The sequence below is a fragment of the Hordeum vulgare genome, chromosome 1H (genome assembly GCF_904849725.1).
Source record: "Hordeum vulgare subsp. vulgare chromosome 1H, MorexV3_pseudomolecules_assembly, whole genome shotgun sequence".
Classification (NCBI taxonomy): domain Eukaryota; kingdom Viridiplantae; phylum Streptophyta; class Magnoliopsida; order Poales; family Poaceae; genus Hordeum; species Hordeum vulgare.
In genome coordinates, this window is record NC_058518.1 from 432,084,681 (window position 1) to 432,228,859 (window position 144,179).

Below are 144,179 nucleotides of genomic sequence, written 5' to 3' on the forward strand. Positions count from 1 at the left end.
AGAAGGGGGTATGATCGCTACAAATTCCCGGGAGAGCCCTTAGCACAAATAAAGGAAACAAGCTATCCCAAGACGGGGAAACAAAAACTCTATCAATGGTAGAGAAAATGGGGTTGTCTTGATTATTACAGGAGGTGTATTTCCTATTAGCAATACTGATCTCCATCAAACCCCACTTATTAATCGAGTCATTGAAGAGGAAAGTAACAGAATTATTGACATGACCACTACTTTTACCAAATTTAGACCTAATCAGATTAAGATCACCACCCAAATTTCTAGGATACAAAGCATCATTCATAACATCATGCAGTTCAGCAATAAACTCAACTTTATACTCATTATAGGACGTACCATAAACAACAACAAAATGCCAGCCAACCATGTCAGTTTATTTTTAACCGTAGTAGTCACACACAATTTCCTATTGACAAAGCCAATAATCTCATAAATATCATTATTCATGCCCACAAGGACACCACCAACAGATCCTTGGACATGTAATTAATGCCAAGTAATATTATTTTTACTAACAATATTGTTAGTGATGGTATTGTCAGTGTTCTCCCTCTTGGTTTCAAAGAAACCAACAAAGTGTACTTCATTTTTATTAATAAAATCAAACACGCGCTGAATTTTACCAGGTTGACCCAAACCCCGAATATTCCAGAAGGATCTTATCATTAAATTTTGAAAGGGTGGGAGAGGCCACAAGGCACTCTTGTAGGCCTCAACATTGGGCAAGAACTACCCAGATCAGCCGCGCCCCCTAATCTAAATGCAGTACTAGCACCACCCGGGGGAGAAACCCCATCCCCGGCACGTGAGGGAGTGTAAAGATCATCACGTAAAATAGTTTCAGTATTAGCATCCGCAAACTGAAGACATCTGAGACTCTCTCTAAGAACTAAATCCCGAATGATGTCATTTTGTTCCGTAAAGCTATCGCTCACACGTAAATCAATTTTAGCAACTTGATCAGCAAGCAAGTTTGTACTAGAGGTAACAAAAGATTTACCTTGGAAGGAAACATGAATCTCCAAGTTCTTATTTTGAAGGCAAGCAATAGATTTCTCCATGATTTTGATATTCCCATGCTCTCTTGTAGTTGGTCTGGTAGAGAGCACGGCCCCCACTTCCCATATTGATCTGCATTGCATTTCAGCTTCTTCTCGCTATGTGATGATACTGGATCATGGGACTACAATCGGTTGAAATTGAAATTTCATCAAAAGTTTTATCATATGCATTTAGTACATCGTGATCGGAATTATATTTATAACTTTTGGCCTCGTGACAGGGAAAACATAGCTCAAGCTTGGGGGAGGCTTAAATCAATGCTATATTCATGCCCCAATCATGACCTCTCGAGAGAAATTATCATTCTGCAATCTCCATTGACTCCAGCAAAGATCTCTTGACAGATCCAATAGTTGCAACAAGGTTTTCACGGAGGCATTCCATGTTTAAACAATTGGTCGTCTGCGTCTGGCCTCAACGATCACGAAACTAGATCATCCATGTCGATCGTCGACCTCACCTCGACCGACAACGTCCAAGGCCAGATGGCAAACTGCGACGAAGTGTAAGGTGTGGCAGATGAAATTGGGCGATTTTCATTTAAGGTGGACATAATTGATGAGAAGTTCGCGATATATTTCACTAAACAAAAGTGGTCATGTCATTTCGCCCTTTTGAAGGTAAGCAATAACATCAAGTTCTCGACATAATTATGGTTTGCATCAAATTCGCCCTTCTCACAAGAAAAAAAATCGCCCAGGTTTGCATCATATTCATCTAGTTCGTTGAATTTACTTTTCAAATGCGGCCGGACATTTCAAAAATGTGGTTGTCTACGGATTTGCATCCACACATGGATAGTGCGTCCGATTAGGCATTGAAGATTTCCTAAGAACATCTCTAACAGGCGCGCGATCGCACGGCGTGCTAAAACCTTTTTGGCACGAAAATATATGTTTTTTGCGCACAGGAGAGCGTTGGCTCCAGTGTCCGCTGAAAAATATGGCGCACACGAGCAGCTCCAGCAGGCACGCTAACTTTACAGCATGCACGAGCAGCCAACGCTTGCAAATAAGATTTTACATGTCCATTTTGACAATATGATGATGTTTCAAACATTAAAAAAATATTCAAAATAAATACATAGCATAATTCAATTGCACGACACATCAATAATCATGCCACATCATCATTCAACCAAGTCCAAAATCACCCAACCAAGTTCATGACACAAAATTTCATACAAACAAATGGCACATCAACAATCATGCCACATCATCATCTTCCTCCTCTTCCTCCGATTCTTCATCTCATTTGAAGACGATTCTTCCTCCTCCTCTTCAATGTCGCGCGTTGCATCATGCGAAGGTATGCGAGGCAAACTCGAAGACATGTGTCCACCCATGTGATCCGGAGGGGCTCCCATGCCTCCCATGAGAGACCCAAAACTCATGCTTTCCATGGTAGCTTTGAACCCACCCATGGTAGCTCTGAAGCCATCCATGCTTCCCATGCCTCCCGTGGTAGCTCCGAAGCCACCCATGCCACCGATGTCTCCCGTAGATGCTCCCATGCCTCCCATGATAGCTTCAAAGCCACCCATGCCACCCATGCCTCCCATGGTCATGGATCTTTTTTGGACCAAGACTTCTTCACGGGCAAGATTTACGTACTCCTTTTGCTTCTCATCGAGGGTAGATGTGTCCATGAAGAACAAGTTCTTCTCCCATTCCAACAATCTAGATCGCTCCTCCATGGCCCATTTCTTCTCCTCCAGTGTCACCTTCCTCTCCTCGACCGTCACCCTCCTCTCCTCGGCCTCCAACCTCCTCTCCTTGGCCGTCGCATCTTGGTTCTTTTCCATCATCCTCGCCTCGTTCGCTTCCTTTCTTGCCTTCACAATAGCTTCCATAACATTCTTCGAATCATCATCTCCTCTCTTCTTCTTCTTTTCTTTTGCATCTCACTTACCTCCATTTGGTCTTTTTGACTTGGAGTAGGCAGCCGAGTTTGATGCAGGGCTTCTCTTGCCGCCATCACTTGATGCCTCCTCCTTGTCATCATCCAAATCAATAGTTGCCTTGCTTTTTTTTTTTTGCTCTCTTCTTCTTCACCACGGGGCTTTCATTTCTCTTCATCCTTCAACACCTTGTAGCAATGGGCAAACACAAATGATCTCCCTTTTTTGACACCTTGCCTTTCTTGTTCTACTTCTATTCTCCTTGAAATAAGTTTTGTGCAATAGCGAGATACAAACAAAAAAATAAGTTAGCATTTCAAACAACAAGAAAAGCATGAACATGGAAGGAACATAAAGAAATGACACTTACCCTATCTCTATCATTAGTTACACTTGGGTTTATCATATCAACCGCCTTAAGTGCCGCCGACCACCTTTGATAATCTTTATTGATTGTCGACCATCGGGAGCAAAGATCTCTCTCCGTGCAGTCAACACCACTCGTGTTGTGTACATTAAAGTGCTCCTTCATCCGGATCCAATATGCATCTCTACTTTGCTCCCCTCCAACATTGGCATTCATAGACACTTGCAATCATGTATTGCATAGCAAGATGTCTTTGTTCGTAGTGTAGTTGCCCGCTCTTCCTTTCGGTGCATCGACGGTACCCTCATCATCCTCATCCACCTCAAACTCATGATCATCTTCATGCACTTAATTGGTTTGAGACCAATGAGAATTGTTGGAGCCAACACCCATAGTTGACATATATGTCTCATCATTGAAACTACAAAGTCTGTACAAGAAAACTAAGCTATCCATATGTATCCATTCATGCAAAGAATAACAACGAAAAAAGGAAGTGAAATCATACCTTGTGGGCATTTCATCAAACACCTTGCGCGCATCAGCCGCCGGCGCAAAAAGCGAGCTCGCGCGGCGCTTCGGTCTGCGCCAGATCTACCACACGCCGTGCAAGCTTCTTCCTTGGCCGCCTAGAAGAGTCGTCCGCCGCTTTGTTCTTCTTCCCCGGCACCTTTCCCCGCCTTCGTCGCCGCCGCATTTGGTCGCTTGAAGAGGGGGTCAAGTGGCAGCGGGCGCCGACGCAATTCCACTTGTCGAGGTCGTCCGTGGCGCCATGAAAAGGCCGCGCGCGAGGTCGATGCTTGAAGGAGCGCTAGCGGTGGCAAAGCCGAAGTTCAACCCCGCGATAGGGTTTGCGCCGGCGGTGGTGGCGGCGGCGGAGGGGTCGCGGGTGTAGGGAGGGGAGGGGAACATCGGCGCGGCCTTCCATCGATCGAATTTTGCCTGCGACGGCGCGAGCGGCGTGAAGGCGGGGCAACCGAAGTGGATGACGGAAGTGGATCGCGGGCGCTCGAGTGTCCAGCACGCGGGAGTGGGCACACGAAATAAGCGACGCGCAATGCCGTTTTGCTCCGCCGCTAAACCATCTATAGCACACACGTTTTTTGGCGTCCGCTCGAACGTCCGGAACGGCTACGTGCGTGAAAAAAAACGATTTTTCCAATGCGACGCTAAAATCGCGCGATATGCTCTAACAAGGAACGAGAGATGGGATGCGTGGAGTACATTCATTCATTCATCCCGATCTGTACTCCCAACAACGTAGTTTAGAAAAGCGGACCGGACTGACTGTTGCATCTGGAAAACCCGAAACTAGCAGCCTCGTCGGGGTTTTAAGCTAATAAAACCGTTCTGCAATCGAACCGAAAAAATCGGTCAAACCGAAAACCGGGTCACTAAACCGGAAAATATTTTAATATAAATTCGGAGAAGTGGGATTCCATCCCAAGTCGTGAGAGCAATACGCGAGGCCTACCCACGACCCTATAACCAACTCGGTTATGTTACTTTGTTGTCCATTACATGAAAAATAATTTTATTTAACCATTGTTTCACACTATAATAATAATTTTTTTCTTAAAAAACCAACAATCGGACCCGTGAACCGACGATCCGACCGGTAAAAAGTTGAACCGACAACCTTTTCGTTTTGATGTTCGGTTTGATTTTTTAAACTATGCCCAACGGGGTCCATAACACACATGTTTAAACAGTCGGAGGCAGAGATAGTATGGGCAACCACTGCGCACCCAAAGAAAGAGGGAGCTAGCTGAGCACGATGGACAGAGCTGAGTAGAGCAGGTCAATAATTTCGCGCTCGGCAAAAGGCCCGCCTTTGCCTCCCTCCGTTTTGTCCCCGCGCCCGTACGACGCGGCCGGACTCCCGAATCACTCGCGTATCCTCCCGAAGTCCAAGGAGGAGGGCATGGGAGAGACGCACTGTTGCTGCTGCTCCAGGACGTTGACGCGTCAAGTCAGTCATCGTCTTCTTCCTGTGTATGTACGCGTACGCTGTTGCGCCTCGGGCGTATCGATGGAGCCAGACACAGGCACGCTTTCCGTTCCATTGACGACAGACAGCGATGCGTCACCTGTGCTACTTTGAAGTCAAACTGAAAGCCATGGCCAGGGCTGGACCTACCCGCGTGGTCATGCTGCCCTGAGTTACATACTCCACTGATGACTGATCTAGTGTTGGTCTGCACGGCTTATTGTTTGGGTACGATGGTCTCTCAGAGTATCCACAGCATGGACTTGCAAGTCGGGACGACGGCGTGTCGGACGCGCCCGCGGACCGCGCCATACGATGTTTTAGTTGGCTTGTCACACATCCACATTTTTCAAAGAGTAATATAACCGCTAGTGCTTAAACTAGTCACCGTTGTTCGCTTTAATGCCTGAACTTGAAAATACGTCAAACTGGTTCTAGAACTTGGCACAAGGATGCATATACGGTGATAATCTCATTCATAGACATATAATGCGTTGATGTGGCACTATATTTTGATCAACATGCACACATGGCATTGGACCCGCTTAGAACAGATGCCTTTTTTATAAATGCCATCATGACAACGGATCCACATATGTCAGCACAAAGAAAAACTAGACAATAAAAATCGCAGCCTTTCGGCCTCGAAAAATAAACATAATTAGCTAGCAATTCTGCCTCCAAATTTTATCATACTCGGTGGCGATAAAGACTCTTAATGTTCGTCGAGGAAGACATCTTAGTTTTATTAGAAACTTGTAAAAACATTGTCAACTATGATCACAGTAATAAAAATAAATTTTAAATATTCGTGTATCATAGATATTATATTGACAAACAACATAACTTATTTTTAAACTTTTCAAGTAATTTTAAAAATATTCACACTTTTATTAATATTTGCTTGTAATAACTTTCACTCATGACACATATTCATAACTTTTACGTAACGGAAATATATTCAGATGTAAATATTTATAATCATAAAATAATTTTAAATTTTGCATTATGATGAATATTTTTTGTTATCTAAAAAATTCTTAAACAATAAACTTAGGAATTACAAAATGTGCATATAAATATTTAAATTTTTGTATAATGAAAAATATAATTCTAAATTATGATTTTTCTTTATGATATTATAAACTATACAAACACTTTTATAACAATAAATACAATTTAGTTTGTATGATTTTTATAAAAATAGTACATTAATACTATTTAAAATTACTTAAACATTATGCTAAATAAGTTATATTTTTTATGTATAATATTTATAACACCCTAGTATTTCAACTTTGTATTTATTACTATCATTATAATTTACGTATTTTTTGCAAATTTAAGAAAAAAACTAACATTGATCGCACTTATTCAAACCCATTGAAACCATACGGGTATCCCTAAAAACATACGCGTGAGTTTGTTTATATAGATATGATGTTTACGCACTTTGTACACGTAATCTTAATTGGAGGGACGGCTCGCACACGTTGTCCGCTATCGCCTGAAAGCTAGTTCAGATCATTTGGACAACACATTTTAACTGGGTTTTTTTCTTTGTGCTGACATGCGGGTCCGCTGATCATAGAGACATATATAAAGCAAGCCCTTTGTTAAAAGTGTCTCCCACGCTATATGTGCATGCTAATCAAAATGATGTGCTAGTCGATGCATTATACGTCATATAGATAGGATTACCACTGTATTTGAACCATGTGCCAAGTTTTAGAACCAGTTCGATGTATTTTTCAAGTTCAGGCACCAAACTGAACATGGGTGACAAGTTTAAGCACCACCGATGATATTAATATGGATTCTTAAATCCATACAATCTGATCATACAATACATTTTTGTCACAATTCAACTGTTTGAAATAAATATAACAAAGCAAAAACTAATTATAGTTCAACAATTTGAACATGAAAAAATGAAATCAAAGGGCCAAGAAATTCAACCGGGAAACGGAACGGAAGGAGGTCCGTGTCGTGGGAATGATCGTGACAATAATACTAGGGGTACGAATGAGAAGCGGAGCCTAGCTATAACCCAGTGGATACACTCGGATATACGAGTTCGGGCCCCACTCCAGAGTTGTAACAACCCTACGTCTCGAGGCCAGAGGCTAGTTTTTGCTTATGGGGTGTGTGAGATTACAGAATGCTCAACCCTTGTTCAGGAGCTTAGGTACGGCTTATATAGAGTGCGCCACGACGGTCGAGCGCCATTACAAGAGTGAGTTACTGCTAATAACTACAGAAGTTACTAGTAAGAGCAGTTCTAACTCTGGCGTTACTAGTAACGCTCGTCTTCACTACACTTCATGTGGTAGTTTAAGTCTGTAGTCGTTGCAGTCTCTTCGTCGTCCACGCTTCGATGTAGTCCAAGTGTCGGGGCACGTATGACTTACAAAAGACGACCCGGGAGACCTTGTGCAAACCGAGTGAGAACTTGTTTGTCCGAGTGAGACTGTGACTGCACTGGTAGCTTTGGGGACATTGATCTCCATGCAGGGTCTTAGGTGGGCCCTGGGATGCAGGTCCTGTTGGGGAACATAGTAATTTCAAAAAAAAATCCTACGCCACACAAGGATCTATCTATGGAGAAACCAGCAATGAGCAAAGGGGTAGAGCATCTTCGTACCTTTGAAGATCGCTAAGCGGAAGTTGCTAGAACGCGGTTGATGGAGTAGTACTCGCGGCGATTCAGATCGCGGTGGATTCCGATCTATGCGCCGAACAACGGTGCCTCCGCGTTCAACACACATGCAGCCCGGTGACGTCTCCAACGCCTTGATCCAGCAAGGAGGGAGGAGAGGTTGAGGGAGAGCTCTGGCAGCACGACGACATGGTGACGGTGGAGCTATGTGGCACTCTGACACGGCTTCGCCAAGCACTACGGAGGACGAGGAAGAGGAGGAGTAGGGCCGCGTCGAGAGAGAGAGAGAGAGAGAGAGAGAGAGAAGTTGTGTCTCAAAACAGCCCCAAACCCTCCACTATATATAGGAGGAGAGGGACGAGGTTGCCCATCCTTTAGGGTTTCCACCCCAAAGGGTGCGGCAGCCGTAGATGGCCATAGGGCGGAGGCCAAGGGTGGAGGAGGTGGGCCTTGAGGCCCAAGGCAGCCCCTCCACGCCTAGGGTTTGGCCCCTCCACCCCTTGATGCACCTTGGGCCTTTAGTAGTGGCGCACCAGCCCACGTAGGGCTGGTTCCCATCAAATTTTGGCCCATGTAGCAGTTTGGGGCTGGTGGCCCTTCCCGGTGGACCCCCGGAACCCTTTCGGTGGTCCCGGTACACTACCGGTGACGCGTGAAACACTTCCGGCGACCAAGTTCTCACTTCCTAAATATGAATCTTTACCTCCGAACCATTCCGAAACTCCTCGTGATGTCCGGATCTCATCCGAGACTCAAAACAACCTTCGGTAATCACGTACACTATTCCCATATAACCCTAGCGTCATCGAACCTTAAGTGTGTAGAGCCTATGGGTTCGGGAACCATGCAGACATGACCGAGACACCTCTCCGGTCAATAACCAACAGCGGGGTCTGCATATCCATGTTGGTTTCCACATGTTCCACGATAATCTCATCGGAGGAACCACGATGTCGGGGATTCGATCAACCCCGTATGCAATTCCCTTTGTCTACCGGTATGATACTTGCCCGAGATTCGATCGTCGGTATCCCTATACCTTGTTCAATCTCGTTACCGGCAAGTCTCTTTACTCGTTCCATAACACATCATCCCGTGGCTAACTCCTTAGTCACGTTGAGCTCAATATGATGATGGATTACCGAGTGGGCCCAGAGATACCTGTTCGTCAAACGGAGTGAAAAATCCCAGTCTCGATTCGTACAACCCAACAGATACTTCCGGAGATACCTGTAGTGCACCTTTATAATCATCCAGTTACATTGTGACGTTTGATACACCCAAAGCACTCCTACGGTATCCGGGAGTTGCACAATCTCATGGTCTAAGGAAATGATACTTGACATTAGAAAAACTTTAGCACACGAATAACACGATCTAGTGCTATGCTTGGGATTGGGTCTTGTCCATCACATCATTCCCCAATGATGTGATCCCATTATCAATGACATCCAATGTCCATGATCAGGAAACCATGATCATCTATTGATCAAAGAGCTAGCCAAGTAGAGGCTCACTAGGGACAAATTGTGATCTATATATTCACACATGTATTACGATTTCCGGTTAATACAATTATAGCATGAATAATAGACAATTATCATGAACTGGGAAATATAATAATAACCACTTTATTATTGCCTCTGGGGCATATTTCCAACAGTCTCCCACTTGCACTAGAGTCAATAATCTAGTTACATTGTGATGAATCGAACACCCATAGAGTTGTGGTGCTGATCATGTTTTTCCCGCGGAAGAGGTTTAGTCAACGGATCTGTGACATTCTGATCCGTATGTACTTTACAAATATCTATATCTCTATCGTGGATGTATCCACGTATGGAGTTGAAGTGACGCTTGATGTGCTTGGTCTTCTTGTGAAACCTGGGCTCCTTTCAACGGCAATAGCTCCAGTGTTGTCAAAGAACAGAGGCATCGGGCCCGACGCACTTGGAATCACTCCTAGGTCGGTGATGAACTCCTTCACCCAGACTCCTTCACGTGCTGCTTCTGAAGCAGCTATGTACTCCGCTTCACATGTAGACGTCACCACGACGCTTTGATTGCAACTGCACCAGCTAACGGCCCCATTATTCAAAATATACACGTATCCAGTTTGTGACATGGAGTAATCCGGATCTGTGTCGAAGCTAGCATGGACGTAATCCTTTACGACGACTTCTTCAGCACCTCCGTAAATGAGAAACATATCTTTAGTCCTTTTCAGGTACTTAAGGATGTCCTTGACCGATGTCCAGTGATCCACTCCTGGATCACTCTCGTACCTCCCTACCAAACTTATGGCAAGGTTCACATCAGGTTTGGTACACATCATGGCATACATAATAGAGCCTATGGCTGAAGCATAGGGGACGATACTCATCTTTTCTCTATCCTCTGCCGTGGTCGGGCGTTGAGTCGTACTCAAGCTCGCACCTTGTAATACACGCAAGAACCCCTTCTTAGCCTTATCCATATTGAACTTCTTCAATATCTTGTCAAGGTATGTGCTTTGTGAAAGACCTGTGAGGCGTCTCGATCTATCTCTATAGATCTTGATGCCTAATATGTAAGCAACTTCTCCAAGGTCCTTCATTGAAAAACACTTATTCAAATAGGCCTTGATGCTTTCCAATAGTTCTATATCATTTCCCATCAACAACATGTCATCCACATATAATATGAGAAATGCTACAGAGCTCCCACTCACTTTCTTGTAAATACAGGCTTCTCCATAAGTCTGTACACACCCAAACACTTTGATCACCTCATCAAAGCGAATGTTCCAACTCCGAGATGCTTGCACCAGGCCATAGATGGAGCGTTGGAGCTTGCATACCTTGTTAGCATTGCTAGGATCGACAAAACCTTTCGGCTGTATCATATACAATTCTTCCTTAAGAAAGCCGTTCAAGAATGCCGTGTTGACGTCCATTTGCCAGATTTCATAATCATAAAATGCGGCAACTGCTAACATGATTCGGACCGACTTCAGCATCACTACGGGTGAGAAGGTCTCATCGTAGGAAGTCCCTTGAACTTATCGATAACCCTTAGCGACAAGTCGAGCTTTATAAATGGTCACATTACCATCTGCGTCAGTCTTCTTCTTAAAGATCCATTTATTTTCTATGGCTCGCCGATCATCGGACAAGTCCACCAAAGTCCATACTTTGTTCTCATACATGGATCCTATCTGGGATTTCATGGCCTCAAGCCATTTGTTGGAATCCGGGTCCACCATCGCTTCTTCATAGTTCGAAGGTTCACTGTTGTCCAACAACATGATTTCCGTGACAGGGTTGTGATGACCCACAAGTGTAGGGGATCTATATTAGTCCTTTCGATAAGTGAGAGTGTCGAACCCAACGAGAAGCAGAAGGAAATGACAAGTTGTTTTCAGCAAGGTATTCTCTGCAAGCACTCAAATTATCGGTAACAGATAGTTCTGTGGTAAGATGATTCGTAGCAAGTAGCAAGTAACAAAGGTGCAGCAAAGTGGCCCAATCCCTTTTGTAGCACGGGACAAGCCTGGACAAACTCATATAGGAGGTAAAGCGCTCCCGAGGACACATGGGAATTTCTGTCAAGCTAGTTTTCATCATGTTCATATGATTTGCGTTCGCTAATTTGATAGTTTGATATGTGGGTGGACCAGTGCTTGGGTGCTAACCTTACTTGGACAAACATCCCACTTATGATTAACCCCTCTCCAAGCATCTGCAACTACGAAAGAAGAATTAAGACTAAGTCTAACCATAGCATTAAACTAGTGGATCCAAATCAACCCCTTACGAAGCAACGCATAAACTAGGGTTTAAGCTTCTCTCACTCTAGCAACCCATCATCTACTTATTACTTCCCAATGCCTTCCTCTAGGACCAAATAATGGTGAAGTGTCATGTAGTCAACGTTCACATAACACCACTCGAGGAAAGACAACATACATCGCATCAAAACATCGAACGAATACCAAATTCAAATGACTACATATAGCAAGACTTATCCCATGTCCTCAGGAACAAAAGTGACTACTCACAAAGCATAATTATGTTCATGACCAGAGAGGTATTGAATAGCATCAAGGATCTGAACATATAATCTTCCACCTAGTAATCCAACTAGCATCAACTACAAAGAGTAATTAACACTACTAGCAACCTTACAAGTACCAATCGGAGTCGTGAGACGGAGATTGGTTACAAGAGATGAACTAGGGTTTGGAGATGAGATGGTGCTGATGAAGATGTTGATGGTGATGAGTCACCTCCGATGAGAGGAGTGTTGGTGATGACGATGGCGACGATTTCCCCCTCCGGGAGGAAAGTTTCCCCGGCAGGACGACCCTACCGGAGCTCTAGATTGGTTCTGCTCAAGTTCCGCCTCGTGGCGGCGGCGACTCCTCCCGAAAGCCTCTTCTTGATTTTTTCTGGAACAAAACCATCCTTATAGAAAAAGATGGGAGCCAGAGGGGCAACATGGGGTCCACAAGCCACCTAGGCGCGACCAGGGGGGTAGGCCGCGCCTGGAAGGCTTGTGGCCTCCTGGTGGCTCCCCTCTGGTACTTCTTCCGTCCAGTATTTTTATAAATTCCAAAATAAATCCTCGTTGATTTTCATGGCTTTTGGATTTGCGCAGAATAGGTATCTCAAACTTGCTCCTTTTTTAGACCAGAATTCCATCTGCCGGCATTCTCCCTCTTCATGTAAACCTTATAAAATAAGAGAGAAAAGGCATAAGTATTGTACCGTGAAGTGTAATAACAGCCCATAAAGCGATAAATATCAACATGAAAGCATGATGCAAAATGGACGTATCAGGTTGCCGTACCATTCTGGTGCGGAACATACCTTGTGGATCTTCGAGGTTCAATAGCAACTTGATATGAAGTTTCATGATCATCATCATTAACTTCTTCTCTAGCCGGTGTAGGCGCCTCAGAAACATTTTCTTGCGCTGCGCTATTCTCCGTTCGGGAGGAGGTACAATTACCTCATGAAGTTCTATCCCCCCGCCACTTATTTCTTTCAATAGAAACTCTTTCTCTAGAAAGGATCCGTTCTTGGCTACAAAGATTTTGCCTTCGGATCTAAGATAGAAGGTGTACCCAATAGTTTCCTTAGGGTATCCTATGAAGACGCATTTCCGCTTTGGGTTCGAGCTTCTCTGGTTGAGGTTTCTTCACATAAGCATCACAACCCCAAACTTTCAGAAACGTCAGCTTTGGTTTCTTGCCAACCCATAATTCATACGGTGTCGTCTCAACAGATTTAGACAGTGCCCTATTTAAAGTGAATGCGGCAATTTCCAATGCATATCCCCAAAATAGTAGTGGTAAATCAGTAAGAGACATCATAGATCGTACCATATCCAATAAAGTGCGATTACGACGTTCAAACACACTGTTATGCTGCGGTGTGACAGACGGCGTGAGTTGTGAAACAATTCCACATTTCCTTAGGTGCGTGCCAAACTCGTGACTCAAATATTCTCCTCCACGGTCAGATAGTAGAAATTTTATTTTCTTGTCACGTTGATTCTCCACCTCACTCTGAAATTCCTTGAACTTTCCAAAGGTTTCAGACTTGTGCTTCATTAAGTAGACATACCCATATCTACTTAAATCATCAGTGATGGTGAGAACATAACGATAGCCACCGCGAGCCTCAACGCTCATTGCACCACATACATCGGTATGTATTATTTCCAATAAGTTGGTTGCTCGCTCCATTGTTCCGGAGAACGGAGTCTTGGTCATCTTGCCCATGAGGCACGGTTCGCATGTGTCAAATGATTCAAAATTAAGTGACTCCAAAAGTCCATCCGTATGGAGTTTCTTCATGCGCTTGACGCCGATATGACCAAGGCGGTAGTGCCACAAGTATGTGGGACTACCATTATCAACCTTAAATCTTTTGGTACTCACACTATGAATATGTGTAACATCACGATTGAGATTCATCAGGAATAAACTATTGACCAGCGGGGCATGACCATAAAACATACCACTCATATAAATAGAACAACCATTATTCTCAGATTTCAATGAGTAGCCATCTTGCATCAAGCTAGATCCCGATACAATGTTCATGCTCAAAGCTGGTACTAAATAACAAGTATTAAGGTTTAAAACTAATCCCGAAGGTAGATGTAGAGGTAGCGTGCCATCGGCGATCACATCGACCTTGGAACCATTTCGGACGCGCATCGTCACCTCGTCCTTTGCCAGCCTACGCTTGTTCCACAGTGTTGGGGAACGTCGCATGGGAAACAAAAATTTTCCTACGCGCACGAAGACCTATCATGGTGATGTCCATCTACGAGAGGGGATTTTCGATCTACGTACCCTTGTACCTCGCACAGCAGAAGCGTTAGTGAACGCGGTTGATGTAGTGGAACGTCCTCACGTCCCTCGATCCGCCCCGCGAACCGTCCCACGAACCGTCCCGCGATCCGTCCCACGATCCGCTCCGATCTAGTGCCGAATGGACGGCACCTCCGCGTTCAGCACACGTACAGCTCGACGATGATCTCGGCCTTCTTGATCCAGCAAGAGAGACGGAGAGGTAGATGAGTTCTCCGGCAGCATGACGGCGCTCCGGAGGTTGGTGGTGATCTAATCTCGGTAGGGCTCCGCAGAAACGCGATCTAGAGGTAAAACCGTGGAGGTATGTGGTCGGGCTGCCTTGAAAAAGTTGTCTCAAATCAGCCCTAATTGCTCCATATATATAGGAGGAGGGAGGGGAGGCTTGCCTTGAGGCTCAAGGAGCCCCAAGGGCTGCGCCACCAAGGGGAGGAGGAGTCCTCCTCCAATCCTAGTCAACCTGGATTGGAAGGTGGAGTCCTTCTCTCCTTTCCCACCTCCTTTTTTATCCTTTTCTCTTTGATTTTCTTCCTATGGCGCATAGGGCCTTCTTCGGCTGTCCCACCAGCCCACAAAGGGCTGGTGCGCCACCCCCAAGGCCCATGGGCTTCCCCGGGGTGGGCTGCCCCCCCGGTGAACACCCGGAACCCATTCGTCATTCCCGGTACATTCCCGGTAACTCCGAAAACCTTCCGGTAATCGAATGAGGTCATCCTATATATCAATCTTCGTTTCCAGACCATTCCGGAAACCCTCGTGATGTCCGCGATCTCATCCGAGACTCCGAACAACATTCGGTAACCAACCATATAACTCAAATACACATAAACAACGTCGAACCTTAAGTGTGCAGACCCTGCGGGTTCGAGAACTATGTAGACATGACCCGAGTGACTCCTCGGTCAATATCCAATAGCGGGACCTGGATGCCCATATTGGATCCCACATATTCTACGAAGATCTTATCGTTTGAACCTCAGTGCCAAGGATTCATATAATCCCGTATGTCATTCCCTTTGTCCTTCGGTATGTTACTTGCCCGAGATTCGATCATCAGTATTCGCATACCTATTTCAATCTCGTTTACCGGCAAGTCTCTTTACTCGTTCCGTAATACAAGATCCCGCAACTTACACTAAGTCACATTGCTTGCAAGGCTTGTGTGTGATGTTGTATTACCGAGTGGGCCCCGAGATACCTCTCTGTCACACGGAGTGACAAATCCCAGTCTCGATCCATACTAACTCAACGAACACCTTCGGAGATACATGTAGAGCATCTTTATAGTCACTCAATTACGTTGCGACGTTTGATACACAGAAAGCATTCCTCCGGTGTCAGTGAGTTATATGATCTCATGGTCATAGGAACAAATACTTGACACGTAGAAAACAGTAGCAACAAAATGACACGATCAACATGCTACGTCTATTAGTTTGGGTCTAGTCCATCACATGATTCTCCTAATGATGTGATCCCGTTATTAAGTGACAACACTTGCCTATGGTCAGGAAACCTTGACAATCTTTGATCAACGAGCTAGTCAACTAGAGGTTTACTAGGGACAGTGTTTTGTCTATGTATCCACACATGCACTGTGTTTCCAATCAATACAATTATAGCATGGATAATAAACGATTATCAGGAACAAAGAAATATAATAATAACTAATTTATTATTGCCTCTTGGGCATATTTCCAACACACAGTTCCTGTTTTGAGTTGCAAATGTGAGCAACAACACCAGTATCAAATACCCAAGAGCTACTACGAGCGCTCGTGTAGCGACCCGACTCAAGACGAGTCAAGCCTCTGTGTTTCTGTGCCATCCTTGGATCAGTATGCTGGCACACACAGTACATCAATGTATATATCAAAGTGCAATCACATGTAAATAGCGTAAAACTGATATATACCTTAATTATTTCAGCGGAAGCAGTCAAGGGAGTGGAGTCCCAATAAACACCAACGGCAAGTTGAGTGTAGACCGTAACCCTGAATCATACTCTTACTCATCAAAGAAAAATATCTGCAACATAAGACGTTGCAGCCGTGTAGGTCAGCATATTGAATATGCCGACAAGTCACATAAGAGAGGGGTGAAAAGTAATCATCTATACTATATGCATATATGGCAGGTGGGGCTATAAGTTTTTAGCGAAAAAGCAAGTTTTCTCCTACATCAAGAGAGGGCTAAAAGCAAAATATTACTACAAAGGTTGGTTGTTAACGAGATGGTTCCGCCAACCAGTTCTCGTACCCGAGTTGTCAATAATTACCCTCATCAAATATATTTAATGGTGTTGAGAAATCCAGATAACTTCAGTTCCTTTGGCTCAAGTTGTCCATGACTGTGGAAACGGCTAATCGATTAGGTTTGAGTACTCTGCAGAGTTTTGCACACGTTCCCCACAAGATTTGATCGCCTCCGTGTATGTCCTCGCACTTCAGGGTGTTTGAAGACTGGACGATCAAAACATGGTCTTTCAACGGGTCCCTCTGAATCCTTGTCGGTGCCCATCCATTCCTACCGTTCTTCTACATCTGCTAGCACCGCCTGTCCAGAGTCGCCGCGTTGTCCAACCAAGCCAGAGCCCATAATGACTTGTGGCTGGGCAGGTAAGCCTTGCGTCTTGAAAATATCCGTCCGTCTCTTTGAGCCTGGGTGAAGCTTTCCGCAGGATGTCATGGCCTCTCCAGCATCCCGGGTCATCCACTGGGTTCTCCAGGGAGCCGATCAACCGTCCTTCACCCAGAGTTGCATTGCGTCTGAGGTCTTGAAAATCTTGTCTTAACCGGTCTTGATTATTTAATCAACCTCGCATCACTCGTGTTATGCACTCAACCGAAATCCCGTCTACTCTAGCATAGCAATATGAAATTTTTCGTCCCGGGGCCAAGTATCGGGGTTGTTGTGTGCCTACCACATGATACTACAATCTATACTAAAATTTCCAAGTACCTAAGCAGCATGCAATTGGGCATAGGATGGTAGAATTACGATGCATAAAACATAGGTGATAGTATGATCAAAGTGACTTGCCTGGTATTACTTGATGAAGATAGTCGCTCTCAAAATCCTGATAATTCTACTCGCCACACTCCGAGCAATCTATCATAAACAAATAGCATTCAATAAACATTCATGCCAAAAAGGAAGAACCAAGAGAACATAAGAACAAATCATGTCTTGGTACAAAATAACAACGTACTAAGGTTTAATAAAAAGGTCCTAAGTGTGTTGTAAAGTGAAGGTGCATGAATGAGATCAAAAGAGTTAATGGACGAGGAATCATTGCTATATAAGATCGACTTGCATACACTATGGGAGATGATAAAAAATATTGGGAGAACAACATGAATGTTGTTTGACAAATAGTATAAGACATAAGAATTTATTTGTAGAAAGAATTTCTTGAAATGGAGCACTACAACAAAAGTTATAGCGAATTGAAGTATGAATTGAATTTGCATTCAAAAGGTCAAGAGAATTTGAACTGAAGTACGATGGTTACGTAAAAAAATATATGACATGAGTGTTTAGGGGTAAAAGGAATCAATTGAAAAGGTGGTACGATTTGCAAGATAAGATCAAATGAATGTTCGAATACAAATTTGAATCGCTCAAATTTGTAAGGTTCAAAGGTCGAAACTAATGATGCTACTGGATATAGGATATCAATATGAGTGTGTAGAAAAAATAATTACTAGATTTGAACTTGCGGATCAAAAGATACAAATACTTCAATATAACATTGAATCGGCTTAGAACGATGTGAACACTTTTGGACACTAATAGATAAATCTGATTTGATCAAAATTATAAGTTGAAAAGTTAAAACTAATGATACAAACGGAAAGATTACTTTGATACGAATCCGACGCAATTGAATTCATCTAAAACGGAGCTACGGATAAAAAGATATGATCAAAAGAAGTTTGAATATGAATATGAACAAATTTCGAAATTTGAAAATTTCAAAAAGTTGATATGATAGGTTCACTGGATAGGTGGGATCAAGACGAAACTCTAGGCGTTGGTTTCATCTAATTCGGATAAACGAGTAAAAAGTTATGGCTATTTGAAAAATCAGGGCCAAGCTGTTTTACGGAAGAAAAGTGCTATGTCTAAAAGAATTCTAGTATTAATGTGTAAATACGAAGACTAATTAATATATCTAATTACTCTACCGTATACTAGTGTAGGAATACTAGTCTAGAAATAATAAACTACGGAAGTATAAAAAAATACGAAGAGAAATACCTTTAGAATGCAGAGTAAGAATTAATTCAAATGAGGAGACGACTTCGAGAAATCCCGCCGAAGAGAAAAGAATATTTTTATTTAATAAATCTAGTTAAACCAAAAGATTGATTTAACCCGAAATAGATGATTTTTGGATGCTCCTATGGGTCTATATTTATAGGTGGAAGGGAGGTCTAATGATCCATAGGTAGACGATGTGGGACTAAATATATACGTAATGTAGGGAAACTAGAAAAAAGAAGTAAAAATGTGCCTCATGGGCCAAAGGAATCGGCCGGCCGCGCACATGCACATGGTTGGGCTGGTTGGCCTCGGCGCGAATTGTTTTTTTTTTTGTTTTTTTGCGAACGAACATTTAAAAAAACAAAGAAGAAAAACGTATAAATGAAAAAGAGAGAACATTTTATATAGGCATATTATATATCAAAATTTTCAGAATAAAATTTTCTAAAACATAAACATATTTTCAAAACAAAAAAAAAATACTTTTTTTAAATTTTTTCTTTTTTTGCAATAACTTTAAAATGAAAAGGAATTTGAATTTCAAATAAATTGCAAATACTTAAAATTTGAATCAAGACATAGTCTCTGATTTTGGAGGGTCATTTTCCTCCTCTCGTTTGATTTTTTTTAATCAAAGGGTTTTGAAAATATTCAAACTCAAAATTGAAAAGGGATTCAAAATAGAAAATTTTGGGAAAGTCATTTTATTCCCTCTCATTTTTTTTGAGAAGTTTCAAATTCCACTCAAGTTTCAATCACTCAAACAAACAAACAATCAATCTAATAATTATATTAACATTTCAAAATTTATAATTTTGGGATGTTACAAACTACCACACTTAAAATGAATCTCGTCCTCGAGATTCGAAGAGGCTAGAAAGAAAAGGTTATGATTTGGGGGGTCTTCTAACAAATATAGTCTCCTGCAAAGTGGGGTTCTACCACACTTAAAACGAGAGTTACTGGTGGCTCAAATTTTTAACAATCCTCTGGGGTCTTGGCATCTCGCTCGTCACACTCTTCATGGTAACTTCTTTGGTGAAGTTCTTCCATTATATTCATAATGTTTCCATCAAAATCGAGGGTTCGTCTGTTGATATAAGATTCTTCCGTCACTGGGTCTTCTTAACTGACAAGTCTCGTGACTATTCTAAATAACCTATCGGTGATTCTCATGGTGGTCTACCATTTGTGGTTATCCTGCAGAGAGAAGGGTCTTGGCTTCATCCTCACCGTAAAATTTCCTACGCGTGACAACAAGTGCCCTGTACATGGGCTTTCATTATACCATTCTAAGGCTCAAACAAAATCTTCAAAGGACGTCGTCTCTCACTATGGGTAAGTCTCTGTTGGAAATATGCCCTAGAGGCAATAATAAATTAGTTATTATTATATTTCTTAGTTCATGATAATCGTTTATTATCCATGCTATAATTGTATTGATTGGAAACACAATACTTGTGTGGATACATAGACAAAACACTGTCCCTAGTAAGCCTCTAGTTGACTAGCTCGTTGATCAAAGATGGTCAAGGTTTCCTGGCCATAGGCAAGTGTTGTCACTTGATAACGGGATCACATCATTAGGAGAATCATGTGATGGACTAGACCCAAACTAATAGACGTAGCATGTTGATCGTGTCATTTTGTTGCTACTGTTTTCTGCGTGTCAAGTATTTGTTCCTATGACCATGAGATCATATAACTCACGGACACCGGAGGAATGCTTTGTGTGTATCAAACGTCGCAACGTAACTGGGTGACTATAAAGATGCTCTACAGGTATCTCCGAAGGTGTTCGTTGAGTTAGTATAGATCGAGACTGGGATTTGTCACTCTGTGTGACGGAGAGGTATCTCGGGGCCCACTCGGTAATACAACATCACACACAAGCCTTGCAAGCAATGTAACTTAATGTAAGTTGCGGGATCTTGTATTACGGAACGAGTAAAGAGACTTGCCAGTAAACGAGATTGAAATAGGTATGCGGATACTAACGATCGAATCTCGGGCAAGTAACATACCGAAGGACAAAGGGAATGACATACGGGATTATATGAATCCTTGGCACTGAGGTTCAAACGATAAGATCTTCGTAGAATATGTAGGATCCAATATGGGCATCCAGGTCCCGCTATTGGATATTGACCGAGGAGTCTCTCGGGTCATGTCTACATAGTTCTCGAACCCGCAGGGTCTGCACACTTAAGGTTCGACGTTGTTTTATGCGTATTTGATTTATATGGTTGGTTACCGAATGTTGTTCGGAGTCCCGGATGAGATCATGGACGTCATGAGGGTTTCCGGAATGGTCCGGAAACGAAGATTGATATATAGGATGACCTCATTTGGTTACCGGAAGGTTTTCGTGCATTACCGGAAAAGTTTCGGGCTCTTCGGTAGTGTACCAGGAGTGCCGGGAGGGGTGCCGGGGACCATCGGGAGGGGTGTCACGCCCCAAGGGGTCTCATGGGCTATGGGAAGAGATAAACCAGCCCCTAGTGGGCTGGAATAAGTTCTCACTAAGGCCCATAAGGTTTGAGAAGGAAAAAACACAAGGTGGAAAGAGTTTCCAAGTGGGAAGGTGGAATCCTACTCCAAGTAGGATTGGAGTAGGACTCCTCCACCTCCAATTTCGGCCAAACCTTTAGGTTTTGAGGCTGCCTCCTCCCCTCCCTCCCACCTATATATACGGAGGTTTTAGGGCTGATTTGAGACGACTTTTCCACGGCAGCCCGACCACATACCTCCACGGTTTTTCCTCTAGATCGCGTTTCTGCGGAGCTCGGGCGGAGCCCTGCTGAGACAAGGTCATCACCAACCTCCGGAGCGCCGTCACGCTGCCGGAGAACTCTTCTACCTCTCCGTCTCTCTTGCTGGATCAAGAAGGCCGAGATCATCGTCGAGCTGTACGTGTGCTGAACGCGGAGGTGCCGTCCGTTCGGTACTAGATCGTGGGACTGATCGCGGGATTGTTCGCGGGGCGGATCGAGGGACGTGAGGACGTTCCACTACATCAACCGCGTTCACTAACGCTTCTGCTGTACGATCTACAAGGGTACGTAGATCACTCATCCCCTGTCGTAGATGGACATCACCATGATAGGTCTTCGTGCGCGTAGGAAATTTTTTGTTTCCCATGCGACGTTCCCCAACAGTGGCATCATGAGCTAGGTTCATGCGTAGATGTCTTCTCGAGTAGAACACAAAAGTTTTTGTGCGCGGTGATGTGCGTTTTGCTGCCCTCCTTAGTCTTTTCTTGATTCCGCGGTATTGTTGGATTGAAGCGGCTTGGACCGACATTACTCGTACGCTTACGAGAGACTGGTTTCATCGCTACGAGTAACCCCGTTGCTCAAAGATGACTGGCAAGTGTCGGTTTCTCCAACTTTAGTTGAATCAGATTTGACCGAGGAGGTCCTTGGATGAGGTTAAATAGCAACTCATATATCTCCGTTGTGGTGTTTGCGTAAGTAAGATGCGATCCTACTAGATACCCATGGTCACCACGTAAAACATGCAACAACAAAATTAGAGGACGTCTAACTTGTTTTTGCAGGGTATGCTTGTGATGTGATATGGCCAACGATGTGATGTGATATATTGGATGTATGAGATGATCATGTTGTAATAGATAATATCGATTTGCACGTCGATGGTACGGCAACCGGCAGGAGCCATAGGGTTGTCTTTATAACTAACGTTTGTGCTTGCAGATGCGTTTACTATTTTGCTAGGACGTAGCTTTAGTAGTAATAGCATGAGTAGCACGACAACCCCGATGGCGACACGTTGATGGAGATCATGATGATGGAGATCATGGTGTGACGCCGGTGACAAGAAGATCGTGCCGGTGCTTTGGTGATGGAGATCAAGAAGCACGTGATGATGGCCATATCATGTCACTTATAAATTGCATGTGATGTTAATCCTTTTATGCACCTTATTTTGCTTAGAACGACGGTAGCATTATGAGGTGATCTCTCACTAAAATTTCAAGACGAAATTGTGTTCTCCCCGACTGTGCACCGTTGCTACAGTTCGTCGTTTCGAGACACCACGTGATGATCGGGTGTGATAGACTCAACGTTCACATACAACGGGTGCAAAACAGTTGCGCACGCGGAACACTCGGGTTAAGCTTGACGAGCCTAGCATGTGCAGACATGGCCTCGGAACACATGAGACCGAAAGGTCGAGCATGAATCGTATAGTTGATATGATTAGCATAGAGATGCTTACCACTGAAACTATTCTTGACTCACGTGATGATCGGACTTGAGATAGTGGATTTGGATCATGTACCACTCAAATGACTAGAGAGATGTACTTTTTGAGTGGGAGTTCTTAAGTAATATGATTAATTGAACTAATTTTCATGAACATAGTCTAATGGTCTTTGCGAATTACGATGTAGCTTGCGCTATAGCTCTACTGTTTTATATGTTCCTAGAGAAAATTTAGTTGAAAGTTGATAGTAGCAAACTTTGCAGACTGAGTCTGTAAAACTGAGGATTGTCCTCGTTGCTGCACAGAAGGCTTATGTCCTTAATGCACCACTCGGTGTGCTGCACCTCGAGCATCGTCTGTGGATGCTGTGAACATCTGACATACACGTTTCTGATGACTACACGATAGTTCAGTACAAAAATACTAAATGGCTTAGAAGCAAGGCGCCAAAAACGTTGTAAAACGTCACGTAACATAAGTGATGTTCTAAAGAGATGAAATTGTGATTTCATGCTTGTGCCCTTGTTAAGAGGTACGAGACCTCCGACAAGATTCTTTGTCCACAAAGTACAGGAGAAAAGGCTCAATCGTTGAGCATGTGCTCAGATTGTGTGAGTACGACAATCGCTTGAATCAAGTGGGAGTTAATCTTCCAGATGAGATAGTGATAGTTCTCCAAAGTCACTGCCACCAAGCTGTGAGAGCTTCATGATGAACTATAACATATCAAGGATACATACAATGATCCTTGAGCGATTCGCGATGTTTGACACTGCGAAAGTAGAAATCAAGAAGGAGCATCAATAGTTGATGGTTTGTAAAACCACTAAGTTTCAAGAAAGGCAAGGGCTAGAAGGGATACTTCGTGAAACGGCAAAACAGTTGCTGCACTAATGAAGAGACCCAAGATTAAACCCAAACCCGAGACTAAGTGCTTCTGTAATGAGGGGAACAATCACTGAGGTGGAGCAACTCAAGATACTTGGTAGATAAGAAGGCTGGCAAAAGTCGAAAGAAGTGTATTTGATATACATGATGTTGATGTGTACTTTACTAGTACTCCTAGTAGCACGAGGGTATTGGATACCGGTTCGGTTGCTAAGTGATTAGTGACGCGAAATGAAAGCTATGGCATAAACGGAGACTAGCTAAAGGCGAGGTGACGATACGTGTTGGAAGTGTTTCCAAGATTGATATGATCAAACGTCGCACGCTCCCTCTACCATCGGGATTGGTGTTAAACCTAAATAATTGTTATTTGGTGCTTGCGTTAAGCATGAACATGATTGGATCGTGTTTATTGCAATACGATTATTCATTTAAAGAGAATAATGGTTACTCTATTTTCTTGAATAATCACCTTCAATGGTTTATTGAATCTCGATCGTAGTGTTACATATGTTCATGATATTGGTGCCAAAAGATACGAGTTGATGATGATAGTACCACTTACTTGTGGCACTGCCGCTTGAGTCATGTTAGTATAAATTGCATGAAGAGGCTCCATGCTGATGGATCTTTGTACTCACCTGATTTCGAATCACTAGTGACATGCGAATCATACCACATGAGCAAGGCCTTGTTTTCATTGAGATGAAATAAGATAGTAACTTGTTGGAAGTGATACATTTTGATGTATGCAGTCCAATGGGTGCTGAGGCACGCAGTGGATATCATTATGTTCTTACTTCACTGACGATTTGAGTAGATACTGGAGTATTTACTTAATGAATCACAAGTCTAAAATGTTGAAAAGTTCAATTCCATTTCAGAGTGAAGTTCGTCGTAACAAGAGGATAAACTGTCTACGATATGATCATGGAAATGAATATCTGAGTTACGAGTTTTGGTACACAGTTAAGACAATGTGGAAATTGTTTCGCAGTTCATGCCACCTGGAACATCATAGTGTGATGATGTGTCTGAACGTCATAGCCACGCACTATTTGGTATGGTGCATACTATGATGTCTCTTATCGAATTACCACTATCGTTTATGGGTTATGCATTAGAGACAACCGCACTCACTTTAAATAGGGCACCGCATATTTCCGTTGAGATGACATAGTATAGACTGAGGTTTAGAGAAATCTAAACTGTCGTTTCTTGAAAGTTTGGGGTTTCGACACTTATGTGAAAAAGTTTCAGTCTGATAAGCTCGAACCCAAAGCGGATAAATGCATCTTCATAGGATATCCAAAACAGTTGGGTACATCTCCTACCTCAGATCCGAAAGCAAAGTGTTTGTTTCTAGAAATGGATCCTTTCTCGAGGAAAGGTTTCTCTCGAAAGAATTGAGTGGGAGGGTAGTAGAACTTGATGAGGTTATTGAACCATCACTTCAACCAGTGTGTAGCAGGGCGCAGGAAGTTGTTCATGTGGCGCCTACACCAATTGAAGTGGAAGCTGATGATGATGATCATTGAGCTTCGAATCAAGTTACTACAAACCTCGTAGGTCGACAAGGTCGCGTACTGCTGCAGAGTAGTACGGTAACCCTGTCTTGGAGGTCATGTTGTTGAGCAACAGTGAACCTACGAGTTATGGAGAAAGCGATGGTGGGCCCAGATTCCGACAAATGGCTGGAACCCATGAAATCCGAGAGAGGATCCATGTGTGAAAACAAAGTTTAGACTTTGGTAGAACTACTTGATGGTCATAGGACTATTGAGTAAAAATGGATATTTAAAAGAAGACAGACGATGATGGTGATAAGTCACTATTAAGAAAAGCTCGACTTGTCGCAAAGATGTTTTCGATAAGATCAAACAGTTGACTATGATGAGACTTTCTCACTCGTAGCGATGCTAAAAGTCTGTTAGAATTATGTTAGTTGTTGATGCATTATTTATGAAATATTGCACGTAGGATGTCAAAACATTGTTTTCTCGACGGTTTCCTTGAGCAAACATTGTATGTGATACAACCAGAAGGTTTTGTCGATCCTAAAGATACTAGCAAGTATGCTTGCTCCAGTGATCCTTCAGTGGACTCGTGCAAGCATCTCGGAGTTGGAATATACACTTTGATGAGATGATCAAAGATTTTGGGTTTGTACAAGGTTTATGAGAAACTTGTATTTCCAAAGAAGTGAGTGGGAGCACTATAGAATTTCTGATAGGTATATGTGGTTGACATATTGTGGATCAGAAGTAATGTAGAATTTCTGTAAAGCATACAAGGTTGTTTGAAAGAAGTTTTCAAAGGAGTACCTGGATTACGCTACTTGAACGTTGAGCATCAAAGATCTATGGAGATAGATCGAAAGCGCTTAATAGAAGTTTCAACAAGATGCATGCCTTGACAAGTTTTTGAAAGAGTTCAAAATAGACCAGCAAAGAAGGAGTTCTTGGTTGCGTTGTGAGGTGTGAATTTGAGTAAGACTCAAAACCCGACCACGGCAGAATAAAGAGAATAGACGAAGGTCGTCTTCTATGCCTTAGCCGTAGAATCTAAAGTATGCCATGCTGTGTACCGCACCTGAAGTGTGCCTTGACTCAAAGTATGTTGAGAGGTCCAGAGAGTGAACCATGATTGAATCACTAGCAACGGTCGAAATTTATCCTTAGTGACTAATGGACTAAGCATTTTTTTCTCGATTATGGAGGTGGTTAAAGAGTTTGGCGTAAAGGGTTACGTCAATGCAAGCTTTGACACTAATCCGGATAACTATGAGTAGTGAAACGGATTCGTATAGTAGAGCAGATATTTGGAGCATTTCCGAATAGCACGTAGTAGCAGCATCTATAAGATGACATAAAGATTTGTAAAGAACGCACGAATCTGAAAGTTTCAGAACCGTTGACTAAAACCTCTCTCACGAGCAAGACGTGATCAGACCCCATAACTATATGGGTGTTGGATTCGTTGGAATCACATGGTGATGTGAACTAGATTATTGACTCTAGTGCAAGTGGGAGACTGTTGGAAATATGCCCCAGAGGCAATAATAAATTAGTTATTATTATATTTCTTAGTTCATGATAATCGTTTATTATCCATGCTATAATTGTATTGATTGGAAACACAATACTTGTGTGGATACATAGACAAAACACTGTCCCTAGTAAGCCTCTAGTTGACTAGCTCGTTGATCAAAGATGGTCAAGGTTTCCTGGCCATAGGCAAGTGTTGTCACTTGATAACGGGATCACATCATTAGGAGAATCATGTGATGGACTAGACCCAAACTAATAGACGTAGCATGTTGATCGTGTCATTTTGTTGCTACTGTTTTCTGCGTGTCAAGTATTTGTTCCTATGACCATGAGATCATATAACTCACGGACACCGGAGGAATGCTTTGTGTGTATCAAACGTCGCAACGTAACTGGGTGACTATAAAGATGCTCTACAGGTATCTCCGAAGGTGTTCGTTGAGTTAGTATAGATCGAGACTGGGATTTGTCACTCTGTGTGACGGAGAGGTATCTCGGGGCCCACTCGGTAATACAACATCACACACAAGCCTTGCAAGCAATGTAACTTAATGTAAGTTGCGGGATCTTGTATTACGGAACGAGTAAAGAGACTTGCCAGTAAACGAGATTGAAATAGGTATGCGGATACTAACGATCGAATCTCGGGCAAGTAACATACCGAAGGACAAAGGGAATGACATACGGGATTATATGAATCCTTGGCACTGAGGTTCAAACGATAAGATCTTCGTAGAATATGTAGGATCCAATATGGGCATCCAGGTCCCGCTATTGGATATTGACCGAGGAGTCTCTCGGGTCATGTCTACATAGTTCTCGAACCCGCAGGGTCTGCACACTTAAGGTTCGACGTTGTTTTATGCGTATTTGAGTTATATGGTTGGTTACCGAATGTTGTTCGGAGTCCCGGATGAGATCATGGACGTCACGAGGGTTTCCGGAATGGTCCGGAAACGAAGATTGATATATAGGATGACCTCATTTGGTTACCGGAAGGTTTTCGTGCATTACCGGAAAAGTTTCGGGCTCTTCGGTAGTGTACCGGGAGTGCCGGGAGGGGTGCCGGGGACCATCGGGAGGGGTGTCACGCCCCAAGGGGTCTCATGGGCTATGGTAAGAGATAAACCAGCCCCTAGTGGGCTGGAATAAGTTCCCACTAAGGCCCATAAGGTTTGGGAAGGAAAAAACACAAGGTGGAAAGAGTTTCCAAGTGGGAAGGTGGAATCCTACTCCAAGTAGGATTGGAGTAGGACTCCTCCACCTCCAATTTCGGCCAAACCTTTAGGTTTTGAGGCTGCCTCCTCCCCTCCCTCCCACCTATATATACAGAGGTTTTAGGGCTGATTTGAGACGACTTTTCCACGGCAGGCCGACCACATACCTCCACGTTTTTTCCTCTAGATCGCGTTTCTGCGGAGCTCGGACGGAGCCCTGCTGAGACAAGGTCATCACCAACCTCCGGAGCGCCGTCACGCTGCCGGAGAACTCTTCTACCTCTCTGTCTCTCTTGCTGGATCAAGAAGGCCGAGATCATCGTCGAGCTGTACGTGTGCTGAACGCGGAGGTGCCGTCCGTTCGGTACTAGATCGTGGGACTGATCGCGGGATTGTTCGCGGGGCGGATCGAGGGACGTGAGGACGTTCCACTACATCAACCGCGTTCACTAACGCTTCTGCTGTACGATCTACAAGGGTACGTAGATCACTCATCCCCTGTCGTAGATGGACATCACCATGATAGGTCTTCGTGCGCGTAGGAAATTTTTTGTTTCCCATGCGACGTTCCCCAACAGTCTCTTAGATTTACCATTCCGAATAGCAAGAGAATGACAATAGTAAGTCGTCATGGTGGCCAAGCCATGTCGCACTGAAATCATTACCTTGTATTAGGTTTAGTGAATCTCATATACTAACACTTGGGCATCCTCACAAGCGTTGCAGAGTTTCTCTTGTCCAAGAACGAAGTTCGGATAAACCATTGGTTCTGCAAGCTGAACAAAACATCTATCATTTCTTCACCACTCTCAGGTTGTCGTATGCTCCTAAGAAAACGTTTGCTGATACAAGTTTCCTTCTCCAAAAAGAATAGTACTTGATCCTTGTTAGTCCTGGGGTTTGTGGGTTTCAGGCATACTTGGGGTAAATGTGACACGCCGCTAGGTAGTGGGTGATTCCTTCACACAAGAAACAAGTCACCTGACTACTTGGGCAATCCTCCGCTGGGTGATTTTCTTCACAATGAGGGCATCCATCCTGGTTTTCTTCCTGGGTGTGTCCTATTTCTCCACAGATCTTGCATGCACAAGGCTTCTTCATCGGGCTATCATATCACTTTTCGATAAGACGAGATCTTAACAAAGTCTTCTTGAATTCGTCCCAAGTTTCTGCTCCACTAAATCCTTGTATGGCATGATGCATTTTCCACCAGATAGCAACACTTGGGGTAAAGTACTGAAGAGCGTGTGCAACTTCATACTTCCTGGAAATCAAATTGCTCTCGAAGTAGTTCTCCATGTTCTGAATCTATATTTCAACTTCCAGCTGGGGCATTGGTCCAGAGATTACAAGTCCAGCTTCATACGTCATCTATTGGGTCCAACGTTTTTGGGATGAGATGAGTAAGAGAGAGAGGGAATGAGGGACATACACACAATACAAACAATATTTTTAAGAATAGGTTTTATTTGTGGCTGTCGAAAAACACACACCAATGACGGCTCACAAATCATCGTATCTAACGTGGGTATATAATAGGGGTTTGGACTTCTAATGGTCATATAAACATTCGAACGCTTCAGGGTCTTCGAATTCTTCGGGTCTTGAGAGTCTTCAATTGGCGCAGCTTCAATTCTTCAAATGCATGATGAAATCCTCTTTACTTTGAAGTAGAACTCCGTTGATTCTTCATGAGGTCAAAGGGTGTGACATCCTTGACTTTTGCTACAGTAATGATTGTAATTAAGCGACACTGATCCCGCGCTAATGATGCCACGTCATCGCAAGTGATATCAATGATCTCGTGTTGGTTGAAAACGAATCCAATTCGAAGCTTTAAAATAAAGTCAGACGAGAAAAGATTTTATGTTGTTGAAATAAAAACGTCAGGGAGTTATCAAAAATTCCCTAACGGATTATGATATCGAATCGGACACTTTTAGGATTATTGATAATCCCAATATATTTGAAAATGGAGCTTTAAATCAAATAAATAAGAGAAAGATAGTAAATGAAAATAAAAATATAAAAGAAAGAATTAAAAGTATATATAGTAAATTATAAAAGAAAGTATTAAAAAATAATAAAAAAAAGAAAAAAAAGAAAAAAAGAAAAGGCACCCACCCCCTGGCCCAACTGGGCCTAGAGGCCCAGCCGGCCACGCTAAAGCCCCCGCAGGGGAAACCCTAACGCTATCCCCCCCCGGCTCCTCCCCGCACTCCCGTTTTCTCCCTGAGCCGCCGCCACCCCACCCCTGGGCTCCCGCCTCGACCACCCACGTCCCACCTACCCCACCGACACCTCCCACTCGCCTCACCCCCACCCACCGACGAGGACCCCCCCACGTCCCTCGTTCTCTCCCTCTCGGTCAACCCGCACTAGAGGCCTCCTCTCTCCCTCCCCACGATGTCCCTCTCCTCCCACGCCTCGCATCCCGTGGCCTCCTCCCCCAGAGCCGGCGCCCCCCGTCTACCCCCGTCCCTGCGCCCCCCTCAACCCGCGTCGACCTCCCTCTCCCTCCCCATCCCACAGGCCTCCCCTGCGCCCCTTCCCGGCGGTTCCCTCTCCCCTCACCCGGCCGGAGGTCCCTCCCGTCGGGCTCCTACTCCGACGGTGCCCCGGCGAACCCCCCTTACCAGCAGCCCCTCCCCATCGGCGCCTCGGTCGGGGCCTCGCCGGCCATGGCGGCCCCGCCTCGGCCTCCCTCCGCTCGCCCCGGGCCTAAGCCCGCGCCGGCCGGCCCCTACACCGCGGTGTCCCTCCGGCGCCCTCACCCCCATACGGCCGCAGGCCTCCGGCCCGAGCCCCACCACACCGGCGACGCCTCCGCTCCCCCTCGCGCTGGGACCGCACCGGCCCCATGCTGTACCCGCGTCGACCGCCTCCGTCGCCGGAACTTCACCACCGCCGGATCGGCCTCGCCGGACTGCAACACCACGTCGGCCATCGCCCTCCCTCGAGCCCGCTTTACACCTCTACGGGCTCGGTGAGAACAACCCCTCTTCTCCTCTCTGCCCTCCGGATCCATTCCGACGAACGTCGCCGCATTCCGACGCCGTTAGGGTCGTGCAGGTGGAGATGAGGTTGTCACCTTCCTCCTCTCTGTTGAGAGAGGAGCAGTGAGAGTTGTACAAAGAGAAAGTTAATAATAAAATGCATATGTATGTATATAAAAAATTATGTATGTATGAATTTATGCATGTATATACGTATAATAGGTATTACTGGATGTGTGAGTTTGTGTGCGTGTAGTGTTTGTGTGCTCGTTGTCCCGATGACATGCGGGGCCCATGTCCCTAAAGATAATAATAATAAAAATAATGTTAATGTTTTTATTAAATAAATAGATATATTAGTTAAATTAATTAATTAGCAGAATGAGAGAATGACACGTGGGTCCCCCACTAAACTAATCTGATTAATTAATACTTAATCTTAATTAAAACTTGCGCCTATGACGTTCGGGACCCGCTGGTCAGTTGACCAGTCAACTGCTGATGTCAGCATGACGTCGCGATGATGTCATAATAGGATTTTATTAAAATAATTAAATCTGTTTTTAATTCCTAAAATATTAATAAAACTTTAAAAATTAATATTAAATAATCCATAAGACAGATCGAAATATTTTCAACATGAAAGTTGATCAGCAGAACGAGACGAACCCGGATACACGGCCCGTTCGTCTGTCACGCGTCCCTAGCATAGCAAACTTGGAACTTTCCCATCTTTTCCAGTATAACCGGTAGTAGCCCGAGACACGGCAAATATCATCAGATATTCTTCCGACCCGTCTATGACGGATGTTGCTGCGTTAGCTCATGTCTAGCCTTCATCTTGCCATGTCATGCTTTGTGTTGCATCAGTGCTATTATTTATTGTTTCTTCCCCCTCTTCTTGCCGGTAGACCCCGAGACTGACGCTGCTGCCGGGTACATCTACGACCCTGCCGATCAGTCCTTTGCCGTAGAGCAGCAAGGCAAGCAAACCCCCTTTGATCATTCCTATATCGCCTATGTCTTTCTTCCTACTGCTTGCATTAGTATTTTGCTACTGCTGTAGTTAGCTCCTATATCTGATGCATAGCCTGTTTTTGATGAACTGCTACTTTCAGTCATGTACCTTTAATATGCTTAGTATAGGTGGAGCAGTCATCCCCTCTGACCCGGTAGCTCAGTTGCCCCGCTTGTTTTCAAATCTCGATCCCTGATCGACGAACCAGACCCGACACAGCACATACACCCCCCTTAGTTGTACGACGCTACAGATATACTATCGAGTACCGAGGGTGACACCTCGCTAAGTACTCTTGATGATATCTCTGTAGTATAGCTAGTCGGTCGTGGTTATCGAGGGTGATTCCTCTTTCACCATTCCCGATGACGCCTCTGTCGTGCAACCCCGCAAGTGTGGGACCCCCGAGGGTGATTCCTCTAAGCCCACCTTGACGGGTACATCGTTCGGAATCCAACGAGGGTGATACCTCGGATCCCCCCCCCCGATGTTACAACCACACAGTTACTCGACCATGTTACTGGGATCTTTGGTGATTAGTTGTAAGACGGGTGGATTCCCGTGAGACTGTGTTGATGGCCTAATTAAAATGTTAATGGATTTGGGTATTTGATCTGGGTTGGTCGGAGACCTTTTCGCACTAATCGGCTACGCGGGAAGAATTATGGGTACTCGGCGTCGCGGTATCAGCCGAAGCTTTTCAGATGCCAGCAATGTAGCGGCGCGCGCCCGAGTGGTCCCGAGATGCATCGCGCTTGTGATTAAGGGATGCTAGGACTGACGTCGGTCGCCCACGCCACGGGCAGGAGCGTGAAGGGGAACTGGGCCCACGAACCCTTTGTGCTTAGGATTTAGACCGGCGGGCTGGCCTCTCTGATTAGTCTTAGGTGGGGCTGCGACGTGTCGATATTCCGAGGCCGGGCAGGACCCAGAAAAGTATGTTCGGCCAGAGTGTTATCGAGCGTGACGGGACATGTGGTGCACCCCTGCAGGGATGAAAATTAACTATTCGGATAGCCGTGTCCACGGTTACAGGACGACTTGGAGTTGTGCCCCGATCTTTTACAACTACAATTGTTACTTAACTGGAATTAGTTTGCCTCGGGATTGCTTCCTCGCAGGGAGTCGAGGGAGGATCTTTAGGCGCGACCTCACTTTAATATTGCTGCAACAATATGACTATTATTGTTTTACCCCTGTTCTACTCTCGTCTATTGCTGCAAGACCCTAAAGATGCTAGTCTTCGATAGGACTAGGCCTTCTCTCTTTATTCTCGCATTGCTGCAGTCAGTCCACATATAACACCCCCCTTCTTTGATACTGATGCATAATTAGAATAGTTCTGATGTAAGACTTGCGAGTACTTTGGATGAGTACTCACCGCTGCTTTGCTCCCCCCTTGTCCCCTTGATCCGTTTGCTGCGACCAGATGATGGAGCCCAGGAGATGGAGGTCCCCGCCGCCGACGACTGCTACCCCGACGGTGCCTACTACTACGTGGAGGCCGCTGATGATCAGGAGTAGTTAGGAGGTTCCCAGGCAGGAGGCCTCGCCTCGTTCGATCGTTGTATCTTTTGTGCTAGCCTTCTCTAAGGCACCCCATGTTTTATGTCTGTACTCAGATATTTGTTGCTTCCGCTGACTCGTGTGTTTATCGAGCTTTCGTATTCTAGCCCTCGAGGCCCCTGGCTTGTAATATGAAGCTGATGTTATTTTGTGTGTGTCTAGAGTTGTGTTGTGATATCTTCCTGTGAGTCCTTGGGTTTGATCGTACACATTTGCGTGTATGATTAGCGTACGATTAAATCGAGGGCGTCACAAAGGGGTAAGGGTATTGTATGACTATTGGAGGTGAGGGAGAATGTATGATGAAATCAGAAGAGATGAGAAGTAAAATGTGTTCTTGAAAATAAGATTTTTTTGAGAGATCCCATCCTAAGAAATTTCCAGTTTCTAGGGTCACGTCCTACAGTCAACATGTGCTCTGATACCATTTCTGTAGCGACCCGACTCAAGACGAGTCAAGCCTCTGTGTTTCTGTGCCATCCCTGGATCAGTATGCTGGCACACACAGTACATCAATGTATATATCAAAGTGCAATCACATGTAAATAGCGTAAAACTGATATATACCTTAATTATTTCAGCGGAAGCAGTCAAGGGAGTGGAGTCCCAATAAACACCAACGGCAAGTTGAGTGTAGACCGTAACCCTGAATCGTACTCTTACTCGTCGAAGAAAAATATCTGCAATATAAGACGTTGCAGCCGTGTAGGTCAGCATATTGAATATGCCGGCAAGTCACATAAGAGAGGGGTGAAAAGTAATCATCTATACTATATGCATATATGGCAGGTGGGGCTATAAGTTTTTAGCGACAAAGCAAGTTTTCTCCTACATCAAGAGAGGGCTAAAAGCAAAATATTACTACAAAGGTTGGTTGTTAACGAGATGGTTCCGCCAACCAGTTCTCGTACCCGAGTTGTCAATAATTACCCTCATCAAATATATTTAATGGTGTTGAGAAATCCAGATAACTTCAGTTCCTTTGGCTCAAGTTGTCCATGACCGTGGACACGGCTAATCGATTAGGTTTGAGTACTCTACAGAGTTTTGCACACGTTCCCCACAAGATTTGATCGCCTCCGTGTATGTCCTCGCACTTCAGGGTGTTTGAAGACCGGATAATCAAAACATGGTCTTTCAACGGGTCCCTCTGAATCCCTGTCGGTGCCCATCCATTCCTCCCGTTCTTCTACATCTGCTAGCATCGCCTGTCCAGAGTCGCCGCGTTGTCCAACCAAGCCATAGCCCATAATGACTTGTGGCTGTGCAGGTAAGCCTTGGGTCTTGAAAATATGCGTTCGTCTCTTTGAGCCTGGGTGAAGCTTTCCGCAGGATGTCATGGCCTCTCCAGCATCCCGGGTCATCCACTGGGTTCTCCAGGGAGCCGATCAACCGTCCTTCACCCAGAGTTGCATTGCGTCCGAGGTCTTGAAAATCTTGTCTTAACCGGTCTTGATTATTTAATCAACCTCGCATCACTCGTGTTATGCACTCAACCGAAATCCCGTCTACTCTAGCATAGCAATATGAAATTTTTCGTCCCGGGGCCAAGTATCGGGGTTGTTGTGTGCCTACCACATGATACTACAATCTATACTAAAATTTCCAAGTACCTAAGCAGCATGCAATTGGGCATAGGATGGTAGAACTAGGATGCATAAAACATAGGTGATAGTATGATCAAAGTGACTTGCCTGGTATTACTTGATGAAGATAGTCGCTCTCAAAATCCTGATAATTCTACTCGCCACACTCCGAGCAATCTATCATAAACAAATAGCATTCAATAAACATTCATGCCAAAAAGGAAGAACCAAGAGAACATAAGAACAAATCATGTCTTGGTACAAAATAACAACGTACTAAGGTTTAATAAAAAGGTCCTAAGTGTGTTGTAAAGTGAAGGTGCATGAATGAGATCAAAAGAGTTAATGGACGAGGAATCATTGCTATATAAGATCGACTTGCATACACTATGGGAGATGATCAAAAATATTGGGAGAACAACATGAATGTTGTTTGACAAATAGTATAAGACATAAGAATTTATTTGTAGAAAGAATTTCTCAAAATGGAGCACTACAACACAAGTTATAGCGAATTGAAGTATGAATTGAATTTGCATTCAAAAGGTCAAGAGAAGTTGAACTGAAGTACGATGGTTACGTAAAAAAATATATGACATGAGTGTTTAGGGGTAAAAGGAATCAATTGAAAAGGTGGTACGATTTGCAAGATAAGACCAAATGAATGTTCGAATACAAATTTGAATCGCTCAAATTTGTAAGGTTCAAAGGTCGAAACTAATGATGCTACTGGATATAGGAGATCAATATGGGTGTGTAGAAAAAAGAATTACTAGATTTGAACTAGCGGATCAAAAGATACAAATACTTCAATATAACATTGAATCGGCTTAGAACGATGTGAACACTTTTGGGCACTAATAGATAAATCTGATTTGATCAAAATTATAAGTTGAAAAGCTAAAACTAATGTTACAAACGGAAAGATTACTTTGATACGAATCTGACGCAATTGAATTCATCTAAAACGGAGCTACGGATAAAAAGATATGATCAAAAGAAGTTTGAATATGAATATGAACAAATTTCGAAATTTGAAAATTTCAAAAAGTTGATATGATAGGTTCACCGGATAGGTGGGATCAAGACGAAACTCTAGGCGTTGGTTTCATCTAATTCGGATAAACGAGTAAAAAGTTATGGCTATTTGAAAAATCAAGGCCAAGCTGTTTTACGGAAGAAAAGTGTTATGTCTAAAAGAATTCTAGCACTAATGTGTAAATACGAAGACTAATTAATATATCTAATTACTCTACCGTATACTAGTGTAGGAATACTAGTCTAGAAATAATAAACTACGGGAGTATAAAAAAATACGAAGAGAATACCTTTAGAATGCAGAGTAAGAATTAAATCCAATGAGGAGACGACTTCGAGAAATCCCGCCGAAGAGAAAAGAATATTTTTATTTAATAAATCTAGTTAAACCAAAAGATTGATTTAACCCGAAATAGATGATTTTTGGATGCTCCTATGGGTCTATATTTATAGGTGGAAGGGAGGTCTAATGGTCCATAGGTAGGCGATGTGGGACTAAATATATACGAAATATAGGGAAACTAGAAAAAAGAAGTAAAAAGATGCCTCATGGGACAAAGGAATCGGTCGGCCGTGCACATGCACATGGTTGGACTGGTTGGCCTCGGCGCGCTTTGTTTTTTTTGCGAACGAACATTTTTTTTTAAAAAAACAAAGAAGAAAAACGTATAAATGAAAAAGAGAGAACATTTTATATAGGCATATTATATATCAAAATTTTCAGAATAAAATTTTCTAAAACATGAACATATTTTCAAAACCAAAAAAAATATACTTTTTTTAATATTTTTTTTGCAATAACTTTAAAATGAAAAGGAATTTGAATTTCAAATAAATTGCAAATACTTAAAATTTGAATCAAGACATAGTCTGTGATTTTGGAGGGTCATTTTCCTCCTCTCGTTTGATTTTTTTTTAATCAAAGGGTTTTGAAAATATTCAAACTCAAAATTGAAAAGGGATTCAAAATAGAAAATTTTGGGAAAGTCATTTTATTCCCTCTCATTTTTTTTGAAAAGTTTCAAATTCCACTGAAGTTTCAATCACTGAAACAAACAAACAATCAATCTAATAATTATATTAACATTCCAAAATTTATAATTTTGGGATGTTACAACTCGTAAGGTACACATCACTAACATGTATATCATATATACCTTTCATGTTATCAGCCTTCTTATCCATTAAGTACATAGGACAATCCCGCTTCCAGTGACCGGATCCCTTGCAGTAATGGCACTCACTCTCAGGCTTGGGTCCTTTCTTTGGCTTCTTCCCGGCAACTGATTTACCGGGTGCGGCAACTGATTTGCCTTCTTTCTTGAAGTTTTTCTTACCCTTGCCCTTCTTGAAACTGGTGGTCTTATTGACCATCAACACTTGATGTTCTTTCTTGATTTCTACCTCCCCAGATTTCAGCATTGAATACAACTCGACAATAGTATTTTCCATCCCTTGCATGTTGTAATTCATCACAATGCCTTTATAGCTAGGTGGAAGCGACTCGAGGATTCTGTCAATGACCGCATCATCCGGAAGTTCAACTTCGAGCTGAGTCAAGCGGTTGTGCAACCGAGACATTCTGAGTATGTGCTCATTGCCAGAACTATTCTCCTCCATCTTACAGCTAAAGAACTTGTCGGAGCCTTCATATCTCTCGACCTGAGAATGAGCTTGAAAAACAAGTTTCAGCTCCTCGAACATCTCATATGCTCAATGTTGCTCAAAACGCCTTTGAAGCCCAGGTTCTAAACTGTAAAGCATGCCACACTGAACCAGAGAGTAGTCATCACTCCGCGACTGCCAGGCGTTCCTAACGTCCCGGGTTGCCGCGGGAACGGGAGGATCACCTAGCAGTGCATTAAGGACATATGCCTTCTGGGAAGCAGTGAGGGTGAGCTTTAAGTTACAAGCCCAATCCGCATAGTTGCTCCCATCATCTTTCAGATTGGTTTTCTCTAGGAATGCGTTGAATTTGAATGAGGCATTTGCGTTGGCCATTGGATCTACAATATTTGTAAAGACAACTTTAGACTAACTTCATGATAATTAAGTTCATCTAATAAAATTACTAATGAAATCCCACTTAGATCGACATCCCTCTAGTCATCCAAGTGTTACATGATCCACGTCGACTAGCCCGTGTCCGATCATCATGTGAGACGAACTAGTCATCAATGGTGAGCATCTCCATGCTGATTGTATCAACCATACGACTCATGTTCGACCTTTCGATCTCCTGTATTCGAGGCCATGTTTGTACATGCTAGGCTCGTCGGGTCAACCTAAGTTTTTGCGTGTGTAAACTCGCTTACACCTATTGTATGTGAACGTTAGAATCTATCACACCCGAGCATCACGTGGTGATTCGAGACAACGATCCTTCACAAAGGTGCACACTTAGGGGAATACATATCTCGAATTTTTTAATGAGGGATCATCTTATCTTTGCTACCGTCGTTCTAAGCAATAAGATGAAAAACATGATAAACGTCACATGCAATCATATAGTGACATGATATGGCCAATATCATCTTGCTCCTTTGATCTCCATCTTCGGGGCACCATGATCATCATTGTCACCGGCATGACACCATTATCTCCATCATCATGATCTCCATCATTGTGTCTTCGTGAAGTCGTCACACCAACTATTACTTCTACTACTATAGCTAACAGTTTAGCAATGAAGTAAAGTAATCACATGGCGTTGCATCTCATACAATAAATTAAGACAACTCCTATGGCTCTTGTCGGTTGTCATACTCATCGACATGCAAGTCGTGAATCCTATTACAATAACACGATCAATCTCATACATCACATATGTAACATCACATCCTTTTGGCCATATGACATCACATAGCATACCCTGCAAAAATAAGTTAGACGTCCTCTAATTGTTCTTGCAAGTTTTACGTGGCTGGTTTGGGTTTCTAGCAAGAACGCTGCTTACCTACGTGACAGCCACAACGTTGATATGCCAATGTTATTTACCTTTCATAAGGACCCTTTTCATCGAATCCAATTCGACTAAAGTGGGAGAGACAGACACCCGCTAGCCACCTTATGTACCAAGTCCATGTCAGTCGGTGGAACCAGTCTCTAATACGTCTCCGTCGTATCGACTTTTTCGAACTCTTTTGCCCTTGTTTTGGACTCTAATTTGCATGATTTGAATGGAACTAACCTGGACTGACGCTGTTTTCAGCAGAATTGCCATGGTGTTGTTTTTGTGCAGAAATAAAAGTTCTCGGAATGACCTGAAAGTTTACGGAGAATTTTTCTGGAATTAATGAAAAATACCTGCGCAAAGATCCACCGGAGGAGGTGAGCCAGTGGGCCACAAGCCCATGGGCCGCGACCACCCCCTGGCTGTGCCGTGAGGGCTTGTGGGGCCCACGAGGCTCCACCGCCTCCAAACTCAGCTCTATATATTCCGTTTCGCCTGAAAAAAAAGTAAGAGAGAAGGATTCATCGCGTTTTACGATACGGAGGCGCCGCCACCCCCTGTTCTTCATCTGGAGGGCAGATCTGGAGTCCGTTTTGGGCTCCGGAGAGGGGAAATCGTCGCCATCGTCATCATCAACCTTCCTCCATCGACAATTCCATGATGCTCTTTACAGTTCGTGAGTAATCCCATCGTAGGCTTGCTGGACGGTGATGAGTTGGATGAGATCTATCATGTAATCGAGTTAGTTTTGACGGGGATTCATCCCTAGTATCCACTATGTTCTGAGATTGATGTTGCTACTACTTTGCCATGCTTAATGCTTGTCACTAGGGCCCGAGTGCCATGATTTCAGATCTGAACCTATTATGTTGTCGCCAATATATCCGTGTTTTAGATCCTATCTTGCAAGTTGTAGTCACCTATTATGTGTTATGACCCGGCAACCCCGGAGTGACAATAGCCGGAACCACTCCTGGAGATGACCATAGTATGAGGAGTTCATGTATTCACCAACTGTTAATGCGTTGGTCCGGTTCTTTATTAAAAGGAGAACCTTAATATCCCGTAGTTTCCATTAGGATCCCGCTGCCACGGGAGGGATGGACAATAGATGTCATGCAAGTTCTTTTCCCTAAGCACGTATGACTACATACGGAATACATGCCTACATTAGATTGACGAACGGGAGCTAGTTACTTATCTCTCCGTGTTATAGCTGTTACATGATGAATCACATCCGGCATACTCATCCATCACCGATCCACTGCCTACGAGTCTTTTACTACTGGTCCTTTCTACGTTACTTTGCCGCTACTGCTGTTACTGCTGCTGTTGTTACTCTGTTGCTACTGCTGTTACTATTGCTCTGACGCTACTGCTGTTACTCTGCTGCTGCTGCTGTTACTTGCTACTCCTGTCACTACAGTTGTTACTTGCTACTTGGCTGTTACTTGCTGCAACACTTTACTGGCGCCATTGATACAACAAGTTAGAAATAGTCTGCCGTCAACAGACCTGTTTCTGGCACCGTTGCTATCATACCACTTTGCTACTAATACTTTGCTTGCAGACACTAATCTTTCAGGTGTAGTTGAATTGACAACTCAGTTGCTAATACTTGAGAATATTCTTTCGCTTCCCCTTGAATCGAATCAATAAATTTGGGTTGAATACTCTACCCTCGAAAATTGTTGCGATCCCCTACACTTGTGGGTTATCAAGACCTTTTTCTGCCGCCGTTGCCGGGGAAGCACAACTATATTCTCTGAGTCACTTGGGATTGACGTCTGCTGGTCACTATGAGGAATCCGAAAGATCCAAGAACTGAAATCTTGCCGTCCACTACGAGGACAGGTAAGGAACCACCATCTAGCTTTGCACTTGATTCACCTTCAGTTTTGAGTAAGTTTGCGACATTGCCTCCTGCTAGAAATCTTGATATGTCGCATGTGCTTGATACTACTGTGCTTGATGATGCTACTTCTGATGCCCATGATGCTATGCTGGATACTATGACTGATGATGCCATGCCTGATACTGCTTTGCCACTAGGTGCATTCCTTGATGAACAAATTGCTAGAGTTGCTGCTAGATGTGATGATACTTCTGAAACTACTGATGCAATTGAAGTAGAACCTGCTACTATGCCTGAATTGCCTGTTATGCATGAGCGATATGTTATGGAGGGAGAGATAGCTCAGGACTTTCTTACGTGTAAGGATAGCTACGATCTTGAGAAACTACTGCGCAAGTGGAAAGAAAAATCTCTGAACGCTTGGATGAAGTACGACCCGAAGTTTACTACTTCGCCTATCTTTGTGACCGATAAGGATTATGAATTCTGTGTCGACCCTGAGTTAATCACTCTGGTCGAATCTGATCCTTTTGACGGTTATGAGCCTGAAACGGTTGTAGCCCATCTTACCAAACTGCACGATATAGCCACCCTATTCACTAGTGAGGAAAAGATCCACCACTACTATATCCTCAAGCTGTTTCCTTTCTCGCTAAAGGATGATGCTAAGACCTGGTTCACTTCTCTTGCTCCTGGTTGTGTGCGTAGCCCCCAGGATATGGTCTACTACTTCTGTGAAAAATATTTCCCTGCCCATAAGAAGCAAGCTGCCTTGCAGGAAATATACAACTTTGCTCAAGTTGAGGAAGAGAGTCTCCCACAAGCTTGGGGGAGGCTCATCCAGCTTCTGAATGCTTTGCCTGATCACCCTCTTGAGAAGAATGAAATACTTGATATCTTCTATAATGGACTTACCTATGCTTCCAAAGACCACCTAGATAGTTGTGCTGGTTGTGTTTTTAGGGAACAAACTACAACAAGCTGAGATCCTATTGAATAACATCTTGTGCAATGAGAATGCTTGGACTATTCCCGAACCACCTCCTAAGCCAACTCCGAAGAAAAGAGGTATTCTATTCCTCAGTCCTGAAGATATGCAAGAAGCCAAAAAATCTATGCGAGAGAAAGGCATTAAATCTGAAGATGTAAAAATCTACCACCCATCGAAGAGATCCATGGTCTTGATAACCCGATACAGGTAGTAGAAGTAAATTCTCTGTGTAGGTTTGATGAGAGTGATATTCCTTTTGATAAACCTGCTAGCCTATGCATGGATGAATTTTATAATTTCGTTGCCAAACAACAAAGTTTCAATGATTATGTTAGCAGACAATTGGAACAGAATGCTCGTATGCTTAGTCATTTAAGTGCTTGTGTGGACAGAAATGTCAATGATCTTAAGCTTCTGAGTAAACATGCCTCTATGGTTACTACTCAGGTAGAACAAGTACTTAAAGCTCAAAATGACTTGCTCAATGAGTTGAATGACAATTCTGTCAGAGTCGTCACTAGAGGCGGTAGAATGACCCAGGAACCTTTGTATCCTGAGGGTCATCCTAAGAGAATTGAACAAGATTCTCAAGGAGTCGGCACTGATGCACCTAGTCATCCTAGAAAGAAGAAGAAAGATGATAGGAACTTGCACGCTAGCAACCCTGTTGCTGCTACACCTGAGGGTCCAAACGATGTCTCTGTTTCTGATGCTGAAACACAATCTGGTGATGAACATGAGCCTAATGATGATATCAATAGTGATATCCATGTTGATGCTCAACCTAGCAATGATAAGGATGTGGAGATTGAACCTGTTGATATTGATAACCCACAGCCTAAGAATAGAAGATAGATAAGAATGACTTCGCTGCTAGGAAGCATGGTAAAGAAAGGGAACCATGGGTTCAGAAACCTATGCCCTTTCCTCCTAAACCATCTAAGAAAAAGGATGATCTGGTCCCTCGAGTGAGATGAGGAGGTTCTTAAGAGGCTCTTCAAGCCGTGACCCCAAGGATGATGGGAGTGAGAAGAAGCCCAAGTATCTGGTCCCTCGAGTCACAGAAGTTCGAGCGTGCGAGTGGCCAAGCGATGTGTTCTTACGCGCCGCTGGAATTTATGAGGACTTCTATCACTTGGTGGAAAACGCAGGCCTTACCGCCTTCGTTGAAGATAAGTGTCCGCAATACGCCCCCCTCACTAATATCTTCGTACAAAGCTTTAACTTATATCCGAGGAAGAATCCTCCTATAGTTGAGTTCAAACTTTATGATATCCCCCAGCGCATGTTACTCTAAATTTTTTGCAATGTGTGCAAATTACCTTACGTTGGGGATATTCATGAACCTCGTCCACGGGACTTGGAAGCTTTCATCGATACAATTGCTGTAGGAGAGGAGAGAGGAGTGTCTTGCGCTAGAGCTGCTAGCATTCATTTTCACGTGCTTAGGTACTTCTCACTATTTCTGGGAAAATGTTTGATTGGCCGTGGGAAAGCCGGGTCACTTAGTTCCCCAGATCTTGCGGTATTGCGCGAAGCCCTTTATAACGATAAAACTTATAGCTTGGGCGCTCATACGTCTCAAAGGTATCTATAATTTTTGATGGTTTCACGCTGTTATCTTGTCTTCTTTGTATGTTTTATGTACCTTTTTATATCTTTTTGGGGACTAACTTATTGATTCAGTGCCAAGTGCCAGTTCCTGTTTTTCCGTGTTTTTGACTCTTTTCAGATCTGATTTTGGAACGGAGTCCAAACGGAAGAAAAACCCTGAAATGATTTTTTCCCGAACGGAAGAAGTCCAGGGAGACTTTGGGCCAGGCCAGGTGGGCCCGAGGGAGCCCACAAGGGCCCACTCCGCCACCAGGGGGAGGCGGCGGTGGGCAAGCTTGTGGCTTCCCTGGCCGCCTCTTGACCTAGGTTTTGCGCCTATATATTCCCAAATATTCCGCAAAAAATCGGGGGAGCCTCGAAAATACTTTTCCGCCGCCGCAAGCTTCCGTTTCCGCGAGATCTCATCTGGAGACCCTTCCCGGCACCCTGCCGGAGGGGACTCCAATGGCTCGTGAGTAGTTCACTTCACACCTACGGGTCTCTAGTTAGTAGCTAGATGGCTTCTTCTCTCTCTTGGATCTTCAATACAAAGTTCTCCATGATCTTCATGGAGATCTATCCGAGGTAATCTTCTTTGGCGGTGTGTTTGTCGAGATCTGATGAATTGTGGACTTGTGATCAGATTATCTATGATATATATTTGAGTCTTTGCTGATTCCTTATATGCATGATTTGATATCCTTGTAAGTCTCTCCGAGTCTTGGGTTTTGTTTGGCCAACTAGTTCTATGATTCTTGCAATGGGAGAAGTGCTTGGTTTTGGGTTCTGCCATGTGGTGACCTTTCCCAGTGATAGAAGGGGCAGCAAGGCACACATCAAGCAGTTGCCATCAAAGGTAAAAAGATGGGGTTTTTATCATTGGTTTGAGATTATCCCTCTACATCATGTCATCTTGCTTAAGGCGTTACTCTGTTCTTATGGACTTAATACACTAGATGCATGCTGGATAGCGGTCGATGTGTGGAGTAATAGTAGTAGATGCAGAAAGTATCTGTCTACTTGTTTCGGACGTGATGCCTATATAAATAATCATTGCATAGCTATCGTCACGACTCTGCACAGTCCTATCAATTGCTCGGCAGCAATTTGTTCACCCACCGTCTACTTGCTTTCATGAGAGAAGCCACTAGTAAACACTACGGCCCCCGGGTCTATTCACATACATCGTTTACAACCTTGCTTTTACTTTGCTTTGTTACTTTGTTACTTTCAGTTCTCACTTGGCAAACAATCTATAAGGGATTGACAACCCCTTCATAGCGTTGGGTGCAAGCTTTTGTGTTTGTGCAGGTTGGTGAGATACTCTTCCACCAGATTGATACCTTGGTTCTCAAACTGAGGGAAATACTTACCGTCGCTGTGCTACATCACCCTTTCCGCTTCGAGGAATACCAACGTGCCGTAGTAGGAGTATTTCTGGCACAATTGCCAGGGGTACACAACAAACATTAGAAGTATTTCTGGCGCCGTTGCCGGGGAAGAAGATCACTTGCCGAGGAGGATCGTGAAGAATATTCTCCCAACAACACGCCTATTTCTGGCGCCGTTGCCGGGGAGGATAAATCAAGATCTATCCAAGTAGGTCTCACAAACTCTTGTCTTGCATTTACTTTTTTGCCAGTTGCCTCTCGTTTTCCTCTCCCCCACTTCACATTTGCCGTTTTCACTCGCCTTTCTCCTTCGCCGTTTTCTCCTTTGCCTTTTTCGTTCGGCCTTTTCTCTCGCTTGCTTTCTGTTCGCTTGTGTGCCATGTGCCCTCAATATGCTTGCATCTTCGCTTCCTGAAAATCTAGTGATATGGATCCTCATCCACTTGCTAGTCTCTTTAAGAGACCCACTCGTGTGGAACAAATTGCTATTGAGTTGAGGGAAATTGCCTATTTCTTTGGAGTTTTGCGTAAGATGCGTGAATCTGAAAATTGTGAGGAAGAAATTCATGAAGTGATTCACGAGGGCTCCTTGGATGAAAAGCATCATTGCAATGGTTTCACTATAAATTCTATTAGTGATAATCATGCTAAAATTATGCAAAACCCTAAGCTTGGGGATGCTAGTTTTGCTTTGTCCACTACTTGTTGTAATAATCATGATTGGGGTGATGATCTTTCTTATGATCTTGAAAATTTGTTCAAACCCCATGATGAATATGATATTTGCAACAATACTGAAAGTGGTATTGGAGAAGTCATGACTTTATTTGATGATAATCCCACTATTTTTGAAGAGCGTCAACTTTGCATGCATGTGGATCATGAAAAGAATATCCTTTGTGATAGTTACATTGTTGAATTCTAATATGATCCCACATGTAATAGCTATGAGAGAGGAAAATATTGTGGTAGAAACTTTCATGTTACCAAATTACCTCTCGTTATGTGGAGATTGCTATTGTCTCTTTCTTCTTCCTTGCATATGGCAACTATTGGTTGCCTTGACAATCTGTTTTCCTATAAAATGCCTATGCATAGGAAGTATGTTAGACTTAGATGTGATTTTCACATGCTTTAGGATGCTCTCGTTATGCTTCAATTCTTGTCTTTTGTGTGAGCATCATTGAAATCAATGCCTAGCCAAGGGCGCTAAACAAAAGCGCTTGTTGGGAGGCAACCCAACGAATCTATCCTTTTTCTTTCTGTTTTGTGTTTTCCACACTTTCATAATACTGTTATGATTGTGTTTTTTGTGTTTCTTTTTGCGTTTGTGCCAAGCAAAACCGTTATGATTAGTCTTGAGGATGATCGTTTGGTCATGCTGGGAAAGACAGAAACTTTCTGCTCACGAAAAGAATTTCCATTGTTTTTTGTAAGAGCTTTTGAGTTGATTCTTTTTCCTTCTGATTGCTATGCAAATTCTTAAGACTGTCGTAATTTGTCAGAGTTTTTGAAGGACCATAGGTATACTAAACATACAGATTTCTACAGACTGGTCTGCTGTTAACAGATTCTGTTTTTGTTGTGTTGGTTGCTTACTTTGATGAAACTATGGATAGTATCGGGGGGTATTAGCCATGGAAGATTGAAAGTACAGTAACCCAACATCAACACAAGTAGAATTTAAGTTTGCTACAGTACCTAAGGAAGTGGTGGTTTGTTTTCTTGTACTAATGTTATCACGAGTTTCTATTTAAGTTTCGTGTTGTGAAGTTTTCAAGTTTTGGGTGAAGTTCTTATGGACAAAAAGATAAAGAGTGGCAAGAGATCAAGCTTGGGGATGCCCAAGGCACCCTAAGAGATTCAAGGATGTCGTAAAAGCCTAAGCTTGGGGATGCCCCGGGAAGGCATCCCCTCTCTCGTCTTCAATCCATCGGTAACGTTACTTGGGGCTATATTTTTATTCACCACATGTTATGAGTTTTTGCTTGGAGCGTCTTGTATCGTAGGAGTCTTTTATTTTTTTTTTGTCACAATCATCCTTGCTGCACACCTAGAGTGAGACATGCACACGCCATCATTTTGTCGAGCTTCACTTATATCTTTTGGTAGACAATTCAGCTCACATGTGCTTCACTTATATCTTTTGAGCTAGATACTTTTGCTCTATGTGCTTCACTTATATCCTTTAGAGCGCAGCGGTGCATGGCTTGGTAGTTGATCTATGCTTTGAAAGTAGTCTCAAAAGGGGTAGCTATCCAAAAGAATACAAAAACTTCCTCCTTCATGTGCATTGAATAGTTAGAGAAGTTTGATTCATCTCAATTAGTTTTGAGTTGTGGTTATGGTAATATTGAAGTCATGCTAGTAAGGTGTTGTGGATCTAGAAATACTTGTGTTGAAGTTAGTGATTCCCGTAGCATGCACGTATGGTGAACCGCTATGTGATGAAATCTGAGCATGATTAGTATATAGATTGTCATCCTTTGCGTGGCGGTCGGGATCGCGCGATAGTTTATACCTACCAACCCTTCCCCTAGGAGTATGCGTTGAATGCTTTGTTTCGATTACTAATAAAACTTTTGCAACAAGTATATGAGTTCTTCATGACTAATGTTGAGTCCATGGTTTAGATGCACTTTCACCTTCCACCATCACTATCTTCTTAGTGTCGTGCAACTTTCGCCGGTGCACAAAACCCACCATTAGCCTCCCTCAAAACAGCCACCATACCTACCTCCTATGGCTTTTTCAAAGTCATTCCGAGATATATTGCCATGCAACTACCACCATGACATGTGCCACCATGTCTACTTGCCTTTGCATGATCGTAAGATAGCTAGCATGATGTTTCCATTGATGACTATGCCATGCTAGATCGTTGCCACGGTAGACTACCAAAGGCATTCCATATAGAGTTATAATTGATCTAAGTTTTGAGTTGAAAGTGTGATGATCATCATTATCGGAGCATTGTCCCATGTGAGGAAATAAAAGAGGCCAAAGAAGCCCATAAAAAAGAGGTCAAAGAGCCCACCAAAATAAAAAAATGAGATAAAAAGAGAGAAGGGACAATGCTACCACTTTTTCCACACTTGTGCATTTTGAGCACCATGATCTTCATGATTGAGAGTCTCTCATTTTGTCACCACCATATAGCTAGTGGGAAATTCTCATTATATAACTTGGCTTGTATATTCCAATGATAGGCTTCCTCAAAAATTGCCTTAGGTCTTCGTGAGCAAGCAAGTTGGATGCACACCCACTAGTTTTCTTTAAGAGCTTTCACTTACTTGTAGCTCTAGTGCATCATTTGTATGGCAGTCCCTACTCACTCACATTGTTATCTATTGATGAGCATCTCCACAACTCATTGATATGCCTAGTTAATGTGACTATCTTCTCCTTTTTGTCTTGCAAACTCCACCATACTCCACACCATATATAGTGCTATAACCATGGCTCACGCTCATGTATTGCGTGAGAGTTGAAAATGTTTGAGAAAGTAAAGGTGTGAAACAATTACTTGGCCAATACCGGGGTTGAGCATGATTTAAATTCGTTGTGCAATATTGATAGAGCATAGCCATACTATATGCTTTTGTAGGGATAACTTTCTTTTGGCCTTGCTATTTTGAAAGTTCATGATTACTTTGCTAGTTTGCTTGAATTATTATTGTTTCCACGTCAATAGCAAACTATTGTTTTGAATCTAATAGATCTGAACATTCACGTCACATAAGAGGAATCACAAAGAACACCTATGCTAGGTAGCATGAAAGCATCAAAAATTCATTCTTATCACTTCCCTACTCGAGGACGAGCAGGAGTTAAGCTTGGGGATGCTTGATACGTCTCAAACGTATCTATAATTTTTTACGGTTTCACGCTGTTATCTTGTCTTCTTTGTATGTTTTATGTACCTTTTTATATCTTTTTGGGGACTAACTTATTGATTCAGTGCCAAGTGCCAGTTCCTGTTTTTCCGTGTTTTTGACTCTTTTCAGATCTGATTTTGGAACGGAGTCCAAACGGAAGAAAAACCCTGAAATGATTTTTTCCCGAACGGAAGAAGTCCAGGGAGGCTTTGGGCCAGGCCAGGTGGCCCCCAGGGAGCCCACAAGGGCCCACTCCGCCACCAGGGGGGAGGTGGCGGTGGGCAAGCTTGTGGCTTCCCTGGCCGCCTCCTGACCTAGGTTTTGCACCTATATATTCCCAAATATTCCGCAAAAAATCGGGGGAGCCTCAAAAATACTTTTCCGCCGCCGCAAGCTTCCATTTCCGCGAGATCTCATCTGGAGACCCTTCCCGGCGCCCTGCCAGAGGGGACTTTGGAGGTGGAGGGCTTCTTCATCATCATCATCGCCCCTCCAATGACTCGTGAGTAGTTCACTTTAGACCTACGGGTCCGTAGTTAGTAGCTAGATGGCTTCTTCTCTCTCTTGGATCTTCAATACAAAGTTCTCCATGATCTTCATGGAGATCTATCCGAGGTAATCTTCTTTGGCGGTGTGTTTGTCGAGATCTGATGATTTGTGGACTTGTGATCAGATTATCTATGATATATATTTGAGTCTTTGCTGATTCCTTATATGCATGATTTGATATCCTTGTAAGTCTCTCCGAGTCTTGGGTTTTGTTTGGCCAACTAGTTCTATGATTCTTGCAATGGGAGAAGTGCTTGGTTCTGGGTTCTGCCATGTGGTGACCTTTCCCAGTGACAGAAGGGGCAGCAAGGCACACATCAAGCAGTTGCCATCAAGGGTAAAAAGATGGGGGTTTTATCATTGGTTTGGGATTATCCCTCTACATCATGTCATCTTGCTTAAGGCGTTACTCTGTTCTTATGGACTTAATACACTAGATGCATGTTGGATAGCGGTCGATGTGTGGAGTAATAGTAGTAGATGTAGAAAGTATCGGTCTACTTGTTTCGGACGTGATGCCTATAGAAATAATCATTGCATAGATATCGTCACGACTCTGCATAGTTCTATCAATTGCTCGGCAGTAATTTGTTCACCCACTGTCTACTTGCTTTCATGAGAGAAGCCACTAGTAAACACTACGGCCCCCGGGTCTATTCACATCCATCGTTTACAACTCTACTTTTACTTTGCTTTGTTACTTTGTTACTTTCAGTTCTCACTTGGCAAACAATCTATAAGGGATTGACATCCCCTTCATAGCGTTGAGTGCAAGCTTTTGTGTTTGTGCAGGTTGGCGAGATACTCTTCCGCCGGATTGATACCTTGGTTCTCAAACTGAGGGAAATACTTACCATCGCTGTGCTACATCACCCTTTCCGCTTTGAGGGAATACCAACGTGCCGTAGTAGGAGTATTTCTGGCACAATTGCCAGGGGTACACATCAAACATCAGGCGCTATAGTAGCTCAACGGTTGAACCTGAACCGTTCTAAAGGTGTTGTCTATGGAGGTATATATGCTACCCGTCTTGCTAGACACTTTGAGATACCCATTAGACTGGAGGAAGAAGAAGAGGTTCTTCTTCCCAAGAGATATCTAGATTATGATAGCATGGTTCGCCATGACTTTCTTGATAGAGATATAAATAGAAGGATGATTTATAACCTGGTATTTAGTCAGGGTACTCGTGAGACTATTACTTTGCCTGCTCATTCTTTGTTCAATCTTCATGCAGGCAGGTACACTATTATGCCCTAGGACATCTACGCATATTGGGGCCTAGCCCAACCACAGGTTCCCGTTCCCGAGCCACCAGTCGAGTACCAGACGCTAGTTTATCAGTGGGAGCCAGAGGAGCTCACACAACAGTGGCATCCTCAGTCCACTCCGGAGTACCCCGGAGCTGGTTATTTCCCTCCTTGGGAGTAGATCAACTTAGGCCAAAAGCCTAAGCTTTGGGTAGTACGTGTTCTCACCGACTTTACATTCTTGCTTATGCTTTCACTTTGTTAGCCGGTGTTCACACTTTGCCAGTGTATCATCCATGCTAGTTTATTTTCTTTTTCTCGTTTTCGTATAGTGTGTCTGTCTAGTTTGAGAAAACCCAAAAAGATTTCCTTTTTCTTCTTTTGCTTGTTGGGAGCTTTCCCGTGTAAATAGTTTTCTTTTTCTTTGGGTCAAGGTAGAAGATATTGGTTGCAATGTTTAGTGGCTCTTGCATGCATACCTGTTTAGCTGTCAAAGAGCAATATTACTTTGTCTTCTCCTTTGTGTTTGCCTGCAGATTCCAGCTTTAGTCCAATGCACGAGCACGCTTATTATTGTTCACATTGTTCGGTCGTGCAAGTGAAAGGCAATAATGACGATATATGATGAAGTGACTGAGCCTGGAAAAGCTGGTATGAACTCGATCTATTTTGTTTTTGTAAATATGACTAGCTCATCATGCCTGATTCAGCTTTGTTGTGAGAGAAACATGTTTCAATGACAACTTAGAGATCATAGTTTCTTATGCCATGCTTACTTAGCTAGGAGCTTATAATGGTTTGTCTTGGATGCCCACATGAATGTTGAGATGACTGTGTTGTAGTATGATAGGATGGTATCCTCCTTTGAATGATTCAAGCGGCTTGACTTGGCGCATGTTCATGCATGTAGTTGAAACAAAATCAACATAGCCTCTATGATATTCATGTTCATGGTGATTTATGTCCTACTCATGCTTGCACTCAATGCTAGTTAATCTCAATGCATTTTGATGACTGTTGTCGCTCTCTAGTTGGTCGCTTCCCAGTCTTTTGCTAGCCTTCACTTGTACTAAGCGGGAATACTGCTTGTGCATCCACTTCCATAAACCAAAGTTGTTCCATGTGAGTCCACCATACCTACCTATCTGCGGTATCTACCTGCCGTTCCAAGAAAATTTGCATGTGCCACTCTCTAAATCTTCAAGAAATAATCTGTTTTGTGTGCCCGAACCGCTCATATGGTGACAGGGGGCTATCAGTATCTTCCATGCTAGGCGTGTTATCCTTGATATGTGTTTATTCACTATCATTCACGAGAAAGGGGCCGGTAATTGGAATTCCTAGTTCCATGTTCAAATCGAAAAGATAATTGCAAACAAAACTCCCCTAGGATTGATGTTGGTATGGACGGTACCCGAGGAGTCGGCTAGCCGTGGAGTGTGATTGATTGATGGTGGGGGAGTCAAAACTTTACTTTTCTGTTTGGGAACCGCCTATAGCATGTGTAGCGTGAAATATGTTGAGAACTCTTAGTCATTGCGTTGACAATGAAAGCATGCCACCCAAAATTATTATCTCTGTTTGAAAAGCTTGAGCTCTGGCACCTCTGCAAATCAATGCTTCCCTCTGCGAAGGGCCTGTCTATTTATGTTCCTATTGAGTCATCCTCCTCTTATAAAAGCACCAATTAGAGAGCACCTCTGTCGTTTTTATGCCATGAGTTACAATGTTTAGTCAGCCCTTGGTCTTTGAAGGTGCTCTGCATTTATGTTTTGCGGTCTCAAAAAGAGCTAGCGAGATACCACCTGTTCGTACTGCTTCATGTTGTTTTGATTGAAGTGTTGACATTTGAGGCTTATTATTATTTGCTCGCTAGCTGATTATGCCATTGATATGAGTTTACCGTGAGACCTAGATGTCATTTGCTTTTGCGGTTTTCTTGTGATCTTGCTGAAATTCTGGTTATGAGTTAGACATAGTTGCAACCACAAGAACAAACAGAGTTCGTCAAAGTTTTTCTTTTGTCTCTTTCAGTTTGTCAACCTAATTTTTTTAGGACAAGCAAGGCTTTAAGCTTGGGGGAGTTGATACGTCTCCGTCGTATCTAGTTTTCCGAACTCTTTTGCCCTTGTTTTGGACTCTAATTTGCATGATTTGAATGGAACTAACCCGGACTGACGCTGTTTTCAACAGAATTGCCATGGTGTTGTTTTTTGTCCAGAAATAAAAGTTCTCGGAATGACCTGAAAATTTATGGAATTTTTTTCTGGAATTAATGAAAAATACCTGCGCAAAGATCCACCGTAGGAAGTGAGCTAGTGGGCCACAAGCCCATGGGCCGCGACCACCCCCCATGTCCGCGCCGTGAGGGCTTGTGGGGCCCACGAGGCTCCACCTCCTCCAAACTCAGCTCTATATATTCCGTTTCGCCAGAAAAAAAATCAGAGAGAAGGATTCATCACGTTTTACGATACGGAGGCGCCGCCACCCCTTGTTCTTCATCTCGAGGGCGGAGCTGGAGTCCGTTTTGGGCTACGGAGAGGGGAAATCGTCGCCATCGTGATCATCAACCTTCCTCCATCGACAATTCCATGATGCTCTTTACCGTTCGTGAGTAATCCCATCGTAGGCTTGCTGGACGGTGATGAGTTGGATGAGATCTATCATGTAATCGAGTTAGCTTTGACGGGGATTGATCCCTAGTATCCACTATGTTCTGAGATTGATGTTGCTACTACTTTGCCATGCTTAATGCTTGTCACTAGGGCCCGAGTGCCATGATTTCAGATCTGAACCTATTATGTTGTCGCCAATATATGTGTGTTTTAGATCCTATCTTGCAAGTTGTAGTCACCTACTATGTGTTATGACCCGGCAACCCCGGAGTGACAATAGCCGGAACCACTCCCCGAGATGACCATAGTATGAGGAGTTCATGTATTCACCAAGTGTTAATGCGTTGGTCCGGTTCTTTATTAAAAGGAGAACCTTAATATCCCGTAGTTTCCATTAGGACCCCGCTGCCACGGGAGGGATGGACAATAGATGTCATGCAAGTTCTTTTCCCTAAGCACTTATGACTACATACGGAATACATGCCTACATTAGATTGACGAACGGGAGCTAGTTACTTATCTCTCCGTGTTATAGCTGTTACATGATGAATCACATCCGGCATACTCATCCATCACCGATCCACTGCCTACGAGTCTTTTACTATTGGTCCTTGCTACGTTACTTTGCCGCTACTGCTATTACTGCTGCTGCTGTTACTCTCTTGCTACTGCTGTTACTGTTGCTCTGTCGCTACTGCTGTTACTCTACTGCTACTGATGTTACTTGCTACTGCTGTCACTACTGTTGTGACTTGCTACTTGGTTGTTACTTGCTGCAACACTTTACTGGCGCCATTGATACAACAAGTTAGAAATAGTCTGCCGTCAACAGACCTGTTTCTGGCACCGTTGCTATCATACCACTTTGCTACTGATACTTTGCTTGCAGACACTAATATTTCAGGTGTGGTTGAATTGACAACTCAGCTGTTAATACTTGAGAATATTCTTTTGCTTCCCCTTGAATCGAATCAATAAATTTGGGTTGAATACTCTACCCTCGAAAACTGTTGTGATCCCCTACACTTGTGGGTTATCAGTCTCACGTAAGCGTACTTGTAAGGTCGGTCCGGACCGCTTCATCCCACAATACCGCCGAAAAAAGATAGGACTAGTAACGGCAAGCAATTGACAAAATCATCGCCCACAACTTTTGTGTTCTACTCGTGCATAGAATCGACGCATAGAACCTTGGCTCGGATGCCACTGTTGGGGAACGTAGTAATTTCAAAAAAAAAAATTCCTACGCCACACAAGGATCTATCTATGGAGAAGTCAGCAACGAGCAAAGGGGTAGAGCATCTTCATATCTTTGAAGACCGCTAAGCGGAAGCGTTGCTAGAACGCGGTTGATGGAATCGTACTCGCAGCGATTCAGATCGGAGTGGATTCCGATCTATGCGCCGAACAACAGCGCCTCCACGTTCAACACACGTGCAGCCCGGTGACGTCTCCAATGCCTTGATCCAGCAAGGAGGGAGGAGACGTTGAGGGAGAGCTTCGGCAGAACGGCGACGTGGTGACGGTGGAGCTACGTGGCACTCCGACAGGGCTTCGCCAAGCACTATGGAGGACGAGGAAGAGGATGAGTAGGGCTGCGCCGAGAGAGAGAGAGAGAGAGAGAGGTTGTGTCTCAAAATAGCCCCAAACCCTCCACTATATATAGGAGGAGAGGGAGGAGGGTGCCCACCCATTAGGGTTTCCACCCCAAAGGGTGCGGCAGCCCTAGATGCCATAGGGCGGCGGCCAAGGGTGGAGGAGGTGGGCCTTGAGGCCCAAGGCAGCCCCTCCACGCCTAGGGTTTGGCCCCCTCCACCCCTTGCTGCGCCTTGGGCCTTTAGTAGTGGCGCACTAGCCCATGTAGGGCTGGTTCCCATCAACTTTTGGCACATGTAGGAGTTTGGGGCTGGTGGCCCTTCCCGGTGGACCACCGGAATCCTTCCGGTGGTCCGAGTACATTACCGGTGACGCCTGAAACACTTCCGGCGACCAAGTCCTCACTTCCTAAATATGAATCTTTACCTTGGAACCATTCCGAAACTACTCGTGATGTCCGAGATCTCATCCTGGACTCAAAACAACCTTCGGTAATCACGTACACTATTCCAATATAACCCTAGCGTCATCGAACCTTAAGTGTGTAGACCCTACGGGTTCGGGAACCATGCAGACATGACCGAGACATCTCTCCGGTCAATAACCAACAGAGGGGTCTGGATATCCATGTTGGTTCCCACATGTTCCACGATGATCTCATTGGATGAACCACGATGTCGGGGATTCGATCAATCCCGTATGCAATTCCCTTTGTCTACCGGCATGATACTTGCATGAGATTCGATCGTCGGTATCCCTATGCCTTGTTCAATCTCGTTACTGGCAAGTCTCTTTACTCGTTCCGTAACACATCATCCCGTGGCTAACTCCTTAGTCACACTGAGTGTTGGGGAACGTCGCATGGGAAACAAAAATTTTCCTACGCGCATGAAGACCTATCATGGTGATGTCCATCTACGAGAGGGGATGAATGATCTACGTACCCTTGTAGATCGTACAGCAGAAGCGTTAGAGAACGCGGTTGATATAGTGGAACGTCCTCACGTCCCTCGATCCGCCCCGCGAACAATCCCGCGATCAGTCCCACGATCTAGTACCGAACGGACGGCACCTCCGCGTTCAGCACACGTACAGCTCGACGATGATCTCGGCCTTCTTGATCCAGCAAGAGAGACGGAGAGGTAGAAGAGTTCTCCGGCAGCGTGACGGCGCTCCGGAGGTTGGTGATGACCATGTCTCAGCAGGGCTCCGCCCGAGCTCCGCAGAAACGCGATCTAGAGGAAAAACCGTGGAGGTATGTGGTCGGGCTGCCGTGGAAAAGTCGTCTCAAATCAGCCCTAAAACCTCCGTATATATAGGTGGGAGGGAGGGGGCCTTGCCTTGGGGCTCAAGGAGCCCCAAGGGGGTCGGCCGAGTCCAAGGGGGAGGACTCTCCCCCCCCAAACCGAGTTGGACTAGGTTTGGTGGGAGGGAGTCCCCCTTCCTTCCCACCTCCTCCTTTTTTTTTTCTTTCTCTCTTGATTTTCTTCTCCTTGGCGCATAGGGCACTTGTGGGCTGTCCTACCAGCCCACTAAGGGCTGGTGTGTCTCCCCCAAGGCCTATGGGCTTCCCCGGGGTGGGTTGCCCCCCCCCCCCCCGTGAACTCCCGGAACCCATTCGTCATTCCCGGTACATTCCCGGTAACTCCGAAAACCTTCCGGTAATCAAATGACGTCATCCTATATATCAATCTTTGTTTCCGGACCATTCCGGAAACCCTCGTGACGTCCGTGATCTCATCCGGGACTCTGAACAACATTCGGTAACCAACCATATAACTCATATACACATAAAATAACGTCGAACCTTAAGTGTGCAGACCCTGCGGGTTCGAGAACTATGTAGACATGACCCGAGAGACTCCTCGGTCAATATCCAATAGCGGGACCTGGATGCCCATATTGGATCCTACATATTCTACGAAGATCTTATCGTTTGAACCTCAGTTCCAAGGATTCGTATAATCCCGTATGTCATTCCCTTTGTCCTCCGGTACGTTACTTGCCCGAGATTCGATCGTCACTATCCGCATACCTATTTCAATCTCGTTTACCGGCAAGTCTCTTTACTCGTTCCGTAATACAAGATCCCGCAACTTACACTAAGTTACATTGCTTGCAAGGCTTGTGTGTGATGTTGTATTACCGAGTGGGCCCCGAGATACCTCTCCGTCACACGGAGTGACAAATCCCAGTCTTGATCCATACTAACTCAACTAACACCTTCGGAGATACCTGTAGAGCATCTTTATAGTCACCCAGTTACGTTGCGACGTTTGATACACACAAAGCATTCCTCCGGTGTCAGTGAGTTATATGATCTCATGGTCATAGGAATAAATACTTGACACGCAGAAAACAGTAGCAATAAAATGACACGATCAACATGCTACGTCTAGTAGTTTGGGTCTAGTCCATCACGTGATTCTCCCAATGACGTGATCCAGTTATCAAGCAACAACACCTTGTTCATAATCAGAAGACACTGACTATCATTGACTAACTGGCTAGCCAACTAGAGGCATGCTAGGGACGGTGTTTTGTCTATGTATCCACACATGTAAATGAGTCTTCATTCAATACAATTATAGCATGGATAATAAACTATTATCTTGATACATGAATTATAATAATAACCATATTTATCATTGCCTCTAGGGCATAATTCCAACACTGAGCTCAATATGATGATGGATTACTCAGTGGGCCCAGAGATACCTCCGTGACACATGGAGTGACAAATCCCAGTTTCGATTTGTACAACCCAACAGATACTTTTGGAGATACCTGTAGTGCACCTTTATAATCATCCAGTTACGTTGTGACGTTTGATATACCCAAAGCAGTCCTACGGTATCCAGGAGTTGCACAATCTCACGGTCTAAGGAAATGATACATTACATTAGAGAAGCTTTAGCAGACGAACAACACGATCTAGTACTATGTTTAGGATTGGGTCTTGTCCATCACATCATTCCCCAATGATGTGATCCCATTATCAATGACATCCAATGCCCATGATCAGGAAACCATGATCTTTTATTGATCAACGAGCTAGCCAACTAGAGGCTCACTAGGGACACATTGTGATATATATATATATATATTCACACATGTATTATGGTTTCTGGTTAATACAATTATAGCATGAATAATAGACAATTATCATGAACTAGGAAATATAATAATAACCACTTTATTATTGCCTCTAGGGCATATTTCCAACATCTCCCACTTGCACTAGAGTCAATAATCTAGTTACATTGTGATGAATCGAACACCCATAGATTTCTGGTGCTGATAATGTTTTGCCCGTCGAAGAGGTTTAGTCAACGGATCTGCGACATTCTGATCCGTATGCATTTTACAAATATGTATATCTCCATCTTGGATGTATCCACGTATGGAGTTGAAACGGCGCTTGATGTGCCTGGTATTCTTGTGAAACCTGGGCTCCTTTGCAATGGCAATAGCTCCAGTGTTGTCATAGAACAGAGTCATCGGGCCCGACGCACTTGGAATCACTCCTAGGTCGGTGATGAACTCATTCATCTAGACTCATTCCTGTGCTGCTTCCGTAGCAGCTATGTACTCCGCTTCACATGTAGATGTCGCCACGACGCTTTGATTACAACTGCACCAGCTAACTGCCCCATTATTCAAAATATACATGTATCCGGTTTGTGACTTGGAGTTATCCGGATCTGTGTCGAAGCTAGCATCAACGTAACCCTTTACGACGAGTTCTTTGGCACCTCCGTAAACGAGAAACATATCTTTAGTCCTTTTATGGTACTTCAGGATGTTCTTGACCACTGTCCAGTGATCCACTCCTGGATCACTCTGGTACCTCCCTACCAAACTCATGGCAAGGTTCACATCAAGTCTGGTACACATCATGGCATATATAATAGAGCCTATGACTGAAGCATAGGGGACGGTACTCATCTTTTCTCTATCTTCTGCCGTGGTCGGGGGTTGAGTCGTACTCAACCTCTCACCTTGTAATACAGGCAAGAATCCCTTCTTAGCCTTATCCATATTGAACTTCTTCAATATCTTGTCAAGGTATGTGCTTTGTGAAAGACCTATAAGGCGTCTCGATCTATCTCTATAGATCTTGATGCCTAATATGTAAGGAGCTTCTCTAAGGTCCTTCATTGAAAAACACTTATTCAAATAGGCCTTGATGCTTTCCAATAGTTCTATATCATTTCCCATCAACAATATGTCATCCACATATAATATGAGAAATGCTACAAAGCCCCCACTCATTTTCTTGTAAATACAGGTTTCTCCATAAGTCTGTACAAACCCAAACGCTTTGATCACCTCATCAAAGCGAATGTTCCAACTCCGAGATGCTTGCACCAGCCCATAGATGGAGCGCTGGAGCTTGCATACATTGTTAGCATTGCCTCGATTTCCATGCCTAAGATATCGTTGTCGTGCCATAGGTGCGCAATCCGAGGGATATTGCGAACCCCCCTTGTTTTGGCAAGGTACTTGATGGGGAATCTCCGAGTGGCGTATAAAAGGGACAAGGTAGAGAGTGGAGAGGATCACGCTGCTAGGTCTGGGCCATTTCCATGCCCGCCCCGAACCTTTCCGCTGTAGTTGAGAGATCTCGTCCGTCCCCAGCCTCCTCCAGCCTTGCCCATCTCATTGTGTGACATGGTGAAGGGCGCATCAACGAAAGCCGAGCGGGCCAAGAAGGGCTCGCGTGGGTCTTCATCGAGTGTGTGGGCGCTCCCGTCGGGCTGGATTCATGGCGACTGGATGTTGTCCCGAGTCTCCAAGGGGTGCGTGCAGGAGCTGGAGAGCGAAGGTTTGGTGGTCCCACAGAGCTAGCGATTGCCGGAGGAGGGCGAGTGAGAGCCCGCGTCGAGGGGTGACGAGCGAGTTCTCATCGTCACCCATGTGGAAAGATGTTTTTCTATGCCCCCGCATCCATTCTTCCGCGCGTTCCTTGAGTTCTTTGGCGTGCAGCTTCATCATCTTCCCCCAATGTTGTCTCGTACCTAGCTGGCTTCGTGTCTTTATGCGAGAACTTCCTTGTGACAGAGTGTCCGCATTTCGGTAATTTCAAAACTGCTCTTAAACCGTAAAGATTAGAAAGAGTGTTGTACATGAAAAAGATGTGCCTCGTCAATTTCTTTCCAACGACGTTTCATTTGCATCGTCCCGACAAGCACTTTCGAAAAATTTATGAAAATACGCTTGCTGCAACTCGTAGACAGCGGCACCGTTTTTAAAATTTGTTTAAAACCGCGAGGAATCTCAACAAATGGCCAACATATGAAAGTTGCGTTTATTCTACAGATTTTGAACGCCGTATCATACGCCTCGTTCCAAGGAACGGTTTAAAAACTGCAGCGAAAACAGTCCAAAAAAATGAAAAGTTTCAAAAAACAGAATTATGTTTTTTTAGTAAATTTGAAATTACTCTCAAACCGGAAGGAATTAGAGAGAAAAATCTACATGAAAAAGATGCGACTCGACGATATCTTTCCAAGGCCATATCGTTTGCTTCATTTCGGCGAGCGGTTTAGAAAAAAGTGAAAATACGCTCGCTGCAGCCCGTCATGCGCCTACCATTTTAGAAACTGCTCTCAAACCGCGAGGAAACGCAAAAAATGTTCAACATGAAAGAGTTGTGGATTTTCCGTAGCAATTGAACGTTATATTATACGCCTAATTCCGACATGCGGTTTAAAAACTAAAGCCAACACGGTATCAAAACAGCGTGTGCAGTTTTTTCTAGTGACATTGCAGTGTTCCGTTTGATAGGGATGCAGTGCACTAACGTTGAACGTGCAGTTGAGAAGTGTGTGCAGAATAACTATTATGCTAATATTTGCAAATTAGACGGGCTATAGAGTGAACAGAAGCGGGATGAACTCCTACCAACTGATCGCATACGAGCAATTCAAGAGGAACTGGCGAGATTCTTTGTTGAGCATGTCATACCTACAGACGAAGAATACCATCTGGCTTTTCGTAATGATGGTTGTAATAGATGATATATATTAGCTAGGTTAGGGATCGCAAGAGATAATTGTATGTATGCATGAACATGTACTATATGTAGTCGCGTCGAATATATATACAGAAACTTGTTGTTCGACCAAGCACGGAGAAAAAGATGTCACTTCTCTCTATATTCATGACGATGTCGTGTAGTGGTTCCCTCATTGCTATATGTATGTACTAGCTAGCGTCTAGTTGAATAGAGCTCAATAATGGCACCGTCCCAGAACACCAAGAGGCATAAGGAACCAAAGATGATGGACAAAATAAAGAAAAACATAATATGAAACCCCTAAACCCTCCAAAACCCCTTGTTTAAAAAAAAACAGCGCATGGCTGCTGCTCACGCATGGCCGCCTTTGAGTCCCGGTCGGTGTTACCAACCGGGACTAAAGGTCCTCCTACCCTCGCGCCCCACAGCGGTCATGTGGAGCACATTTGCCCCGGTTCGTAACACAACCGGGACTAGAAGTTTGGGCCTTCAGTCCCGATTGTTTAGTCCCAGTTGAAGAACCGGGACTAAAGACCCTCTAGAACCGGGACTAAAGCCCTGTTTTCCACTAGTGTCATGGAACTGTTGATCAAGCTGCCGACATGTTTTATCGGTGAATTTTTGAGATTGCGAGTCAAGATGAATATAACCTAGAAAATCACGAGGTTTGACACGCTTGTATCCTCGAATCCATACGCAACCATCGAGGGGGTCTGAACCTGTATACATTTTGTGTCCCTCACCCGCGTCTCGATAGATCAAGCTCAGTTCTCCTACCCATCTTACTACCACATTTGTACCCACGACAGTATACCGACTGAACAATGACCGGGCGCGTATGCAAGTCTTTTTATCTTTTATATAAGAGCATCTACAGTCGGACGCCTCAAACTACTCCTCATAAGTCTGCGGACACGTTCGGTCAATGACCGGATAGAAGAGAGAAGAAAAAGTGACCCAATCAGACCCTCATATTATCCTTATACGTCAGACAGTCCGCGAACCCTCATATCTATCTCAAATATAGGGAGGATATGAGGGCTCGCCGACGCCACCAGACGCGTCCGGTCAGTCCGTCACGTAGGACGCAACCACATTGTGGACCACCTTTTCTTTTTTCTTTATTCATTCTTTTCTTTTTCGTTCTTCCTCTACATCAATCACGTGCAAGTGACCGGACATTTGAGAAAGAAAGTAAAAAATATGGCTGCGTGAAGGGACAAATAGGAGTCACGCGTTCGCGGGCGTTCAGGGGGTCATACTTTTTATGTAGATGCTTTAAGTTTTTTTTTTTTTTTTTTTTTTTAGGAATTGTAGATGCTTTAAGTAGCCTGGATTTGAGGGATGGTGGACGGGCCGAGCATTTAGGAAGGAAGGAGGAGGCCATTTTTTTTTTTGACCGGGCACTATCGAGCTGTCCGCCCATATGTTTAGGGAGGGAATACGGGTGCTCCGACTGTAGATGATCTGAAGAGCAGAGACACCTCTCCCCGACAGGGAGACGCGCGCAGCACTCTCCTCGTGGCCAAGCTCGCTCCGGTTTCCGGCCTCTTGCTCACGTTCTTTCCTCCGTGCTCTTTCCCCTGTCCGGCCCCTGGCTGCCCCTACGCTCGTACGTACTCACGTTCCACACAGCTATCCCATCCCATGCACGCGCTTGCTACCTGCCTACTTGGTTCATTCCATGCATGGTTCCACTTCCACCCGTACGTCGTTCCCGGACCCGGCCGCGAGCACAGGACGACACACGGCCCGTCCGTCGCACACCACTCTTTCTCTACCCCGCGTGCGTGCGTGCATGCATGCATGCCGTTCCTTGCCTGCCGCGACACGATCGGTCTCAGGGGCGTCGATCCATGCATTAGGTCGCGTCTGTGGAGAGGCAACGATCGCCTTCCGCCCCTTCGCTGTAGGCACTTGATTTTATGCATGATTCCGAAATCCCTCGCGTGTTCATTCGTGTTGAGCGAAGTAAAGCGGTGGACAAGGACGGGGGCGAATTCCTTGCCGTACGTAGGCGCGCGGTGAGGCCCATGCGCTCATCGCCGGTTCCTTTTCATCATCATCACAGACCACAGTAGCTGAACCCTTGAAGTGACTCGAGATGATATCGAGTGAGACACGGCCGAGCCGCGGGAAAGCGGTGCAAGCTTCGCCCCCGGAATTTAACCGGCGACGTGCATGCACATGCACCCTCCGAAGCTGTGCGCGCGTCTGTCATGCATGCAATGTACTCCTTCCGGTTCTTAAATATAAATCTTTTTAAAGATTTCACTAAAGGGCTACATACGAATCAAAATGAGTGAATCTATACTGTAAAGTATGTCCATATATATCCGTATGTAGTCTTTCTAGAGGAACCTCTTAAAAGACTTATATTTAGGAACGGGAGTAGGAGTATATGTACACAGTACACTACGACGTAGAGTAGTACTTACGTAAGTGCATGCATGCATGCTAGCTTACCACTGTCGATCGTGGCCTGCTACGTACTGTTGCGAATTGCGATACACGGGTATGTATGTACATATACCTCTGTTTCCTAATTTGCCTCATCACTTGTACATGGGCATGGACTGGACTGTTTCCCGAACTGCACCTCTTCTCATCTTGTGTTGTGCATCATGTGCCTCCTGTGTTACAAACATCATGAACAGGGCAGACGTGACGGGCGCTGAATTCGGGCCCGTACCAGAGCATGAACCGCTGGGCTAGCTGGGCTAATTCCACGACGTCGGTCGCGGGATTCTCGTGAGGTCCTTTCTTCCATCTCCGCTAGCTACTAGCTTTGCTTCTCCGCCGTATGACTTGGTCGCTACCGCCCAAAGCCAGTTACCAGTACCAGTACCTTTGATCTGACATTCTTGAAAGGGGCAGATGTGTTACCTAGGTAGGTACGTCGTCGGTGCCATCTTCGTCGCGTGCAGGGCGGGAAATTCGATCAAATCACGGCACGTTTTACATCCAGGTACCAGGTTTAGTTGTGTGCAGGTACGGTTCTTAATCGACCATGCATGCATGCTTCCTGCTGGCTGCTGCCGCTGCCGCTGGACCGATCGTTTGGCAGGCCGTTGCATGGTCATGACCACGCCTAGTCTAGCCTAGTCTAGTCTGGATAGCTACACGTACTACCGAGTGAGTGAACCTTGGCTCCATCTGCACGCGTGACGTGCGCATGGTCGACTGATGGAGGACGAGGGGTACGTACTAGGAAGGAAGAATGATGTGCCAGCCGGCGCGAGCCATGCCGCACCCCGGCCGGACCTGATTAACAGCGGGAGAGGAGGGCTGCCGCGCGGCGTGTTTCTATTTCGGTTGATTAGCGCGCGAGCGGCCATTTATTGCTGGGGCGTGCCGATCCATCGGCCAACCGCCCAACTGCTAACGCTAGCTGCTGCACATATCTCTCGCAGATCTCGACCGACCGCCGCGGCCGGCCGGCCGGCCGGCCGTGAGGACCGCGCGGAACACACCCCACCGGCCGGCCGTACCCACCTCCGGCTAGCTGCCCACAGCATGCATGCATGCATGCCCCTGGTCCGCCCTGCATACTCAGTGATCCACTAGTACCACCACGTTACGCTCTTGAAGCTTCCTTCGGAGTGCCTCCCGCTCCCGGTACCCCGTCCGGTAAAACAAACTTACATGCAGGCCCAAGTTGTATATACTCCGTACGTATGTATGTATGTATGTATGTATGTGGTATGTAAAAGTTGTATATACCTCCATACTGGCACCGGTATTGTCGAGCAACTGGCTACAGGAAAAACGGTCGTGACATGGATATATGGCCCCGTAGTACTACTGCTTGGACCACAGTAACCGAGCCGAAAATGAAAGGCAATACTACCAAACTGGCCGGGCCATGGGGCGGGGCGCGTGGGCCAGAGGTAAGGGGCACTTGACGAACAATCATGCGTGCATGCACGACCCATTGGAGGAAGGACGTGGTACGTACGCGCGCTCTTGATCGACCCTGCGGCCTGGCCGACAAGATAAATGTTACACCGGCGTACCGCAACATGTCTGGGGAATTAACATGCATGCAGCGCAAAGCTTGAGATCGACCGATTGAGATTAAAAACCTGCATGCATGCATCGGCCAAGTAGAGTAAATTGCAAGAGACGAGCGGCAGAGGCCGGCCAGAGTTCGCACGTACATCGTCCGGTACCACAACGGAGTACCGGACCCCCCCACTCCCCTGTCCCTGCCTGCCTGAATTAATTCTTAGTAGACACTGAGGCTACCGTCATGTGGAAATTCGAGGGGATTTATTGCCGAGGTAAGGGGTTTGGCAGCGCTGCATGCACGCCGGCCGGATGTAGCTCCTCTGGCGCGCGCGTCAGGCACACAGGTCCGTGGGCCACTTGGAATTAGCCAGGGTGTGTAGGTGTAGTGTAGCCACCATCAATTCATCGACCACACTTACTAGATCAACAAGGAGGTGCACTTGGGGCTGGATTTTGCCCATTTATTAAGGATCCAATGATTGGGGTTTAGTGTTCCTTGCAGGTGCAACTCATAAAAGGGCTTCTGCTAGCCCCTATAGTTGCATCACAGAAAAAAAATGCGAGTGAGGTTGATCACAATTTTCGTAAAATAAATTATTATCTCCATCCGTAAAATATTTGGTGTTTTCAAACATGTCTACTTGCTAGCTACTCCTTCCGTTCCTAAATATAAATCTCTAAGAAATTTTACTATAGACTACATACGAAGCAAAATAAATGACTATACATTCTAAGGTGTGTCTATTTACATTCGTATGTAGTCCATAGTAAAATCTCAAAAAGACTTATATTTAGGATAGAGGAAGTATATTAGTAAATTTTACACATTATGCTACTTGTAATGGAGAGTATCGTATAATAGTATCATGCATATTATAGTAGTATATGACATTACCTTCATAATGCATGGTATCTTAAACTAGTATAATAGGTAATCTTATTTATTGACATGCATGACATATAGTAACGTAGAATTTAACATGATACAATATCTATCTATGTTATTCTAACCCTCTTTTCATATCTTCTTTAGTTGTCTGTCACATCAGCATGTTTGCTAATCCCAAATGCATAATACCAATTAAGATACCTCCATTTATAACCAGCCTTAGGGTATCCCTAACGCAAATCCTCATACGGTCCCCATATGTCTAGACGTAGTTTGTCATAGTTTATCATTGTTATGTACGTTGTCCCGCAAACAGAAACAAAACAAAGGGAAATTTGCAAGAGTCCAGACATTCGTTTGGCCAACCAAAAGGAACCACGTATCCTCTCTCTCGGTCCAGATGCACTCTAATTTCCTGCATTTCGCGGAAGCCACTAACACATGATGGCAAAAGGCTGCTAATTAGCGTAGCCATTGGCAAAAACCAAAAGCCAGTAGTGCTACTTCAGGATTTGGCGGAAGAGCTCCTGACCACATAGTGCATATCACGTAACATTACTAATCACATAGGAATGAATGGCGGAAGCCCCTTGCTTTGCTCCGTTGGATGGCGCACGGAAGCTCGTAATCACATAGTGCATGGTGGAAGCTCCTAATCACTACTTCCTCCGTTCCTAAAATATTTATCTGTTTAAAGATATAACTACGGATTACATACGTAATAAAATGAATGAATTTACATTCTAAATTATGTCTATATACATCTCTATGTAATCTAGTGAATTCTCTACAAAGACAAATATTTAAAAACCGAGGGAGTAGTTGGCACACGATTTTCACATGTAATCATGTGGAATGCTACTAATTTGACCGAAAGTTGTTTACTGTTAATTTTTAAGTGACTAAAAGCAAACATTAAAGGTACATCGTTGGATGGCCGCCTACCGCATCACTGTCGACAGACTGGTCCCTACCGGTCCATGGTACATATATGATGTCCGATTTCAGGGTCAGCGTCGGAGATGCACTTACATTTTTTTAATTCGGTATTACATTCTTTCAAGACAAATGTAACTATAATTCATGCGGTTACATATATAGTTTTTTCACTAGTGCATAGAAATTTGAATGTATTCCCACAGGACTCACAATAGCGAAAAACAATTAAGTTTTCTTTTACTTTATTTAGGATGAAGCAAATCTGTTTGTGTTCTAGATTTTAGACTTGCTAATGACATTACTATAAATCTGTTTGTGACATAGTCGGTCATGGTTGTGCAGAACTCACCAATGTCATTAGCCTTGTGGATCATGATTGGAGTACCCTTGTAACATGAGTTGTGACCATCATGGTATTGAATGAGAGAGGGCTGCGAGGGGGTGAGAAAAGGACACATATATAGGCCCCCTCAATCATGTTTACTACATGCACAAAATGGTATGATATATTATAGGCTAGTGGTATCTTTATTAGAAGATAGGAACTAGCGAAGGCTGCTACCTAGAGTTTGTGATGCTTGGCATGGGGACTGAAAAAAAATTGTTGAGACTACAACGATTATACATGGTTTGCTACGCTTGGGACATTCTTATGTTGAAGGATTTGACTTATGATTTTCAGTAATGCAAGAAGAGCCCTTTTCTATTCATGCTCCTAAGATTAAATGTGCATAATACACATTTGTGGGTTACTAATTAATCCATCGGTCTTTCATTTGTAGAAGCAAAAACTAGTGCAACATTTGTGTGTTTATATTTTATTTCTTGTACACATATCACACAGTCCACAACATATATCACATATCTCACATGACATTAATGCATATAAACATACTCCCATACCAAACATTGCACATGGTTGCATACACATTCATCTACGACTTCGTAGATAGACGGTATTAATGTGCCTTGCTAGGGGGATGGACTTTCGATGAGAGTAACTCCTTCGATTTGGGCAGAAATGGATCTTGACAACCCGACCACATTGGACAATCATAACTGTTTGGCACTAGTATTGCTATGCAGTGCACGACCAGGGCCTCCATAGAAATAACGAGCTCCCTTGACCTTCATACACATACATATTGGGAATCGGTTGTTGAAAGTGTGTTATATCGACTAGAGGGGAAGGGTGATTTGGTGATTTTTACAAATTCATCACTAAGGAATTACTAGTTGAGGATTTATCAAAGTGACGAAATACAAGGAGCAGATAAAGTACTGAAGTGCATGTGTAACATGGCAATGGTAAAGTCGTCCTCATGAAATGAAGCATACACAAAGCACAAGTAGTGAGTAATCAGGATAAGCAAGCAGAAGACAAGGTTGTTGGGGAACGTTGCATGGGAAATAAAAAATTTCCTACGCACACGAAGACCTATCATGGTGATGACCATCTACGAGAGGGAGATTGGATCCACATACCCTTGTAGATCGCTAAGCTGAAGAGTTAATAAACGCGGTTGATGTAGTGGTATGTCTTCACGATCTGTCCCACGAACCGTCCCACGATCCGTCTCGTGATCCGTCCCGATCAAGTGCTGAACGGACGGCACCTCCGTGTTCCGCACACGTACAGCTCGATGACGATCTTCGCCTTCTTGATCCAGCAAGAGAGACGGGGATGTAGATGAGTTCCCCGGCATCACGACGGCGCTCCGGTGGTGGTGGTGATCTATTTCTGCAGGGCTCCGCCCGAGCTCCGTAGAAAACCGATCTAGAGGAAGAACTACGATCTAGCGGAGAGGACATCACGTGGCAAAGTTGTGTCTCAAAAAGCCCTAAACCTCTTGTATATATAGGAGGGGAGTGGGGGCAGGCCTTGCGCCACAAGGGAGGAGCCCTTGGGTCGGCGGAAGTGGAGGAGGGAGGAGTCCTCCTCCAATCCCACTTGGATTAGGACTCCTTCCTTAATTTCCCACTTCTTTTGGATTTTCCACTTTTTCCTTATGGGCTTTCCTTGGATGACTTTGTCAGCCCATTATGCCTTATTGCGCATCCAATAAACCCACGTGGACCCCTTGGGGCGTGGTGGGCCCACCCAGTGGGCCCTCGGAAACCATTCGTCACTCCCGGTACACTGCCGGCAATGCCCGAAAACCTTTCGGAATCCAAATACCAACTTCCTATATATCAATCTTCGTTCCCGGACCGTTTCAGAACTCCTCGTTATGTCCGGGATATCATCCTGGACTCCGAACAAAACTTCGGTCACCAACACATATAACTCAATTGTACCGAAACGTCGTCGAACCTTAAGTGTGCAGACCGTGCGGGTTCGAGAACTATGCAGACATGACCTGAGACACTCTCTCGTCAATAACCAACAGTGGGACCTAGATGTCCATATTGGCTCCTACATATTATACGAAGATCTCTATCGGTTGAACCTCTATGTCAAGGATTCATATAATCCCGTATACTATTCCGTTTGTCCTTCTATATGTTACTTGCCCGAGATTCGATCGTCGGTATCTCCATACCTAGTTCAATCTCGTTATCGTCAAGTCTCTTTACTCGTTCTGTAATACAAGATCCCGTAACTAACTCCTTAGTCACATTGCTTGGAAGGCTTGTTGTGATGTTGTATTACCGAATGGGCCCGAGATACCTCTCCGTGACACGGAGTGACAAATCCTAGTCTTGATCCATGCCAACCCAATAGACACCTTTGGAGATACCTGTAGAGCACCTTTATAGTCACCTAGTTACGTTGCTATGTTTGATAACCCACAAGGTATTCCTCCGGTGTTCGGGAGTTGCATGATCTCATGGTCATAGGAACACATACATTGACATGCAGAAAAGAGTAGCAATAAACTGACACGATCATACACTACGTTTATAGTTTGGGTCTTGTCCATCACATCATTCTCCCAATGATGTGATCCCGTTATCAAGTGACAACACTTGTCTATGGTCAGGAAACCTTGACCATCTTTGATCAACGAGCTAGTCAACTAGAGGCTTACTAGGGACAGTGTTTGTCTATGTATCCACACATGTATTTGTGTTTCCAATCAATACACAAATATAATAACTAATTTATAATAGGGATAGAGGCTTATCATGAACATAGAAATATAATAATAACTAATTTATTATTGCCTTTAGGGTATATTTCCAACAGTCTCCCACTTGCACTAGACTCAATAATCTAGTTCACATCACTATGTGATTTTAATGAATCCAACACCCATACAATTCTGGGGTTTGATCACGTCTTGCTTTTGAGAGAGGTTTTAGTCAACAAGTCTGAACCTTTGAGATCTGTGTGTGCTTTACAAATCTCTATGTTATCCTGTAGATGCTACTACTACGTGCCATTTGGTACTATTCCAAATGACTGGTCCACTATACGAATCCGCTTTACTCCTTAGGGTTATTCGGATTAGTGTCAAAGCTTGCATCGACGTAACTCTTTACGACGAACTCCTTAATCACCTCCATAATCGAGAAAAATTCCTTAGTCCACTAGTTACTAAGGATAACTTTGACCGCTGTTCAGTGATTCAATCCTGGATCACTCTTTATACCCTTTGATAGACTCCTGGCAAGGCACTGACCAGGTGTGGTACACAGCATGGCATACTTTAGAGCCTACGGTTAAGGCATAGGGGACGACCTTCGTTCTTTCTCTTTCTTCTGCCGTGGTCGGGCTTTGAGTCTTACTCAAATTCACACCTTATAACATAGCCAAGAACTCCTTCTTTGTTGATCTATTTTGAAGTCCTTCAAAAACTTGTCAAGGCATGCATTTTATTGAAAGTTCTATTTAGCGTTTTGATCTATCTCTATAGATCTTGATGCTCAATGTTCAAGTAGCTCTATCCAGGTTTTCCTTTGAAAAACTCCTTTCAAACAACCCTTTATGCTTTCCAAAAATTCTACATTACTTCCGATCAACAATATGTCAACCACATATACTTATCAGAAATTCTATAGTGCTCCCACTCACTTCCTTGGAAATACAAGTTTCTCATAAACCTTGTATAAACCAAAAAAATTTGATCATCTCATCAAAGTGTATATTCCAACTCCGAGATGCTTGGACCAGTCCATAGAAGGATCGCCGGAGCTTGCATACTTTTTTAGCATCCTTAGGATCTACAAAACCTTCTTGTTGCATCACATACAACCTTCCCTCAAGGAAACCATCGAGGAAACAATGTTTTGACATCCTATGTGCAATATTTCATAAATAATGCAGCAACTGCTAACATAATTTCAACCGACTTTTAGCATCGCTACGAGTGAGAAAGTCTCATCATAGTCAACTCTTTGAACTTGTCGGAAACATCTTTGCGACAAGTCGAGCTTTCTTAATGGTGACTTTTCACCATCATCGTATGCCTTCCTTTTAAAAATCCATCTGTACTTAATAGTCTTACGACCATCAAGTAGTTCTTCCAAAGTCTACACCTTGTTTTCATACTTGGATCCTCTCTCGGATTTCATGGCCTCCAACCATTAGTCGGAACACGGGCCCACCATCGTTTCTCCATAGCTTGTAGGTTCATTGTTGTTCAACAACATGACCTCGAAGACAGGGTTACTGTACCACTCTGTAGTAGTACGCAACCTTGTCGACCTACGAGGTTTGTAGTAACTTGATCCGAAGCTTAATGATCACTATCATCAGTTTCCACTTCAATTGGTGTAGGCGCCACAGGACCAACTTCCCGCGCCCTACTACACACTGGTTGAAGTGACGATTCAGTAACCTCATCAAGTTCCACCACCCTCCCACTCAATTCTTTCGAGAGAAACCTTTCCTCAAGAAAGGACCCATTTCTAGAAACAAACACTTTGCTTCCGGATCTGAGATAGGAGATGTACCCAACTGTTTTGGATATCCTATGAAGATGCATTTATCCCCTTTGGGTTCGAGCTTATCAGACTGAAACTTTTTCACACAAGCGTCGTAGCCCCAAACTTTCAAGAAACAACAGCTTAGGTTTCTCCAAATGATAGTTCATACGGTGTCATCTCAACGCAATTACGTGGTGCCCTGTTTAAAGTGAATGTGGTTGTCTCTAATGCCTAATCCAAAACGATAGTGGTATTTCGATAAGAGACATCATAGTATGCGCTATATCCAATAGGGCGCGGCTAGGACGTTCCGACACACCATCACACTATGGCGTTCTAGGTGGCATGAATTGTGAAACAATTTCCACATTGTCTTAACTGTGTACCAAAACTTGCAACTTAGATATTCATCTCTGTGATCATATCGACAGTTTATCCTCTTGTCACGACGTTCTTCACTCTGAAATAGCGTTGAACTTTTCAGTATTTCAGACTTGTGATTCATCAAGTAAATACTCATGTATCTACTCAAATCGTCAGTGAAGTAAGAACATAACGATATCCACTGCGTGCCTCAGCACTCATTGGACTGCACACATCAAAAATTTATTACTTCCAACAAGTTACTTTCTTGTTCCATCTCATTGAAAAACGAGGCCTTCAGTCATCTTGCCCATGTGGTATGATTTGCATGTCTCAAGTGATTCAAAATCAAGTAAGTCCAAACGATCCATTTGCATGGAGTTTCTTCATGCGTTTATACCAATAGGTATGGTTTGAATGTCTCAAACGTTTCAAAAATGAGTGAGTACAAAGATCCATCAACATGGAGCTTCTTCATGCATTTTATAGCAACATGACTTAAGTGGCAGTGCCACAAGTAAGTCGTACTACCATTACTACTTTGTATCTTTTGGCATCAATATTATGAACATGTGTAGCACTACGATCGAGATTCAATAAACCACTCAAGATAATTATTCAAGCAAAAAGAATAACCATTATTCTCTTTAAATGAATAATCGTATTGCAATAAACACGATCCAATCATGTTCATGCTCAACGCAAACACCAAATAACAATTATTTAGGTTTAACACCAATCCTGATGGTAGAGGGGGCGTGCGATGTTTGATCGCATCAACCTTAAAATTACTTCCAACACACATCGTCACCTCACCCTTGCTAGTATCCTTTTAATCCGTAGCTATATCTTCGAGTTACTAACACTTAGCAACTGAACCGGTATCTAATACCCTGGTGCTACTAGGAATACTAGTAAGGTACACATCAATATCAGGTATATCCAATATACTTTTGTCGACTTTGCCAGCCTTCTGGTCTACCAAGTATCTAGGGTAGTTCCACCTCAGTGACCGTTTCCCTCATAACAGAAGCACTTAGTCTTGGGTTCGGGTTCAACCATAGGTTTCTTCACTAGAGCAGCAACTGTTTTGTCGTTTCATAAAGTATCCCTTCTTACCCTTGCCCTTTCTTGAAACTAGTGGTTTTACTAACCATCAACAATTGATGCTCCTACATGATTTCTACTTTTGCAGTGTCAAACATTGCGAATAGCTCAAGGATCATCATATGTATCCTTGATATGTTATAGTTCATCACAAAGCTCTAGTAGCTTGGTGGCAGTGACTTTGGAGATCCATCACTATCTCATCTAGAAGATCAACTCCCACTTGATTCAAGCGATTGTAGCACTCAGACAATCTGAGCACATGCTCAACGATTGAGCTTTTGTCCCTTACTTTGTAGACAAAGAATCTTGTCGGAGGTCTCATACCTTTTAATAAGGGCACGAGCATGAAATCCCAATTTCATCTCTTGGAACATCTCATATGTTCCGTGACGTTTCAAAACGTCTTCGACGCCCCAATTCTAAGTCGTTAAGCATTACACACTGAACTATCACATAGTCATCAAAAACGTGTATGTCAGATGTTCGCAACATCCACAGACGACGCTCGAGGTTCAGCACACCGAGCGGTGCATTAAGGACATAAGCCTTCTACGTAGCAATGAGGATAATCCTCAGTTTACAGACTGAGTCCGCAAAATTGCTACTATCATCTTTCAACTAAATTTTCTCTAGGAACATATAAAAAAATAGTAGAGCTATAGTGCAAGCTACAACATAATTTTGCAAAGACCTTTTTGACTATGTTCATGATAATTAGTTAAATTAATCATATTACTTAAGAACTCCCACTCAAATAGACATCCCTCTAGTCATTCGAGTGGCGCATGATCCAAATCCACTAACTCAAGTCCGATCATCACATGAGTTGAGTATAGATTTAGTGGTGAACATCATGTTGATCATATCAACTATATGATTCATGCTCGACCTTTTGGTGTCTTGTGTTCCGAGGCCATGTCTGTACATGGTAGGCTCGTCAAGTTTAACCCGAGTGTTCCGCGTGTGCAACTGTTTTGCACCTGTTGTATGTGAACTTGAGTCTATCACACCCGATCATCACATGGTGTCTCGAAACGATGAACTGTCGCAACGGTACACAGTCGGGGACAACACAATTTTATCTTGAAATTTTAGTGAGGGATCACCTTATAATGCTACCCTCGTTCTAAGCAAGATAAGGTGCATAAAAGGATTAACATCACATGCAATTCATGAGTGACATGATATGGCCATGATCTTGTGCTTCTTGATCTCCATCACCAAAGCACCGACATGATCTTCATCGTCACCGGCGCCCCACCATGATCTCCATCATCATGATCTCCATCATCGTGCCGCCATCGAGGTTGTCGTGCTATCTATGCTATTACTACTAAAGCTACAACCTAGCAATATAGTAAACGCATGTGCAAGCACAAATGTTAGTTTAAAGACTATCCTATGGCTCCTGCCAGTTGCCGTAGCATCGACATGCAAGTCGATATTTAACCATTACAACATGATCATCTCATACATCCAATATATCATATCATGTCTTTGGCCATATCACATCACATGTATACCGTGCAAAAACAAGTTAGACGTCCTCTAATTTGTTGTTGCATGTTTTACGTGGCTGCTATGGGTATCTAGTATGCTCACATCTTACTTATGCAGAGCCACAACGGTGATATGCAAATTGCTATTTAACCTTTCTCCAAGGACCGCCTTGGTCAAATCCGATTCAACTAAAGTTGAAGAAACACACACCCGCCAGTCATATTTATGCAACAAGTTGCATGTTAGTCGATGAAACCGGTCTCTCGTAAGCGTACGAGTAAGGTTGGTCCAGGCCGCTTCAATCCAACAATACCGCCGAATCGAGAAAAGACTAAGGAGGGCATAAAATCGAACATCAATGCCCACAAAAACTTTTGTGTTCTACTCGAGATTACATCTATGCATGAACCTAGGTCATGATGCCACTGTTGGGGAACATTGCATGGGAAACAAAATTTTTCCTACGCACACGAAGACCTATCATGGTGATGATCATCTATGAGAGGGAGATCGGATCCACATACCCTTGTAGATCGCTAAGCGGAAATGTTATGGTTGATGTAGTGGTACGTCTTCACGATCCGTCCCATGAACCGTCCCACGATCCGTCTCGTGACCCGTCCCGATCATGTGCCGAACGGACGGCACCTCCGCGTTCCGCACATGTACAGCTCGATGACGATCTCCGCCTTCTTGATACAACAAGAGAGACGGGGATGTAGATGAGTTCCCCGGCAGCGCGACGGCGCTCCGGTGGTGGTGGTGATCTATTCCTGCAGGGCTCCACCTGAGCTCCGCAGAAAACTGATCTAGAGGAAGAACTACGATCTAGAGGAGAGGGTAGCACGTGGCAAAGTTGTGTCTCGAAAAGCCCTAAACCTCTAGTATATATAGTAGGAGGGAGGTGGAGGGCCTTGCGCCACAAGGGAGGAGTCCTTGGGTCGGCGGAAGTGGAGGAGGGAGGAGTCCTCGTCCAATCCCACTTGGATTAGGACTCCTTCCTTAATTTCCCACCTCTTTTGGATTTTCCAATTTTTCCTTATGGGATTTCCTTGGATGACTTTGTCAAACAATTATGCCTTATTGCGCATCCAATAAACCCATATGTACCCCTTGGGGCGTGGTGGGCCCACCCAGAACCCATTCGTCACTCCCGGTACACTGCTAGCAATGCCCGAAAACCTTCCAGAATCCAAATACCAACTTCCTATATATCAATCTTCATTTCTGGACCATTCCGGAACTCCTCGTTACGTCTGGGATCTCATCCGGGACTCCGAACAAAACTTCGGTCACCAACACATATAACTCAACTATACCGAAACGTCACCGAACCTTAAGTGTGCAGACCCTGCGGGTTCGAGAAGTATGCACACATGACCTGAGACACTCTCTTGTCAATAACCAACAGCGGGACCTGGATGTCCATATTGGATTCTACATATTCTACGAAGATCTCTATCGGTTGAACCTCTATGTCAAGGATTCATATAATCCCGTATACTATTCCCTTTGTCCTTCTGTATGTTACTTGCCCGAGATTTGATCGTCGGTATCTCCATACCTAGTTCAATATCGTTACCGGAAAGTCTCTTTACTCGTTCCGTAATACAACATCCCGTAACTAACTCCTTAGTCACATTGCTTGGAAGGCTTATTGTGATGTTGTATTACCAAGTGGGCCCCGAGATACCTCTTCGTCACACGGAGTGATAAATCCCAGTCTTGATCCATGCCAACCCAACAGACACCTTTGGAGATACCTGTAGAGCACCATTATAGTGACCCAGTTACATTGCGACGTTTGATAACCCACAAGGTATTCCTCCGGTATCTGGGAGTTGCATGATCTCATGCTCATAGGAACACATACATTGACATGCAGAAAACAGTAGCAATAAACTAACACGATCATACGCTACGTTTATAGTTTGGGTCCTGTCCATCACATCATTCTCCCAATGATGTGATCCCGTTATCAAGTGACAACACTTGTCTATGGTCAGGAAACCTTGACCATCTTTGATCAACGAGCTAGTCAACTAGAGGCTTACTAGGGACAGTGTTTTGTCTATGTATCCACACATGTATTTGTGTTTCCAATCAATACAATTATAGCTTGGATAATAAATGCTTATCATCAACATGGAAATATAATAATAACTAATTTATTATTTCCTCTAGGTCATATTTCCAACAAAGGTGAGTGAAGATTTTTGACTGAGGAAATTGAGAAAGTATTCACTCAAACTCTTCAAATTGTAAGGATCAATTTCACCAACAAGTAAACAAGGAAATGAGAGGGTTGAGGAAATAGAACCAGTTGCTCAGTGAAGACAATGATTTGGTCTACAAGTTCCAACTGCTGGTACTTCTTTTCTCCAATATTTCTTATTTATTGCATAAAAACTCCTTGTGAAGTTTCAGCCCATTTGGAGATGTGCATAATAGGTATATCTGACGTACATTTTTCAAGTCCAGAATTCCATATGTCGGCATTCTCCCTCTTGGTGTAAAACTTGCATATTATAAGAAAAAAGGCATTAGAATTACTTCTTAAAGTGGTATAATGCATAAAAACACTATAAATAATAGTAGCAAAACATGATGCAAAATGGACGTATCAACTCTACCAAGCTTATACCTCGCTTGTCCTCAAGCGAAAGCCGGCAACGAAAATCATGACCTCATGCTTTGAGAGAGAGGTGTCGATAAAAACAAAATACGGACATAGTAGCATCATGCTCATTATTATAATAAAAAATAAACTTTATAAAATACTTCATCACATCATTTTCACCATATAACTTTCATTATAAAATCTTCTCATAAACAAGTAACAATTCATCACAACATCGAAGTATGAAGCATCAACTCTATTGAAAACTAACAAACTATGTTTTCATTCAAATTTGCAACACAATTCATCACATTTTCAGGAAGGGTCACATATCAGAGCTTTTAAGCAAGTCTACACACTCAATGATCATTTACTCTTCCATGATTGCTAACACTCACCGCATACATATGAGCAAAAGGGTTCAACCAGACACATAGAAATATAGTGGCTTAAAGTGTCGCCTCCCAACGTTTTAGCCTCAAGGGTGATGTCAACAATAAGAACTCATGACCACTCACATTCAACTGGATATATATGTCTAGATCTTTCCCCACCACATGATGCTTGCAAAAGAGAAAACAAAAAGGAGTAGAGAATAATACTTTGACTCTTGCATAAAAGTAAATACATAAAAGTAAAAGATAGACCCTTCGCACAGGGAGGCTCAGGTTGTCATGAGATTTTTGGTCGTATGCCAAATCCCTTAGTGCAAAGGAACATTACGTTATATTGCCCCTCGTGATGGTAGCCTCTATTATGCGTTTTATCGCGTTTATTATCGCCATCACAAGTTCGTACAACACTTAATTTCCTTTACACTAAATGATCCAAGACGTTTAGAAGCAATTTTTATTGCCTTGTGCACCGATGACAACTTACTTTAATGATCTTAATAAATCCATAGGTAGGTATGACGGACTCTTAAAACATGTATTTGGGTTTAAGGTTTTGGATGCACAAGTAGTATCTCTACTTAGTGCGGAGTTTTGGCTAGCAAAGATATAGGGAAGCACCACATGTTAGAGGATCTATAACAATATAACTTCTATGTGAATGTGAACAAACAAAAATCATTACGTTGTCTTCCTTGTCCAACGTCAACAACTTTGGCACACTATAATTATTGGGGGATCACAATCACAAAAGATGTCAAGGATAGTGTATTTGCATGTAAACCTTCTCTTTCCTTATTAAGTCTTTCATGTGTTGCATCACCGACTAATGCTATGTTTGTCAACTTTCAACAATTTTTACCACATATAATTTTCCTTATGTGATTTCACTACTTACTATAAGATTAGCATATGATTTTTTCCATTTTTTTCCTTAAATATTATTACAACAATAAAGTAAAGAAGCAAAAACTCAAACTAAACTTTATTATATAACTCTCACTCGGTTACATAGATAGATAGATCATGAAACTAGTACTCAAATAGATGGATCGAACTAAACTTTTATTTGAATAAATCACAAATTAACTAAAGATAGAACTAAGATAGATAAAGATAATAAGAGTGATGGTGATATGATACCGGGGCACCTCCCCCAAGCTAGGCACAAGCCAAGGGGGTTGCCCATACCCGTGTACTCAAGTCTCCTTCTTTGGTGAGGAAGATGAAGGTGGTGGTGGTGTATTTTTCTTCTCCAAGTTATATGTGAGGCTAAAATTATTCTCCCTCAGACCCTCATTCTCCAACACCTACTTTAATATATTTTCACATAATGTCTTTGCTCTCCTGCAGAAAGTGGGAAGGGATAAATTGGACCTTAGGTTTGTACTTGCTAGGGAGGCTTGACTTCTTGAATTCCACCTGCATATCCCCGGGTTGAGGCTATGGATCTTCCTCATCCTCGGAGCTATCCTCCTTTGCTTCCTTCAAATCTTTGTCTTCTTCCTCCTCCGTAGTCCATCAGTAGTGATCCACCCTCCGTAGACCTTATGTTTTCGATGTAATCAACGACATAACTCTCTTCCTTCGAATCTTGAGATGACATATTTTCAGAACTGCCAGGCAAAAACAACACAAAACAAGAACAGAGGATTTCTCCATGGTACCGGGGTCAAATCATGAGGAAATATATATAAAGAATTTTTATATAGGGAAATACTTGTCCTAAAAGAAAACAGAGCCACGAAGGTGCCCGAGGGGCCAACTACCCACCAGGGCGTGCTTGGCGGGGCTCGGACGCCCTAGTGCCTAGTGGGCACCTGGGTTGACTTCCCGTGTGTTTATCAATTTCTTATTTTTTTAATATTCGAAAACTAACAGAAAATATTTTTGCGGAATTTTCGGAGTTCGTTTACTTTTCGTATCACATACCTCTTCCTATTAAGGGTTTTGGAGAGTTCTCGAAGGTCTCCTTTATGTATTCCTCCGGTGTCATGGTTTGAATAATATTTGTTTCAATATTAATTGGTGTACCTGAAATATAATTGTTCATTCTTTTTCCATTGACCACCTTCGGGTTTGTTCCTTCGGTATTAATGATCTTAATAGCTCCAGACCGATAAACTTCTTTGATGATATATGGTCCTTCCCATTTGGAGAGAAGTTTTCCTACAAAAAACCTAAGACGAGAATTGTACAATAGAACATATTCACCAACTTTGAATTATCGCTTTTGGATTCTTTTATCGTGCCATATTTTAACCTTTTCTTTGAATAGTTCATCATTTTCATAAACTTGGGTTCTCCATTCATCTAGTGAGCTAATATCAAACAACCTCTTTTCACCAGCAAGTTTGAAATCATAGTTGAGTTCTTTGATTGCCCAATGAGCTTTATGTTCTAACTCAAGAGCTAAATGACATTCTTTTCCATAAACCATTTTATAAGGAGACATACCCATAGGATTTTTATAGGCTATTTTGTAAGCCCACAATGCATTATCTAATTTCTTAAACCAATTCTTTCGGGACTGTTACGTCTCGAACTTATCTATAATTTTTGCTTGTTCCATGATCTTTTGGGTAACATTGTTATATGTTTTGCTACACTTCTATATCATTTTACATATATTTGGACTAACCTACTAACTTAGTGCACCCAGTTCCAGTTTCTGTCTGCTGATGTCTATTTTGCAGGGGCTTTTACCCAATTTTCTGAAGCCCGGAAAATTCCAGGAAAAATATATAAAAAATCAGCGTAACAGAAGCTTCGAGATCACCTAATATGGGCCAGGGGGTAGGCCGCGCCAGCAGGCCGCCTGGGTGGGCCCCACCTCCTCTGGTGCCCTCCTTTGGCCTATATTTAGAGGCCCGAGAGGAAACCCTTCCACAACTTCCAGAATCGCGAATTTCTCCATCATTCCGCCGCCGCAGCGCTTCCGAGATCGGGAGCGTCATGAGAGCTCTTCCCGGCACCCTGCCGAAGGGAGGAATGACCTCCGGGAGATTCTCCACCGCCATGGACGCTTCCCGGACATGCCGTGAGTAGTCCTCCTTGGACCATGAGTCCATGACCAGTAGCTATGTCATGTCTTCTCTCTAATCTTGTGATTCAATGGTTAGTCCTTGTGAGCTGCCCTACATGATCAAGGCATCTATGCAATTCTCTTGCTATTGCTATGCTCGGTTTGTTGGGATCCAATGGATTATGAGATTATGTTCAGATTGTTGTGAGTTATATATTTGATTATCCTTTTATATTATGTTCCTTAGTGATTCATGCATGTTCTCCGTTGCTATTTATTGCTTTGGCCGAGTAGTAGATTGTAACTCCAAGAGGGAGCGTTATGCATGATTGTGGGTTCATGCCCCTTGATGTCTAGCTTGAGTGACAGAAACATGAGACTAGGGGATGTGTTGTTGCCACCAGGGAGAAAACAATGGTGCTTGTGACCACGGTTGCAAGGATTGTTTACCTTACACATAGTTCGTTAATGCAGTTGTCCGTTGCTTTGAGTTTACACTTTGGGTGGGGCTCGCAACTTAATACCGGTGAATTGATACTCTAACTATCAAGTAGCATAATTAGCATTGTGGTGCGTTCATAATTCTGTCAATTTCCCAACTGTATTTGTCTACCAAAGCATAGTTGTTTATCGTCTTTTGGGAGAGAGACATCACTAGTGAACATCATGTGACTCCGGTCCATATCACCATCATTGTTTACACCTCCATCATTTACCACTTTCATTTACTTTTCTATTGCAATCACTATTACCTTCCCGCTTGTGTTTTGATCCTTTGCAAACTACAAGGCCGGAGAGATTGACAACCTCTTTGTACTCGTTGGGAGCAAAGTTATTTGTTGTGTGTGCAGGTCCACGTCTTCTGCTAGCGCCAGGGTGGAAGACACCTACTTGTTGATCCTAGGAGTCCTCCTGGTTCGATAAACCTTACGGTTCTCGTGTGACGGAAAACTTGCTGTTGACTACATCTCAACCTTCTACTTGGGGTAACCAACGAGGTGCGAGAAGTATATACATCATATCGCCATCAGGGAGCTATTAACAGACTTTTGCAATATTAATTTTATTTCTCTATTGGTTAATTCTACTTGACCACTAGATTGAGGATGATCGGGAGATGCAATTCTATGGTTAACATCATATCTAGCAAGCAACTTACGAAAAGAACCATGAATAAAATGTGAACCACCATCAGTCATAAAGTATCTAGGAACTCCAAAACGCGGGAAAAATAATTTCCTTCAGCATTTTAATAGAGGTGTTATGATTAACACTACTAGTTGGAATAGTATCTACCCACTTAGTGACATAATCAACAACAACCAAAATATGTGTATACGCATTAGAGGAAGGAAAAGGTCCCATATAATAAAATCCCCAAACATCAAATGGTTCAATAACAAGCGAATAATTCATAGGCATTTCTTGACGTCTACTAATATTGTCAATTCTTTCACATTCATCACAAGAGAGGAAAAACTTACGAGCATATTTGAAAAGAGTAGGCCAATAAAATCCAGACTCTCATACCTTGTGTGCATTTCTATCTCCCGCATAGTGTGCTCCATAAGCCTCGGAGTGACACATTCAAAGGATTTGTTTCTGCTTATGCTAAGATATACAACGTCTAATAATACCATTACTCCCTCTTTATAAATATGTGGGTCATCCCAAAAGTAATGTCTTAAATCAAAGAAGCCTTTTTCTTTTGCTCATAGGAGAAACTAGGTGGTATGTATTTAGCGACAATATAATTAGCACAATCAGCAAACCACATTGTGTTATGAGAAACATTGAACATAGCTAGTTTTTCATCACGGAAGCTATCATCAATAGGTAGTGGGTCATCAAGAACATTTTCTAACCTAGACAAGTTATCAACTATGGGGTTTTCAGCTTCTTTCCTATCAATGATATGCAAATCAAATTCTTGTAACAAAAGAATCCACCTTATAAGTATAGGCTTGGCATCTTTGTTTTCCATAAGATAATTTATTGTAGCATGACTAGTGTGAACAGTCACTTTAGAATCAACAATGTAAGATTTGAATTTATCACAAGCAAATACAACTTCTAAGAATTATTTTTTAGTGGTAGCATAATTTCTCACGACATTGTCTAGAGTTTTACTAGCATAATGGATACCATTTAATTTATTATCAACTCTTTTTCCTAGAACAGCACAAACAACATAATCACTAGCATCACACATAATTTCAAATGGCAAGTTCCAATCAAGTGGTTGAACAACAGGTGTAGAAGTTAAAGCTTTCTTAAGTGTTTCAAAAGCTTTTACACAATCATCATAAAAAATGAAAGGAAAATCCTTCTGTAATAAATTGGTAAGAGGACTAGAAATTATAGATAAGTCTTTAATAAACCTCCTATAGAAACCACCATGACCAAGGAAACTACAGATACCTTTAATATCTTTACGACATGTCATCTTCTCAATTGCATCAACTTTAGCCTTATCCACCTCAATACCTCAATCAGAAATTTTATGACCTATGATAATACCTTTATTTACCATAAAGTGGCACTTCTCCAATTCAAGACAAGGTTGGTTTGCTCACATCTCTGCAAAACTCGATCAAAGTTGGTTAAGCAGTCATTAAAAGAAGTTCCATAAACAGAGAAATCTTCCATGAAGACCTCAACAATATTTTCACAAAAATCAGAGAATATAGGAGTCATACATTTTTGAAAGGTAGCAGGTGCATTGCATAATCCAAAAGGCATACGTCTATAAGCATAGGTTCCAAAAGGACAAGTAAAGGTGGTTTTCTCTTGATCAGGTTGTGACCCATGTATTTGAGAGAAACCAAAATAACTAGCTAGAAAGTAAAAAATGTGTGTGCTTCGATAATCTTTCAGGAATTCGGTCTATGAAAGGTAAAACAAATGATCTTTTCTAGTATCTTTGTTTAATTTTCGAAAATCAATTACCATTGTATAGCCAGTCACAATTCTTTGTAGAATGAGTTCATTTTTATCATTAGGAACAACAGTAATACCTCCTTGCTTAGGAAGATAATGAATGGAACTTACCCATCTACTATTAGCTATGGGATAAATTATACCTGCTTCCAGAAGCTTTAATATTTCATTTTTTTACCACTTCTTTCATTTTGGGATTCAATATTCATTGGTGATCAACAACGGGTTTACCATCTGGTTCCATATTAATCTTGTGTTGGCACAGAGTGGGACTAATGCCCTTAATATCATCAAGAGTATACCCAACAGGATCTCGGTGCTTCCTTAAAGTTTTTAACAATCTTTCTTCTTCATGAACTGTAAGGTTAGCACTGATAATGACATGATATATCTTCATTTTATCAAGATAAACATATTTCAAAGTGTCAGGTAATTGCTTTAGTTCAAACACAGGATCACCCTTGGATGGATAAGGACCTCCTAGAGTTTCAACACGCAAGTTGTGTTTAAGGATAGGCTGTTGTTCAAAGAACATTTTATCTATTTCATTTATTTCATGCATATGCATATCATTTTCATGGTCTAGTAAATATTGTTCTAATGGATCAGTAGGAGGAATGTAAATAGAAGCAAGACCAATAACTTCATCTTTACTAGCCAATTATTTATCATGGGGTTACTTATTGAACTTGGAGAAATTTAACTCATGAGATATACCACCAAAATTAACACTAACAGTTTCCTTTTTGCAATCTATTTGAGCATTGACAGTGTTCAAGAAGGGTCTACCAAATATAATGGGACAAAAATCATCTTGTGTTGAGCCAAGTACTAGAAAATCAGTAGGGTATTTTACTTTTCCACACAATACTTCAACATCCCTAACAATCCCAAGTGGTGTGGTGGTGTCTCTATTAGCAAGTTCAGTAGTAACATCTATGTCTTCTATCTCAGCGAGTTCTATCTCATGCATAATTTTTTGATATAAGGTGAAAGGAATAACACTATCACTACCACCCATATCACATAAACCATGATAAAAATGACTTCTTATTTTGACCGAGACAACAGGCATGCCAACAACGGGTCTATTTTTCTCTTTAGTATCAAGTTTGGCAATTCTAGCACCCTCATCACAGAAATAAATAACATGCCCATCAATATTATCGACCAAGAGATCTTTAATCATAGCAGTACTAGGTTCTACCTTAATTTGTTCAGAGGGTTTGGTTCTTCTAACATAACTTTTGTTAACCATGGTTGAAGCTTTAGCATGTTCCTTTATCCTAACACGGAAAGGTGGTTTCTCAATATAAGCAGTAGGCACAACTGGGTCAACAATGTAAATGATAGTTTCATCCTCAACTTTAATTGGTTCTTCAACTTTTTATTTAATAGGTGGATGATATTTAAACCATTTCTCTTTAGGTGATCAACATGAGTAGCAAAGGTTTCACAAAATGAGGCTAGTATCTTAGAGTCAAGTCCATATTTAGTGCTAAAATCATTGAAAGCATTGGTGTTCATAAAAGATTTAACACAATCAAACTCAATTTTTATACCTGAATCTTTACCTTCATCGAGTTCCCAATCTTGAGAGTTGCGTTTAATTCTTTCCAAAAGATCCCACCGGAATTGAATAGTATTCTTCATAAAAGAGCCAGAACAAGATGTATGAAACATGGTTTCATCATTACGAGAAAGCCGAGCATAAAAATTCCGAATAATAATTTCTCTCATGATCTCATTATTGGAGAATGAATATAACATTGACTTTATCCTCCCCCAAGCTAGAGCGGTACTTTATCCTTCACGATGCCAAAAAGTATAGATAAAATTCCAATCACCATGAACAAGATGCATAGGATAGATTTTTTGGTGAAACTCCAATTGCAATAGATTCTAGTTCCAAGATCTTGTATCGTTGCATAGCCTATACCATGTCAATGATCCCCCCCCCAAATATAAAGGGAAAAACTTCATCTTGACTTCATCCAGATAAATATGCAAGCTTAAATAATCCACAAACTTCTTCCACATAGATTACGTGCATATCGGGATGTTTTGTTCCATCTCCTGCATAAGGATTAGCTGTTGGAATTATGCCCTAGAGGCAATAATAAATATAGTTATTATTATAATTCCTGTATCAAGATAATAGTTTATTATCCATGCTATAATTGTATTGAATGAAGACTCATTTACATGTGTGGATACATAGACAAAACACCGTCCCTAGCATGCCTCTAGTTGGCTAGCCAGTTGATCGATGATAGTCAGTGTCTTCTGATTATGAACAAGGTGTTGTTGCTTGATAACTGGATCACGTCATTGGGAGAATCACGTGATGGACTAGACCCAAACTAATAGACGTAGCATGTTGATCGTGTCATTTTGTTGCTACTGTTTTCTGCGTGTCAAGTATTTATTCCTATGACCGTGAGATCATATAACTCACTGACACCGCAGGAATGCTTTCTGTGTATCAAACGTTGCAACGTAACTGGGTGACTATAAAGATGCTCTACAGGTATCTCCGAAGGTGTTAGTTGAGTTAGTATGGATCAAGACTGGGATTTGTCACTCCGTGTGACGGAGAGGTATCTCGGGGCCCACTCGGTAATACAACATCACACACAAGCCTTGCAAGCAATGTAACTTAGTGTAAGTTGCGGGATCTTGTATTACGGAACGAGTAAAGAGACTTGCCGGTAAACGAGATTGAAATAGGTATGCGGATACTGACGATCGAATCTCGGGCAAGTAACATACCGAAGGACAAAGGGAATGACATACGGGATTATATGAATCCTTGGCACTGAGGTTCAAACGATAAGATCTTCGTAGAATATGTAGGATCCAATATGGGCATCCAGGTCCCGCTATTGGATATTGACCGAGGAGTCTCTCGGGTCATGTCTACATAGTTCTCGAACCCGCAGGGTCTGCACACTTAAGGTTCGACGTTGTTTTATGCGTATTTGAGTTATATGGTTGGTTACCGAATGTTGTTCGGAGTCCCGGATGAGATCACGGACGTCACGAGGGTTTCCGGAATGGTCCGGAAACGAAGATTGACATATAGGATGACCTCATTTGATTACCGGAAGGTTTTCGGAGTTACCGGGAATGTACCGGGAATGACGTATGGGTTCCGGGAGTTCACCGGGGGGGGGGGGCAACCCACCCCGGGGAAGCCCATAGGCCTTGGGGGAGACACACCAGCCCTTAGTGGGCTGGTGGGACAGCCCACAAGTGCCCTATGCACCAAGGAGAAGAAAATCAAGAGAGAAAGAAAAAAAGGGAGGAGATGGGAAGGAAGGGGGACTCCCTCTGTTGGGGATATTGCCTGTAGTTGTGACCCGCCAAATATGGGCCAGGTTACTGTTAAGGCGATTCATCCTTTAAGGCTAGTTGGCCCTCTGTCCGGGCGGTTCGAAGTCGCAGGATGGTCATGATTTATGGAAGGACTCTGGGTTCGACAAGACGGCGACTTAGAGATCGCGGTGGTCACGATTTGTAAAAAGGAAGGGACTCTTGTAAACCCTAAGTCTTCGACCTATATATAAAGGCGAGTCTGGAGGGGGAGAGATAGGTGAGAAATCATCGAGTGCTAGGTTAGGGCGAGTTACGCCTTCCTTGTAATCGAATCCACATCAATACACACAAAGCAGGACGTAGGCTATTACCTCTTCTCGAGGGGCCAAACCTGGGTAAATCGCCGTGTCTCTCCCGCTTAACCCCTTTGAGTCACCACCAAGGTGCGATGGCTCCAGTACTAAGTCCTTTCACGAGGACATCTGCCGTGACAAAACCACGACAGTTGGCGCCCATCATGGGGCCTGCGCACGGTGGAGTTGAGTTCTCAAAGGGAGCCCTACCAGGGTCTGGGAGTTACGCGACGACGCTCATGACTTGGAGCCGACGCGGCATAGCCTACATCGACAACAGGCGATGGGGACCTGAAGCAAATTCTCTCGAATCAGGCTACAGGGTCCCCTTCGGCAAGATCAACGTCTTCGTCGGCATGATCGGGTCACCCGTTCCTGAGCCGGACACCTCCTCCGACATCGTCGAGCCGGCCAGGTACGTTCATCTAGTCATAACCCGGAATCTGACCCTCCCGGTCTTTGTGGGTTTCACACAGGGATCGGAGGAACCAGAGCGCGCGGCGACTCAGGAGGTCACCCCCGTCAACTCTGACGACGAGTCATCCATGGGCGAGTCCAATTCCATCCAGTCCCTCCACGGAGACGGTCTTGGGGGCTTGTCATTGGCCATGGATCCGGAAATCCTCGATCGAACCCGCCGCCAGATCACCATCTACATGGCCGGGGCGACTCAACCCGCACCAAACCCCGCCGGGGGCGATGGACCCGGTGGGACGTCCAGAAGTGCGTCAGCAGTCCTAGTGGATTTAGCGGCGGAAATCACAAGACTAATGTCAACCCCCCTCACACCAGAGAACCAAGGAGAGATAAATGCGGAGATAGCAAAGCTGAGGGAGGCGGTGGCAAAGGCCCATCAGGATGCTGAGACGGAGTCCGCCAGGATGGAAACTCGACAGGCCCAGATTACGGCCGAAAGGATGCGGTTGAACACCGACAATTGGCGGCTCGAAAGACAGCAGCGCGCATCCGACGCCGTCCATCAGCGGAGGCACCAGGGACGCCTGCCCCATGATCTCAATCCGACTCGCCTGTTCGACACTCCCCAAACACCCAGGATGGGAGCCGCTCCAGCAGGAGGGATGGGCCGCCCTCCTAATCCGCCGATTCAGCCGACTGAGGGTCAAATCCCTCGTTTCCGTACCCCCCGAGGCCACTTCTCTAATCCGGTGGATAACGTGCTTGCCGCAACCCGCCATCTGGAGTCCCTCCCGATCCACGGCAACACCCCAGCTGAGATCGAAGCAAGGAACGCCATTGAGATGTTGAAAACAGCGGTGGTCCAAAACGCGCAGTTCTCACACAGCCCCGAACGGCTACACTCCACCCCCCAGGCGAGCTATACCAGGGGTTGGCCGGAGGATCAGCCAGCCGTAAACAGCGCCCCGCGACACCTCCCGCAGGACAACCCGCCCGAGCGGGACCCGCCGGGCGGAGGTCCACCCAACACTCAAGAGGCTCAGACTCCTCCGGCGGGGACCGGAGGGCGAGTTGGGGTGCCCTGCTTGTCCCTGGCCCTTCGAAACGAAAGAATGCCCAAGGACTTCAAAGGACCAAGGAAGGTGCCTAATTACACACCAGACCTCGAACCAACATCTTGGATCGAGGGCTATGAGATCGCCATGGACATGCTCGACGTAAACGAGGCGGTTTGCGCCAGATATTTCACCATGATGCTCGAGGGATCGGCACGCACTTGGTTGAAGAATTTACCTCCCAATTCTATCCAGTCCTGGGCCGAGTTAAAGGAACGTTTTATCAAAAACTTCCGGGGAACCTGCAAACGACCGATGACAATCGTCGACTTACAACACTGCATGCAACGCCCGGATGAGTCGGCGCATCATTGGTCGCGGCGAGTCGCGGAAATTATCCATTCATCGGATGGCATCACGGCAGCGCAAGCTATGCTTATCCTCGAGCACAACTGCCACTACGAACCGCTGGTCCAGAAGCTGGGGCGACTCAAACGGAAAGTTCAGGATATGGGCGAGCTGATGGATACCCTCACCAGGTACGCCGAAGCCGATGATACCAAGGATCCCAGCGAGGATGGTAAGGGTAACTCGCCCAAGAAGGGCGATTCAGTGAACAAGCATACCCGCCTCCAAGGCCGCAACCGTCATAACCAGGGGACCAACAGCAAGCGTAGGCCGCATGAGGAGCCCTCGGATCTGGTTGCCAACACCAACGCCAATGACGGCAAAAAGAAGAATCGGGGCTTCAGCGGGAAAAGACCGCGTAACTACGAGGAGTTGCTCAAAGGCCCTTGCCCGCACCACGCCACGGCCGATGGCCCGGCGGGCCAGTCCTGGGAGAACTGCTTCGTGATGCGGGAATTTCGGGCCGAGGCGATCAAGAAGAGCCAGAGCGAAGACCCGAACCGTCGCCAAGACCAACTCGCCGCGCCCAACCAAAGGCACAACCCCTTCGGCGGTTTTCCCGAACAAGAGGCTCAGGGGGGGCCGCAGCCAGGCGGCGGCCAATACCTGGTGCACCACCACCGGCGGTACAACCCGCCAGGAGTCTTCGAGCAGCCGCCCCCGCAGGGGGCTCCGCAGGACCAGGATGACCATGGGGGCTTCCGCAACAATCCTAAACAGCTAAATAATGGGCAATACCATGTTTTCACCACTAATGCTTGCAGACGTGATAAAAAGGTAAATCACCGGGCGTACAACGTAACTGAGCCGGCAGTTCCCAGATATCTCCACTGGTCCGAACAGACCATAACATGGAGCAGAGAGGATCACCCGCCGAGAATAGATAACCCGGGCGACCTGGCCTTGGTCGTGGCTCCCCAAGTGGCGGGCTACACTCTATCGAAAGTACTGATGGATGGCGGCGGCAGCATTAATATCCTATACTTCGACACCTTCCGGAGGATGAATCTATTAGAGAAAGACTTGATGCCTTCAACCACAGTTTTCCACGGCATCGTCCCGGGCAAATCCGCTTATCCGATTGGCCGAGTCAGGCTCTCAGTAGCGTTTGGAACTGCACAGAACTACAGGTCGGAGTCTCTGGTCTTCGAGGTGGTCAAATTAAAAAGCCCGTACCATGCGCTGTTCGGACGACCGGCTTACGCTCGCTTCATGGCCCGCCCATGCTACGTCTACCTCAAGCTCAAAATGCCTGGCCCTAAAGGGCCTATCACGGTCGACGGAGATAGAAGGATTGCAAAGGAGTGTGAGGAAGGAGACGCGGCCTACGCGGAAGTCGCCTGCGCGGCGGAAGAGCTCAAAAACCACCGGGCCAATGTTGACCCGGCGGACATGACACCACTCAAGAAACCGACTACAGATTCCGAGTCACCCCTCAAGTTCAAACCAACGGATGACACGAAGACAGTCGACTTCGTCCCTGGCGATTCATCCAAGCAGTTTACCATTGGGACGGGTCTGGACCCCAAATAGGAAAGCGCGCTCATCGAATTCATCCGTGAGAATCGGGACATCTTCGCATGGAAACTCTCTGACATGCCGGGTGTACCGAGAGAATTCGCTGAGCACCATCTTAATATTGACCCGAAATGCAAACCTGTCCAACAATACCTCCGCAGGTTTAACGAGGAGCGACGGAAGGCGATTGGAGAGGAAGTCGCCCGTCTATTAGCCGCCGGGTTCATCGTGGAAGTCTTTCACCCCGAATGGCTAGCTAACCCGGTGTTAGTACTCAAGAAGAATGGCACTTTCCGTATGTGTATTGACTATACGGACCTCAACAGAGCTTGCCCCAAGGATCCTTTCGCTCTTCCCCGCATCGACCAAATCATTGACTCGGTGGCGGGATGCGAACGATTGTGCTTTTTGGACGCGTACTCAGGTTATCATCAGATCAAAATGGCTGTGGAAGATCAAGAAAAGACTGCTTTCATAACTCCCTTCAGGGCCTTTTACTATGTGTCCATGCCGTTCGGGCTCAAGAGCGCAGGGGCGACTTACCAACGTTGCATCCAGAATTGTCTTCACAGCCAAATTGGCCGCAACGTCCATGCTTACGTTGACGACATTGTGATCAAGACCCGCCGGGAGGAGACACTTCTGGAAGACCTTAAGGAAACCTTTGATAATTTACGGGTATATCAGATGAAGCTAAATCCTACCAAGTGCGTTTTCGGCGTACCTGCGGGAAAACTACTGGGTTTCTTGGTATCGGAGCGCGGCATCGAGGCTAACCCAGACAAAATTGAAGCGGTTGCCTCCCTCGGCAAACCGACGAATGTTAACCAAGTTCAGCGATTGGCGGGTCATATCGCGGCTCTCAGTCGTTTTGTAAGCCGCCTCGGAGAAAAGGCGATTCCGCTCTATCAATTGTTGAGGAAGTCTGACCGATTCGTGTGGACGGAGGAAGCCGACGAGGCACTTCAGGCCTTGAAACACCAACTGGTTAACCCGCCGGTCCTGGCGGCCCCGACTGAAAAGGAGCCTATGCTCCTGTATATCGCCGCGAATTCCAAAGCGGTCAGCGTGGCTGTGGTCGTCGAAAGAAAGGAGGAAGGAAAGGAATACCCGGTACAACGCCCGGTGTACTTTATCAGTGAGTTGTTAACTCTCTCCAAACAACGATACCCCCATTGGCAAAAACTGGTCTATGGGGTGTTCATGGCGAGTCGGAAGCTTAAACATTATTTCCAAGAACACCCAATCACCGTGGTCAGTTCCGCGCCCCTCAGCGACGTCATCCAAAACCGCGAGGCAATAGGGCGAATCGCCAAATGGGCAATAGAACTTGGGTCACATCACATCCAGTATACCCCCCGCACGGCCATCAAGTCCCAGGCACTAGTGGATTTCGTCAATGATTGGACAGAGCTTCAGGCTCCGGAAGATCGCCCTAACCTTACCTATTGGACTATTTATTTTGATGGATCCAGGCAGTTGGAGGGCTCGGGGGCTGGTGTGGTGTTGATATCCCCTCAGGGAGATAAGTTCTGCTACGTCCTCCGACTCATGTTCCCTTGTACAAATAATGCGGCAGAGTATGAAGCTCTGCTCCACGGTTTGCGACTAGCAAAAGAGATGAACCTAACCCGAGTCAGATGTTTTGGAGACTCAGATCTGGTGGCGCAACAGGTTTCGGGCACCTGGGACTCTCGAGATCCTATGATGGCGGCTTACAGGCGAGCCGTATCCGACGTGGCGGGCTATTTTCATGGATACCAGGTTGATCACGTTGATCGGCGACTCAACGAAGCAGCTGATGCCCTCTCGCGACTCGGCTCACAGAGAAAACCTGTCCCCCCTAATGTCTTCTTGGATATCTTGCACAAACCGTCCGTGACTGTACCCACGGAGGAGGAATTGGCGATACCAGATCCCGAGTCTCAGCTTGTGGCGGCTCTCCATATCACTCCGGATTGGGCTCTTCCTTATATAGCTTACCTTGCCCGTGGCGAGTTACCCACTGACGAAGTTTTGGCTTGCCAGATTGTTCGACGTAGCAAGTCCATGGTCATCATTAATGGCGAGCTATATAAACGAAGTGCTTCAGGGGTCTTTCAGCGGTGCATCTCCTCCGAGGAAGGATGCACAATCCTTAATGACATCCATTCTAGAGACTGCGGACATCACGCCGGATCACGTTCTTTGGTATCAAAAGCCTTTCGACACGGTTTCTTCTGGTTGACGGCTCACGCAGATGCAGAAGATATAGTACGGCGATGCGAGGGGTGCCAAAGATACGGGAGACAGGCTCATGTGCCGGCTCAAGAATTAAGGATGATCCCCATTACTTGGCCTTTCGCGGTCTGGGGGCTGGACAGGGTCGGCCCCTTTAAGATGTCCTCCAACAAGAAAACTCACTTAATGGTGGCGGTTGATAAATTCACCAAGTGGATTGAGGCGGAGCCGGTTGGGGCTTGCGACGCGGAAACTGCGGTAAAATTTCTGAAGAAGCTGATTTTCCGTTTTGGATATCCGCACAGTATCATCACAGACAATGGTACTAACTTGTCCCAAGGAGCGATGCTGGATTTCTGTCGCCGTGAACATATCCGGCTTGATATCTCTGCGGTTGCTCACCCGCAGTCAAACGGACAGGCCGAGCGGGCGAATCAGGAAGTTTTGCGAGGGATCAAGCCTCGGCTCATAATTCCCCTGGAAAGAACTCCAGGATGTTGGGTGGAGGAGTTACCCTCGGTATTATGGAGCATCCAAACCACCCCGAATTGCTCCACGGGGTTCACCCCTTTGTTCCTGGTCTATGGTGCAGAGGCCGTCCTCCCTACTGACATAAGGCATGACTCTCTTAGAGTCGCCGCATATGTGGAGCAGGACAACGAGCTGGCGCGTCAGGACTCTTTGGACGCCTTGGAAGAGGCACGTGACTTAGCAGCGGCTCGTTCGGCGATCTATCAGCAAGATCTGCGGCGTTATCATAGTCGCCGGGTGAAGAGTCGGACCTTCCAGGAAGGCGATTTGGTGCTTCGACTGATACAAGATCGGGCAGGCATGCACAAGCTTTCGCCCCCTTGGGAGGGACCTTTCGTTGTCAGCAAGAACCTCCACAATGGTTCTTACTACTTGATGGATCTTCGGTCTGATCGACCGACTACGGGGGCTGAGTCAACTCGCCCCTGGAATATTGCCCATTTGCGGCCTTATTACACTTGAGTTCTTAAAACTCCATGCTTTGTAAGTTTTTCAGTTTTTTATTACGAAATAATATAATGTTTCCCTGACTCGGGGGGCTTCTTCTTTAAGAAAAAGAAAGAACAATTTCATGACATCCTGTTGCGACCTTATGAGCCGACAGAACATGCATTAAGGGTGGGTGCACGAGCTTTCTGACTCGCCTCCCCCTGTCGCGACCTTATGAGCCGACAAAACCTGCATTAAGGGTGGGTGCACGAGCTTTCTGACTCGCCTCCCCCTGTCGCGACCTTATGAGCCGACGAAACCTGCATTAAGGGTGGGTGCACGAGCTTTCTGACTCGCCTCCCCCTGTCGCGACCTTATGAGCCGACGAAACCTGCATTAAGGGTGGGTGCACGAACTTTCTGACTCGCCTCCCCCTGTCGCGACCTTATGAGCCGACGAAACTTGCATTAAGGGTGGGTGCACGAGCTTTCTGACTCGCCTCCCCCTGTCGCGACCTTATGAGCCGACAAAACCTGCATTAAGGGTGGGTGCACGAGCTTTCTGACTCGCCTCCCCCTGTCGCGACCTTATGAGCCAACGAAACCTGCATTAAGGGTGGGTGCACGAGCTTTCTGACTCGCCTCCCCCTGTCGCGACCTTATGAGCCGACGAAACCTGCATTAAGGGTGGGTGCATGAGCTTTCTGACTCGCCTCCCCCTGTCGCGACCTTATGAGCCGACGAAACCTGCATTAAGGGTGGGTGCACGAGCTTTCTGACTCGCCTCCTACCTGTCGCGATCATATGAGCCAACAAAATTGCTCGTGTTATGATTTGACTTTGGAAATTTTTTTCCTCACTGCTTACTCGTTGAAACTGTTTGTGATTCTTTTATTTTCACAGCTAATGTGCTCAAGGTTTTCATCCTTGGCGGGTTGAGCATTTCAGGCGATTCTGATAAAGGTTAATCGAATATTTTAAACCGCCTCAAAAACGGTATAAGGGTTTTTTTGCAGAAGATGTCATCAAAAGATAGCACTGACTATTACATGGCTCTTGGGCCAAATTCAAAGAAAGCCTATTCCGCTAAGTTCTGGCGTGAAATCTGACCAGCTTCGATTTGTAAATCGCCCAAGACCCAATTGCATCTGGACAAAGAGGCGAAATCGTCTTCATCGGTCAAGATTGATGCCAGGTCTGTTTCCCAGTCAAAGGGATTCTTGGGTCGCCGAGGGATAAGGTTGGTCACCACGAAGGTTGGCGGGCTGATTTTCTTGTTCTTTTCATCGTAAGCCACCTGATATTTTGTCAAGTCAAGGCTGGCGGTGAGTTGAGTCGCGGCCAGTCGAGAATCCTTGACAACCTTCTGGTAGTCTTCTTCCACAAACTCCGAGCCGTCATCTTTAAGCTGAGGGAAGCCGGCAGCTACTTCTTCCAAATTAATTTCAGGAGCATACGCCAGGCAGCGACTCAGAGCCGTCAGGACACCCTTCCGGGCGGCTGATCGGGTTAACTCGCCGATCTGGGGAGGCAGTGTGGATAGATATCCAAGCACCTTTTTGATAGAAGTTATGGGCTCCTTTGCTCCAATCACAGCTTTGACGGTGAGCACACTGCCTGTGTACAGTTGTTCCGTCAGTGTATAGATCGCCTTCAGCATCAACACGCTGTCATCTTGCAGATTGGCGACTCTCGAGCCTGTGATCAAAAAACCGGTAAGTTAAACATTAAGGAATTCCTCCAAGGAAGAGGATAGGATTGGCGAGTTAGGTAAAGCTTACCAAAGATGGCTTGTGTCATGTTGGAAATATGGCGCTTTAAGCCGGATAGCTCCTGCTGCACAGTTGCCAGCTTGGCTTCTGCTTTTTCGGCTCTCGTCAAAACCGCGTTGTGGTCAGCCTGAGTTCTTCCTAACTCGACTTTGAGCTTTTCCAGTTCATCCGGAGCCAGCTTATATTTGTCTTCCGACTGAGCTCGGGCATCTTGTTGGTCAGCCATGTTTTTCCTTAAGTCGCCCAGGACCAGTTCGGTCTGGGTAAGGCTTTCCTGTTCAAAGTTTAAAAACAGAGACAAGTCTCAGAATTATTGCAAGGCAATACCCCTGACACTTGGGGGCTAATGTATAATTTCTTGAGGGAAATTATACAGAAATCAAGACCCGGCTCATCATTTTACTAATGACCCGGCCCTTGGGGGTTACTGGTCACGAATCTTTAAAAAAAAGAAGACCCGGCTCATCATTTACTGATGAGCCGGCCCTTGGGGGTTACTGGTCGCGAAGCTTTTAAAAGACCCGGCTCATCGTTTTACTGATGAGCCGGCCCTTGGGGGTTGCTGAGAATAATATAGAGTATAAAATTTTACCTCATGTTTGTTATTTAACATCTTCAGCAGATTCTTTTCCATCTCGTAACTCGCTTCCAGGCGACTTGCGAAGCCAGAACAGAGTTCTTTAAACTCCAAACCTGCATAGTCAGAGAGTTTCGCCTTGGAAGGCCCAGACTCGAGAATTTATGGAGAAGGGGATGATGTATGTTTGGAGAGGATTGTATCTGCCGGCTTGGAGAAACCAAAACCAGTAATGACCACAGCATCTGGGTCATCAGTTGTCGCCATTACGATCGGTGATCTTGGGACATCCGTTGATCCTTTGGGCGACTCAGGAGGGTTTGTTTGAGTTGTCGGCTCGTGTTGACTCGGATCCTCTTGAGTCGGAGTAGCTTTCCTTGGAGGTTCAGGAGTGGCGTCAGGGTTTGATCCACTGGTCTTCCTCTTTTTGGCTTGCGCCCTAATAAACCAGAGATAGGCGTGTTAAAAAAAATATATAAAAGAGTATCATTCTCAAGGATTAGGACAAGGAACTTACCCCGGGACTCGGATCATTGGTGGAAGGGTCGACATCACTGAGTCGCTAGAAGTGGGGGGAGAATCCTGCAGAATTGGTACGTCGATTATACTGGCGGGTTAGGACTGTGATCCAAAGCAGCACGAACAATGGTTGCTCACATAAGAACAGGAGGTACCTCGCTTGGTTTTCTTTTGTTCCTTGTTGGCAAGCCAGGTGTCAGGTCGCCAGAATGACTTCGCGTTTTCCGTTTTGAGGCGTGTTGCGTTTTCTTCAGTAAGAAATTTGGGTCCAAATGGGCATTTGGATGTGAGAGAGGTACTTTCCCACATATTCGCCGGGCTGGCTTAGTTGGAGAAGGAGATGAATCGGAAGAGACGGAAATTACCTCGACAGAGTCTTCCTGGCTCTCGTTATCTTCATTCTGTTATAAAAGGAGCGAGAGATAAGTAAAAGATAAAAAGGTGATGAGCGGCGAGTGAAGATGAGGACGGATTGGTACCTCTGAGAGTGCGTCGCCGGCTTGAGATTCGTCGACTTCAGATGGCTCGGCCGCGGCCGATTTGCCTTTGCCTTTGTTTTTCTTGGAAGGCGGCTTAGCACTCTTCATGGCTAGTTTCTTAGGTCTCCTAGACCAGATCTTGTCGCCTTTCTGGAAGGGGATATGGCATGAAGTCAAGATGACCGTAAACCAGATGAAATAATAATTGAGGGCGAGTTAGCTTTGGTTACCTTGGGTGCCGGGTTGATCTTGCAGAAGGGCTTAAGGCCGATTTGGCCGCATTTTGCTACAGGTTCGCCGGTCAGCTTCCTGATGATGGTGACTATGTCTTTTTCCGTTAATGCTGTGTGGAAGTAGCATTGGGGATGATCCAGAGTACCGTCAAAATCGCACATCAGGCCGTCTCGGCGGCTCAGAGGAAGGATCCGCCATTCGACCCAGCAGCGAATCAAGTCAACCCCGGTGAGACCGTTATTCGTCAAGGATCTCAGTTCGGACAGAATTGGGACGAATTCCGACTCTTCTTCCTCGGTGAGCTTGTCAGGGAGCTTGAAGTTGACTGGGAGGCGGCTTGGCCTGTAACCCTGAAGTTTGTTTTCGCCGGCGGGGGATGTTTCCTTGCAGTAGAACCAAGATTCACCCCAGCCCTTGGGATGGCTAGGCATAGTGAGCGCAGGGAACGGACTGTCCCGGCGACGCTGGACGTTGACCCCGCCGAGTTCCAAACTGGGGCCGTTGTGGAATTCCGTCTGGCGATTCAAGTGGAAGAAGTACCAAAACAGAGGGACGGAAGGCTCGATCCGCAAATAAGCTTCGCAAAGGACTTGGAATTGACTCAGGTTGCTTATGGAATTGGGTCCCAAATCCTGGAGTCGGACGTTCATAAAATTCAGGGCGTCTCTAAGGAATTTAGATCCGGGCGGTTTAAAACCCCGTTCTAAGTGTTCCACAAAAACTACCATCTATCCTTCCTTAGGGTTGGGTAGGTCTTCTCCTAACCCGGTGCGCCATCCAATGACGTCTTGAGGATCCAAGCAGCCCGCTTTCATGTAATTCACCAAAACAGCATCGTCAACTTTGGTGGGGAGCCAATCGCTCTTGAAAACGGCACCCATGCTACAAATAGGCAAGAAAATGGTATTACGTGTCTCGAGCATTTGTTATGTAAGTCAGAACTAGCTTCTGTTTAACCCGCCGAATGGGGAGGCCGGGTTGGATTGATGTGGCGACCTATCGGGGCAGGACTATTTTCAGAAGCGATGCTACTATGGGTGGCGGTTTTTTGCAAACAGTGAAAGAGGAATGGATCTATCCAACAGATATAAAAGCTTACGGACGTGGCTAAAACATGAGCGGTGTGTGATCAGGATGGTGCCTCATGTTCAAAAGGTCTAGTCTGTTGCGAAAATCCGCAAGGGCACAGATGGATAGCATTGTCCGAAACACTACGTGCCCTAATGGCGCTCGAACTAATCAGTTCAAAAGTTAAAATGGTGGCGAACATAGAACTTCGAAGCTATGGCAATGGCGGCGGCAAGAACAGGAATTAAATCTACACTTAAAGAAGGAATCAGTGGCCTAACCTGAAGATCTTGGTCGAAGAAGGTTGGTGACGATGGAGCCTGGCGACGGCGACGACGTGCGGGCGGCGCTGGAGTCCCTCGAACGGCGCCGGAGCTCTTCGAACGACAGCGGCTTGCAGGCGGCGCCGGAGCTCTTCGAACGGCAGCGGCTTGCGGGTGGCGCCGGAGCTCCCCGAACGGCGACGGTTTGCGGGCGGCGCCGGAGCTTCTCGGACGGCAACGGCCTGCGGGCAGCACCGGAGTTCTTCGGATGGAGGCAGAGATTGCGGCCGGCGGCGGAGCTTTCGGGATGCGGAGCGTCTTTTCCTCGCTGTGATGATGGTGGAGAAATCGACGGGACTGGTAGGTGGACGGTGTCAGCCCTGTCCCTTCCGCCTATTTATAAGGACGGGCGCGGGGATCGAGGCGCCGTGAGCGGGAACCGTTGAGAAAGAAAAGATTCGCCATGATGACATCCGAAATTTTTGGGATAATGATGCGCCCAAAAGATCCGTTGAGATTGTGTTGGAGATCCCGAAAATCGAGGGCTAAGAAGAATACTGATGGGAGATGCGTTAGCGGCTCAGAGACTTTTTCCGGCACCAATTGGCGAGTTAAGATTTCTGGTGCAAGGAGTAACACAGAAGAGTGAATCGCCTTCGACTAAAATGGAGGCATTGGCATGAAGATTCAAGTCAATTTGGGGCCTAATGTTGGGGATATTGCCTGTAGTTGTGACCCGCCAAATATGGGCCGGGTTACTGTTAAGGCGATTCATCCTTTAAGGCTAGTTGGGCCTCTGTCCAGGCGGTTCGAAGTCGCAGGATGGTCATGATTTATGGAAGGACTCTGGGTTCGACAAGACGGCGACTTAGAGATCGCGGTGGTCACGATTTGTAAAAAGGAAGGGACTCTTGTAAACCCTAAGGCTTCGACCTATAAATAAACGCGAGTCTGGAGGGGGATAGATAGGTGAGAAATTATCGAGTGCTAGGTTAGGGCGAGTTACGCCTTCCTTGTAATCGAATCCACATCAATACACACAAAGCAGGACGTAGGCTATTACCTCTTCTCGAGGGGCCGAACCTGGGTAAAACGCCGTGTCTCTCCCGCTTAACCCCTTTGAGTCGCCACCAAGGTGCGATGGCTCCAGTACTAAGTCCTTTCACGAGGACATCTGCCGTGACAAAACCACGACACCCTCCCACCAAACCTAGTCCAACTCGGTTTGGGGGGGGGGGGAGAGTCCTCCCCCTTGGACTCGGCCGACCCCCTTGGGGCTCCTTGAGCCCCAAGGCAGGGCCCCCTCCTTTCCACCTATATATACGGAGGTTTTAGGGCTGATTTGAGACGACTTTTCCACGGCAGCCCGACCACATACCTCCACGGTTTTTCCTCTAGATCGCGTTTCTGCGGAGCTCGGGCGGAGCCCTGCTGAGACAAGGTCATCACCAACCTCCGGAGCGCCGTCACGCTGCCGGAGAACTCTTCTACCTCTCCGTCTCTCTTGCTGGATCAAGAAGGCCGAGATCATCGTCGAGTTGTACGTGTGCTGAACGCGGAGGTGCCGTCCGTTCGGTACTAGATCGTGGGACTGATCGCGGGATTGTTCGCGGGGCGGATCGAGGGACGTGAGGACGTTCCACTACATCAACCGCGTTCTCTAACGCTTCTGCTGTATGGTCTACAAGGGTACGTAGATCACTCATCCCCTCTCGTAGATGGACATCACCATGATAGGTCTTCGTGCGCGTAGGAAAATTTTTGGTTCCCATGCGACGTTCCCCAACATTAGCTTGCAGTTTCTCTATCATACCCGAAGTAAGTTCAGCGTAAATATTTCCAGTAGTTTCAGTATGTTGAGGGACAACTCTTAGTATTTCTTGTTGAGGTGAAGATACCCCAAACAAACCCTCAAAGGATTACTTTCCGTTATGACAAGTTACAGTAAATTGCAACACGTAATATAATTTTTCCCTTACCAAATTCCGCTTACCAAGGGAGCTTCACTCCCCAGAAACGATGCTAGAAAACAGTTTTGATGACCCATGGGTATAGGGGATCAATTTTAGTCCTTTTGATAAGTAAGAGTGTCGAACCCAACGAGGAGGAGAAGGAAATGATATGCGGTTTTCGGCAAGGAAGTTTCCGCAAGCACTGAAACATCGGTAACAAGTTGTTTGGTTCCAAGATAATGGTAAGAAGTAACGAGAAACAACAGTAACAGTAAGTGCAGCAAGGTGTCCCAATCTTTTTGTGGCAAAGGACTAACCAGAACGGTTTCTTATAACAGGCAAAGCGTTCTTGAGGGCACACGGGGATTTCATCTAGTCACTTTTGTCCTGTCGGGTTAATTCGCGTTTGGTACTTTGATAATTTGATATGTGTGTGGACCGGTGCTTGGGTGTTGTTCTTACTTGAACAAGCCTACCACTTATGATTAACCCTCCCGCAATTATCCGCAACTATGAGAAAAGTATTAAAAATAAATTGTAACCATAGCATTAAACATAGGGATCCAAATCAGCCCCTTATGGAATAACGCATTGAGTGGGGCTTAAGTTTCTATCACTCTCGCAACTCATCATCTAATAACTACTCCACAATGCATTTCCTTAGGCCCAAAGATGGTGAAGTGTTATGTAGTCGACGTTCACATAACACCACTAAGGGAATCACAACATTCATTTCATCAAAATATCAAATGAATATCAACTTCACATGACTACTTGCAACATGACTTCTCCCGTGGACTCAAGAACAAAAGTACACAAGTGATGAACATGCTCTTTATCAGAGAAGTATTAAATAGCATATTGGGTCTTAACATATGATCTTCCACCAAATAAACCACACACATCAATTACAAGATGAAATCAACACTACTAGTCACCGCCGAGGTACCAATCTGAGGTTTCGACACAAGATTGAGCACAATAGATAAACTAGGGTTGTGAGAGGAGATGGTGTTGTTGAACATATTGATGGAGATTGGCCTCCGCAAGATTACAGGGTTGTTAGTGATGACGATGGCCTCGATTTCCCCCTCAGGGAGGGAAGGACCCCGACGGAATCGCTACGTAGGAGGGCAAAACTTCTCGTGCCCAAATTTCGACTCGAGACGGCGGCTCTCCATCACAAAAGTCCTATACTTATTTTTCTGGGTCAAAAGTGATCATATACGAGAAGATGGTCGCCAAAAGTGGGTTGGGTGGCCCACTACCCACCATGCCGCGCCAGGGGGTGCTCGCGCGACGTCGTGCCTAGTGGCCACCTGGCCAGCCCCCTCTAGTACTTCTTTACTCCAATATTTCTTATTTATTCCATAAAAATGTCAGAAATATGACCTAGAGGCAATAATAAATTAGTTGTTATTATATTTCCTTGTTCATGACAATTGTTTGTTATCCATGCTATAATTGTATTGATTGGAAACTCAAATACATGTGCAGGTACATAGACAACACACTGTCCCTAGTGAGCCTCTGAGGACTAGCTCGTTGATCAAAGATGGTAAAGGTTTCCTAGCCATAGACATGAGTTGTCATTTGATAACGGGATCACATCATTAGGAGAATGATGTGATGGACAAGTCCTAAACTATGATCGTACCATATGATCATGTCAGTTTATTGCTATTGTTTTCTCCATGCCAAGTATCTATTTCTTTGACCATGAGATTGTTGGGGAACGTTGCATGGGAAACAAAAATTTTCCTACGCGCACGAAGACCTATCATGGTGATGTCCATCTACGAGAGGGGATTTCCGATCTATGTACCCTTGTAGATCGCACAGCAGAAGCGTTAAGAAACGCGGTTGATGTAGTGGAACGTCCTCACGTCCCTCGATCCGCCCCACGAACGTCCCACGAACCGTCCCGCGATCCGTCCCACGATCCGCTCCGATCTAGTGCCGAACGGACGGCACCTCCGCGTTCGGCACACGTACAGCTCGAAGATGATCTCGGCCTTCTTGATCCAGCAAGAGAGACGGAGAGGTAGATGAGTTCTCCGGCAGCGTGACGGCGCTCCGGAGGTTGGTGGTGATCTAATCTCGGCAGGGCTCCGCCTGAGCTCCTCAGAAACGCGATCTAGAGGTAAAACCGTGGAGGTATGTGGTTGGGCTGCCTTGAAAAAGTTGTCCCAAATCAGCCCTAATTGCTCCATATATATAGGAGGAGGGAGGGGAGGCTTGCCTTGAGGCTCAAGGAGCCCCAAGGGCTGCGCCACCAAGGGGAGGAGGAGTCCTCCTCCAATCCTAGTCCAACAAGGATTGGAAGGTGGAGTCCTTCTCTCTTTTCCCACCTTTCCTTTTTTTTTCTTTCTCTTCTTTTGGTTTTTCTTTCTCTTGCGCAAGACAGCCTTGGGCTGACCCCACCTACTTGGTGCGCCACCCGCAAGGTCCTTGGGCCCTCCCGGGTGGGTAGTCCCCCCTCCCGGTGAAGATCCGGAACCCATTAGTCATTCCCGGTACATTACCGGTAATGCCCGAAAACCTTCCGGTAACCAAATGAAGTCATCCTATATATCAATCTTCGTTTCCGGACCATTCCAGAAACCCTCATGACGTCCGTGATCTCATCCGGGACTCTGAACAACATTCGGTAACCAACCATATAACTCAAATACGTATAAAACAACGTCGAACCTTAAGTGTGCAGACCCTGCGGGTTCGAGAACTATGTAGAGATGACCCGAGAGACTCCTCGGTCAATATCCAATAGCGGGACCTGGATGCCCATATTGGATCCTACATATTCTACGAAGATCTTATCGTTTGAAACTTAGTGCCAAGGATTCATATAATCCCGTATGTCATTCCCTTTGTCCTTCGGTATGTTACTTGCCCGAGATTCGACCGTCATTATCCGCATACCTATTTCAATCTCGTTTACCGGCAAGTCTCTTTACTCGTTCCGTAATACAAGATCCCGCAACTTACACTAAGTCACATTGCTTGCAAGGCTTGTGTGTGATGTTGTATTACCGAGTGGGCCCCGAGATACCTCTCCGTCACACGGAGTGACAATTCCCAGTCTCGATCCATACTAACTCAACGAACACCTTCGGAGATACCTGTAGAGCATCTTTATAGTCACCCAGTTATGTTGCGACGTTTGATACACACAAAGCATTCCTCCGGTGTTAGTGAGTTATATGATCTCATGGTCATAGGAACAAATACTTGACACGCAGAAAACAATAGCAACAAAATGACATGATCAACATGCTACGTCTATTAGTTTGGGTCTAGTCCATCACATGATTCTCCTAATGATGTGATCCCGTTATCAAGTAACAACACTTGCCTATGGCCAGGAAACCTTGACCATCTTTGATCAACGAGCTAGTCAACTAGAGGCTGACTAGGGACAGTGTTTTGTCTATGTATCCACACAAGTATTGTGTTTCCAATCAATACAATTATAGCATGGATAATAAACAATTATCATGAACAAAGAAATATAATAATAACTAATTATTATTGCCTCTAGGGCACATTTCCAACAGTCTCCCACTTGCACTAGAGTCAATAATCTAGTTCACATCACCATGTGATTTCAACGAATCCAACACCCATATAGTTGTGGGGTCTGATCACGTCTTGCTCGTGAGAGAGGTTTTAGTCAACGACTCTGAAACTTTCAGATCCATGCATTCTTTACAAATCTTTATGTCATCTTATAGATTCTGCTGCTACGTGCTATTCGGGAATGCTCCAAATATCTACTCTACTATACGAATCCGTTTCACTACTCATAGTTATTCGGATGAGTGTCAAAGCTTGCATCGACGTAACCCTTTACGACGAACTCTTTAACCACCTCCATAATCGAGAAAAATTCCTTAGTCTATTTAGTTACTAAGGATAACTTTAACCGCTGATCAGTGATTCAATCCTGGATTACTCTGTGTACCTCTTAACAGACTTGCTGCAAGGCACACATCAGGTGCGGTACTCAGCATGGCATACTTTAGAGTCAACGTCTAAGGCATAGAAGACGACCTTCATCTATTCTCTTCATTCTGTCCTGGTCGGGTTTTGAGTCTTACTCAAATTCACACCTTACAACACAGTCAAGAACTCCTTCTTTGCCGATCTATTTCGAATTCCTTCAAAAACTTGTCAAGGCATGCATCTTGTTGAAACTTCTATTAAGCGTTTTGATCTATCTCCATAGATCTTGATGCTCAACGTTCAAGTAGCTCAATCCAGGTATTCCATTGAAAAACTCCTTTCAAACAACCTTTTATGCTTCACAGAAATTCTACATTACTTCTGATCAACAATATGTCAACCACATATACTTATCAGAAATTCTATAGTGCTCCCACTCACTTCTTTGGAAATACAAGTTTCTCATAAACCTTGTACAAACCCAAAATCTTTGATCATCTCATCAAAGTGTATATTCCAACTCCGAGATGCTTGCACCAGTCCATTGAAGGATCCCTGGAGCTTGCATACTTGTTAGTATCTTTAGGATTGACAAAACCTTCTGGTTGTATCACATACAATGTTTGCTCAAGGAAACCGTAGAGGAAACAATGTTTTGACATCCTATGTGCAATATTTCAAAAATAATGCAACAACTACTAACATAATTCTAACAGACTTTTAGCATCGCTACGAGTGAGAAAGTCTTACCATAGTCAACTGTTTGATCATGTCGGAAACATCTTTGCGACAAGTCGAGCTTTTCTTAATAGTGACTTAGCACCATCGTCGTCTGTCTTCCTTTTAAAGATCCATCTTTACTCAATAGTCCTACGACCATCAAGTAGTTCTTCCAAAGTCTACACTTTGTTTTCATACATGGATCCTCTCTCGGATTTCATGGCCTCCAGCCATTTGTCGGAATCCGGGCCCACCATCGCTTCTCCACAGCTCGTAGGTTCATTATTGTTCAACAAAATGACCTCCAAGACAGGGTTACCATACCACTCTGTAGTAGTACGCGACCTTGTCGACCTACGAGGTTTGTAGTAACTTGATCCGAAGCTCAATGATCACCATCATCAGCTTCCACTTCAATTGGTGTAGGCGCCACAGGAACAACTTCATGTGCCCTGCTACACACTAGTCGAAGTGATGGTTCAATAACCTCATCAAGTTCTATCACCCTCCCACTCAATTCTTTCGAGAGAAACCTTTCCTCAAGAAAGAACCCATTTCTAGAAACAAACACTTTGCTTCCGGATCTGAGATAGGAGATGTATCCAACTGTTTTGGATATCTTATGAAGATGCATTTATCCGCTTTGGGTTCGAGCTTATCATACTGAAACTTTTTCACATAAGCATCGCAGCTCCAAACTTTCAAGAAACGACAGCTTAGATTTCTCTAAACCTTAGTCTATACTGTGACATCTCAACGAAAATACGCGGTGCCCTATTTAAAGTGAATGCGGTTGTCTCTAATGCATAACCCATAAACGATAGTGGTAATTCGATAAGAGACATCATAGTATGCACAATATCAAATAGGGCGTGGCTAAGACGTTCAGACACATCATCACACTATGGTGTTCTAGGTGGCATGAACTGCGAAACAATTTCCACATTGTCTTAACTGCGTACCAAAACTCGTAACTCAGATATTCATCTCTATGATCATATCGTAGACTGTTTATCCTCTTGTCACGACGATCTTCACTCTAAAATAGCTTTGAACTTTTCAACATTTCAGACTTGTGATTCATCAAGTAAATACTCCTGTATCTACTCAAATCATCAGTGAAGTAAGAACATAATGATATCCACTGCGTGCCTTAGCACTTATTGGACTGCACACATCAAAAATGCATTACTCCCAACAAGTTACTCTACTTGTTTCATGTGTCATGTTTTGCATGTCTCAAGTGATTCGAAATCAAGTGAGTCCAAACGATCCATCAGCATGGAGCTTCTTCATGCATTTTACACCAACATGACTCAAGTGGCAGTGCCACAACTAAGTGGTACTATCATTATTACTTTTTATCTTTTGGCACTAATATTATGAACATGTGTAACACTACGATCGAGATTCAATAAACCATTGAGGGTAATTATTCAAGCAAATAGAATAACTATTATTCTTTTAAATGAATAATCGTATTGCAACAAACACAATCCAATCATGTTCATGCTCAATGCAAACACCAAATAACAATTATTTGGGTTTCACCACCAATCCCGATGATAGAGGGAGCGTGCGACGTTTGATCATATCAACCTTGGAAGCACTTCCAACACGTATCGTCACCTCGCCTTTAGCTAGTCTCCGTTTATTCCGTAGCTTTCATTTCGTGTTACCAATCACTTAGCAACTGAACCGGTATCCAATACCCTCGCGCTACTAGGAGTACTAGTAAAGCACACATCAACATCATGTATATCAAATATACTACTTTCGACTTTGCCAACCTACTTATCTACCAAGCATCTAGGGTAGCTCCACCTCAGTGACCATTCCCCTCATAACAGAAGCACTTAGTCTCGGGTTTGGGTTTAGACTTGGGTCTCTTCATTAGTGCAGCAACTGTTTTGCTGTTTCACGAAGTATCCCTTCTAGCTCTTGCCTTTCATGAAACTTAGTGGTTTTACTAACCATCAACCATTGATGCTCCTACTTGATTTCTACTTTTTTAGTGTCATACATCATGAATCTCTCAAGGATCATTGTATCTATCCTTGATATGTTACAGTTCATCACGAAGCTCTCACGGCTTGGTGGCAGTGACTTTGGAGAACCATCACCATCTCATCTGGAAGATTAACTCCCACTTGATTCAAGTGATTGTCGTACTCAGACAATCTGAGCACACGCTCAAAGATTGAGTTTTTCTCCTTTACTTCATGGACAAAGAATCTTGTCGGAGGTCTCATACCTCTTAACAAGGGCACAAGCATGAAATCACAATTTCATCTCTTTAGAACATCACTCATGTTCCATGACGTTTCGAAACGTCTTCGGTGCCACGCTTCTAAGCCATTAAGTATTTTGCACCGAACTATCGCGTAGTCATCAGAAACATGTATGTCGGATGTTCACAACATCCACAGATGATGCTCGAGGTGCAGCACACTGAGTGGTGCATTAAGGACATAAGCCTTCTGCGCAGCAACGAGGACAATCCTTAGTTTTACAGACTCAGTCCGCAAAGTTTGCTACTATCAACTTTCAACTAAATTTTCTCTAGGAACATATTAAAAACAGTAGAGCTATAGCGCAAGCTACATCATAATTCGCAAAGACCATTAGACTATGTTCATGACAATTAGTTCAATTAATCATATTACTTAAGAACTCCCACTCAAAAAGTACATCTCTCTAGTCATTTGAGTGGTACATGATCCAAATCCACTATCTCAAGTCCGATCATCACGTGAGTCGAGAATAGTTTTAGTGGTAAGAATCTCTATGCTAATCATATCAACTATACGATTCATGCTCGACCTTTCGGTCTCATGTGTTCCGAGGCCATGTCTGCACATGCTAGGCTCGTCAAGCTTAACCCGCGTGTTCCGCGTGTGCAACTATTTTGCACCCGTTGTATGTGAACGTTGAGTCTATCACACCCGATCATCACGTGGTGTCTCGAAACTAAGAACTGTCGCAACGGTGCACAGTCGGGGAGAACACAATTTCGTCTTGAAATTTTAGTGAGAGATGACCTCATAATGCTACCGTCGTTCTAAGCAAGATAAGGTGCATAAAGGATTAACCTCACATGCAATTCATAAGGACATAATATGGCCATCATCATGTGCTTCTTGAAATCCATCACCAAAGCATCGGCACGATCTTCTTGTCACGGGCGTCACACCACGATCTCCATCATCATGATCTCCATCAATGTGTCGCCATCAGGGTTGTCGTGCTACTCATGCTATTACTACTAAAGCTACATCCTAGCAATATAGTAAACACATCTGCAAGCACAAACGTTAGTTTAAAGACAACCCTAAGGCTCCTGCCGGTTGCCGTACCATCGACGTGCAAGTCGATATTAACTATTACAACATGATCATCTCATATATCCAATATATCACATCACATCGTTGGCCATATCACATCACAAGCATACCCTGCAAAAACAAGTTAGACGCCCTCTAATTGTTGTTGCATGTTTTACGTGGTGACCATGGGTATCTAGTAGGATCGCATCTTACTTACGCAAACACCACAACAGAGATATATGAATTGCTATTTAACCTCATCCAAGGACCTCCTCGGTCAAATCCGATTCAACTAAAGTTGGAGAAACGACACTCGCCGGTCATCTTTGAGCAACAGAGTTACTCGTAGGGATGAAACTAGTCGCTCGTAAGCGTACGAGTAATGTCGGTCTGAGCCGCTTCGATCCAACAATACTGCGGAATCAAGAAAAGACTAAGGAGGGCAGCAAAACGCACATCACCGCCCACAAAAACTTTTGTGTTCTACTTGAGATTACATCTACGCATGAACCTAGCTCATGACGCCACTGTTGGGGAATGTTGCATGGGAAACAAAAAATTTCCTACGCGCACGAAGACCTATCATGGTGATGTCCATCTACGAGAGGGGATTTCCGATCTACGTACCCTTGTAGATCGCACAGCAGAAGCGTTAAGAAACGCGGTTGATGTAGTGGAACGTCCTCACGTCCCTCGATCCGCCCCGCGAACGTCCCATGAACCGTCCCGCGATCCGTCCCACGATCCGCTCTGATCTAGTGCCGAACGGACGACACCTCCGCGCTCAGCACACGTACAGCTCGACGATGATCTCGGCCTTCTTGATCCAGCAAGAGAGACGGAGAGGTAGATTAGTTCTCCGGCAGCATGACGGTGCTCCGGAGGTTGGTGGTGATCTAATCTCGGCAGGGCTCCGCCTGAGCTCCGCAGAAACGCGATCTAGAGGTAAAACCGTGGAGGTATGTGGTCGGGCTGCCTTGAAAAAGTTGTCCCAAATCAGCCCTAATTGCTCCATATATATAGGAGGAGGGAGGGGAGGCTTGCCTTGAGGCTCAAGGAACCCCAAGGGCTGTGCCACCAAGGGGAGGAGGAGTCCTCCTCCAATCCTAGTCCAACTAGGATTGGAAGGTGGAGTCCTTCTCTCTTTTCCCACCTTTCCTTTTTTTTCTTTCTCTTCTTTTGGTTTTTCTTTCTCTTGCGCAAGACAGCCTTGGGCTGAATCCACCTACTTGGTGCGCCACCCGCAAGGTCCTTGGGCCCTCATCGGTGGGTGGTCCCCCCTCCCGGTGAAGATCCGGAACCCATTTGGCATTCCCGGTACATTACCGGTAATGCCCGAAAACCTTTCGGTAACCAAATGAAGTCATCCTATATATAAATCTTCGTTTCCAGACCATTCCGGAAACCCTCGTGACGTCCGTGATCTCATCCGGGACTCCGAAAAACATTCGGTAACCAACCATATAACTCAAATACGCATAAAACAACGTCGAACCTTAAGTGTGCAGACCCTGCGGGTTCGAGAACTATGTAGACATGACCTGAGAGACTCCTCGGTCAATATCGAATAGCGGGACCTGCGGGTTCGAGAACGAAGATCTTATCGTTTGAACCTCAGTGCCAAGGATTCATATAATCCCGCATGTCATTCCCTTTGAACTTCGGTATCTTACTTGCCCGAGATTCAATCGTCAGTATCCACATACCTATTTCAGTCTCGTTTACCGGCAAGTCTCTTTACTCGTTCCGTAATACAAGATCCCGCAACTTACACTAAGTCACATTGCTTGCAAGGCTTGTGTGTGATGTTGTATTACCGAGTGGGCCCCGAGATACCTCTCCGTCACACGGAGTGACAAATCCTAGTCTCGATCCATACTAACTCAACGAACACCTTCGGAGATACCTGTAGAGCATCTTTATAGTCACCCAGTTAAGTTGCGTCGTTTGATACACACAAAGCATTCCTCCGGTGTCAGTGAGTTATATGATCTCATGGTCATAGGAACAAATACTTGACACGCAGAAAACAGTAGCAACAAAATGACACGATCAACATGCTACGTCTATTAGTTTGGGTCTAGTCCATCACATGATTCTCCTAATGATGTGATCCCATTATCATGTAACAACACTTGCCTATGGCCAGGAAACCTTGACCATCTTTGATCAACGAGCTAGTCAACTAGAGCCTTACTAGGGACAGTGTTTTGTCTATGTATCCACACAAGTATTGTGTTTCCAATCAATACAATTATAGCATGGATAATAAAAAATTATCATGAACAAAGAAATGTAATAATAACTAATTATTATTGCCTCTAGGGCATATTTCCAACACAGATCTGATACGTCTCTAATGTATCTACTTTTCCAAACTCTTTTGCCCTTATTTTGGACTATAATTTGCATGATTTGAATGGAACTAACCTGGACTGACGGTGTTTTCAGCAGAATTACCTTGGTGTCATTTTTGTCCACAAATCAAAGTTCTCCAAACGTCCTGAAAATTTACGGGGAGCAGTTTTGGAAAATATAAAAAATATCTGCGCCAAGTTCCACCTCACGGGGTGGGCCAGTGGGCCACAAGCCCCTGCTCCACCACCACCCCCTAATGGCGGTGGGCAGGCTTGTGAGGCCCATAGGCACCTGCCGCCCCCAACTCCAGCTCTATAAGTTGTCTTTTGTCCAAGAAAAATTAAAAAGAGCAGTTTTCGTTGCGTTTTCGATACGGAGGCGCCGCCACCTCCTGTTCTTCATCTGGAGGTCAGATCTGGAGTCAGTCTTGGGCTCCGGAGAGGGGAAATCGTCGCCATCGTCATCATCAACCTTCTTCCCTCTCCAATTCCATGAAGCTCTTTGTCGTTCGTGAGTAATCTATTCGTAGGCTCGTTGGGCGGTGATGAGTAGGATGAGATCTATCATGTAATCGAGTTAGTTTTGATGGGGATTGATCCCTAGTATCCACTATGTTCTGAGATTTGATGTTGCTACTACTTTGCCATGCTTAATGCTTGTCACTAGGGCCCGAGTGCCATGATTTCAGATCTTAAATTATTATGTTGCCACCAATATATGTGTGTTTTAGATCCGATCTTGCAAGTTGTAGTTACCTACTATGTGTTATGATCCGGCAACCCCGGAGTGACAATAACCGGAACCACTCCCGGTGATGACCATAGTTTGAGGAGTTCATGTGTTCACCAAGTGCTAATGCGTTGGTCCGGTTCTTTATTAAAAGGAGAACCTTAATATCCCGTAGTTTCCTTTTGGACCCCGCTGCCACGGGAGGGATGGACAATAGATGTAATGCAAGTTCTTTTCCCTAAGCACGTATGACGACACACGGAATGCATGCCTACATCACATTGACGAATGGGAGCTAGCCACATATCTCTTCGTGTTATAGCTGTTGCATGATGAATATCATCCAAGCAAATCACTGACCCATTGCCTACGAATTTGTCCTACTGCTGTTACTTGTCTTGCTGTGCTGCTGCTACTACTGTTGCTACTGCTATTACTTGTCTTGCTCTGCTGCTACTACTATTGCTACTGTTGTTACTTGTCTTGCTCTGCTGCTACTACTACTGTCGCTTGCTACTGCTGTTCCTTGCAACTCCTATTGCTCGTTACACTTCCGTTACTCGTTACTTTGCTGTTACTACTGTGCTTGCAGATACTAATCTTTCAGGTGTGGTTGAATCTGAAAAATTCAGCTGCTAATCCTTGAGAGTGTACTCTCACCTCCTGACTGGCTTACCTACAAATTTGGGTCGAATACTCTACCCTCGAAAACTGCTGCGAACCCACGCGCTGGTGGTCCATCAACAACATTCTTCCATTTTCATTGCTGGGGAGTGCTAGCAGCATTCTTCTGGTGCCGTTGCAGGAGAAGGTTTGTTGTTATAAGCATTTGTCTAGCTAACGCCAGAGATTGCAGGATCAGCCCTTTTCCGGAGCCATTGCCAGGGAAGCACAGCTGACGTCAGCATTTTTCTGGCGCCGTTGCCGGGGAGGTATTGCTATATTCTGCGAGTTACTTGGGATTTATATCTGCTGATCACTATGAAGAATCTGAAGGATCCGAAGACCAAAGTGTTTCCCTCAACTATGAGGGGAGGTAAGGAATTGCCATCTAGCTCTGCACTTGATTCACCTTCAGTTATGAGTAAGTTTGCGACTTCACCTCCTGCTAGAAATCTTGATTCGTCGCCTGTGCTTGATGATGCTTGTGATACTACTGCTAGAGATGCTATGCTTGATACTATGCCTGATGATACTATGCTTGATACTATGCTTGATACTATGCTTGATACTGCTAGATATGCTATGCTTGATACTATGCGTGATACTGCTAGAGATGTTATGCCTGATACTGCTAGAGATGCTATGCTTGATACTGCTTTGCCTGATGATGCTATGCTTGATACTACTAGAGATACTCCTTTGCCTGATGTCCCACCAGGAGTGTTCCTTGATGCTAGAGTTACTGTCAATGCTCGTGATGCTTCTGAAACTACCGATACTATTGAGATAGAACCTGCCTTTGCTCCTGTTAGATCTAGCTCTGCTAGATATGAATTGCCTGATATACCTGAGGGTTACGTTATGGAGGGAGAGATAGCTGAGGATTTTCTTGCGTGTAAGGATGCCTATGACGCTGAGAAATTAATTCTCAAGTGGAAGGAAAAATCTCGGGAAGTTAGGATGAAAAATGACCCGAAGTTTGCCACTTCGCCTATCTTTGTCACCGATAAGGATTATGAATTCTCTATCGACCCTGAGATAATCTCTCTAGTCGAATCTGATCCTTTTCACGGTTATGAGTCTGAGTCGTTCATAGCCCATCTTGCCAAACTATCCGAAATAGCCAACCTTTTCACTAATGAGGAGAAGATCCGCCACTACTATATCCTTAAGCTGTTTCCTTTCTCTCTAAAGGATGATGCCAAAGCCTGGTTCACCTCTCTTGCTCCTGGATGTGTGCGTAGTCCCCAAGAGATGGTCTATTACTTCCGTGAGAAATATTTCCTTGCCCATAAGAAGCAAGCTGCCTTGCAGGAAATATACAACTTTGCTCAACTCCAAGAAGAGAGTCTTCCACAAGCTTGGGGGAGGCTCGTCCAGCTACAGAATGCTTTGCCTGATCACCCTCTCAATAAGAACGAGATACTTGATATCCTCTATAACGGACTTACCGATGCCTCTAGAGACCACCTAGATAGTTGTGCGGTTGTGTTTTTAGGGAACGAACTGTAGAACAAGCTGAGACCCTACTGAATAACCTCTTGATCAACGATAATGCTTGGACTATTATCGAACCACCTCCTAAGCCAACTCCTAAGAAAAGAGGTATTCTATTCCTCACACCCAAAGATATGCAAGAAGCCAAGAAATCAATGCAAGAGAAAGGCATTAGATCTGAAGATGTCAAAAATCTACCACCTATCGAAGAGATCCACGGTCTCGATAACCCGATACAGGTAGTAGTAGTGAATTCTCTGCGTAGGTTTGATGAGAGTGATATTCCTTTTGATAAACCTACTAGCCTATGCTTTGATGAATTTGACAACTTTGTTGCCAAACAATAGAGTTTGAATGATTATGTTAGCAGACGTTTGGAACAAAGTGCTCGTATGCTTAGCCATTTAAGTGCTTGTGTAGACAAAAATGTCAATGTTCTGAAACTTCTGAGTAAACATGCCTTTATGATTACTACTCAGGTAGAACAAGTACTTAAAGCTTAGAATGACTTGCTCAATGAATTAAATGACAACTCTGTCAGAGTCATTACTAGAGGAGGCAAATTGACTCAGGAACCTTTGTATCCTGAAGGTCATCCTAAGAGAATTGATCAAGATTCTCAAGGAATCAATGCTGATACACCTAGTCATCCTAAGGAGAAGAAGAAGGATGATAGAAACCTGCACGCCAGTTCACCAAATACTATCACACCTGAAGAACCTAATGATATTTCTACGTCTGATGCGGAAACACAATCAGGTGATGAACATGAACCTGGTGACAATGTGGACAGTGATGTTCATAATAATGCTCAACCTAGCCATGATGAGGATGTGGAGATTGAACCTACGGTTAATCCTGATAAACCACAACCTAAGAGATACGACAAGAATGACTTTACTACTAGGAAGCATGGTAAAGAAAGAGAGCCATGGGTTCAGAGACCTATGCCCTTTCCTCCTAAGCCATCGAAGAAAAAGGATGATGATGATTTTGAGCGCTTCGTTGAGATGATAAGACCCGTCTTTCTGCAGATGCGGTTAACTGATATGCTTAAGATGTCTCCGTATGCCAAGTACATGAAAGATATCGTGACTAATAAACGGAAGATACCAGATCTTGAGATCTCCACCATGCTTGCCAATTACACTTTCAAAGGTGGAACTCCTAAGAAACTTGGTGATCCCGGAGTGCCCACTATACCTTGCTCCATTAAAGGAAACTACGTAAGAACTGCCTTATGTGACCTTTTAGCCGGTGTTAGTGTTATGCTGCTCTCTCTTTATCGTAGACTTGAGTTGGATAAGTTGACACCCACTAAAATTTCTCTGCAAATGGCCGACAAATCAACTGCTTTCCCTATCGGCATTTGCGAGGATGTGCCTGTTGTGATTGCTAATACCACTATCTTAACCGACTTTGTTACCTTGGATATTCCCGAGGACGATGCCATGGCTATCATCCTCGGAAGACCCTTTTTAAACACTACATGGGCTGTTATAGATTGCAACAAAGGCAATGTCACTTTCCATGTCAACGGTAATGAGCACACCGTGCACTTACCGAAGAAACGATATCCAGTACATTGCATCAATGCTATCGAAAATACTTCATCGATTCTCATTGGGAGCTTTGAATGCCCTATTCCTCGTGTCAAGATGAAGTATGATTTGCTTGTTGGGGAGATTCATATCCCCATTGAGGTGACTTAGTGGCTATTCAAAAATTCTACGTTTTCTCTTGCGATTCGAGAAGGTTTTGTCATAAGGACTTGATCAACCCCACTGACGAATTTCTTCCGATGACCATGAAACGGATGAATCAGAGAGACACATACCTTTGTTTTGAGTCTTCATTTTCTGTTGCTTAGAAGAAAAATGATGGAATTAGTTTATCTTTTCCTATTTTCTGTTCTAACGTCCCGGAGAAAAATACCTCGAAAATAAAAGTTCTCCGATGGTCCTGAAAATGTAGTATGATTTTTTCTGGAATTTTTGAAAATTTCTGGGCCTCAGAGCTGGTCAGGGGGCCTGACCAGTGGGCCACAAGCCCCCCCACCGCCACCTACCCCCTGGTGGCGGGGTGCAAGCTTGTGGGGCCCACAGACACCCCCTCCACTTATTCCAGCTCTCAGCCTCTTCGTCCACCTCCAGAAAAAATTGTTTCGCAGCTCAAACCCGTGTTCTTGCTCATTTGGCTGTGATTTTCGATCTCCTTGCTCAAAGCACCATTCTCCCAACTGTTTTCAGGAAATTACTCCTTGGTAAGTGACTCCTCCATTGGTCCAATTAGTTTTTGCTCTAGTGCTTTATCCTTCACGAATTCTTGCTACCTTGGTGACCCTGTTCTTGAGCTAGAAAGTTGATTTTAGCTGGTCCCAAGTAGTTTTAGCGCGTGATACGGTCTCTAGGCACTAGTAGGAGTAGTTGCTACAAGTTGGGTTAATCCTTATTCACTTTCCTTTCGAAGTCTCTAAATTTCAGAATTTTTTAGAGCTAGAAAAGGGAAAAGATGAGGAGGTTCTTGAGAGGCTCTTCAAGCCCTAACCACAAGGAGGATGAGAAGAACCACCCCAAGTACGCAGTCCCTCAAGTCACAGAAGTTCGAGCGTTCGAGTGGCCAAGTGATGAATTTTTGCACGCCGCCGGACTTTATGAAGACTTTTATTACATGGTGGAGAACGCAGGTCTTACAGCGTTCGTTGAAGATAAGTGCCCACAATATCTCCTCCTCACCAATATTTTCGTTCAAAGCTTCAAATTTTATCCGAGGAAGAATCCTCCCATGGTTGAGTTCATGATTTACGATGTCCCCCAGTGCCTGACGCTGCAGGTCTTTTGCAATGTATGCAAATTACCTTATGTTGGGGATATCCGTGACCCTCGTCCACGAGACTTGGAGGATTTCATTGGTTTTATTGCTGTTGGAGAGGAGAGAGGAGTGTCTCACGCTAGAATTGCTAGCATACATTTTCCTGTGCTTCGGTACTTCTCACTATTTGTGGGAAAATGTTTGATTGGCCGTGGGGAGGCTGGATCACTTAGTTCTCCAGACCTTGCGGTTTTGCGCAAAGGCCTTTTTAATGATAAGACTTATAGCTTGGGCGCTATAGTAGCTCAACGGTTGAACCTGAACCGTTCTAAAGGTGTCGTCTATGGAGGTATCTATGCTACCCGTCTTGCCAGACACTTTGAGATACCCATTAGACTGGGAGAGGAAGGAGAGATGCTTCTCCCTCAGAGATATCTGGATTATGACATCATGGTTCGCCATGATTTTCTGGATAGAGATGCTAGTAGACGGATGATTTATAACCTGGTGTTTAGTCAGGGTACTCGAGAGACTATTACTTTGTCTGGTCCTTCTTTGTTTGATCTTCATGCAAGCAGGTACACTATTATGCCCGCGGACATCTATGCATATTGGGGCTTGGCCCAACCACAGGCGCCCGTGCCCGAGCCGCCAGTCGAGTACCAAACGCCGGTTTATCAGTGGGAGCCAGAGGAGCTCGCACAGCAGCGGCATTCACAGTCTGCTCCGGAGTATCCTGGAGCTGGTTATTTCCCACCTTGGGAGTAGACCAAGCTAGGCCAAAAGCCTAAGCTTGGGGGAGTACGTGTTCTCACCGACTTTACATTCATGCTCATGCTTTCGCTTTGTTAGTCGGTGTTTACACTTTGCCACTGTATTATCCATGCTAGTTTCTTTTTGTTTTCTTGTTTTGTGTCCTTTTGAGAAAACCCAAAAAGATTTTTATTTCTTCTTTTGCTTGTTGGGAGCTTTCCCATGTAAATAGTTTTCTTTTTCTTTGTGTCAAGGTAGAAGATATTGGTTACAATGCTTAGTGGTTCTTACATGCTTACCTGTTTAGCTTTCAAAGAGCCATATAATTTGTCTTCTCCTTTGTGTTTGCCTGCAGATTCAGCTTGGTCCAATGCGCTTATTATCATTTTCATCGTTCGATTGTGCAAATGAAAGGCAACAATGATGATATATGATGAAGTGACTGAGACTGAAAAGCTGGTATGAACTCTATCTATTTTGTTTTTGTAAATATGACTAGCTTGTCGACCCAGATTTAGCTTTGTTGTGAGAGAACCATGTTTGCAATGACAACTTAGAGATCATTGTTTCTGATGCCATGCTTATTCAGCTCAGAGCTTATAATGGTTTGTCTTGATTGCCAACATAGATTTTGAGATGACTATGATGTAGTATGATAGGATGGTATTCTCCTTCGAATGTTTCAAGTGGCTTGACTTGGCGCATGTTCATGCATGTAGTTGAAACAAAATCAACATAGCCTCTATGATGTTCGTGTTCATGGTGATTTATATCATGTTCATGCTTGCATTTAATGTTAGTCAAACTCATTGCATCTTGATGACTCTTGTCGCTCTCTAGTTGGTCGCTTCCCAGTCTTTTGCTAGCCTTCACTTGTACTAAGCGGGAATGCTGCTTGTGCATCCACTTCCATGAACCCAAAAGTTTTTCCATGAGAGTCCACCATACCTACCTATTTGCGGTATCCACCTGCCGTTCTAAGTAAATTTGCATGTGCCATTCTCTAAACCTTCAAGAAATAAATATGTTTTGCATGCCCGAACCGCTCATGTGGTGACAAAGGGCTATTGCTATCTTCCATGCTAGGAGTGTTATCCTCGACATTTGTTTATTCACAGTCCTTCACGAGAAAGGGGCCGGTATTTGGGATGCCGAGTTCCATGCTTAAATCAAAAACATAACTGTAAAACAAGACTCCCCCTGGATTGATGTTAGTATGGACGGTACCCGAGGATTCGGCTAGCCGTGGAGTGTGATTGATTGGTGGTGGGGGAGTTAAAACTTTACTTTTCTGTTTGGGAACCGCCTATAGCATGAGTAGCATGGAAGATATTGAGAACTCTTGGTCATTGCGTTGACAATGACAGCATGCCACCCAAAATTATTATCTTTGTTTTCAAAGCTTGAGCTCTGGCACCTCTGCAAATCAATGCTTCCCTCTGCGAAGGGCCTGTCTATTTGTTTTCCTGTCAAGTCATCCTCCTCTTATATAAGCACCAATTAGAGAGCACCTCTGTCATTTTTATGATTTTCTTTTGATTGATATTGAGTATGACTATGATTGGATCTTCGTTGCTATGAATTACAATGTTTAGTCAGCCCTTGATCTTTGAAAGTGCTCTGCATTTATGTTTTGCGGTCTCAGAAAGAGCTAGCGAGATACCACCTATTCATATTGCTTCATGCTTGTTTTGGTTGAAGTTCTGGTATTTGAAACTCATTATTATTTGCTCGTTAGCTGATTATGCCATTGATATTTTACCGTGAGACCTTTGTGTCATTTGCTTATGTGGTTAACTTGTGATCTTGCTAAAATTCTGGTTATGAGTTAGACATAGTTGCAACAACAAGATCAAACAGAGTTTGTCAAAGTTTTTCTTTCTCTCTCAGTTTGTTAACTGAGTTGCTTGAGGACAGGCAAGGTTTTAAGCTTGGGGGAGTTGATACTTCTCCAACGTATCTACTTTTCCAAACTCGTTTGCCCTTGTTTTGGACTATAATTTGCATGATTTGAATGGAACTAACGTGGACTGACGCTGTTTTCAGCCGAATTGCCTTGGTGTTATTTTTGTGTAGAAATCAAAGTTCTCCAAATGTCCTGAAAATTTACAGGGAGTAGTTTTGGAAAATATCAAAAATATCTACGCCAAGTTCCACCTCAGGGGGTGGGCCAGTGGGCCACAAGCCCGTGCTATGCCACCACCCCCTGGTGGCGGTGGGCAGGCTTGTGGGGCCCACAGGCACCTGCCGCCCCCAACTTCAGCTCTATAAGTTGTCTTTTGTCCCAGAAAAAATAAAAAGAGAAGTTTTCGTCGCGTTTTCGATACGGAGGGGCCGCCACCTCCTGTCCTTCATCTGGAGGGCAGATCCAGAGTCCGTCTTGGGCTCCGGAGTTGGGAAATCGTCGCCATCATCATCATCAACCTTCTTCCCTCTCCAATTCCATGAATCTCTTCGTCGTTCGTGAGTAATCTATTCGTAGGCTCGCTAGGCGGTGATGAGTAGGATGAGATCTATCATGTAATCGAGTTAGTTTTGATGGGGATTCATCCCTAATATCCACTATGTTCTGAGATTTGATGTTGCTACTACTTTGCCATGCTTAATGCTTGTCACTAGGGCCCGAGTGCCATGATTTCAGATCTGAAATTATTATGTTGCCACCAATATATGTGTGTTTTAAATCCGATCTTGCAAGTTTTAGTTACCTACTATGTGTTATGATCCGGCAACCCCGGTGTGACAATAACCGGAACCACTCCCGGTGATGACCATAGTTTGAGGAGTTCATGTGTTCACCAAGTGCTAATGCATTGGTCCAGTTCTTTATGAAAAGGAGAACCTTAATATCCCATAGTTTCCTTTTGGACCTAGCTGCCACGGGAGGGATGGACAATAGATGTAATGCAAGTTCTTTTCCCTAAGCACGTATGACGACACACGGAATGCATGCCTACATCACATTGACGAACGGGAGCTAGCCACATATCTCTTCGTGTTATAGCTGTTGCATGATGAATATCATCCAAGCAAATCACTGACCCATTGCCTACGAATTTGTCCTACTGCTGTTACTTGTCTTGCTGTGCTGCTGCTACTACTGTTGCTACTGCTGTTACTTGTCTTGCTCTGCTGCTACTACTATTGCTACTGCTGTTACTTGTCTTGCTCTGCTGCTGCTACTACTGTCGCTTGCTACTGCTATTCCTTGCAACTGCTATTGCTCGTTACACTGCCGTTACTCGTTACTTTGCTGTTACTACTGTGCTTGCAGATACTAATCTTTCAGGTGTGGTTGAATCTGCTAAATTCAGCCGCTAATACTTGAGAGTATACTCTCACCTCCTGACTGGCTTACCTACAAATTTGGGTCGAATACTCTACCCTCGAAAACTGCTGCGGACCCATGCGCTCGTGGGCCATCAACAACATTCTTCCAGTTTCATTGCCGGGGAGTGCTAGCAGCATTCTTCTAGTGCCGTTGCAGGAGAAGGTTCGTTGTTATAAGCATTCGTCTAGCTAACGCCAGAGATTGCAGGATCAACCCTTTTCTGGAGCCATTGCCAGGGAAGCACAGCTGACGTCAAGATCATGCAACTCCCGGGCACCAGAGGAATGCCTTGTGTGTATAAACTTCACAACATAATTGGGTGACAATAAAGGTGCTCTACAGGTATCTCCGAAGGTGTTGTTGGGTTGGTGTGAATCGAGAATGGGATTTGTCACTCCGTATGACGGAGAGGTATCTCTAGGGCCCACTCGGTAATACAACATCACAACAAGCCTTGCAAGCAATGTGACTAAGGAGTTTGCCACGGGATATTGCATTACAGAAGTAGTAAAGAGACTTGACTGTAACGATATTGAACTAGGTATGGAGATACCGACGATCGAATCTCGGGCAAGTAACATACAGATGGACAAAGGGAGTAGTATACGGGATTAACTGAATCTTTGACATAGAGGTTCGACCGATATAGATCTTTGTAGAATATGTAGGAACCAATATGGGCATCCAGGGCCCGCTATTGGTTATTGATCAGAGAGTGTCTCGATCATGTCTACATAGTTCTCGAACCCGCAGGGTTTGCACACTTAAGGTTTGGTGAAGTTTTCAGTATAGTTGAATTATGTATGTTGGTGACTGAATGTTGTTCAGAGTCTCGGATGAGATCCCGGATGTCACGACGAGTTCCGTAATGGTTCGTAGATAAAGATTTATATATAGGAAAGGTATATTTGGATGCCGGGAAGTTTTCGGGCATTCCAGGTAATGTATCGGGAGTGACGAATGGGTTTCGGGGGTCCACCGGGAGGGGCCACCCACCCAGAGAGGGCCACATAGACCTAAAAGGTGGCGCACCAGCCTCTAGTGGGCTGGGACGCCAGCCTAATGGGCCTATGTGCCAAAGGGAGAAAAGAGAGAGGAGGTGGAGCAAGCCCACTAGGAGGAGGACTCCTCCTCCACCAAACCAAATTGGAGGAAGACTCCTCCTTCCTTGGTTCAGCCGAACCCCTAGGGTTTTCCCTAGGGCACCACCCCTCCCTCCCTCCTATATATAGTGGAGGGTATAGATGGTAGTCGAACCACAAGGCACATCGCAGCCCCTCTCCCTCCACTACTTCGTGACACCCTGTAGGTTATTCCGGTAGTGCACGACGAAGCCCTGCTAGAGTAGCTCCACCATCATCACCGTCATGCTATCGTGTTGTCAAAGAATTCAGATACCTCTTCACCCCTCTTATTGGATCAATAAGGCAGAGATCGTCATCGAGCTGTACATGTGCTGAACGCGGAGGTGCCGTCCGTTCGGCACTAGATCGGGATGGATTGTGATGGGATCACATGACGGATCGTGATGAGATCGCGGGACAGACTGCGATTTGGATCGCGAAGATGTTCGACTACATCAACCCCGTTATATACGCTTCCGCTTAGCGATGTACAAGGGTATATGGATCCGCACTCCCCCCTCTCGTAGATGGTCATGACCATGGATATATCTTATTTATGTGTAGGAAACTACTTGTTTCTCATGCGACGTTCCCCAACAAAAATTCCTCATGAAGTTTCAACCCATGTGGAGATGTGCAGAATTGGTATCTCTGACGTAGCTTTTTCAAGTCCAGAATTCCATCTGCCGACATTATCCCTCTTGGTGTAAACCTTGCATATTATAAGAGAAAATACAATAGATTACTCCACAGAGTGGTATAATGCATAAAAACAGTATAAATAACAGTAGCTAAACATGATGCAAAATGGACGTACCACTTACCTAGACCTTTAACATCATTAGCAATTCTAGACATTAAGTCACTCAAGCGATCAATCATCATAGCATTTTGTTGTAACTGATCTTTAACAAAATTATTAAAATGTTCTTGCTTAACAATGTAATTATCAAATTTATCCATGCATTGAGTAGGAGTTTTATTGTAAGGTATATCACTTTCATCAAATCTACAGAGAGAGTTTACCTCTACTATCCGTGTAGGGATATCAATCCCATGCACTTGTTCGAGAGGTGGTAAATTCTTGACATCTTCAGATTTGATACATTGTTATTTCATAGTTCTCTTGGCTTCTTGCATATCTTCTAGACTGAGGAATAGAATACCTATTTTCTTTTGGATAGGTTCTCGTGGTGGTTCAGGAAGTGTCCAATCATCAGCATTTCTCAATATATTATTTAGTAATTATTCAACTCCAATAGTTCATTCCCTGAAAACACAACGAGCACAACTATCTAAGTAGTCCCTAGAAGCATCACTTAGTCCATATAAAAGATAACAAGTATGTCATTTTTCTTAACAGGATGATTAAGCAAAGCTCTAAGTATCTAGAGAAGCCTCCCCAAGCTTGAAGGGGATTCTCTTCTTCAGTTTGCGCGAAGTTAAATATTTCCTGTAAGGCCGCTTGTTTTTTATGAGCAAGAAAACACTTTTAAATGATGTAATATATTATATCCCGGGGGCAACACACAGAAACAAGAGAAAGTGTGAGGAGCCATTCTTAGCATCATTATTTAGCGAGAAAGGAAAAAAAACTTAAGTATATAGTAATAGCGCATCTTTTCCTCATGAGCAAAAAAAGTGGCAATATCATGCAATTCCATAAGGTGTGCTACAATAGTTTCAGTTTCATAACCAATGAAAGGATCAGATTCTACTATAGTTATTAACTCAAGATCAAAAGAGATTTCATAATCCTTATCACTAACACATATAGGAGAAGTAGCAAATTTGTGATCATGTTTCATTTTCTCCATCATAAATTTTTCATTCAGTTTACATAGCAATTTTCTCAAATCATCTGTATATTTATAAGCAAGAAAGTCTCTAGCTACCTCCCCATCCATAACATAACTCTCAGGTACATTAGGCATATCATTTTTATTAGGAGGGCTATGCATAATAGGTGAATCATAATCTTTATCAGCTTCAGCATTTTTATTTCTCTAGATCTTGCAATATGAGTATCAAGCAATTCACCAAGTGGCACAGTTACTATTTTATCAAGCATAGCAGTAGCATCATCATATGTTTCATAAGTAGCATTATCAAGTACTTGTGGCATATCAGAACGAGTAGCGAGTGGTGGTGTCACAAGCTGATTCTATAGTAGGTGAATCAAAATCGGAGCTAGATGATATTTCCTTACCTCCCCTCATCTTAGAGGGTATGATCTTGGTTCTAGTATCTTTTGCATTATTCGTAGAAACAATAGGATATCCTCAAGTGAACACAATAAATAGAGCTATGCTCCGTGGCAATGGAGCCATAAAATAATGTTCATAACCCACAAGTATAGGGGATCAAACAGTCTTCACGGGTAGTATTACACCCTAATTTATTGACTCTACACAAGGGGAGCCAACCAATATTTATTGGTCTTAGTAGTTGAGTTGTCAATTCAATCTTAACTGGGATATATCTCTGCAACAAAAGTTTTGGTACCACAGAAAAATAGTAGTAGTAAGGGTAACAATAACATCAACAATTTTGTAGTGAGTGTAACAGTAGTAGCAACAATATTAACTTAGCAATATTCAGGGTATGAAAATGTAGGCATTTACTAATAGAGAACCGTATTGATTAGATAACATTCATTATGTAATAGTTCCATACTAGAGCCACAAAGAACTAGATCCAATTCATCAATTTAATGTAGGCATGTGTTGTGTATATAGTCACGCGTGCTTATAATAAGAACTTGCATGACATATTTTGTCCTACGGTCCCATGGAGGAGGGTTGCATAGGGAAACTAAGGGATATTAAGGACTAATTTTAATAGAAAACCGGAACAAAGCATTAACACATAGTGAATACGTGACCTCCTCAAACTACGACAATCACCGGAAAGAATCCCAATTATTGTTACCTTGGGGTATGCAGATCTTGACACGTAATAGGTGCACATAACTTGAAACATAAGATCTAAAACACTTTCATATTCATGGAAACATAATAGGTTCAGATCTGAAATCATGGCACTCGGCCCTAGCGACAAGCATCAGACATATCAAATTCATAGCAAAATCAATCTCAAAACACAGTGGATACTAGGGATCAAGCTCTATCAAAATAACTCGATGACATGAAAAATCTCATCCAATACCATCACCCTCCAGCAAGCCTACAAACTAATTACTCACTCTCGATGGTGAGCATCATAATGGTGTTGATGGAGAAGGATTGGTGATCATCCTAGGCGTTTGGGTACCTCAACCCGCTACCCGAACCCGAACCGAACTGAATTACCTGAATTGTCGGGTAATTCAGGTATCGGGTAAGGGTTCGGTTCTCATTTCTTGATTATTCGGTTTTCGGGTTAGGGTTCGGGTTCTAGTCTGGAAAACCCGAAATACCCATACTACCCAAATTATTCATATTGTCCAAAGTTTTCATGCTATTATTACACTAACTTGTTACCCATACTAACTAAAATACCCATATTACCAAAAATACCCGTACTATCCGAGTTATTCATATCAAAAGTTGATGTATGCTCCGAATATTTTGGGTATTTTGGGTACCTGAATTACCCGAACCGATTTTTTGGGTAATTTGGGTTCGGGTATTTTTTTTAAAGAGACAATTTTGGTTCCCATTTTCGAATACCCGAATTACCCATAAACTGAACTACCCAAATCGAAATAACCAAAATACCTGAACGCCGAGCCTGAGTTGGTGATGATGACGGCGGTGAATCCCCCTCTCTAGAACACTAAACGGATTCCAGACCAACCCTCATGAGGAAGAAAAGGAGGTGGCGGGCGGCTCCATCTCATAAACATGATGAAAACTTCTTTCCTATTTTTTGTCCAAAAGTATGAATTTATAGGACTGTAATTAGGGTATGCGGAGCCACTAAGTGGTGCCAAGCCAACAGGGCGCGCCAAGGGGAGTGTTCGCGTTGTGTTGACTTGGAACCAAAAGGTGCCCCCTCTAATGCGTCTTTGCTCCAAGATTTTTTGTATATTCTATAAAGAACCTCCAAAAAGTTTAGTCCAATTTCGAGAGCTTTGATTTCTGCACAAAAACAACACCATGGTAGTTTTGCTGAAAACAGTGTCACTCCAGGTTAGTTACATTCAAATCAGAAGTGTTTGGAAAATTAGATTCGTTGGAGACGTATTAGTACACTACAGAGGCATTCATATAGAGTCATCTTGTATAATAGTTTTTCATATAAAGTTGTAAGTAAATAAAAGTGTGATGATCATCATTATTAGAGCAATATCCGAGTTAGGAAAGGATGATAGAGACTATGATCCTCCAGAAGTCAAAATGAGACTTCACACAAAAATAATAGGAAAAATAAAAAGGGAAAAGTAAAAAAGACAAAAAAGAAGAAAATAAGAAAGTAATAATAATAATAAAGTGATAGAAAAGATAGAAGGGGAGTGCTAGTATCTTCTTTTTCCACACTTGGGCTTCAAAGGACCACCATGTTCTTCCTAATGAGATTCTCTGGAGTTGTCATTTTCACATGCTAGTTAGAATTTTTCATTATAGAATTTGGCTTGCATATTCTGATGACAAGCTTCCTCAAATGCGTGAGGTCTTTATGAGAAAGCAAGTTGAGAGCACACCCACTTAGCTTCCATTCAGCTTTCATACACCTATATCTTAAGTGCATCCGTTGCATGGTAATCCCTACTCCTCACATTGATATCGTTGATGGTCATCTCCATAGTCCGTTGGTACGCCTAGTTGATGTGCTACTTTGTTTCTACTTTGACTCCGTTTTAGCCTACCACCATACTCTATTCCACACATATCCCATATCCATGGTTCACAATCATGTATTTAGTGAGGTTGAAAATGCTGAAGTGCGTTACAAGTAAGATGCAATTAACTGACTTGATACCAAGGTACTCATGATTTATAGTTATGCGGTGAGGACGAAGTCATGCCATGCTAATACAAAAAAATGAGTAGGGAATAATATTCTTTAAGGATCGTATATTCTGAATATGAATGATGATGCTATTTATGTTTATAGAAATTATTATTATATTGATATCAATTAATTCATCTTTTCTCAATATCATACCTAAATGAGAGTACATGTTGGGTAGCATGTCGCATCAAAAATTCTGTTTTTGTCATTTACCTATTCGAGGATGGGAAGAAATTAAGCTTGGGGATGCTGATACGTATCTGACATATCTATAATCTTATATTGTTCCATGCTATTATATTATCAATCTTGGATGCTTTATATGCATTTATATGTTGTTTAATATCATTTTTGGGAACTAACCTATTAACCAGTGCCTAGTGCCAGTTGTTGTTCTCTGTGTCTTTTTGGATTTTCACGAAACCAGTACCAATTGGATTCCAAATGCTATAAAACTTTTTAATGATTTGTATGAACCAAAATAAGACCTGGAAGCTTCAGATTGAGACCAGCCGACTGATACGTCTCAAACGTATCGACTTTTCCAAAAACTTTTGCTATTGTTTTGGCCCGAGTCTTGCATGATTCGAACGAAACTAACCCCGACTGACGCTGTTTTCAGCAGAGCTGCGTGTATGGTTTTCTTGTGTGGAGGAAAATGGATTTTTAGGTGTACCGGAAAATTCCAATAGAAAATAGAGAAAATACATGCATCGGGAGGAACCCTTGATCAAAAGATGGGCCAGAGGGGGGTCATCAGGCCTCCATGTGACCTAGTGGCGCGGCCTGCCCCCTGGCCGCGCAGGGAGGCCATCTGGGTGGGGCCCACTGATGTCTAGTACGCAACCTTCTCCTTGTAGACGTTGTTGGGCCTAAGGATAGTAGCAATTTTCCCTCAAGTGGGTGACCTAAGGTTTATCAATCCGTGGGAGGCGTAGGATGAAGATGGTCTCTCTCAAGCAACCCTGCAACCAAATAACAAAGAGTCTCTTGTGTCCCCAACACACCCAATACAATGGTAAGTTGTATAGGTGCACTAGTTCGGTGAAGAGATGGTGATACAAGTGCAATATGGATGGTAGATATAGGTTTTTGTAATCTGAAATTACAAAAACAGCAAGGTAACTAGTAACAAAAGTGAGCACGAACGGTATTGCAATGAGTGGAAACAAGTCCTAGGGTTCATACTTTCACTAGTGAAGTTCTCTCAACAATGATAACATAATTGGATCATATAACTAGCCCTCAACATGCAACAAAGAGTCACTCCAAAGTCACTAATAGCGGAGAACAAACGAAGACATTATTGTCAGGTATGAAACAACCACAAAGTTATTCTTTCTGATTAATCTATTCAAGAGTCCGTAGTAAAATAACACGAAGCTATTCTTTCCGTTCGATCCATCGTAGAGTTCGTACTAGAATAACACCTTAAGATGCATAGGTACCCAATGTCACAAACCCGCAAGTTGATCACCGCAGATAGACTCATGCAAGACATACATCAAGTGTTCTCATAGACTCAATCCGATAAGATAACTTCAAAGGGGAAACTCAATTCATTACAAGAACGGAGAGGGGGAAGAAGATCATAAGATCCAACTATAGTAGCAAAGCCCACGGTACATCGAGATCAAGACATCTCAAGAACACGAGAGAGAGATCAAACACATAGCTACTGGTACATACCCTAAGCCCCGAGGGAGAACTACTCCCTCCTCGTCATGGAGATCGCCGGGATGATGAAGATGGCCACCGGAGATGGATTCCCCCTCCGGCAGGGTGCCGGAATGGGCTCCAGATTGGTTTTTGGTGGCTACAGAGGCTTGCGGTGGCGGAACTCCCGATCTAGGTTTCTTTCTGGAGGTTTCTGGATTTATAGGACTAGATGGTGGTGGAGTTGCGTCAAGTGGGCCCCTGAGGGGCCCACAAGCTTGGTTTGTGCGGACTGGGGGGGGAGCGACAGGGCTTGTGGCTTCCTCGGGACCCCTCTCCGGTATCTTTTTCTTCTAGTATTTTTGATATTTTCCATAAAAAATCATCGCGAAAGAATTATTCTGTTTGGACTCCGCTTGAAAAAGGGCCAAAACACGGAAAGAACAGGAACTGGCACTTGGCACTGAATTAATAGGTTAGTCCCAAAAAAGATATAAAAGGCATATAAAACATCCAAAGTTTGACAAGATAATAGCATGGAACCATCAAAAATTATAGATACATTGGAGACGTATCAAGCATCCCCAAGCTTAACTCCTGCTCGTCCTCGAGTAGGGAAATGATAAAGAATGAATTTTTGATGTTGCGTGCTACCTAGCATAGTTGTCCTTTGTAACTTCTCTCACGTGACATGAATGTTCAGATCCGTTAGATTCAAAACAATAGTTTGCTATTGATGTGGAGACAATAATACTTCCAGCAAACTAGCAAGGTAATCATGAACTTTCAAAATAACAAGGCCAAAAGAAAGTTATCCCTACAAAATCATATAGTCTCGCTATGCTCTATCATCCTTTCACAACGAATTTAAATCATGCACAACCTCGGTATTGGCCAAGTAATTGTTTTCACACTTTTACTTTCTCAAACTTTTTCAACTCTCACGCAATACATGAGCGTGAGCCATGGTTTTAGCACTATAAGTGGAATGGAGTGTGGTCGAGGTTGCAAGACAAACAAGGAGAAGATGGTCACATTAACTAGGCATATCAATGAGCTATGGAGATGCTCGTCAATTGATATCAATGTGAATGAGTAGGGATTGCCATACAAATGATGCACTAGAGCTAAGAGTATGTGAAAGCTTTTAAAGAAAACTAATGGGTGTGCATCCAACTTGTTTGCTCACGAAGACCTAAGGCAATTTTGAGGAAGCCTATCATTGGAATATACAAGCCAAGTTATATAATGAAAATTTCCCACTAGCTATATGGTGATGACAAAACGAGAGACTCTCAATCATGAAGATCATGGTGCTTAATAAGCACAAGTGTGGAAGGATAGTAGGATTGTCCCTTCTCTCTTTTTCTCTCTTTTTTTGGTAGGGAACTTTGTCCTCTTTTTTTTGGTGGGCATCTTTGGCCTCTTTTTATAAATGGGCTTCGCTGGCCTCTTTTATTTCCTCACATGGGACAATGCTCCATCAATGATGATCATCACACTTACAACTCAAAACATAGAGCAATGATGACTCTATATGAAATGCCTTCGGTAATGTACCGTGGCAATGATCTAGCATGGCATGGACATCAATGGAAACATCATGCTAGCTATATTATGATCGTGCAATGGCAATGTAGAAGCTGTGGCACATGTCATGGTGGTAGTTGCATGGCAATATATCTCGGAATGGCTTTGAAAATGCCATAGTAGGTAGGTATGGTGGCTGTTTTGAGGGAGGCTATATGGTGGGTTTTGTGCACCGGCGAAAGTTGCACGTCACTAAAGAAGATAGTGATGGTGGAAGGTGGAAGTGCATATAAACCATGGACTCAACATTAGTCAAGAAGAACTCATATACTTGTTGCAAAAGTTTTATTAGTAATCGAAACAAAGCATTCAACGCATCCTAGGGGGAGGGTTGGTAGGTATAAACCATCGCGCGATCCCGACCGCTACACAAAGGATGACAATCAATAAACAAATCATGCTCAAACTTCATCACATAGCGGTTCACCATACGTGCATGCTACGGGAATCACTAACTTCAATATAAGTATCTCTAGATTCACAACACCATACTAACATAACTTAAATATTACCACAACCACATCTCAAAACTAATTGCGAGGAATCAAGCTTCTCTTTCTACTCAATGCACATGAAGATGGAAGTTTTCGTATCCCTTTGGATAATTACCACTTTTGGGACTACTTTCATAGCATAAGCCAACTACCAAGCCATGCACCGCTGTGCTCTAAAAGATATAAGTGAAGCACATAGAGAAAAATCAACTAGCTCTAAAGATATAAGTGAAACACATGTGAGCTGAATTGCCTAACTCAAAGGATATAAGTGAAGCTCGACAAAATCTCGGTGAGTGCATGTCTCTCTCTCTAGATGTGAAGCAAGGATTATTGTGACACAAAAAAAAGACTCCTACGATACAAGACGCTCCAAGAAAAACACATATCATGTGGTGAATAAAAATATAGCTCCAAGTAACATTACCGATGGATTGAAGACGAAAGAGGGGATGCCTTCCCGGGGCATCCCCAATCTTAGGCTTTTTTGGCATCCTTGAATCAACTTGGGGTGCCTTAGGAATCCCCAATCTTGAGATCTTTGCACTCTTTATCTCTTTGTCCATAAGAACTTCACCCAGAACTTGAAAACTTCACAACACAAAACTTAAATAGAAACTCGTGATATCATTAGTATAAGAAAGAAAATCACCACTTCCTTAGGTATTGTAGCAAACTTAAATTATACTTATGTTAGTGTTGGGTTGCTGTATTTTCACTTTTCCATGGCTAGTACCCTCCGATACTATCCATAGTTTCATAAAAATAAGCAACCAACTCAACAAAAACAGAATCTGTTAACAGCAGACCAGTCTATAGCAATCTGTATACTTCGTATACTTCTGGTACTTCAAAAATCTGAAAAATTACTAAAGTCTGGCAAAATTGCATGGAAATCAGAAGCAAAAGGAATCAACTCAAAAACTCTTACATAATAAAAATGAAAATTCTTTTCGTGAGCAGAAAGTTTCTGCCTTTTCCAGCATGATCAAACAATCATTACCAAGACTAATCATAACGGTTTTGCTTGGCACAAAGACAAAAAGAAACACAAAAAGACACAATCATAACAGAATTATGATGGTGTGGAGAAAACAAAACAGGAAGCAAAAAAGCAAAGAAAAATTTATTCATTGGGTTGCCTCCCAACAAGCGCTATCGTTTAACGCCCTTAGCTACGCATTGATTTCAATGATGCTCACATAAAAGGTAAGGATTGAAACACAACGAGAGCATCATGGAGCAAATGGCTAGCACATTTAAGTCTAACCCACTTCCTATGCATGGGGATTTTGTGATCAAACAATTTATTGGAGTAAGGATCAACTTGCATAGGAAGGCAAAACAAGCATAGCTTCAAAAATTTCAACACATGGAGAGGAAGCTTGATACTATTGCAATAAGTAGAAGCATACGATCCTCTCTCATAGTAATTTTCAGTAGCATCATGAATGAATTCAACAATATAACCAGCACCTAAAGCTTTCTTTCCATGATCTACAAGCATAGGAATTTTACTACTCTCCACATAAGGAAATCTATTCTCAAGAATAGTAGTGGGAGTATCGTAAAAGACTTGAGCACTACAAATTGTGTCCACAATGAAAAAGCAAGGTTTAGTAAAGGGGTTTTCGAAAGTATGACAAGTTTTATCATCCCACTTCTTCAAAGCATAAGTATCCTCACAATAATCATCATAGATAGGGGGCATGCTTTCATCAAAATGATTTTGATCATTCAAAGTGGAAGAACTAAAAAGATCATCTTCATCAAATATAGCATCCCCAAGCTTGTGGCTTTGCATATCATTAGCATCATGGGTATTCATATAATTCATGCTAACAACATTGCAATCATGCTCATCATTCACATATTCTATGCCAAGCATTCTATGTAATTCTTCTTTCAGCACTTGAGCACAATTTTCCTTCCCATCATGCCCACGAAAGACATTGAAAAGATGGAGCATATGAGGCATCCTCAATTCCATTTTTTTAGTTTTCTAGTGAAAGAACAAGAAACAAAAAGATTCGATTGCAAGATCTAAATATATACCTTCAAGCGCTAACCTCCCCGGCAACGGCGCCAGAAAAGAGCTTGATGTCTACTACGCAACCTTCTCCTTGTAGACGTTGTTGGGCCTCCAAGTGCAGAGGTTTGTAGGACAGTAGCAATTTTCCCTCAAGTGGGTGACCTAAGGTTTATCAATCCGTGGGAGGCGTAGGATGAAGATTGTCTCTCTCAAGCAACCCTGCAACCAAATAACAAAGAGTCTCTTGTGTCCCCAACACACCCAATACAATACTTAGTTGTATAGGTGCACTAGTTCGGCGAAGAGATGGTGATACAAGTGCAATATGGATGGTAGATATAGGTTTTTGTAATCTGAAATTACAAAAACAGCAAGGTAACTAGTAACAAAAGTGAGCACGAACGGTATTGCATTGCGTGGAAACAAGGCCTAGGGTTCATACTTTCAATAGTGAAGTTCTCTCAACAATGATAACATAATTGGATCATATAACTAGCCCTCAACATGCAACAAAGAGTCACTCCAAAGTCATCAATAGCGGAGAACAAACGAAGAGATTATTGTCGGGTACGAAACCACCACAAAGTTATTCTTTCTGATCAATCTATTCAAGAGTTCGTAGTAAAATAACACGAAGCTATTCTTTCCCTTCGATCCATCATAGAGTTCGTACTAGAATAACACCTTAAGATACATATCAACCAAGACCCTAATGTCACCTAGATACTCCATTGTCACCTCAAGTATCCGTGAGCATGATTATACGATATGCATCACATAATCTCAGAATCATCTATTCAACCAACACATAGAACTTCAAAGAGTGCCCCGAAGTTTCTACCGGAGAGTCAAAACGTGTGCCAACCCCTATGCATAGGTTCCCAATGTCACAAACCCACAAGTTGATCACGAAAACATACATCGAGTACTCACATGAATCAAACGTGTGCCAACCCATATGCATAGGTTCCCAATGTCACAAACCCGCAAGTTTATCATCGCAGATAGACACGTGCAAGACATACATCAAGTGTTCTCAAAGACTCAATCCGATAAGATAACTTCAAAGGGGAAACTCAATTCATTACAAGAAGGGAGAGGGGGAATAACATCGTAAGATCCAAATATAGTAGCAAAGCCCACGGTACATCGAGATCAAGACATCTCAAGAACACGAGAGAGAGATCAAACACATAGCTACTGGTACATACCCTCAGCCCGAGGGAGAACTACTCCCTCCTCGTCATGGAGATCGCCGGGATGATGAAGATGGCCACCGGAGATGGATTCCCCCTCCGGTAGGGTGCCGGAACGGGCTCCAGATTGGTTTTTGGTGGCTACAAAGGCTTGCGGCGGCGGAACTCCCGATCTACGTTTCTTTCTGGAGGTTTCTGGATTTATAGGACAAGATGGCGGTGGAGTTCCGTCAAGTGGCCCCTTGAGGGGCCTACAACTTGGTTTGTGCGGCCTGGGGGCGCCGATAGGCCTTGTGGCTTCCACGGGAGCCCTCTCCGGTATCTTTTTCTTCCGGTATTTTTGATATATTCCATAAAAAATCATCGCGAAAGAATTATTCCGTTTGGACTCCGCCTGAAAAAGGGTCAAAAACACGGAAATAATAGGAACTGGCACTTGGCACTGAATTAATAGGTTATTCCCAAAAAAGATATAGAAGGCATATAAAACATCCAAAGTTTGACAACATAATAGCATGGAACCATCAAAAATTATAGATACGTTGGAGACGTATCACCCACCTCCTATGGTGCCCTACCTTCGCTCCTATTTTTACTCGAGACGGAAAAATTCCAGAACAGAAGTCGTTTTGCCAGTTCTCGACGCGGAGCCACTGCCACCCTCGGTTCTTCTCCGGGAGAGCTAATCTGGAGGCTGCCTTGGCCTCCGGAGGGGGAAATCATCGCCATCGTCATTATCATCGCCACTCCATCACCCTTCCATGACTTCCCCTTTCATGTGTGAGTAATTACCTGTTGTAGGTGGAGGGAATGGTAGGGATTGGATGAGTTAGATCATGTAATAGTTCATCAGATTATTGGGGGCATGTTGCCTATCATCTACTATGGTATTTATCAACTTTGATACTACTTGTTACTCTTAATGCTTGTCACTTAGGGCCCGAGTGCCATGATTTCATATCTGAATACATTATGTTTTCATGAATATATTTGTGTTCTTGATCCTACCTATGAGTAGTATGCACCTATTATAATCCGGAACCAGCGATCCCAATGGTGACAGCTTGGGACACCAAAGGGGATAGACTATAATTTGAGGATTCCATGTATCCATTCATTGTTAATGCTTTGTTCTGGTGCTCTTTGACAGGAGCACCTTAATCTCCATAAGTTCCTTTTGGCCCTGTTGGTAGTGGGATGGTAGTACAGAAGATGTTGTGCAAGTTCTTATTGCAAGCACGCACGACTACCTTGGGATACATGCCTAATGTTTGATATTTGCCTAGATGATCATTACTTTTCTGCGTGCCTTGCCCCAAGTTAAATACATGATATCTCTCATCCATGACCAACCATCCATCTCCCTAGCCTACAGTGTTTTAATCATGCTGGTTACAAGTTGCTCTACTTTTGCTGTTTTAATTTAGTTGCTTTGCCACCATTATTTCCGTTGCCACCATCACTTCCATATCACCGTTGCTACTAATATTTCATTGCCAAGCAAGTATCTTTCAGGTGCGGTTCAATTGACAACTCAACTGTTAAAGCAGATAAATATTCTTTGGCTCCCCTTGTGCCGAATCAATAAATTGGGTTATCATACCCGCGAAGACTATTGCGATCCCCTACACTTGTTGGTTATCAAGACTATTTTCTAGCGCCGTTGCCGGGGAGCATAACTTTATTTAAAAGTCTACTTGGAGTCATTTTGCTTGCTGCGATTTGTACGCTATGGGTAAGAAAGGAGACCCCAAGGTTCGATTTTACCATCCACTACAAGAAAAGGTACTATTCTTAGCACTAGTGCTATGCTTGATTCACCTTCCGTTATGAGTAAGTTTCCTTCACCACCACCACATGCTGCTTCTACCGAGTACTTCAGTATATCTGATACTTTTGATGATGCTTCTACTACTATTGTTGAGACTCGTTAACTTGGTTATTTTATGGAGTCTCTGATTGCAAAGGTTGCGAAGCAGTCTGGAATTGAAATTCCTGTTAAACGCTACCCCATTGGTAGATCCTTTGGTTACCCAGACTTGAGTGGTCTCAAGGAAAGAATTCTTGATGATGATTATATTGAGCTTGATGATGATTTATGCAGGGAGCTTACAGAGCATGCTGACTCTGACCCTGCTGGTGTTAAGAAGCTGCTCGAAAAGCATTCTATGATGAACAAATTTACTCCTGATCCTGAATTTGCTTCATCTCCTATTTGCATTAAGGATGTTGATATTGATTTCTCTGTCGATCTTTCACTTATATCCACAGTTGAAGCTAACCCCTTTTATGGCAGAGAAAATGACGACACTATTGCACACCTTACCAAACTCACTAAGTTGGGTGGCTTATTCACTACAGAGGACAAGAAGAGAAATTATTATGTTATTAAGCTACTTCCTTTCTCTTTGAAGGGAGATGCTAAATCATGGTATGATGCACTACCATGTGGTTCCATTAAGAGTCCTCAAGATTTAGCTCGATCTTTTGTTGCTAAATATTTTCCTGCTCATAAGCAACATGCTTCTTTACAGAGAATATATAACTTTAAACAGCTGCAGGATGAGCACCTCCCTAAAGCTTGGGGGAGGTATTTCACTTTACTCAAGGCTAGACCGGGACATGGAATCCCTAAGAATGAATTGCTTGATATATTTTATGCTGGTCTGACCGATGAATCTAGAACCTATCTAGATAGTTGTGCTGGTTGTGTTTTCAAGGAAAGAACACCACATGATGCTGAAGAACTAATGGGCAAGATAGCTAAGAATCATGATGATTGGTCCGTTCCTGAACCACCTCCACAACCAAAGAAGAGGGGTATGCTTTTCTTGAGCCCCGAAGTTATGCAAGAAGCCAAGAACTCTATTAAAGAGAGAGGTATTAAAGCTAAAGATGTGAAGAATCTACCTCCTATTGAGAAATTATGTGAGCCTACAACTCACCCACCTATGGTAGAGGTACACTCTCTTTTAGAATTCAATGCAAGTGACATCCCTCATTGTAAGCCCCCTGATCAATGTTTAGATGATCTTGATTATTTCATTGTCAAGCAAAGTCACTTTAATGAGAGGATTCAAATCCAATTGCATGATAATTCCCTTGCTATCAAAAGTTTGCTTGATGTTTTAAGTAGAACTGTTAATGATGTTAAATGTCTTGTTAAGCATTTTCATATTGTCCAAACTCAGCTTGAACAAATTTCTAATGTGCAAAAAGATTTGCTTGCTAACAATGCCAAACAAGTTGATACACATGCGTATGGTATAAAGACCTGAGGTGGTACACACACCCAGGACCCCCTCTATCTGGAGGGGCATACAAAGAGGATCGAGCAAGATTCTCAATTGTAGGAAGAAGACGTTGTTAGCTCCCCTAAAAAGAAGAAGAAACACAAGGAAGCTGAGAACTCCAATGATCCCATAATTGATGAAGAACCTATTGTTGATCCTAATAGTGTATATATTTCCGATGCTGAAACTGAAGATGGTGCTGAACCTGATAAAGATAATGAGAAGAATGATCCTCCTGAAGTACAAGAAGAAGAAGCACCCGACAAGCGCAAGAGATATACTAGAGAAGACTTTGTTGCAAGAAGACATGGGAAGGAAAGAGAACCATGGGTACAAAACTCAATGTCCTTCCCGGGCAAGTCTTTCAAAACAAAATAAGAAGAGCATTATAATAAATTTTGTAAATGGATGAAACCTCTTTTTCTTCAAATTCCTTTGACTGATGCTATTAAGTTGCCTCCGTACTCGAGGTATATGAAATATATTGTTACTAATAAAAGAAAGGTTCCTAATGAGGCAATATCTACTATGCTTGCTAATTACTCTTTCAGTGGTAAGATTCGTGAGAAGCTTGGTGACCCAGGTATACCCACCATTCCTTGCTCCATAAAAAATAATTATGTCAGAACTGCTTTATGTGATCTTGGTGCAGGAGTGAGTGTTACGCCTTTCTCTCTTTACAAGAGGCTATGTCTAAACTAATCCCCACATATATCTCTCTTCAAATGGTTGATAAGTCAACAACCGTTCATGTTGGTATTTGTGAGGATGTTCCTGTTGAAGTTGCTAATTGCTTGATCCTAACTGACTTTGTTGTGCTTGACATGCCCGAGGATGGGAGCATGTCCATTATTCTTGGTAGACCTTTTCTCAACACCGCAGGTGCTATTATTGATTGCAATAAAGGAAATGTGTCTTTCAATGTTAATGAGAAGGAGCACACAGTATATTTTCCGAAGAAGATTGATAAAAGGCATGGCCTTAATTCTATTGAGAAGATCGATATATCAATTGTTTGGTAGTAAGACTTGATGAACCTTGTTAACAAACATGTTTTATATGATTAAAAAGAGAAGCTTGTTATGATTTCATTTCCTTTATGTTTCATCCTCCTTGTTGTACCAAAGTTTTATGTTTTTAAGCCTCATACGTTTAACCATTGCTTCCAGCTTTCCGGAAGTTTTGCAGCTTTGGATACTTCAATTTTTTTTTGAAAAGTGAAATTGTCAAAAAAAATCCAGAAAAATTATAATAAAAGTTTCCATCAAAAAAGAGATATAGGGGCACCTTGGGCTGACTAGGGAGGGCCACCCTGGTCCAGGCGGCCAGGTGGCGCAGCCTGGCCCTTGGCCGCGACCACATGGCGCCTCGGCCCACCTGGTCCCCTTTCCAGGTATTTCTACTTCCCTTCTCTCTCTCTCACTCCAAAAATCCCGATTTTTCTCCTGGAGCTCGAGTTCTTGCTGTTCTTGGTGGCAAATTTTGATCTCTCTCTACGGCCCGTCATTTGAATTGAGAATTTGAGCATTTGCTCCTTGGTATGTGACTCCTCCACCCCTCCAATTAGAATTTAGATTGGAAGTCTTATTTGTGAGTATTTAGGAGTTCTTGGTGATGTTCATATGAGCTTGCATGCATGTTTAGAAATTTATTTATGAAGTTTTGACGTAAGTTTATGCCTTGGGAAGTGAGTAGAATAGTTTGCTCCAACTCATTTTGCTTAAACCTTCATTTTTGTATGTACCAAAAATTTCAGAAATGAGTTTGTTTGGAAAAGCAAAAGCATGGCTTGGGAAGAAGAGATCCGAGCCTACCGATAGACTAACTAGAGCTGCAGCTTCACCCTCTACTGTGAGGACAAGTTACAATGATGATATCATGCCACCGGAGTTGCTCAACGAGATGAACACCACACGTGCCATGACATACCCATGTTCAGAATTCCTTGCGGCGGAGGTATTAAGGATGAGTTTGATAACCTCTGTGCAGCTGCAGGTCTGACACGGCTCGTAACACAACGTGTGCTACCCAAAACTCACCTATTATATTGTCAACTGGTTTACATATAATGATAAAACTTCCATGATTGAATTCAGGTTATATGAGGATGTCTTTACCATGTCTTTGGCAGAATTTTGTGACGTTATAGGTGTGCGGAATGTCGGGAAGACGACCAAAATGAAAGTTCAACCCTACGACCTGAAATCCCTATTCGCCTCCCTTTGCAGCAAGGATCCACAAGACATTCATCAGGGGAAGATATCCAGCATCTTGTTTCCCAACATTAGGTATTTCGCATACTATATTGCTCGAGGGGTGTTAGCTCGTGGAAACACGAGCAACATTTCGGCTCGTGACAACACGAGCAACATTTCGCATACTATATTGCTCGAGGAGATAACACGTATAATATTGTTGCTTTGATTGCTCGTCACCTCATCGCTAACAGCAGAGGAGGGCCTCACTTTGGTGGAATTTATGTCACGCTTATCCTCAAGCAGCTCAAGCGCACTATACGCATGGATGATGCGTCGTTTCCATTCATAAGCTTTGATCTTACCACTATGAAGAGGCATGAGTTTGTTACTAGGACTTCTGAGTTTGGTAACTATGTTTATATTATGAGGTTTGGCGAGTTTACTACTCGCGAGATTCGTCTACCTGCACCACTTTTGTTTGATTATACTAGCAGGAACGGATGGTTCTTCACCACAATTGAGCTGGATGAGTTCGTGATCCAGCAGCAGTTCCACAACCCCATGGAGGGGGTTGTTCCCGAGGAAGAGGAGCCTTCTTCTTGGGAGGACAGCAGGGCATCAGTCTACGCGCCCGAGGCCCCATACGATTCTTGGACCTACCAGTACCACCTCGGAGCCCGCAGTAGCCAAGCCCAACTTAGGCCAAAAGCCTAAGCTTGGGGGAGTATGTACCCTTCTCCCCTTTCATTGTATCATCCGTGGTTTCCTTTTTAATATTTTCAGAGTTTTTGCCTGTTGTTCTTTGTTCTTTCTTTGCAAAAACAACAAAAATATTTCTCTTTTCTTTTGCTTTCGTTTAGCCTTTGGAAAACCCATAAAGATTTCCTTTCTCTCTTCAGTTTGCTTTGTTTGCAAAGTTCAGCTCACGTCCATGGTTGCAATTGCACTTGATAATATCTTTCTACGTTCGATTGTGCAAGTGACGATGAAATAATGACGAAGATCGACGGAAGGGATGCAACAAGGAAAGCCGGTATGAACTCTATTGTTTCTACTTTTGTACATATGCCGGTACTTACGATCTAGAGACCAGCTTGTAGCGACATAGTGTTATGTTTACAATGCTTTCCCAGTAGTTCATGCTTTCTTTGTGACTTGTCTCAAATACTGGAGTGCATAATGTGTTATTGAAATGATTTGCATGCATTGCATTGTTCATGGTTTGGCATATTGAAGTGGTATTTCCCTTCGGAGAGTTTTTGGATTGACTTTGCACATGCTTACACATGTTTATGACTAGAAGTCGATCAAGCCTTGATGATCTTTTTATTTCAGAATAGTTATATCACTTTCATGCCCGATTCAATGTTGCTTTTGTCGCACTGCATGATTATGATCGTTATTGTCTCTAGTTGGTTGCTACCCCGTCTTTTGCTAGCCTTCACGTGTACTAAGCGGATTGACTCCTTGTGCATCCAAAATCCCTGTAACCACTTGTGCCATATGAGTCCACCATACCTACCTAAATGCGGTATTTATGTGCCGTCCTAAGTAAATTTGCATGTGCCATACTCTAAATCTTCAAATAAATATTTTGTTTTGTATGCCCGAATCGCTCATGTAGTGACTAGGGGCTATCAGTATCTTCCATGCTAGGTGGGTTATTCTCAAGATATGTGTTTATTCACTATCATTCACGAGAAAGTGGCTGGTAATTGAGATGCCAAGTTCCATGCTTAAAAGTCAAATCAAATTTAATGAAACAAAACTTTCTCATGATTGTTGTTTGTATGGACGGTACCCGTGGATTCAGCCCGCCGTGGAGTGTGATCGATTGGTGGAGGGGAGTAAAAACTTTACTTTTTTGTTTGGGAACTGCCTATAATGTATTTAGCATGGAAGATATTGAGATCTCTTAGTTGTTACATTTACAATGAAAGGATACCACCCAAAATTTTGATTCATCTCTATTTTAAAAGCTCAAACTCTCGCACCTCTGCAAATCAATGCTTCCCTCTGCGAAGGGCCTATCTATTTTACTTTACTGTTAAGTCATCCTCTTCTTATAAAAAAGCACCAACTATTGAGAGCATAATTGTCATTCTGAGTGTAATGTGCATTGTCCCAAAGTACCACATTGTCTTCTGCATGATTGTGATATTACTTATTCTGAAATATTTATTTCTAGTCTCCTTTAAGACTCCGAAGGAGCGTCTGCATTTATGTTTTACTTCACTCATGGGGTCTAGAGAGATACCACTCTAGTATGTCCAAGTCATGTGCATTGTGATCTCTTCATGATTTTCAATTGCATATTATTCATTTTTAGTTGTTTGAAACTCAAAACATGATCGAAGGATTGCTTCGTGCATTGTCTTTGTAGCATTGTTCCAATACTTGTTGGACTTGTTCATAATACATGCTTATATACATCTAATGAAGCAAAAGAGTTTGTCAAAGTTTTCTTTGTCGCATCAAGTTCGTTGAACTGAATTGCTTGAGGACAAGCAATACGATAAGCTTGGGGGAGTTGATACGTATCAAACGTATCGACTTTTCCAAACACTTTTGCTATTGTTTTGGCCTCATTCTTGTATGATTTGAATGAAAGTAACCCGGGCTGATGCTGTTTTCAGCAGAGCTGTTTGTATGGTTTTCCAGAACAGAAGTCATTTTGCCAGTTCTCGATGCGGAGCCGCCTCCACCCTCGATTCTTCTCCGGGAGAGCTAATCTTGAGGCTGCCTTGGCTTCCGGAGAGGGGAAATCGTCGCCATCGTCATCATCATCGCCACTCCATCACCCTTACATAACTTCCCCTTTCATGTGTGAGTAATTACCTATTGTAGGTTTAGGGTATGGTAGGTATTGGATGAGTTAGATCATGTAATAGTTCGTCGGATTGTTGGGGGCATGTGGCCTATCATCTACTATGGTGTTTATCATCTTTTCTACTACTTGTCACTCTTAATGCTTGTCACTTAGGGCCCGAGTGCCATGATTTCAGATGTGAATACATTATGTTTTCATGAATATATTTGTGTTCTTGATCCTATCTATGAGTAGTATGCACCTATTTTAGTTCGGAACCAGCGATCCCAATGGTGACAGCTTGGGACACCAAAGGGGATGGACTATAATTTGATGATTCCATGTATCCATTGATTGTTAATGCTTTGTTCCGGTGCTCTTTGACAGGAGCACCATAATCTCCATCAGTTTTTTTGGCCTCGTTGGTAGCGGGATGGTAGGACAAAATATGTTGTGCAAGTTCTTATTGCAAGCACGAACGACTAACTTGGGATAGATGCCTAATGTTTGATATTTGCCTAGATGATTGCTACCTCTTGAGCATGCTTTGGTTTTTTTCCCTTGAAGAGGAAAGGGTGATGCAGCACAGTAGCAGTAAGTATTTCCTTCAGTTTGAGAACCAAGGTATCAATCCAGTAGGAGTATCAAGAGGCACCAATGTACCTGCGCAAAAACAACAAACTTGTACCCAACGCTACAAAGGGGTTGTCAATCCCTTCACGATTGATTGAAGGTGAGATCTGAAGGCGGAAAATGCAACAAAGTAACAGTGTAGGGCTGAAAATATGATGTGAAGTAGACCCGGGCGCCATAGTGTTCACTAGAGGCTTCTCTCAAAATAGGTAATATTACGGTGGATGAAAGAATTATTGTCGAGCAATTGATAGAACCGCGCAAAGTCATGACGATATCTAAGGCAGTGATCATACATATAGGCATCACGTCCGAGACAAGTAGACTGATACTTTTTTGCATCTACTACTATTACTCCACACACCGACCGCTATCCAGCATGCATCTAGTGTATTGAGTTCATGACGAACACAGTAACGCCTTAAGCAAGATCACATGATGTAGAGGGATAAATTCATGTAATAGATATAAACCCCATCTTTTTACCCTTGATGGGACAACACGATGTGTGCCTCGCTACCCCTTCTGTCACTGGGTGAGGTCACCGCACGGTATGAACCCAAAACCAAGCACTTCTCCCATTGCAAGAATCATAGATCAAGTTGGCCAAACAAAACCCACAACTTGAAGGGAATTACAAGGATATCAAATCATGCATATAAGAGATCAGAAGAAACTCAAATAAGATTCATATATAATCTGATCATAAATCCACAATTCATCGGATCTCGACAAACACACTGCAAAAGAAGATTACATCGGATAGATCTCCATGAAGATCATGGAGAACTTTGTATTGAAGATCCAAGAGAGAGAAGAAGCCATCTAGCTACTAATTATGGACCCGAAGGTCTAAGGTGAACTACTCACACATCATCGGAGAGGCAATGTGTTGATGAAGAAGCCCTCCGTGTCCGAATCCCCCCTCCGGCAGGGCACCAGAACGGTCCCCAGATGGGATCTTGCGGAGACAGAAGCTTGCGGCGGCGGAAAAGTATTTTCGTGGCTCTCTCCCGTGGTTTTGGATTTTTCAGGGATTTATAGGCGGAAGAAGTAGGGCAGAGGAGCCACAGGGGGCCCACAAGCCTGCTAGGCGCGGCCCCCCTGGCCGCGCCTAGGGGGCTTTTGGCCTCCCCTGGTGCCCTCTGCCTTGGTTTTCAAGATCCGTGTGTATCTCCTCTTCCGGAAAAAATCTTTTCGGAGGTTTTATTCCGTTTGGACTCCGTTTAATATTATCCTTTGAAAAGGGTCAAAAACACGGAAAAAACAGGAACTGGCACTTGGGACTAAGTTAATAAGTTAGTCCCAAAAAAGATATAAAAGGCATACAAAACATCCAAAGTTTGACAAGATAATAGCATGGAAGTATAAAAAAATATAG